The sequence below is a fragment of the Dromiciops gliroides genome, chromosome 3 (genome assembly GCF_019393635.1).
Source record: "Dromiciops gliroides isolate mDroGli1 chromosome 3, mDroGli1.pri, whole genome shotgun sequence".
Lineage (NCBI taxonomy): Eukaryota > Metazoa > Chordata > Mammalia > Microbiotheria > Microbiotheriidae > Dromiciops > Dromiciops gliroides.
Genome location: NC_057863.1, coordinates 324,839,287 through 324,983,465, shown reverse-complemented (window position 1 = coordinate 324,983,465; position 144,179 = coordinate 324,839,287).

Here is a 144,179-nt window from a genome sequence, read left to right as displayed (position 1 = left end):
CAGTCTTTTGTCACCATGAACAGATAAGTGGCACATAGACTCTTAGCTCGCTTACCCAATCCTCTCCTATACCTTCTCTGGTCCTCAGAGCATCACTACTTCTCCTTGGGATAACCCTAAGGGCACAGAAGGAGTTCTAGGATTACTCCTCCTGAGCCTCCATGTGACATGAGGCAACTCATCTATGCCCAGGAAATGCCCACAATGCCCAATAATACTAATAATAGTAATAATAACTAGCATTTATATAACACTTTACATGTTATCTCATTGATCCTCTTAAGATCACTGTGAGGTAGGTCATCTTATTTTCTTTATTTAATAGATGGGGAAACTGAGGGTTGGGAGTTTAAAGAACTTACCAAAGATTTACAGCTAGTAGATGTCTGAGGCAAAATTTGAACCCAGGTCTTCCAGATTGCTATTCCTGTGCTCTATTCAGTAAGCCAGTAGAATCAACCTCAAATAGACATAGGGGCCACTGAACATTCCATGAAGATACATGTAGACTATTGCCTTAGAAAACCAATGGCCATCTCCAGTTGTCCTGATGTATATCTTGGCACTGGACCAGATGGCTCTGGAGGAGAGAGTGAGGCTGATGACTGTGCATCACCTCTTTTTTTAATGTGTTTTCTTTTCTTTCTTTTTTTTTGCATGGGGCAATGGGGGTTAAGTGACTTGCCCAGGGTCACACAGCTAGTAAGTGTCAAGTGTCTGAGGCCAGATTTGAACTCAGGTCCTCCTGAATCCAGGGCTAGTGCTTTATCCACTGCACCACCTAGCTGCCCCCTGTAGATCACCTCTTGATGTCATGGTCCTCTTCAAGAGTGGACAAACAATTAGCCTTAGAAAACTACATAACATTATTTGTGTTCTATTGTATTTTAAAATTATTTTGTTAAATATTTCCAAATTATATTTTAATCTAATTTGGCTGTACTGGGGAGCCCAAATCCAGACCCAGAAGTAGATACTTCTGCACTAAGCCACCTACCTACCAATTAGAACAGCTAGTTACCCTTGAAGAGTTGGGCTTCTAACCCCCATGATAGGCCATTTCTCATTCTCTGACCTATTCCACTTGAACTCCACCTTTGCCATGGCCTTGACAATTTCTGCTGCCTAGTGGATTTCATTTCTGCCCCCTCCTTTTATCCCCATGAATGTGCTCTTTCCCATCTCTACTTCATGCTCATAGAACAGAACCATCACCCCCATGGATGGAGCTCCTACGCGCGTGCACACACACACACACACACTTCAGCCTTATTCCCTGTAGGCATGCTGAAATACTATTTTTGCATCTCTTTACTGATTGTAAGCCATACTTCAGGTACTGAAAGGAAGGAAGCCAATTTGTGGAAGTACACCTGTGTCCCCAAATGTATGTCAAGGAAATCTAGATTTCCTTGGCTAATACAAGGTTGGATCAACTTCTGCTTGCCCCTCAACAGGATCTCAGTGGGAAGTAACACAGTAACCATAGTAACACTCATTGGAGAGACAGCATCGCCTTGCCACCAAAAGAGGGGAGGGGGCAGCAGAGGGTTCCCTGCCAAATTTGACAGAAAGAAGGATTTTCTCACTGCAAATGGAGTGTAAACTGCACTCCTACAGCTGAATTCTGATTTTATTCTGACTCCCATGTTACTTGGACAGCATTCATGAGGACAACACCCAAAGATCCGGCTGAAATCTCTCATTTTAGATAATAGTAGCTCATAATTATAAAGCACTAAGATTTGCAAAACTTCTACACAAACACACACATGCACACACCTGTGATGAGGTAGTAGGAATGTATTAGCCCCATTTTACAGGTGAGGAAACTGAGGTTTAGTAATGCTAAGTGACTTGGCTGAGGTGATAGAGCTAGTAAGTGTTGAGATCAGTATCTGAAGTCAAGATTTCCTGACTCCAATTCCAGCATTCCTTTTTCTTTTTGACCTCTCATGCATCCTTCTCACCACAGATTGCAAGGAATCCAATGATCACAGGAAACTCGAGACAGAATTGTGAAAGTAAAGTTTGTCCCACCTTCTCAGCCATTTCTGCTTTTTCTGCACTCCTTTTCCCCTACAGGCATTAGTCCTTCATGGATAGAGAGGCTTCATGTAACATATATACCCCAACTACAGTATCCTACCCTAGCAGGGCAAAGGCTCCAATATTATACCTTCCTCCTCTGCGCTCCTGATTATGGTTGTGTTTATCTCATAACTGAAGGCATACATATGACAAACAAAAGCTCAATGTATTATCCCCTTTCTGGAGTATCTCATTTTACTTTTTAAAAAAATTATTATCTTGTCTTTTCATATCTTCATTTTCAAATATATCCTCACCTCTACTCTGCCAAGAAAGTCAGCCCCTATAATCAAAAATGAGAGAGAAGAAATCAAGGCAAAGCAAACGAATACATCAGTCAAGTTTAACTGTATATGTAATATTCCATACCCATAGTTGCCCACCTCTGCAAAGAAGGGGGAGAAATACATTTTTCATCTCTTCTTTGGGATGAAGTACTTGTATTTTAAAAGAGCATACTTACAGCTACATCTCCTTGGTGGTTCAGTGGATAGAATGCTGGGCATAGAGTCAGGAAGACTCATCTTCCTGAGTTCAAATCAGCCTCAGATGTACTATATGTGTGACCCCAGGCAAGTTATTTAACCCTGTTTGACTCAGTTTCCTCATCTATAAAATAAGCTGAAGAAGTAAATGGCAAACCACTACAGTATCTTTGTCAAGAAAACCCCAAATAGGGTCACAAAGTGTCAGACATAATGGACATGACTGAACAATAGCAAGAGAAATTTAACCCAGAAGTCAATCCAACTCCTGATTTAATTTCATGTGACATAGCATGTTTTTAAACTAAAGTGTCTGCAGAAGACAACAAACAGTCACTTGATTCTGACATGGCAGTCCAAGAGGAAGAAGATTGTTTTGGTGGAAGTTTATGGGTAAAATGGGATCGGTACCATGGTAAGAGTAACAAAGTCCAGGCTGTCCCAGTATGTTAAACACACTTTATGCTGATTACAAAAATAATCAGGAAAGGAGAGAGGAAGCTTTGGCAGATGGGAAGTGGAAAAGAAGGATTAGGACTTCAGTCTTAATGTAAGTCATCTAGGGAATGAGAGGATTGCAGGGAAATGGGGCTGAGGAATGTTGGTTGACAGTAAAGGGGAGGGGATCAGTTTTTGCTTGTCCAAATTGGTCAGCGAAAATGGCATGACCACCTAAGAGAGAGGTGATATCAGACTCTGAACAGCAAAGTAGAGAGAGCCCTTGCTATTATGGAGCTGAGGCCAGGATGGATGTGATTTTAGCTAACCTTTGGTTAGCAGGGGAATTGGGACCAAGGCAGAAACCTAAATGTTATGGAATTGGAAAGGGAAAGAGCATGGGTGGGAAATTTTGGCCCTTCCCTTTCCCCAGGCTCTTTTAAACTCTTTTCTTCATTTACCTTCTCTTTCTTGCTTCCTCTATGTCTTTCTCTACCTTTCTTTCTTCCTTAATTGGCCACTATATAGAAGTGCAATGGGGGTGCAGCTAGGTGGCACAGTGGGTAAAGCACCAGCCCTGGATTCAGGAGTACCTGAGTTCAAATCTAGCCTCAGACACTTAACACTTACTAGCTGTGTAACCCCGGGCAAGTCACTTAACCCCCATTGCCCCGCCAAAAAAAAAAAAAAAAAAAAAGGTGCAATTAGTATTGAGTAAAATGCTGGATGTAAAGTCAGGAAGATTTGAGTTAAAATTCTGCCTCAGACACTCATCAGCTCTTTGGTCCTAGGCAAGTCACCCAACCTCTCTCAATTTCAGCTACCTCATCTGTAAAATGGGGAAAATAATAGTACCTACCCCGAAGGATGGTTGAAAGAATCATATGAGAAAACATATGTAAAGTGTTTGAAAAAATTAATTTGCCATATGAATGCTAGCTATAAATACTATTATTGTTATCATTTTATTATTAAATGAACTCTTACATTCCCCATTCTTTTTTTTAACATTCCCCATTCTTAAACTGAATAACAGACTAGTATTTTTTCTTTCTTCCAAAGTTCTAAATTAAGTTGATTTTTAATTGTATTTGGCACTCATTTGATTTTTGTTTTTTTCTTTCAGATCTCTAGAGGTTTCTAACACCTATTTTAAATCAAAGGAATTCATTTATAATGGTGAAATTTGAGTGAGAACAGGGAGGGCTCTCTAATATGGAACCAGAGGGAGTTACTTATTTCTTTGAATCATATTCCAGTAACTCAAAAATTTCTTCAAGCCACGTGTTTCCCAACTCTCACTATTATACTGCTGATCAATAAAAAAAAAACCTAAATTAATAAATTAGGATTGTTATGCCCTCCATAAACTCCATATGGTCAACATCTAGGAAAAGGAGAGAACAAAGGATTGCATGACCAAGACAAAGGGAGAAGGATCATAGGACTATCATAGGTATAGAACTAGAAGAGACCTTAAAAGCCATATAGGCTCCGACCTTCCTCATTTTATAGAGGAACTGAGAACTAGTAAAGTGAAGGGACTTACCTAAGATCACACAAGTTGTAAGCACCAGAGGTGACATTTAAACTGAGATCTCTAAGTCCAGAATCAGTGTGTAAGATGGAGAAGTCAGTCCTTGTTTCAAGAAGTAAGGAACTTGATTTCCAGTTAATGTGAGGCATAAAATGTCAATGGGAATCTGAAATCACTTACATATACTCTAAATATCTAAAAAGATAACCAGTATGGATAATGATCAAGAATCCTAAAGAGAAACAAGAACAAACTCTCTTATCTAGCCTAATATTAGCTATATGAAAAGACAGAAGCCAGTGGGTGCTAGGAAAGCAGTTTCAGCAAGAAAGCCAACATCAGTACTGGTGAGCAAGTTAGCTGCTTGTCAGATCACAGGTGTTTCAGGGACTCTTGAAATCTACAATGCTCTGTACCCAGGAAGCAGGAAGCCTAAAGTCTTCAGATGGGTAAACTACAAAGGGGATTGAAAACCCAAAGCATTCTAACCAATCTGACCATAATAATCAATCATGATCTCAAGGCAACAGTAAAAAGGGATATGGTTAGAAGAGATAAATAAGGAAACTACATTATACTTAAAGATACCAGAGACAACGAAACAATATCATTATTTAATATGTGTGCATTGAATGGGATAGCATCTAAGAACATAAAGAGGAAATTAAATTACATAGAGAATTAGACAGCAGAACTATAATAGATGTGAATTTTAATTTATCTCTTTCAGACCTAGAGAAATCTAACAAAAAGGAACCAAGAAAAAGCTAAGAACCTAATTAAAAGTTTTAAATATTATTTATGATAAATGCCTGGTTATTTATGATTGCTAATAGAAAGGGGTTCCCAAAAATGTGGCATCTTTATAAAAATTGATCATGGGAGGCAGCTAGGTGGTACAGTGGATAAAGCACCGGCCCTGGATTCAGGAGTACCTGAGCTCAAATCCAGCCTCAGACATTTGACACTTGACACTTATTAGCTGTGTGACCCTGGGCAAGTCACTTAACCCTCATTGCCCTGCAAAAAAAAATTGATCATGGGCTAATGCATAATTGCATAAATATAGAAAGTAGAAATGTGAAATATATCCTCTACTGACCGCAATGCAAAAATTGTAGTTAAGAAAGGGCCTTTGGGAAAAAATTCAAACCTGAAAACTTTTTTGAAAATGAAAATCCTAAGGAGAGTAAATTCTAGACATGAAGAATAGTTTGTACAAACACACAATAGGAGATGGTGTTTCAAGTGTGGGGAGAAATTAGTGGCCCTTTTTGACTCACAGATATCATGAAAAGAAGTTGTATGAATATGACTGAGAGATAAAGAGCCAAATATTAATGACTTTAAATTACTGAGTTTTTATTTGATACTAGAGGCAATAGGAAACCACTAGTTTTTGAGTAGAAGACTGAAACCTGTGCTCTGGCCCTTTATTTATACTTTGTGTGTATGTTTCTGTTTCAAATGTGTCTCTTATAAATAATAAATTGTTGAATTCTAGTTTCTCATCTATTCTTCTATTTACTTCCATTTTATGAGTTCATCCCATTCACATTTATAGTTATGATTTACTGCCATCCTATTCTCTCATTCTCTCTCTCTCTCTCTCTCTCTCTCTCTCTCTCTCTCTCTCTCTCTCTTTCTCTCTTTCTCTCTCCCTCCCTCTCTCTTTGTATTCCTCTTCTATGTGAGACTCTCTTCCATGTAGGGGCCAGATTTAATATGTGGAAAGTTAATTGGGTGGCTCACCATAATATTGGGGTTCAGAAAATAATGAGGGACCTCTAGGTCCAAAACTTCCTCCCCTCCGAACTGCCTTTTTAGTTATTTCTCCCAGGCCAATAAGAAAGGAGCTTAAGAGCCTCCTTTCCACAAACAAATCAGGTTTTATTAATGGGAATAAAATACACAGTAAAGGTGAAATTAATAAAGTCAAGGCCAAGGGAATAGGGAAAGAGGAAAATGGATAATCCCCCTAACTAACAAAAGCCCATACAATCCCCAAACTTGCTTCCAGCTCCGCTAATTCAAAGAACCGTGTTCGTTTTATTAACTTACCACCTGGAGTCTGTGGTTTCAATAGGAGACAGCTGTGCAGCCAGGGCCCACTGGAAAGCCGATCTGCAAGGCCCACAGGACAAACCACCAGGAAAAACCTCTCTCTCTCATCCGCTCCCACTAGCTCACCCACCAGAAAAAGACCGAGCTCCTCTCAGCAAGCATTTACTCTCCCTCCCCTAAAAGGAAGGTCCTTTAAAATGCCTGTGGAGAGTGGTTCCCCTGCTGACATCAGCAGCATATGTCACTCAAGGCAGACCAGACCAAGTGTGGCCCATATCCAATCATCCCTAGCTGGTTTTCCAAACACTACTACATCATTCAGGTGGGACCCCTAGGCATCTGCCAAATTCCATTATTTTACCACATTCCCATTTTTCCTCTCCCTTCCCCCAGGGAACAGAGTCAACTCATACCCATGCCCTCTATCTACGTAGACTGCTTCTAACTGCCATAATAATGATACAATTCTTAGGAGTTATAAGTATCATCTTCTAATGTAGGAATATAAACAGTTTAATCGTATAAACTCCCTTATTATTTCTCTTTCATGTTTAGCTTTTTATGCTTCTCTTGAGTCTTGTGTTTGAATGTCAAAATTTCTAGTCAGTTCTGGTCTTTTCATCAGGAATGCTTGAAAGTTTTCTATTTCATTAAATTTCCACTTTTCCTTTGAAGTATTATATGTAGCTTTTCTGGGTAGCTTATTCTTCATTCTAGGTCCTTTGCCTTCCAGAATATTATGGTTCAATGCTCCTTTAATTTGGAATCTGCTAAATTTTGTGTGATCATGACTATGGCTCCATGATCTTTGAATTGTTTCTTTCTGGCTGCTTGCAATATTTTTTCCTTGACCTTGGAGGTCTGTAATTTGTTTACAATGTTTCTGGAAGTTTTCATTTGGGGATCTCTTTCAGGAGTTGATAGATGAATTCTTTTAATTTCTAGTTTACCCTCTGGTTCTAGGATATCAAGGCAGTTTTCCTTTATATTTTCTTGAAATATTATGTCTAGGCTCTTTTTTATCATGCTTTCTGGTACTCTAATAATTTTTCAATTATTTCTTCTTTATCTATTTTCCAGGTCAGTTGTTTTTCCAATGAGATATTTCAAATTTTCTTCTATTTTTTTATTTGACTCTGTTTTAGACTATTAGCTTCCACTTGCCCAATTCTACTTTTTAAGGAATTATTTTCTTCATTGAGTTTTTGAACCTCTTTCAATTTGCCAATTCTGCTTTTTAAGGAGTTCTCTTTAGCAAATTTTTGTGACTCTTTTACTATTTGGCCAATTTTGGGTTTTGAAGTGTTATTTTCTTCACTTTGTGCCTCTTTTTACTAATTTGTTGACTCACTTTTCATGACTTTCTTGTATCACTCTCATTTCTTTTCCCAATTTTTCCTCTACCTCTAAAATTTGATTTTTTAAATTATTTTTAAGCTCTTCCAGGTATTCTTGGGCTTCTGTTCAATTTACATTTTTTTTCCTTTGAGGCTTTGCTTGTAGCTCTTTTTACACCATTAACTTCTTTTGGGTTTGTTTCTTGATCTTCTCTGTCACCTTAGCAACTTTTTATGCTCAGGTTCTTTTTCATTTGCTTATTTTTCCAATCTATTTTTTTACTTTTAATTTTATGTTAAAGTTGGATTCTACTACTTGGGTGGGGGTAAGGAGGTTGGTCCTGTCTTAAGATTCAGGGGGTTTTTATGCTCCTCTATGGGGATCTATAAGTTTTTGTTGCTTTCAAGATGCTATGATCCAAGGAGAGTTGTGATCCATGTTCTCTTGGCCACTGCTTCGGTTTTAACTCTTGAATGGACCTTGCTCCCCTGCAGCTGCAAGTAATAGAACAACTCTTGACCCTGAAACTGTGACAATTTCTTTGCTCTCCTGTGGCCACAAGCACTAGTTGTCCTTTCTGCCTTGGAACTGAGACCAGGGCCCCTGCTCCCTTGTGAACAATCATAAGTACTTTTCTTCCCCATGTAATTGTGTGACCAGGACTCTTGTTCTTCTGCATCTGTATGTACTAATGTCCCTCTTCTTCTTAGAACTGTGCCCTGGACCGGTGCTTTGTCCACTGCGCCACCTAGCTGCCCCCGCCATGTCCATTTCATTTTAAGCAGATTTCTTCCTGCTACAAATAGTGGGGCAGAGAAAGTGCAGTATGATTTACCCAAGACCCTGAATTCCTCTAGTGATGACCCTCTATCTCACTTCCCCTTCTGAACCACTAGTTTTATCTTTGGGTCTTTGTTTCTCAGTTGGTTAAGTAGGAATAATGAAACCTTTCCCAGCTTCCTGATAGGATGATTATGAGTACTAAGTGAAATGGAATGCAAATATTTTAGAAGGATACTGTACACACCTGACACCTATCAGATTGGCTAAAATGACAAAAAAGGAAAATAATAAATGTTGGAGAAGCTGTGGAATGAAACACTAATGCATTGTTGGTGGAGCTGTGAACTGATTCTGGAGAGCAATTTGGAATTATGCCCAAAGGGCGATAAAGCTGTGCATACCCTTTGACCCAGCAATACCACTTTTGGGTCTTTTGCCCAAAGAAATAATGGAAAGGGGAAAGTGACCCACATGTACAAAAATATTTATAGCTGCTCTTTATGTGGTGGCAAGGAATTGGAAGTTGAGGGGATTCCCATCAATTGGGGAATGGCTGGACAAGTTGTGGTATATGAATACAATGGAATACTATTGTGCTGTAAGAAACGATGAGCAGGAGGAGTTCAGAGAAACCTGGAGGGTCTTGCTTGGGCTGATGATGAGTGAGATGAGCAGAACCAGAAGAACATTGTACACAGTATCATCAACATTGAGTGTTGATCTACTGTGATGGACTATATTCTTCTCACAAATGCAATGGTACAGAAGAGTTCCAGGGAACTCATGATAGAAGAGGATCTCCAAATCCAGGAAAAAAAGAAAAAAGAACTGTGGAGTATAGATGCTGAATGAACCATACTATTTCTTTTGTTTTTGGTGCTGATGTTTTTCTATTTTGAGGTTTTTCATCATTGCTCTGATTTTTCTCTTATGACATGTCTAATGCAGAAATATGATTAATGTTATTATGAGTATATATATATATATAACCTATATCAGATTACCTGCTGTCTAGGGGAGGGGGGAGGGAGGGAGAAAAATCTGAAATTGTAAAGCTTGTATAAACAAAAGTTGAGAACTATCTTTACATGTAAAGGAAAAGGATAAAATACTTTATTAATTTAAAAAAAAGAACTGTGCCCTGGAACTGAGACCCATTAATATGTTTGGACAATGCAATAGGCTTTTATACACAGTGTCAGCAAAGGGTCCCCTATGGTCTCTTTCTGTCTAGTTTTCTGACCTCCTTACCATATCTGGGCTCAGAACTCCTGAGGCTGCTGCTGCCACTACAGCAGGATCCTCCAAGGCCTGCTGCTGGTGCTGCCATTGCCTGTATTCCAGTCCAGACTCTACCCCAGAGCCACAGAACTCTCCTGGTGACCTTATAAATTGCCTTGGACTAGAAAAATGTCTTACCCTGACATTTTATTGGCTCTGTCACTCCAGAATTTTATTTGAGGCATTATCTTAAAATTGTTTAGAGGGGGTATTGAGAGAGTACAACAAAGGCCCTGCCTATACTCCATCTTGTCTCCACTTCCACTTAAGTATTTACTTTTTAAAGCACTGGGCTAAGCACTGAGGATACAAAATAGAAAAGTGAGACAGTTTCTGCACTCAAGAAATTCACATTATAATGAGGAAGAAAATAGATACAGAAGGTTTCAGCTGTTCATCAAATGGAAAAATCCCATGTTCCTTAGTGAATAGAGACAGAGCAGATATTAATGCCTCTTCTTTTATGTTATTTCCTCTGATAAAATCACATCAGTTTCTGATGTTGAATCATTTGACAATGACAAGGATTTGGATGACAAAATTTTTCTTTTCTAGGTCCTCAGTAGCTGTGACTATAGCACCTCTAGGAGCAGATATCAGGCCGCATCTCCATAGAGTTGCTTCCTAGGATGAAGGCTTCAGGAACTGGTCTGTAAGCATTCCTGTACCTAAAAAATCTTAAGTGCAGATTCCTGTACTATCTTCAGGGCATTAAGTACTTAATAAATTCTTTTTGATTGAGAGATTAAAACCTACTTACATAATCCCTGACTCATTTTAGAGGTAATATATACTTCAATATTTCCAAGATCTATCATTTTTCATTGTGTGAACTTCTTTCACCATGGAGTTAGTAACAACCTCCATACTTTAGTAGAGCTTCTTCATAATGTACTGTTGCTGAAAAACTCATTACTTTATGTACAATTTTCTAATAAGGAGCTTTTCTGAAGACCAAAATCTTTCCCACTTGATAGGCCTCATCAGAGTAATTCTTGTCTGCCATCATGCCCAGAATCAGGAGAGTTACCTCTTATCAAAGGAATCACTCAATACCATTCACTTCACATCTTTCATATAAGCTTCTTTTCAGGGTATTATGATTTAGAAATATATTGACAAATCAAAGTACAACATGAGGAGGTCTTCCAAGCTGGTGTGGAGAGCCAGAATCCTATCATATGAAGAAGGATCTAGGAATGTATTTACTCTGGAATAAAAGGCTTTGAAAGTAGAGAGAGGTCAACTTTGAGTGACTACATCATTTTGACTATTTCTAAATATACAAATTAAAAATAAAGGACATGTAAAGAAAGATGCTATCTGTATCCAGAAAAATAACTGATAAATAGAAGTATATATAGAATAATTTTGCATACATACATATGTATATTAATATAGATGGAAAATATATCTATATAGGTTTGTATATATATAAACCTCTCTATATATACATATATTTTATCCCTCTATACATATATACACACACAAATATATATACCTATTTGTTTCTAATGGTGGCCATGTCTAGGGTAGGGCAGGTGAGGAGGGGAAAAAAGGGAAAAAGGAAATTTGCATGATAACTTTATTATATATTTAAAAGAAATAGTAAATTATCAATAGTGGATTTGTAGTTTCATATGAAATTATCTTTTTATTATACTGTATTATGGAAATGCTTTTTTTAGTCCATAAATTAAAAATAAAATTAATTTAATTTTTAAAAGTAGAGGGGGGCAGCTAGATGGTGCAGTGGATAAAGCACTGGCCCTGGATTCAGGAGGACCTGAGTTCAAATCTGGCCTCAGAAACTTGACACTTACTAGCTGTGTGACCCTGGGTAAGTCACTTAACCCTCAGTGCCATGGAAAAAAAGAGTAGAGGGAAGGTCAGAGGTGTTATTAACTGTGTTCAAAAAGTTGAAGAACTGTAATGTTGGCATTAGGCTTATTCTGAAGGTCAAGCAAAGCAAAACTAGAATTATGGGCAGAAATTACAGTTAAATAGATTTTGTTCTTAGTAACAAAGACACTTTCTAATGATTAGAACCTTTCCTAAAATAGAATGGACTGCCTTGTGACATAGTAAATTACCCATTCCTGGAGGTGTTCAAGCACAGACAGGATAAGAATCAGTTAGAATCATTGTAGGGAGGATGCCAGTCCTGGCAGGGGAGTTGAAACAGATCACTTTTAAAAGCTTTGTGATTCTGATTCAAGTGGAAAGGGGCTGAAATGGAAACATCAAAGATTGAGTTCAGATAAAAGAATTTCCAGACTGATGATCAAATGGTTTACCAGGGGAGAGTTTATAATCTTCTCTGGAAGTCATTAGAAAATAAGCTGAATTCTACTCAGTGTGGAAACATTTCCCTCTGAGTCTGTCTGGGGATGGTTGAAAAGAGTAAGTGACCCTTTGCAAAGCTTTTCCAAACTTCTGGTTCTGGGAAGAAAAAGCCAAAATTATTTCCGAAGTTATTTTCAAGAGAACCAAGATTTAATATGATTTCTCTCACCTTGTCCTTAAAACATGCCTGTGAAATACATGTAACACATGCATGGGCCAACATTTGATTACTGTCCTTACACATCGTAGAAAAGGGAAGGTCTAAGCAATTAAGTTATTCAGCCAGTGTCATAGAGTCAGTAGGTAGAGCAAACAATTTTCAGCTTCCAACTAATAGATTCATTAAACTATGGCAGGTTACCTGAACTCAGGCTTTACAGGGAAGATGAAGGAACATGCCACTGAAGCTCCAAGTCTGTAACAAATGGAAAGCACATCAAGGTCATCTTTCTGAGGATGCGTGAGACCACTGCTCAGGGGTCAAGCACTAGTTTTGAAAAGAACAGTCATTATAGTATTTTATGCATGAAAAATGTGACAGGGACACATTATCAGGTGAAAAGGTTATGAGTTAAACTCCTGAACTAGCATCAGGCTAAAGAAAAGCAATGCATCTGGTTCTGAGGATGGAGGGGGGTAAGGTGAGGGAGAAGAAAGGGATATTCCCAGTAACCTTTTTCAGTAACATCCTTAAGGGATAAGCCAAGATGAGAGCTAATGATCATGAGTATAAAGGAGGGATGTGCATCCCTCTGCATCTGAGCTGATACTGGAATTGTCAAGCTCTCCCCCATCAGTTGTATTGAATGATGACAATTTCAGAAAGTGAGAGCTTTCTCTTCTCTGCCAGAAGCCAAAGGGAAAACTTCAACATCACAGTATGAGGGTGGGGTGGCAGCATGGTGCTGTTAAAATAGTGTTGGGTTCATTGCCAAAGGACCTGCGGGCAAACCCTGGTTCTGCTACTTGCTATCCACACCTCTCTAAGCCTCAATTTCCTCACTTGTGAAATGAGGGGATTATACTAGTTGAGTTCTAAAATGCCTTCCAACCCTAACTATATGGTCCTATAAACGATGAATTATAGAACACAGTTGTATCAAATGAATAGCACACATACATCTACAAAAGTGGAGGCAGCCTCCCTCAGGGGAGCAGGGAAAGAGACTAGGTGAGAAGAAGAAAATGATAGGAGAGGAGGTGTAACAAGGAAGAGTTCTTAGAGAATGGACAAAGGAAGTAGACAAGGTGAAAGTGAAAGTTGCTAAATGCTAAATATAAAAGCTGGCAGCAAACTGAAACTAAGAAATCCTCAAAATAGTGGAGAATGAGAAAAATATCAAAGTCTCCAAACCACTTTCATTTCCAGAGGTCATTTTTCCAACTCTTTGTGTTGAGTGACAGGGGAGAGGAGGATCAAACAATATCTGAAAAAGTGTGGGCTTAGACTTGGATAATCTCGCAAGTCTCAGTCTCCATTAACATTATAACTACCTCTAGCAGAGCATTTATTTGGTTTTAGGGGCCTGAGGGAGCTGGTAAAAAGGGTGTTATCACCAGTCTATTTATGGAGTCAAAAGGAAAAATGCATGCCTATACACATATCTGCCCTCCTACTCACCAAATTAAAATTGTTTACCTGAGAGATATTATTGCCAGCACCTCTCTGGCAAAAAAGTTCTTGCCCTTATGGTAATTTTTCTGATGTATTGAGACCATTGAGAGATTTTACTCCCTTTTGCAAAATAATAATAATAGTACTTTCTAACATTTATATACACCTTCTATGTACTAGAGGGGCAGCTTGATAGTACAGAGAGCTCCAGACCTGGAATCATGAAGACTCATCTTCATGAGTTCAAATCTGCCATCAGACACTTCCTAGCTGTGTGACCCTGGGCAAGTCACTTAACCTGTTTGTCTCAGTTCCTCATCTACAAAATGAGCTGGAGAAGGAAATGGCAAACTTCTCTAGGATCTTTGCCAAGAAAACCCCAAATGGGGTCACAAAGAGTCAGACATGACTGAAAAACAGCTGAACAAAAATGTGCCAGGCACTGTGCTAAATGCTTTATAATTATTATCTCATGGGATCCTCCCAACCATGCTGGAGGTTAGGTACTATTGTTATCCTCATTTTACAGATGAGGAAATTGATGCAAAAAAGTTGAATGACTTGCCCAGGGTTACAGAGCTAGTAAGTGTCTGAGTCTGGATTTGAACTCAGGTCTTTTTGTGTCCAGGCCCAGCACTCCATTCACTATGCCAAATAGCTGCCTCAATTCATCTCATGTATGAGATGAATTTCATAGGTTATAACTAATTGTTCAAACAAATCAGGATCAGTGAAAGTGCCCCCAAATACAGCACTCAGTTATCCAGTGGCAGAACATCTATAACTAATCTTTCAAATCCTTAATGATCTTGTCATCTACATAATTAATGTTGTAATGCAAATAGGGTTTTTATTTACTCTAATCTTCATAGAAGCTGTGAGAGAAAAACCTTCTACATCAAAAAAATGATTGTTTCCCTTTGGGGAAGATGTTAACCTCTATTGTAAGAAAGCTAGGCTCTAATTCTTTACCAAGAGGTGATGCCATCCATTCCCAGAACAGAAGAATAAAGATACCTGGCCCTGTGGGTTTCATTTCTTTGAAGTATTATGAATGTTCAGAACCTCTGAGACATCTGCCTTATTCCTTACTCTTTTATGTTTTTTTAAATAGTATTTTATTTTTCCCCAATTGCATGTGAAAACAATATTTAATATTCTTTTTAAAAAAAATTTGAGTTCCAAATTCTCTCTCTCCCTTCCTCCTTTCCTCCTTTCCTGAGATGGTAAGCAATTTTATATAGATTATATATGTGTAATATAGGTTATATAGGCTATATATGTGTACACATGAATACATGGGTAATCATTTCCAAATTAGTCATGTTGTAAACCTCCATATCTTTTAATAGCAATCCTATCCAGCATCAGTTTTCCAGACAATTGTCACATAGTGAAAGGGTTAAAAGATAAGACGAAAAAGAGAAAGGATGAATGCACTTACAGGTAATGGTGGGGCTCCTGAAGATCCATCATAAAGATGTTGGAACATTAAAAGCTTGAGAAATATCAATGAGCATGAAGCTGAGAGGACAGGGATTTTAAAAGAAAGAAAAAAGAGATTCTTTGGTTCTGAACTTAGTGACTGATTTGGGTTCATGGGGAAAAGTTAAATAAGTACAGTGGATAATATCTACTCACAGCTCAGGAAGGTGTCAGTGTAAAGAACATTGGATCTAGAGCCCAGGGACCTGGGTTCAAGAGGACCAGGTTCTTTTATTTACTAGCTGTACAATTTTAGACAGATCATTTTATTTCTCTGGGTCTCAAGCTTCTTCTCAACCCTAAAATAAGAGGATTGGACTAGAGGATCTTTGTTGTACCCTCAGATATAATCTGGGTCCTCCTTTATACATCTGACCTTTGGCTTAAATAAGGATTATCTCTAGCCACACATTTTGCCATCCCAGAATAACCAGTTGATGAGTCCTCTTCCAAGCCAGAGTATCATAGTCTCATAGAATGTCCAAGCTGGAAGGAACCTTAAAGATGATCTGGTACAATCCCCTTATTTTACAAGTGAGGCTCTTAAGACCCAGAGAGGTGACTTTTCAAGGCAGTAAACAAGGGAGTCTTACTTGAACCCAGGTTTTCTACCTCCAAATTCTATCTTCTTTTCACTATATTCTTCAGGATGAAGGGCTAACATGTAACTCCTTAATTCAGATGTGGCCTCACATTGTGATAATATTTAGGCACATGAGATATTCCTAGCTGACTGAACAAAACACAATGAGATGGATATGTGAAGCTTAGCATGGAAAGTCCCAGTTTTTTAAATATATGGTTGAAATATAGAACTATGGAATAATAGTGACCTGTTTTCATCTTTATTCCTAATAGCAAGCAAGAGGGATCAGGGATAAAGGTCTTCTTTGGTAGGAGTGATGGCATGTTTTTCTATTTTCAATTAAATGAAATGTAATACAAGGGTGTAGCACATAATAAGCATTCATTAAACCATGTGTAAGGGCAGCTAGGTGGCACAGTAGATAGAGCTCTGGGCTTGGAATTGGGAGGACTCATCGTAATGATTTAAAAATCTGGCCTGAGACATTTACTAGCTGTGTGACCCTCAGCAAGTCACTTAACTTTCTTTGTCTTAGTTTTCTCATATGTAAAATGAGCTGGAGACAAACCACTACAGTATCTTTGTCCAAAAAATCCACCCCAAATGGGGTCATGAAGAGTTAGACATGATTGAAACAACTGAACAACAGCAAGCCCTGTATTAAGTGGTAGGAGGGATACAAAGTATAAATAAGACAGAGTCCTTGTCCTCGTAGAACTTAGAGTCTAGTAGAGAGAGATGATAAATATACAAATAATTATGGTCCAAAGCAACATTATAGTTTGTTTGGGGGATTTTTAAAGTGTAGCTGCCATATTTTCTGACTCTGTTTTCTTAGCTTTGTATTATTTTGTATACTTTTTATATATTGAATTATTTCTTAAGATAAAATTATCGGGCTCTTTAATTTCTGATCTGATGAAGTTTTTCCTATTTACACTGAAAATGATTTTTCAATTTCAATTTTGTGATCAAAATTAAGATCACATTAGGAACTGTACTGGTAGATAAAACTAGATGAGCTTATCACATGTTCAATGCTTATCATATACATTTTACTGCTTCTGTGCTTGTAACATTCAAATGTGCAATTTATTCAATGGGAGATCCCACCCAGTCAATCTTCTTGCCATCTTCCTCCAGTCTTCATTGGCCAGGGATAACCACTGGCAGTTCATTCAGCTATCTGAGTATTGCCTTAATCAATTCATGCCTTCCAGTATGCCATTGTGGTATAGGAAGTCAGGATGATACAGTAGAAAGAGCATTGGTTTTGGAGTCAGCAGTCCAGGGTTTACATCCCATGTCTGATGCTTAACTGTGTGGCCATGGACAAGTCATTTTACCTCCCTAAGCCTCTATTTCATCCAGAAAATGAGGGTTAAGCCTGGATGACTTCTGAGGCCCCTCAATGAACCTATGTATCAACCAGTGAATAAATTCCAATGGGTTGAAAAGGATGAATTGATACTGCATCATAGACTACAGAATGAACTTGGCTCCTTGATGACCCAGAGAAGCCTCTTGGCTAATGGTTCCTAATCTATTTGGTGCTAGCCTTGAACCTGCCCAATACAGAGCTGAACACATTTCCAGAGGAAAACAAACTGGGTATGCAAGAGCTCCACCTGAAAACCATCTAAGAAACCATTGGCTAAGACAGCAATTTGGGGATTCAAAGACAAATCCACTCATTACTTTGACCCCAGAAACCTAAAAGAGAAAAAACAAAGAATAGCAACTTGCCATTGAAGGCTTTAGGTGGTCTCAGTCTTATAATGACTTTGACTTGTAAAGATCGATGCCTAGCAAAATAAACTTTTGCTTCAGAATGTGAATGACATTCAGAGGCAGCTAATTGACACAATGAATAGAGCCTGGAAAGCCTGAATTCAAATCTAGGCTCAGACAACTTCCTAGATGTGTGACACCCCCACCCCCCACCCCCACCCTGGACAAGTCATTTAAACTCTGCCTCATTTCCTCAAATGTAAACATGGTATAACAATAGCATCACTCCCCCATGGTTCTTGTGAGGATCAAATGATATATTTATAAAGCATTTAGCAAAATGCCTGGCACATAGTATGTGCTATAAAAATCATAGTGATGGGTACAGATAGGTGGTACTAGGTGGATAAAGCACTGGCCCTAGATTCAGGAGGAGCTGAGTTCAAATTCAGCCTCAGACACTTGACACTTACTAGCTGTGTGACCCTGGGCAAGTCACTTAACCCTCATTGCCCCACAAAAAAAGAAGAAAGAAAGGAAGGAAGGAAGGTAGAAAAGAAAGAAAAAAAGGAAGGAAGGAAGGAAAGAAAATCGGACTAAAATTATTTTTTTTTAAATCATAGTGATAATGGTGATGGTGATAATGATATTGGTGACACCTGAAGGATTATGAAATTAATTCCAAGTGATTTATTCACAAAGTTCCACAAAAATATTACATTTTAAAGTTGGGAGGCACTTTCAAGTTCACTTGATCTGAGTCTTCATCTGATAGGAAAGGAAACCGAGGGCCAGAGAATGTTATGCCCAAGGTCAAACAGGTAGTTAGCTTCTTTGTAGCAGTAATATATTATATCCAAGCTCATGTATCATACACACACACTGTGTAAATGGGGGAAGGATGTACATAAAGGATAGAGTTAGAGAACTTAGAGATGATATATTCCAACTCCCTCATTTATATATGAGAAATCTGAGGTCCATTGGTTAAATGACTTGCCCATAGCTACATATTCATTTGCCTTTCTTTGTATCCTCAGTGCTTAGCCCAAAGCCTGGTCCATAGTGGGCACTCAATAAATAATAATAGCTCACATTTATATAATGCTTTAAAGTTTCCAACATACTTTATACACATTATTTCACTTTATCTTTACAATCACCCTTGGAGGTGAATGCAATCAACATGCCTATTTTATAGATGAGGAAACTGAGGCAAACAGAGATTCAGTCACTTGCCCAAGGTCACACAGCTAGTAAGTATCTGAAACCAGATTTGAACTCAGGTCTTCCAGACTCCAGGACCAGCACTCTTCTACTGTGCCACCTAGCTGCCCCAGTAGATCTACAGTCTACTCTGTCTGTATCTTGTAGGTACCTTATTATTTACCAGATGTCTCCCCTTTTAGAATGTAAGTTCCTTGAGGGTGGTGACTAATTTTGACTTTCTTAGTATCCCTGGAACTTAGTGGAGTACCAGGCACATAGCAAGTATTTAATAAATGCTTATTTCTGACCTGATGGACTCCCTGGATACCAGACAAAAGTTAAATATTTCTTCACAAATATTAAGGATAGAAACAGTAATAACCTGGCATAATACAATGGAAAAAGCACCAATCTTGATATCCCTTTTCCACTACTTGAGTCAAAATCAGGATTCAATGCATGGCACATAGTAAGCACTTAATAAATGCTTGTTGATCAATTGATAATTTGATTTCTGTGACCCTGGACAAATCACTTTTGCTTAGTTTTCCCATCTGTAAAAAGAGGATAACATGCTTGTTGTGAGAAAATAAATTTGTAAACTGTAAATCACTAAAGAAATGAAAATGATTGCTACTTTAGATCCAATATTAATCATAGCTCCAAAATAGAGAGAATGCTAATAATAACAGCTAGCATTTATAATGTGCTTTAAGGTTTTCTGAGTGCTTACAGATATTAATTTTATCTTCAAAACCCTGGGAGATCGGTGCTATTATTAACCCCATTTTATAGATGAGGAAACTGAGGCAGCCAGAGGTTAAAAGAATTGCCCCTAGGGTCACTTAGCTAAGTGTCTGAGGTCAAATTGGAACTCAGGTCTTCCAGGTCCATCCCTCTATTCATGGCATTTCTGTAAGTGCAAATATATTTATAAAGTGCTTAGCACAGTGCCTAGCACATAGTAGGTGTTATACAAATTCCTTTCCTCTTCCTCTTCCCCTTCCCCTTCCCCTCTCCTTCCCTTTTTCTCCTCTTCCTTTCCCTTCACTGTCAGGTTGCCAGGCTCCAATACCAAAGTGAGATCATAATGGTCCAATGAGGAACTGGAGGAAATAAAGCTTAATTCACCTCCTCTTCCCCCTCCCTCCAAGATCTTACCTGACGGAAAAAAAATAAGTAAAAATCTAAAAATAAGTGAAAATAAAAAGCTAATCTATCCTCCACTTCCAAATTAACATTAAAATATTCATGACAAGGAAGAGTAACTTATAGGAGAACAACCAAAATGAAAATGAATGATAAATTCTCCGTTGTTTGTGAGGAAAAAATATAATTCCTTTTTTGATCTGAATTTTCTGCAGTTTCACTTCCTCCCCCCCATTCCCTGCAGTGTCCAGTCTGCCTTTCAACCACTGCTTCCTGCTTTCTCTGCCCCTCCCTGTTTCTTACCCTTCTTTCCTTTAAGCAGTTCCCTAGCAACAACTGTTTCTAATTAAAAGAGGAAAGGGAGGCCATTTTGCAGTCCCTGGAATGGGCAGGGCTCAGGGTGTTGCCAAGGTTACTAGCACATCCTGCTGCCACTGGAGGAAGTGACCTGATTCCATTTATAGGTGAATCAATGGCCATAGAGTCAGAATCCATGAGCCTCTGAGAATTCATTTGTTCCCTGGTGACTGGTTAGGAGGAAGATTCCTCTCTGTCTTCATCTTCAATGTCCAAAAATGATAAAAAGAGCAGACTGTCTATCCAACAGATTCACAAAGCTATCTCCCAGCTAGAAACTTTAGCCATGAGAGTATCTATACTTCATGGTCAATTTTTAAAACCTGGTTAATATTTTCATCCTCCACCTCCATCTCTGTAGAACACTCCCATTTTGGCAACTCTTTCTACCTAGGCAGATCAGTCATTTGGCTTAATTTATACAGTCTATGAGAATCACTTAGAGCATTAAGAACCTAAATGATTTACCCAAGGTCACAGGTCTAGTATGTGTCAAAACCAGGATTTGAACCCTGGGCTTCCCAGCTCTAAGACAGTCTCTCTGTCCACTCTACCATTCTTCTACTGGGAAAAAGGGCTGAATTTGGACTCACAGCACCAGGGTTTGAATCCCTACTCTGCTATTCATGGCTTCTGTGACCTTCTTAGAGGCCAGTCACTTAATCTCTCTAAGCCTCATTGCCTTATCTTGAAAATAAGGAGGTTGGAGAGAGGACCTCAATTATATGACCTGGATTAAAATCCTGGCACTGCTTCAAAGTATAAATGATAACAGTGGTAATTATTGTTGTTGAGTCATTTCAGCTACATCCAACTTTCTATGATCCCATTTGGGGTTTGCCATTTCCTTTTCCAGCTCACTTTACAGATGAGGAAACTGAGGCCAACAGGGTTAAGTGACTTGCCCAGGGCCACATAGCTATTAAGTTACTAAGGTCTCTATCCACTTTGCATTCTTTTACGGAGCTAGAATCTAGATATTTGGCCTGTTATCAAGGGATCTATATGCCAACAAAAGATTAGCATATTATATACTTGAGCAATAAGACCTATAATGACTTGACATTGGAAGTGAATTTATAAAAATAAATTAACAATGACAGGGGCAGCTAGATGGCACAGTGATTAAAGCGCTGGCCCTGGATTCAGGAGTACCTGAGTTCAAATCCAGCCTCAGACACTTGATACTTACTAGCTGTGTGACCTTGGGCAAGTCACTTAATCCCTATTGCCCCGCAAAACAAACAAACAAACAAACAACAACAACAACAAAAAAAAACCCAATGACAAAGCGTTGCACCATTCTAATACTATATCTAATTTAAAATAAGATAAAATTGCTTTAAAGGTTTTTTAAAGTGTCTCTTTAATATAATGAAGATTAAAAAAAAAACAATTTAGAGAGGGTTACCATTACTAACTACAGTAGAGTGGTGATATAAGTATATGAAATGCTTTAAATGCAGGACAATTTGGGGACTAACACAGAAACACAGGACTCAGATGAACTGAGTCTTTATTACTAACTTTCTATCAATCATCAGTTGACAGAATCCATCTCTGTTTAGGATCCGTCTAAGATTATCCCACTAGCTTTAACCACTTATCTTCTCCCTAACATGACACTTGCTTCCATCTTCAGGCCCCAGGCTGACCATACCCTAGAATTGGCTCCTTCCTACATGGCTGAGGTAAGATACTTCTTTTCTATTCCCATACACCAACACTTCTCATTGCCATTACATCCTTTCACCTCCCTAGGGAATGCATCCCCAGTACTAGTTGTTTTTTATACAAGGGAAGCCTGTAACTTCATAGACCTTTAATTTGCTCAAGAGCTTCATGGTTCTACATGTCTTGATACCTACCCTCCTTCAGCACAGAGAACCTATGAGTCTTTTGTCTCAACTGTCCCTGTCATCTAATATAGCCACTTTTCCCACCCCCACATAAATGCTCATGCTGACAACATACTTAATGTCATCTCAGTACCATACTTCCCTGTTTTTATGAAAACCAGATAGTTAATGATTCATGGTTCAGCATTTTGTTGAAGTGTAAAACTGTCTGTACTTGTCTCCCCAACCCCAATATCCCAAAACACCTGTAAAATAAGTCCCTCCCACCTGAAGTTTCAGGTAAGAGTAAGAATGCCAAGGATTTGACTACATGAGGCTACTACAGCCTCTACAGGGTCATGAGAAGTGTGCCAGCTGCCAAGTTTGAGAACTCCCAGGATTTTCCTGAAAAAAAGGAAGTTAAATATTCTGGGGATAAGGGCTAGATTTATTCTATTTGGTCCTGGTGGACAGAACTAGAATGAGTTGGTGAAATACATCCTGGCAACTGATGATTGGTAGCACACATCTTGATCATCACTCGCCAATTGTTAAAAATGGCAGCTTCTATCTAATAATCATGGCAGGGGGGTATCAGGAGAAGAGATTTTCTCACAATATAAAGAAAATATTCCTAACAATCAGAGCTATCAAAAATGGAATTGATTCTTCCTAGGGTAATGAGGTCTCCATTACTGGAAGTATTCAGTTAGAGACTTAGTGACTTCTGATACTCACTACTTGTGTGACTATAGACAACTTAACCACTCTGAGTCTCACAGAGCTCTTACACAGTTATCAATTATTTTTGTTGTTGTTTAGCCATTTTCAGTCATGCCTAACTCTTCTTGACCCCACTTGGGTTGGATGTTGTTGTTGTTTTTGACAAATACTGGAGTGGTTGGTCATTTCCTTCTTCAGCTCATTTTATAGATGAGGGGCAGCTAGGTGACACAGTGGATAGAGCACTGGCCCTTATGTTGGGAGGACCTGAGTTCAAACCTCACCTCAGACACTTACTAGCTATGTGATCCTGGGCAAGTCACTTAATCTCAATTGCCTTAAACATCTGGGGCCATCTCTAGTCATCCTGGTATATATATACACACATACACATATATAAACGCATATGTATACATAAATACATGTGTGTGTATGTAGCCACTGGACCCAGATGGCTCTGCTGGAGTGAGGTCAGTGACCTTGCACAGTCCTTCCTCACTTAAATCCAATTTCCTGCAAGTCATGACATCATCCAGATGTCATGGTCCTCTTCAAGAACAAAGGACAAGGGGCAGCTAGGTGGCACAGTGTACAGAGCACCGGCCCTGGATTCAGGAGGACCTGAGTTCAAATCCAGCCTCAGAAACTTGACACTTACTAGTCTGTGTGACCCTGGGCAAGTTACTTAACCCTCACTGCCCCCCCACACACAAAAAAAGGAACAAAGGACAAAGAACAACAGATGAGGAAACTGAGGCAAACAGGGTTGTAATCTAAATCAGTAAGGGGAACACTTATACTAATAAAATAACAGTCCATTGATATATAAGACCTCATTGCTTCATGCTTAGTATATTGCCGTAGCTTCCTTTTGGTATCTTCTGCACAATGCCACAAAGCATTTGTCCTTAAATATAAATCTGACCATGTATCTCCCCTATACAACTAACTCCAATGCCTTTCTGTTGACTTGGAATAAAAATATAAATTCCTCTATTTCTCTTTGAAAGCCCTTCACAAACTGGACCCCTTTACTGTTCCAACTTCTTTGGACATTACTTCACCTCTCGCATTCTAAGACCAAGTCAATCAGTCGATAAAAGCCAAAATAATTCAACTAGCATTTATTAAGCTCCTACTTGAGTCAGTCATGCTAATTAATACACAGAGAATACAAACATAGGCAAGAAACAGTCCTGCTCTCAAAGAGCTCACTGTCTAATGAGGCAGACAATTTGTAAACAACTATATATGTACAAACATACAATATTCAGGATAAATGGAAATACCCAACAAAGGGAAGATACCGAGATTAAGGAGGACTGGGATAGGCTTCTTGCAAAAGGTGATATTATGCCTGGAACTTGGTTAAGGTATAAGAAGACTAAAAAGGTAGGAGGAGCAAGTTAATAAAGGTTATTGAAGCCAAAGAGGATTTTTATATTTGCTCCTGGATGTGATATGGAACCACTAGAATTTATTGAAATAGGCATACTCTTTGTTCCTAACACATAACACTTATTACAATAAGAATCTTTAATAAAGAGGAAATGAAGCACAAAGTTTTGAGCATGACCAATTTATTAGTATGACTAGAAAATACCAATAAATTGGATCCAATACCCCTCAGCAGTCAAGGATTCATCTGACAGAGCAACTCTTTACACATTGACTATACGGACATATTTCACTACTGATTGCTTTGTGCTGCTTACATAAGTTCCTTACCAGGTAGAACAACATCCCCTAACTAACACCCTTTTAAAAGTCTCATAGTAGGCAAACATTCTGTTACCAGATTGACTCATGTCCCTACCCGCCACCTCCATGGGCAACAAAAGCTCACAGATTTAAACTTTTTCACTGGACTTTAGCCCATAGGAATAGTGAAATCAAATGCTCACAAATTTTATTCATAGGGCCTATACAAGTCTGAATTTGATTCATAAATATTGATTCTAATTAAATATACTCATTAGATATAATTCTCAATCAATAATCATGGAATATCAATTTTCAAATTTCATAATAGACAATTGAAGTTACAGGATTGAGAGAGCTCAAATTCACGTAATGAGGGAGCCAACTAATACATAGTGAATTGAACATTAATACATGATAAATTGATTAAACTTTATTAAAATAATATCAAATAAAGTGAGATATCCACTTTCAATTTCACACACTCCATCTCCTGTCTCCGTGCCTTTGCACTGGGCCTCCCATATGCAAGGGATATACTCCCTCCTTACCTATATCTCATAGAGTTCCTCTATTTTAGATGAAACTGGGGCACCTTTTTCTACATGGATCCTTTCTTGGTCATTGCAACTGTTTGTGGCTTTCCTCTTAAATTACCTTGTATTTAACCGGTTTGGGTTCTTTGTATTATTCTCTCTACACTTATAATATATGTACATATATATGTACTCTATATCTCTCCCATTAGAATGTAAGTTCCTTTTGAGTACAGATTCTTTGTGTTTATATCTCCAGAGACTAACACAATGCTTGGCACAAAATAGATGCTTAGTCCATATTTGTTGATCAGTTGTTGGTGGTGTATTGTGGTTTTAAAACCAAATCATACTTACAGAATTATAAAGGACCAATTCCTAACCAAAACATGACTCCTCCCCATAATATAATGAGTGATCAGTAACTTCAACTTGAGTAACAGGGATTTCATTGCCCTCATGAAGAAGCAACATTTTTTTTTACAAATTCCAGTCATATTCCTCATATTAAGGCAAAATCTATCTTCCTGGAATTTCTACTCATTGGTCAAAAAAGAAAAAAAGCAAATTCCTTCTCTATGTTACAATGATTTAAATTTTCAAAGACAGCTATCCTATTCTCTCTAAATCTTCTCTTATTTATACTAAGCATTTCCAGTTTTTTCAACATCTCCTCAAAATACATAATTTCCTATCCCCTCATAATTCTGCTTGCCCATTTCTGGATTTGCACTATCTTGTTGATGTTTCTTTTAAAATATGGTACTCCAAATTTTATGCAAATTCTCCAGATCAAAGGTATTTGGTGATTTTTTTTTTTTACTTTGGAGTGTGTGTGTGTGTGTGTGTGTGTGTGTGTGTGTGTGTGTGTTTGAGACTAGGTCTCCCTATCTCTCTTAGGCTGGAAGTACAGCAACAATTTAAATGCCAATCCCTGTGCTGATCAGTATGGAAACTTTAACTTGCTCCATTTCGAATTTAGGCTGATTTTCCTTCTTTAGGCAACCTGTTGTGTTCTCCCCTTCTTCTTTCTTGGGAGCTCACCAAAGCTGAGGTTAATATCTTCTTGTTTTGTTTTGTTTTGTTTTGTGAGACAATTGGGGTTAAGTGACTTGCCCAGGTCACACAGCTAGTAAGTGTCAAGTATCTGAGGTCAGATTTGAACTCAGGTCCTCCTGAATCCAGGGCCAGTGCTCCATCCACTGTGCCACCTAACTGCCATGAGCTTAATATCTTCTTAACCTAGGGTCCATGGACACCCAAATGGGTCTGCGGATAGATTTCAGAAGATCTGTGAATTTTTTTAAATTTAGATAACAATTTTATTATAATTGGTTTCCTTTGTAAACCTATTTTTCTTTTGTTTAACCATTTTAAAATGTTACCCTGAGAAGGGGTCCATCAATTTCACCAGCTTGCTAGAGGGATCCATGACATGCAAAGGAGGGAAGAATGCCCTGCTCTAGATGAAGCCTGATGTGGGAAGTGTACAGAGGAACAATCAGTCCTTTCACTTTGGACACTATTCTCTTGATACAGATTAAACTTGTATTATCTTTTTTGGCTGCTACATTATGCTACTGACAATATTAAGTCTTGAAAATGACTTTTGGATGTTGCCCAAACAGCAGTTCAAACTATTTTATAATGTGGTGTCAAAAAGGATGCTGATGCTATTCGAGTTCAGCAATGCTTCTTCTCTATTTCAACACTTTGTGATGTTTTCCAAGATTCTACTATATGTACGTGGTAGTCACATTACTATATGTTTGTAATATGCTCAATTTTTTCCAGAAAATCACACAGGCTTATCCCAGTATGTAAATCTAGTTTTGTAGCACCAGAGAGAACATTGCTTTTTGGCAAAGCTGGAAAAATTTGAGTTTGATCATGCAGAGAAAACATGTTGAGGTTCGTGATCTTATATATAAGGTTCACATAAATTTTCATAATGTGGCATCTTTTCATAAATAATAGAGATAATACCTTGCATTTATATAGTATTTTAAGGTTTGTAAAACACTTCAAAATAGTATTTCATTGAAGCCTCACAACAACCCTGGAGGTGACTATTCTTATTAGGCCCATTTTACAGATGAGGAAACTTAAGAAGGCAGAGGTTAAAGGATTTCTCCAGGGTCACCCAGCTTCCATGTGTCTATCTGAGTTGGAAATCAGGTTTTCTGATGTTAGGTCCAGTGTTCTATTGACTTAGTCACTTAGCTGACAAATGTCAGGAAAGTTCATTGCTTTCTGTGGTTTACTAATTTTCACAAATGTTTAAAATTTCTTATCATAATGTCTCTATATACAGGATTCTTGAGAATGAATGACTACTTCTGCTGGAAAAATGCAAGTCATAGTTTCCCTTTAGCTACTGAAATAATCTTTTACATGTTCTCTAATCCTAAACCACCTTAATTTATCCCAACATTTTGTCATGAAAATTAATACACTTAATCCAGGCTGTTAACCAACTATTCCCAAGTAGGGGCCAACCAATCTATATATTTCATATACCTTAATCTCTACTTTCATATTATTTACAAGGGCAGGTTCAACCTAATTGGTTTTTCCTTTAAATTAAGTTAAAGAAAATTTTTAAATCTTTTTAAGTAATTTTTCTTCTTTTCTATTAAATGTGGTATTAGAATTTTTCAATACAGATGTAAATTGTCATTTTTAATTTCAAGAGTACTGATCCTAATAAAACAGAGTTATGATATCTGGTATAAGGAATTAATTGTTCATCAGCAGAATGGCCTTAAAGAAATAGTGTGATATTGACCATTGGACCGCAAAGGGCTGAAATGCCTTAAAACCCATCAAGGACTATAAATCTTATAATTCTTAAATTATAACTTTATGGTCACTCTAGAATAAGAATGGCAAGGTAGACATCTTGTCTATAAAAATAAACCATTTCAGATTGAGAAGAAAGAATCCACTCTACCAATTTATGTATTTATTTGACCTACTCTACTCATTTGCATACCATTTGACACACATTTAGAAGGTTTACCTTCTTACTTACATGCACAAAGAATATACACCTAAAGGAACCCTTTATCTATAAAACCTCTACCTAAGACATTGTACTAGAGAGGCATGAAAAAAAGAAAATGGTAAGCTATTCTCTCTCATATTCTGGTGGCCCTCAGTCAATCAGAATTCAAACTTTTATATTCAGTCATATGACACAGTCTCAGACACAAGACTGACAAAAACCCTGGAGTTTTCACAGGTACTTTTCAAACCCTAGAAATCTCAAGCAAAAAAAAAATTCTATATGTCACAATTGACCTTTTCCCATAATAAGGAAACACTATGATTTGGTGGTTGTGGGTGGACACTTTGAAAGACACCTAATGTGAACAAACACAGTGCAAGACCCTGTCAAAGAATTATAGAATCCTAGAGTTGAAGGAAACCTCAAAGCACATCAAATCCAATCACTTCCTGAACAATTCTCTCTAAGACAAGAGATCATTCAACCTTTTCCAGTAAGGTGAAAACTATTACCCCTTGAAGCTATCCATTCTATTTTTGAATAGCTTCGATGATTAAGAAATTTTTCCTCAAATCAAATCTAATTTTTCCCTTGAAAACTACTTCTGCCCTCTGAACAAAGTAAAAAATGGTTGTTTTCTCAGGTTAGAGTTCAGTGGGATTGTCAGCTCCCTCATTCTGGATACTATGCCTCTCCCCTTTCTTATCAACTAAATGAGGGTTTCTATAAGACTTAAACAGCCTGGGATAAACTGTCTATAATGTTTTTTCCTCAAAAACTTTGAAAGAAGTTTACTTCTACCAGTAGAACTTCTTGCATTAGTTTATATATATATATATATATATATATATATATATATATATATATATATATATATATATATATATCTTCCTATGCTTCTCTGTATACATCATATTCACCATTTCATAAAGTATGATAACATTTCATTATACTCAAGTACCACAACTTGATTAGCAGTTCCCCAATTGATGACTGCCTGTTTCATTTCTTTGCTACCACAAAAAGTGATAATGTGGACATTCCATTTATTATTGACCTACTTGCTATTGTGGTAAGAATTATTTGTGGTAAAGATTAATATCTAAAGTTTTAGTTGAATCATTTGAGAGGGGCCACACCTGACCCACCCTGAGATTGTCCATGCCACTGAGCAGCTTTGGAAGGGCCTCCCCTTTTTGGGGGAGGAAAAACTGAACTTGACCAGAAGGGAGGGAACTTCCAGGAGGTTGGTCGTGTTCAAGGAGTTCTTGCTTTTTCAGCCTGGCAGGGTATTCTGGAGGCATCCTTGGATACACGTGTTTTGCTCCATTTAGGGTGACTGTGTTTTTCTAATGAGCAACAGTAAACTGACTGGAGTTGGTGAGTTTGACCCTAAATTCCTTTTAACTAGCTTAATTGGGAACACTCTGGGATTGCATAGGCTAAGCTTAGAGTTAAGACTATCTATCTGTATTTTCTACTTCCTTATTTCCTTAATTGGTTTCACCTTTGTGGTTTAATTAATTCCCAAGTAATAAAACCTGATCCTTTATGAACTAAAGTTCACAGGCTCCTTTTCTTATTGGCCTGGGAGGAATATATAAAAAGGAAAGTTCAAAGGGGAGATTAAACCTAAAAGAGTCCCTCATATTTCTGGGGCCCCAATATTAAGGCGAGTCACCCTAATAATGCTCCATATATCAAATTTTGGCCCTCACAGTATATATGCATAACAGTGAACTCTCTGGGTCAAAGAGTATGGAAATTTTGGTCCTTTCCTTTAAATAACTCCAAATAGCTGAAATGACTATACAGTTTCATAGCTTGACCAATAGTGTGTTAGTGTCAAACAAAGGAATTTGTATTTTTCCTAGGTATTAGATTTAAATGACAGATTGCTTTTAAGCAGGGGAATAACATGGGTTGGTTCTATGCTTTAAGAATATCAAGTTGATGGGGGCAGCTAGATTGTACAATAGATAAAGCACTGGCCCTGGATTCAGGAGGACCTGAGTTCAGATCTGGCCTCATACACTTGACACTTACTAGCTGTGTGACCCTCAACAAGACACTTAACCCTCATTGACCTGAAAAAAAATTATCAAGTTGATGCAGAAAGGCCATGAAAGACTTTGTATGAACTGATATGTAGTGAAGAGGGCAGAACCAAGAGAACATTGTGCACAGAAACAATATTGTTTGATGAAGAACTGTGAAATGACTCAACTATTCTCAGCAAAACAATGAACCAATACAATCCCAAAAGATTAATGATGAAGTATACTATCCACCTCCATAGAAAGAACTTATATTGATTGAATATTATATTGCTTTTTGCTTTTTCATTATTTTCTTTTATTCAAGTTTTCTTATACAAAATTACTACTATGACAATGTTTTATACAATTGCAAAAGACAAAAAAATTAGAGATATTTCCTCCCAGAATGAACAAGTAATAATCCCATTATTACTTGACCTTCTTCATGCTAGTTGGGAAGGAGCCTTTCCAAGACATCTCTGTTGGAATATAAAGAATATGAGGCCCCAAATCCTAAACAATGGAATAAATGACTTTCAAGATCCATTCCAAATCTAAGATTCCATCTCCTGAGTCACTAGAGTAGCAAATTTTCCTCCCTACTCAATTGCACTTGTCTTAATTCATAATTGTTTTGAATTATTTTCACATCATAAATTATAAAGTAAATTTGAAGGCATTTTGGAATACTTGCCTCAGTATGTATGTATCTGTATGTAAATGTATATCTGGGTGTGTATCTCTATGTCTTTATCATCCAGACTAGTGATTTCAATATTGTGGAGAAAAACATTTTCCACTGATGTAGATCAAGACTTTAATTTTCAGTCTCAGAGTTTCTTGGGGGCACTGACAGGGTAAATGACTTGATTTGCCCATGGTCACGTAGGTGTTATGTATCAGAGTCAGTACTTGAACTCAAGTCTTCTGAATTCCAAAGCCAGCCTTATATCCATCAAACCATGCTGCCTCTTGCTATAACATTAATAACATTTTTTGGACTTTACACCCCTCCCCTCCCCTCTCTCTCCCTGAATTTCCCTAATCACTATATTAACAATGGCCACACTGGACCTGAGCATAATGTGTAGTCCAGTCCAACTGAAATGTAGAATATATCAATAGGATTACCATAAAATATCTATAAGGTAAGAAGAAGTCAGATTGTGGAGGGTAGTGCAGTTTAAGGTAGGCATTTATGTTTTATTCTGTAAACAGTGGTGGAGAGGTGCCACAGATTTTTTTAAGGATAGATTGATGTGCTTACGAAGGTTATTCAGGCAGCAGTGTGAAGGGTGTACTGTAAAAAAGAGACTGAAGGCAAGAAGAATTCATTAGACTATTACAATAGCCCCAATAAGAGATGATAAGAGTCCTAACTAGAGTGGTAACTGTGGGACTAGAAATGAGGGGACAGATATAAAATAAATCGTGGGGGTAGAAACAACAGGACTTATTTAGTAATTCAATGATTAGATATTGATAAGGAACAGGAGAAAAGGCTTAAAAATAGTTAGAAGTGTCAAGCCTAATCACTGAGAATATGATGGAGAAATCAATAGTAATACAGAATTTCCAAAATGTGGGAAAAACATATTTTGGGAAGTGGGATGTCTAAATGTACCTTGCACTTAAAGTATACCAGTCACTTCCAACCTAAACCTACCTAATAGTCATAAATTATATATTCAAACTAGAGAGACTTCTGGAAAGAACAATATCCAATTAAGTCTTAATTTACTTCTGAGTTCTGAAAATGCCTTCTAGTATTCCTAGACAGTCATTACAGTATGCTAAGAAGCTTCAGCACCACGGTCAGAGATTGTATCAAAGCTGACTGGCTAGCTCTGTACTGAAACAATGAACAGTGCCAGCCACTTGTAGTTCCCTGATGTTGCAAAGGTACTCAAGGGAAACATTAAAAGGAATATTTAAGGAGGGAGACGAGTCTAGTAGATTAATTTAGTTTACTACAATTTTGTGCCTTTTATTTGTCTTTACAAATCAAGGTAAGACTGAAGTGAAGCATTGGGGGTGGTTAGGGTATCATTGTATGTCTAGAATTTCAGAGAAGCCTCTCTAATTTGGGTATGTCTTCCTATTTCTTTCCCCCACTTCAACCTGTGGTGCTAGGCAGTAGGGTAGTAGGAGTAGCAGGAGCAGGAGCAGGAGCAGGAGGAGGAGCAGCAGCAGCAGCAATAGTAATAGCAGTAGCACTGGTTATGGGAGTGGGAACAGCAGCAGCAGCAGCAGCAGCAGCAGTAGTAGTGTATGTGTTCCTCCTCTAGATGTCTCATTGCAAAATTTGACATCATTTTTATGTAGTTAAGAGTCAGTATTCCAGTATGGGCAAACTGTAATAAGGAGATACCAGAGATAACTGAGGTTTCATTTCTCTACTATATCACTGTTTCTGAGACTCTGAACCATTACTCTAAGGATGTGTTTTGAGACTCCAGAAATAATGCCTATATACCCCTAATATCTCCACAGCACAATTTATTACCCAAAGCCAAATGGACAGACTACACTGGACACATTCTCAAATAAGACAGTGGTATGAACTATGTATTTTCAAATCAAAAACAAAATAATTGAATCTCTTCTCTATGACAGAATTTGCATATATGCAACCACCCACCAGAGCTCCTTCTATGTTAATTATGGTTATCAATCACAAACACATTCACAAGTCTTTTCCCTATCCCTAGTCTCTTTTCACTCTCCGGAATAAATTCATCTAGCACTTTCCTTTAGTTCATAAAGCTAAAATGATATTCAGAAGAATCAATTTCTCTAACAAATGGCTTCTCTGTCCCAATTAATGGTTTACTAGGGACATATGCATATATGGTACTCTGGATACTAGGATCTCAGAAACTGTAATATGCTCCAACTTTTGGTATATTAAGAAGGATACAGTTCTAAAGATAGGTGTGAGGGGCATCTAGGTGGTACAGTGGATAAAGCACCGGCCCTGGATTCAGGAGTACCTGAGTTCAAATCCAGCCTCAGACACTTGACACTTACTAGCTATGTGACCCTGGGCAAATCACTTAACCCCCATTGCTCCACCAAAACCAAAAAAAATAAAGATAGATGTGAGAAATTATTGTTAATGTACATGTTCTAGTCATGTTATGTATCTTTAATCAGATATATGCTATAAGAGCTTGTACTTGGGCAGCAGGGAATGGTGGTGAACTTGGGGTTAGGAAGACTTCAGTTCTGTTCCTAATTCTGACAATTATTAGCTATATGACTTAGGACAAGTCACTTCACCTCTCTTTGCCTCAATTTTCTCATCTTTAGAATGGAAATAATACCTCTCCCACAAAGTTCTTAGCTCAACTGAGAAAATGCATATAAAGCACTTTTCAAATGTTAAAGGCCTACATAAAGGCCTATTATTACTATTAGACAAGAAAGTCTGGATATAGAAGGTAGAGAACTTCCAAAGAAAGTAGATTCCAAAAATACAAATTGACTTCAAGATCTGGATTTTTTTTTTTAGTGAGGCAATTTGGAGTAAGTGACTTGCCCAGGGTCACACAGCTAGTACGTGTTAAGTATCTGAGGCCAAATTTGAACTCAGGTACTCCTGACTCCAGGGCTGGTGCTCTATCCACTGTGACATCTAGCTGCCCCCAAGATCTGGAAATTTAAAGACACACTGAGGCAGAAATTACATTATTAAGTTCTTGTTTCTGGTGTTTTGTGTTTGTTTTTCTGGTTGTTTACATTTTTTCTAACCTCTGACATTTGTGGTCCCACCATCTTACCAAGATATGCACTTTTTCATACCTTCAGTCACTGCATATCTTTGTTGTTCTAATCCCAACTTCTTGTCCTATGATCCTGATTTCATGTTATACATGATGCCATTGATATATCATTTAATATTTTATAGCTCGATATTCCTGTTGCCAAAAATACTCCCCTATTACCATCTACCCACATAACATGCCTAACCAATAAACATAGACCCATCATTATTTAAAACTAATATGTCCAAAATAGAACTAATCATCTCTTTCTCTCTCTCTCTCTAAACCTTCATCCACTCCTGACTTCCTTGTTTCTATCAAAGGCACCACCATACTGCCAATAACCCACTTTCATAACCACAGAGTTGTCCTCTATTCTTCCCTCTCCATCTTCATTGCCTACACCCAATCTTTTGATAAGTTTCATTGATTCAACCTTCATGACATCTTTCACATCTGTCCCCTTCACTATATTAACATGACCATCCCTTTATTTGAGGCTCTCATCACCTGTCACCTGGACTATTTTAACATCATCCTAATTAGTCTTCCTGGCTTAAGTTTCTCCTTTCTCTAATATAGCTTACATCTAGCTACCAAAATCATCTAAGAAAGAAGTCATACCAGTCATTCCCCTTCTCAAAGATCTTTAGCAATTCTTGATTGCATCAAGATAAAATACCAATTTCTGAATTTCTCATTCAAACACCTCCACAACCTGGACCCTACCTACATTTCCAACTGGGTGTCACATTACTTCTGTTCATATACTCTACCTTCCAGCCAAACTGGATTACTAGTGCTCCAAAATCCATATTCTATCTCCTATCTCTGTGCCTGGAATGCACTCTCTTCTCATCTTAGACTCACAAAATGTTTTTCTTTAAGGCTCAGCTAAGGTAGGGCACCTCTTTGAGGTAAAGTAAAAAGAGTACTGTCTCTTAAGTCAGATCTGGATTTGAATCCTAACCCTGCAATTTGCTATTTGTATGATCTTCAACAAATCTCTCTTAGTTTACTCATCAGCAAAATGAAGGAGGTAGAGTTGAAGTACCTTATCTGCATCTCTTCCAGTTCTAAATTTATGATTCTAAGGTCTTTTCTAACTCTCTCAGCCCAACTAAGGGCTACTGTGCTCCCTATGTCGATCTGTCTTTCTGTCTCTGTCTCTCTCTGTCTCTGTCTCTCTCTGTCTCTCTCTCTCTCTGTCTCTCTCTCTCTCTCTCTGTCTCTCTCTCTCTCTCTGTGTCTCTCTCTCTCACTCTCCTTAAAATGGAAGTCCACTGAAGGAAGGTATTATTTCATCCTCATTTCTGATGTCTAGCCCCAAGTACAGTGCTGTGCATGTAGAATTCACCTAATAAACATTTGCTGAATTAAACTGAGAAAAATAAATCATGTTCTTCACTAATGCAAACCTAAATAACACTGAAACATATTGGCCCATGGCACTTGTGCTGTATTCCTCAGAACACTGATTATGGCTGCCCAATGCCTCCTTGCTGTGAGAGTAAAAAAAAAGAGACAAACTGAAGAACATTTTATTGTACGAGAGATTTGGGGAGCCCACCTCTGAAGCACCTCTAGTATTGAGAGTGTTAACAAGAAAATATATGCATAGCTTTCAACCTCCTTAGAAGACAGGTATGAACAATATTCAAACTGGAATTAATTATTGATTACCTGTTGAAGTGAGGAATTGGAGAGCATGGATAACTGAAATTCATAGGCAATTCCAAGACATCATTTACTCCCATGGAGGGAAGAATCTACTAGAAGCATCAATAGCCTCAGTCCTAAGGAACAGGTCAAATCTCTGTGCTCTACTGGGCCAGTGTTTAAAGGACCACATGTTCATAGAACAAAGATTCCCCCTTACAATAAGCAACATAGAATGCTTACTGCTGTGTACTCTCTCCTCATGCATGAGGGGCAAACTTGGCTTCTCAAAGCCTTTTTTCTTTTCCTTTATTTTTAAATTCAATTAAATTAAGCTTCTAAGTCAATTTAAAAAATATTTCACACTTACTCTACTACAACTGGGAAAATCTCCTGCTTTGGTCAGGCTAACCAGATGGCTACTGAATTCCCTCTGCTGTTCCTTTCATTATGGGGCTTTTCTGGAAGCAAGTTGGTTTTTAAGAGGCATCAGAAACATTCACTGAAACAGGGACAGGTGTTTAAAAAATTTATCACAAGGTAAAAAAAAATACATAGGAGGAAAATAAATCAGGCTGTTAGTCCAACTCTGTGGGAAAGATTGCAGGGAAGGTGGAAAGCAAAGAGGCACCCATAAATCATCCATTCATTGATCAGCAGCTTCTAACTCCCTCTTAGCTTGGCAATCGAGGTCTTCTACAATCTGGTGCCTTGCTGCTTCTACAGACTTATCTCAAACAATTCCCTTCCTTGTTCTTTGCACTTTAGCCAAACTAGACAATGCCTCATCCCTGCTTATATACTGCCTTCTCCTTGTCCCATGGACAGCTAGGAGTGCCAGGCATGGAATCAGAAAGTCTCATCTTCCTGAGCCCAAATCTGTCCTCAGACACTTACTAGGTATGTGACCCTGGGAAGTCACTTAACCCTGTTTGCCTCAGTTTCCTCATCTGGAAAATGAGCTGGAGAAGTAAATGGCAAACCACTCCAGTATCTTTGCCAAGAAAACCCCAAATGGGGTCACAAAGAGTCAGACACAACTGAAAAATGACTGAACAATCTCCTCCTCCCATGCCTTTGCTCACTGATGTCTCCTGTGCTTAGAATGGAATTCCTACAACCCACACATACACCTGTTGAAATCCTTCTGTTCCCATGCTTCTTCCTCATCCCCCATTGTAGAGGGAGAAAGTGGTTTAGACTATGATTTCATTGTTGTAGAGAACTCATAGTGAGGAAATTACCTCCACCAACTCAGAACAGAAACTCTTCTATAATTTATTATCTTAGAAAATCACCTGAGAAGCTGAGAAGGTCATGGGATCAGTCAGTGAATCAGACAAGAAGCATTGATTAAGCATGTGGCATATGCCAGGCTCTATGCTAAGTCTTGAGGAAGCAAAGAAAAGCAAAAGACAGTCCCTGCTCCCAAGAAGCTAGCTTCCTCATGAAATTCTCTGGCTCCCTCCCTTCTCTGCTCATGGCCATCGTCCTGTACAAACACTCATTAGCAAGACTTGGGCTTTTGCAGTAGCACCCTTTTTTTCCAGGCATAAGGATAATTTTGTCAAGTTCTCATGGAAATGAAACTTCATCAATGGTTCTCAGAAGGATTAACCTGGCAGGTCTTTCCCACACCAACTCTCTCTCCACACTAGTCCATCCTTCATATTGCTTCTACTATAACATTCCTGATGCATAGACCTAGTGACATTACCCTTCCATTCAAAAATCTTCATTGGCTCTCTTTTGCCTCCCAAGTTCAAATCCTTTTACTTAGCATTGAAGGCCCTCCACAAAAGTATGTCACCTTATCTTTTCAATTTTATCTTATGCTGCTTCCTATAACATAGTGCTTTGCTATCACTTCATAGGGTAACAGGAATTAGGACAGCTAGGTAGCACAGTGGATAGAGTGTTGGACCTGGAGTCAGGAAGACTCATCTCCCTTAAATTTGAATCTGGCCTCAGACACTTCCTAGCTGTATGACCCTGAGCAAGACACTTAATCTTATTTGCCTCAGTTTACTCATCTGTCAAATGAGGTGGTGAAGGAAATGGCAAACCATTCCAGTGTCTTTTCCAAGAAAATCCCAAATATGGTCACAAAAGAGTCAAAATACTACAAAAAAACCACTCAACAGAACAAGATTTAGAGCTGGGAAAGAGTTCAGAAATTTCCATTCCATTTCCCTCATTTTACAAAGGAGGAAACTTATGGCAGCCTAACTGCACTCCTCCTCCCCCCACCTCCTCCCCCCAATATACTCTTTATTCCCACTGTTTGGAATGCCGTCCATCCCATACTTTTACTTATTCTTTTTTGGGGGGTGGGGCAGGGCAATGATGGTTAAGTGACTTGACAAGGGTCACACAGCTAGTAAGTGTCAAGTTTCTGAGGCCGGATTTGAACTCAGGTCCTACTGAATCCAGGGCAAGTACTTTATCCACTGTGCCACCTAGCTGCCCCCACCTTTACCTATCTTTAAAACAACTCAAAAAGACTTATATGAATTGATGCTGAGTGAAATGAGCAGAACCAAGAGAACATTGTACACAATATCAACAACATTGTGGGATGATCAACTGTGATAGACAACTCTTCTCAGCAATACAAGACAACGCCAAAAGACTTACGGTAAAAAATACCCTCCACATCCAGAAAAGGAACTGTGGAATTTGAATTCAGATTGAGCCATACTATTTTCAGTTTTGTTGTTGCTTTTTTGTTATTGTCCTTGTTTATTCTTTCTTGCAATCTTTTTTCTTTTTGTTCTGATCCTTTTCTTCCGACATGACTATTGTAGAAATATGTTTAACATGATTGTAATGTATAACCTATATCAAATTGCTTGCTGGCCTTGGGAGGGGGGTTGGAAGGGAGGGTGGGAGAAAAAATTGGAACTCAAAAAAATCTTTACATATAATTGGAAAAAACATTTTTAATTAAAAAAACTCAAATATGACCTTTCCATGAAATCTTTCCTGATTTCCATAGTCATTTGTTTCCCTAAAACTTCATGTAGTATCTCTCTTGAGATTCTCTAACGTGCTATCTATGTAATGGTATATCTCATCTTTCTACTCAGAGGCAGCCTAGCATAGTGGATAGAAATCTAGCCTTGGAATGAGAAAGATTTGGATTTGAGTTCTGGCAACTAAAGGCTAGGTAACAAGGTAAATTAACCTCTCAGTGCTTAAGCAACTTTCTAAGACTTTAAGTTGCAGAGAGGATATGGATATGGAGTGGTAGAATTTTTCTCATCTGTCAGGTTCCTATACAGATCCAATACTTATCCTGGTCTTTGTGCATCCCTCTACCAGACTGGATATCCCATGAACATACATGATAACAACAACTCTCTTATCTAAATGTCAAAGCTCTCCCAGACAAGCACATGATCTGCACACAGTAAGTAATTAACAATCACTCATTGCATTAAATGTGTTTGCTGACTTCCCCTTCCTAGAACAATGAGAAATTCTCTTTCCTTAGATGGGTCCCATACAACATTTTTAACCTCTTTTATCAATGTCCTATGTTCTCTTTTGTATTACAATTACTTCCAAAGGTGTCATTGCCCCCTTGCTAACCTTTGAGCTAAATGGTTGTTCTCCTTTAGTACAGAGCCTAGTGCTATATACATAGCAAAAGTTGAATAAGCACTGCCTACATGGAAGCTGTTGTTCCTTTTGATCTGGAAGCTTTGCTGTTTTGTCATCCAGCCTGTGTTCTTTTCTCTATGGTAATTTCAGAGTCATTGAGACTCATCAGTTTAGAGCTGGAAAACATCTCAGAGGCAATCAAGTCCAACTCTTCATTTAATAGATGAGGAAACTGAGGCACAAGGTTAAATAACCTACCCTTGGTCACACAGCTGATAAATGTTTATGGTGGGTTTTGAACCCAGGTCTTCCTGACTCCAGATCTCATGCCCTATCCACTATACCATATCCCTAGATTGGGCTCTTAGAGAACCCATAGGCACTTTGGTGAGGGGCAGTAGAAAGTAATTTTCTCTGTGTGGGGTTTTTTTTCAAGGAATGAGAAGACACAACTGTGCTTGTTGTGACTGCATTTAACTTCTATCTGCCTCAGTTTCCTCAACTGCAAAATGGGAAAAATAATAACACCCACCTCAGAGGGTTGTCATGATGGTCGAATTAGATGATATTTGTAAAGTACCTAGCATGGTGCCCAGTATATAGCAGGCACTTAAGAGATGCCTGTTTCCCTCCCTTCCCTTCACTACCCTCAAGCAGAAGTTATTTGGGACATAGTTTTATTCCAGATGAAAACACAACTGAACAGCTTCTCATGGTCAGAAAGTGTCACCATGAAAAAGTTGAAACAAACTCGATGTAATCCCTTTCAAAAAGAATTAACCTTCTGTAGGAATTCATAGCCTTTAGATAACAGAACTTCTCTATCCCACTCCAATATAGCACAGGAGTCAAGAGGCTTCTAACCCAGTGTCGCCACTTACTAGCCCTGTAACCTTGGGCTCTGCACTTAACCTCTGAATCTGAACCTCTGAACCTTTGAGGTTCCTTCTGAGTTTGACCTCTAATTCTGTGATTCTCCCTGCCACAAGCTATGAATGGCCCTCTAGTGGTATTCTCAGAGACTCTCTGAATGAACTTCCAGAGTTCAGGGACAGGGTGGGACTTCTTTGTGCTCAAATCATAAGTGGATAAGAAATGTGTCCCCCACCCAGAGAAAGAGAAGGTGATGGAGTGTCCGTGTCAAAGCAGCCATGCACAAACCCCCAAACTTCCCATTTTAAGACCGCTAGTAAGTAGTGTGTGTATCTCCTAAATTCTTTGCCAGCTGTAAATTAATCAGTGGGGTTAGAGTACATGCAAATAGTAAAACCATAACACTGTTCTTGCTTATTTTTCCTGTTTTCCATCTTCCTCTTCTGGCCTTCAGGGAGAGTTAACATCTTCCTCTTTGCCCTTTTTCTCATCCCTTTCCTCCCTTCCCCTCCTCCTGGTCTTCCTTCTCTCCTACCTGCTTAGGGAGATCACAAAGATAGCTCCTAATTACCATGTTTGTAATTTCCTACTGGAGGATTGGCGCCAGGGCAAAGTCGGTTGTCCCTGCAGCCAGTCTCCTGAGATGTACTCCTGGAAAATCTTCTCCCTGCATGATTTTGTACAGGACACAGACAGCGGCTGTAAATGACAATGCTGCCAGCTCTTCCTGGGCATCTACACATATATCATGTGGATGTGCCACAGCAAAGCCTGGCTGCCACAACAGGATAGCACAGGACCTGAGAAATCCAGATGCATTTGCCCTTTTCAATATACCTTGTGGGGCTTTGACCAGGCTATTTTTAAATGCCTGCACAATTTTCTTTGCTAGACAGTCTAATTTTTTTATCCTTAATTTCATCTCATTGTTTTTAATTAGACTCCCTTATAGCGGAGGAAAGAATCCCCACCCACCCATCTTCCCCACTCCCCCCATCTTCCCCTCTTCACTTTCTCCCTAGTCTCTGATTGATGCCTTAGAACTTTCATCCATTTAAGCTGCTCTCCACCCAGGCCTCATTCTCTGCTGTCCCATCCCCCCACTCATTCTCTCCTTCAATCGCTTAGTGAAACTGCTGTGGAGCCTCAAGTTAAAAAAAAAATCAACCCCCCCTCTCCCCCAGGAGCCAAGCCTTTGGAATACTTTAACAAGGGAACCACTTCAAAAAGCATCTGTTCCCACCCACTCTCTCCACCAGTCTGAGATGGCAGGAAGTGAGAATATCTATGTTCTATGGGCATGAGACTGTGGAAGGATAAATCACCATGCCAGGGAATGTGACCATTTTATTGAATAAAACAGGCACTTAAAAGTGGGGATGGTTTAATCGGAGACAACAGGCCCTTTCCTCTGGCCTTCCAACCCCCAGCGGTAAATTTGCTTCCTTGTAGGTTGCAGTAGTTCTCCCTTCAGTGTCGGCAAAGATCACAAATGCTCATCTTCCTCTGTGGGAATAAGCTGTAGTGTGTAGAATGAGAAAACCTCTTCTCTCCCAAGCCAATAGCTCTGTTGCCTGCTCCACCCATACAGTACATCCCCTGTGCTGTCCCTTTGCTTCCTGCCACACTTCATTTCCCTTTCTGTATTTTTTTTTCTCCCCTGGTGTGGGAGATGAACAGCAGCGACTGCGGTAAAATGCAGACCTGTCTCTTGCAGTAACAGAGTCAGATGAGTCCACTGAGCAATGACAGTGCCTGCCTTCTGTTCTTTTGTGTTTGTGGAGGAGGTGGATGGAGAGCTTGTTCTAGAAAGGGTGTGTGTGTGTGTGTGTGTGTGTGTGTGTGTGCTGGAGAGGGTAGGGACTAGAGGGGAAAAGACACTTGTACTGAAATGCTCTCTTCTGGAAGGGGACCCTGAGCACATCACCTCTGCAGCACCCTTTTCTCTCTTCTTCCCTTAAACCCCACCGAGACACAGATGCCAATCTCTGTGCCTGACCAGAGATAAAACTAGAAAACAGATGCCAATCTCTGTGCCTGACTGTTTATGACCTGGGAGAAGCAGTGAGCAGGGAGAGGCAGGACACCCTCATGCACAGAGCCCTGAACTTGGATTGAGCAAGGTAAATGGGTTCAAATCCTACTTTAGATATTTATTTGTTATGTGACCCTGGCCAAGTCACTGTACCTGTCTGTGCCTCAGTTTAATCACCTGTAAAATAAAGAAGTTGAACTTGATGGCTTCTGAAGTCCTTTCCAACTCTAAATGGATGCTTTCTTAATCCTATGAAATGCAGCCCAAAGCAGTGCACTCCTGAACCATAGGGAACATTACCATGGTCCCCTTTCCCAAAAAGATATGGAGAACACTACAGTGGGGAGTCACCAGGGCCTGGGAATTCTGCTTCCTGAAGAATCGAACCCTACTGATACCGCCTCTTGGGCTAAAGCTGCCTTAGTGATGCTTTCAATGGCAGCAGTCTTTCATGTTCTCATGGAAGGGAGTCAGACATTACCAGTGCCCTTGTAGCAATACAGCTACTGCTGTTCCAGCCTCCTCCTTATCTGATGCTCACCCTCTTGACCTTTTCTATGTTTCTGACAAGCTGACCTACACCCTAACCCCTTTTCCTATGCTAGTCTTTCCCATCTCAGAATTACCATAAAACAGAATCTCAGAGTTGGAAGGGATCTCAGAGACCATCTGATCCAACCCAAACCAAATAAGAATCCCCTCTACCATATCCAACACTTGTAGCCTCCAAGGAGGAGGGACTGACTACCTATGAAGGAAGAAAAGGAAGAAAAGGAAGGAAGGGAGAGAGGGAGTTAGGAAGGGAGGGAGGGAAGGAGGAAGGCAGAGAGGGAGGCAGGGAGGAAGAAAGGAAGGTGTAAAGGAAGGATTTATTAAGTGGCTACAATGTTCAAGGCATTTTACAAAAATTATCTCATTTGACCCTTGGAAATAGATGCTATCATTGTCTCCATTTGACTTTTGAGGAAACTGAAGCATATACAGGTTAAGTAACTTGGTCACAGTCCTGACTTTGGGCCCAGTCCTCTACTCACTGGGCCACCTAGCTGAACTGAATTCAGTTGAATTAAAGAACAGAACTGCTTGAGAGTTCCACCCTTTTGAGTTCAGGAAATGTAAAGAAAGGAACATCAGGGAGAACACAGAAGCTTCTTCTAAGGTAAACTCTTTTGACTTGACCAGGCTTTGTTCTTATAACACCGTATCAACCAATCAATCAATCAACAAGCATTTATTAAAGCACAAACATTTATTAAATGTGCTAGGCAGCATTTAAATACTGAGTGCTTAAAATAGTTAAGTTGTGGATAGGAAAGTACCCTAGAAATCATCTAGTCTCCCAGTTCTTGCCTTTTTTTGTGCCTTGGACCCCTTTGACACTCTGATGAAGCCTATAGACCCCTTTTCAGAATATATTTTTTGTGGCATAATAATATTTTAATACAAAAGGTAAAATATGTAAGACTGCTAAGGAAGCCAATTACAATGAAATACAAGTATCAAATTAAGTTCTTGTTTTAGGGTTTGTTTGCTTTTTTATTTCATGAACCCTGGGTTAAAAATCCTTGATCTTATCCAACCCTTTACTTTTACATATGATGAAACGGATACTCAGAAGACTTGAGTGACTTATTTTTTGACTCAATTTTTTAATCTTCCATAATTTTTTAGTTATAAATTCTCTTCCTCCCCCTTCCACCCACCCATTGAGATAGAAAGAAATATGATTATACATATAAAGTCATGCAAAACATATTTGAACATTAGCCATGTTTGAAGAAGGAGAAAAAGAAAAATTAAGAAAGGGAAAAAATTTCCTTTTATCTGCATTCTGAGCTCAACAATTCTCTATTGGTTAAGTGACTTGTCCAAGATCACATAATAAGTTTGACCTAGGACAAGAGCCAGATCTCCTGACTTCAAGTCCAGTAATTGTTCTTGTCCTAGATCAAATTTGTTACATAATCTTGGATAAGTCTCTTAACCAACAGAGAACTATTGGGCTCAGAATGCAGACTGAAGGATATTTTTTTTTCCTTTTCTCTTGTGTGTGTTTTTTTCTCACTGCTCATACTTCTGAGCACAGGAAAATGATACAAGAACTGCAAAAGATATAGACACAATATTTTTGGTATTTACTTCCTTCTCCCTTACTTTAATATTTTGATTCAATGTCAATCAATCAATAAACATTTATTAAGTGTCTACTATATTCAGTATACTGTGCTAAGCACTGGGGATACAAAAAGAGGTGACATGATTGGACCTGGGCTTTAGGAAAATCACTTTAGTGACTAAATGAAGAATGAATTTGGAGTGGGGAGAGACTTGAGAAAGGCAGGTCCATCAACAGGCTATTGCAATAATCCAGTTGTGAGGTGATGAGGGACTGCACTAGGGTGGTGGCAGTGTCAAAGGAGAGAATGGGATGTATTCATAGGATGTTGCAAAACTGAAACTGACAGGACTTGGCAACGGATTGGAAATGGAGATGGGGATGGGGGCGGGGAAGGAGAAATAATGAAGAATCCAGGATGACTCCTAGGCTGTAAGCCTGAGGGACTGGGAGGATAGTGTTGCTTTCTACGGTAATAGGGAATTTAAGAGGGAGGGAAGGATTTAGAGGAAAGATAATGAGTTTCATTTTGGACATATAAAGTGTAAGGTGTCTGTCTACTGGGCATCTAGTTTGAGATGTCTGAAAGGCGGTTGGAGATATGAGATTGGAAATCAGCAGGGAGTTTGGGGTAGGAAAGGTAGACTTGAGAATCAATGACATAGATAGATAGATAGATAGATAGATAGATAGATAGATAGATAGATAGATAGATAGATAGATGATAGATAGATAGATACTCCCTTAAATACTAACCTATAATTTTCTCTTTTGTCCATGCCTCCATCCCACCTCATCTATACACAGAGATGGTCACACCCTTAATCTTCCATCACCACCAAATGCACCACCACCATATTCGTGAACTCTGAAATTGCTTCATCTGATTACAATCTATTGTCATTTCATCTCTCCCTCTGCCTTATACCCCAAACCTATCCTTATCCTTATTGTGACTTCCAATTCCTTGATCCCTCAAGTTCTTTCCCAGGCCATCACTCCTGCATTGATTATATTTTCATCTTGACCCCTAAGTGAACTGATTCAGCTCTATAATGTCCTCTTTTCAAAAGTCCCTTGTCCCGTTATCTTATTGATCTTGCCTTGCCAAGCCTCAGTCTGGGATCTCTCTCCCCATCTGCTGCCTTAGTTCCTACTCACATATTGCTTAATGAAGATGAAGAAAATCATAGTATATGATGACAGGGACCACTACAAATTTATGTTACTGGACCCTCACTGTGGCAAAGCAATCCTTTTAGACCCTGCCCCCTATTCAACTCACTATTCCACTCACCAGAGTAGCTTTTCCAAATCTTTTCATGCTTCCTCAAACTTCCCATGACTCCTTCTCTCCCACTCTCACAGCTGAGAACCTTGCCTCATACTCTACTGAAAAAACTGGAGCTATTTCCCGATTCCTTCAAGTTCCAGGTAAACCTCCCACCCTTTCCTGTTCCCCAGTAATTCTAATGTGTTTCTTCTGTTGATTATTTCTAATTCCATTTATGTAGCTCTTTTGTACATAGCTGTTTGAATATTTTCTCCCTTATTAGATGGTGAACTCCTTGAAAGCAGGGACTGTATCATTGCCTATCTTTTTATTCCCAGAATCTAATACAGTGCCTGGTATATAGAAGGTGCATCAAAGAATCCTCAGTTTCCTCCAAGATGCAGCTTAAGCATCACCTTCACTGGAAGCCTTTCACAAACTCCTCCATTATCAGTGCTCTTCTTCCCTTACTAGCTTGGCCCACTCCTGGAAAATTCTCATCCCTGCTTGCTGGCTTCCCTGACTTCCTTAAAATCTCAGATAAAGTAACACTTTCTATAAGAAATCTTTCCCAATACTCCTTAACCTTGGTGCCTTCCAACTAAAATGACCCCTCCAATTGATCTTTGTTTGGGCATAGTTGTTTGCACGTTGTCTCCAGTAATAGACTCGAGAGGAGGGACTGTTTTTGCCTTTCTTTGTATTTTCAAAGCTTAGCACAGTACCTGGCACACAGGATAAACTGTAGTTGACTTCACTTACTTTGGTATTTATTGTGAATATACTTACATACATATGTCTCTTCCTATAGAAAGTAAGCTCCTTAAGAGCAGAGATTGCTTCTTCTCTTCTCTTTTCTTCTCTCCTCCCCCTTCTCTCCTCTCCTCTCCTCTCCTCTCCTCTCCTCTCCTCTCCTCTCCTCTCCTCTCCTCTCCTCTCCTCTCCTCTCCTCTCCTCTCCTCTCCTCTTCTCTGTCCCTCTCTCGTACTGTCTCTTTTTTTCTCTATCTCTGTCTCTGTCTTTGTCCATCTCTTTCTTTCTCTCTCTGTCTCCATCTCTCCACTATCTCTCTGTCTTTCTCTGTGTCTCTGTGTCTCTCTTCCTTTCTTGGCTTGGCATATCCTGATCCTCAACAGTGCCTGACAACAGCCTTAATAACTTCTTGGTGATAATTTGGTTGATTGATAGTTTGAGTGTTTAAACTTTTTGTGAGAATCACCTTATCAAAATGTAAGGGATTATTCAGATTAGGAAGGAAGGCAAGGGAATTAAAACTGAAGGTTTAGAAAAAGGAGGGACAGGATGTAAACTAGAATTCCTCTGCTCTGCTTGCTTTGTAAACAGAATTGTTTCACAAATAAAGCTGCCTTTCTTTGGTTTTTCCTTCCCTCCCCCAACTCCACACCTCCAACTCTTTCAGTTCAATCCAAGGCACTGTGTTCATTCTAGAGAATAATTTCTGACATTTTGTTTAAGGCTTCAAAAATCTCAAGGCCCTTGCTACATACATTATTACTTTTCAGCTTCTTAACAAGCCTATTAGGTAGGCATTCCTTCTGATATTATACCATTTATACCATTTTACCAATGATGAAATTAAGACTTTGAAAGGTCAAGTGACTTCCTATTGTTCATATGGTTAGTAAGTACCAAAGGTGGACCCAGTCCTCCGTGACTGAAAGTCCCATACTCATTCTGCTATTTGGGGAGCAAGCATGGAGAAGTCATGTGGTCAAGGTTATCCAGAGTTGGAGATAAGCCACATGGGATTGTTGTACTGTCAGGAGCGTGAGGGATCCAAGGAGAGAGGGTGGTTTATGGTTGAAATGAGTGAACTAAAGGTACCCAAAAAGTGAAGCCAGAATAGGGATGATGAACTGAGAGAAGGGGAAAGGACTGAGATCCTTCCAGGCAAAGAACAAAATCAGCAGGAATAAGAAAGTGAGAGAGCTGTAAGGAAAAGTGATTATTATCAGAAGGGAAATTCAGAGTTAGAATCTTGGAGGCTAAGTGATTTTGAATTATAATGTGATTTAGTGCAGGGATTCTTAACCTGTGCTCTATGAACTTTTAAAATATTTTTTCACAACTGTATTTCAATAGGAGTTATTTTCTTTGTTATCCTGTGTGTTTTATTTTATTCATTTAAAAAACATTTTTCTGAGAAGGGGTCCATTGGTTTCATCATACGCCAAAGGGATCCATAGCACAAAAAATGGTTAAGAACCCCAGAGTTATAATTGAAATTATCAACAACTTTAGCAAAGTTACAGGATACAAAATAAACCCACATAAATCATTAGCATTTCTATATATTACCAACAAAGTCCAGCAACAACAGATAGAAAGAGAAATTCCATTTAAAATAATTGTAGACAATATAACATACTTGGCAGTGTACCTGCTAATATAAACCCAGTAATTATATGAACAGAACTATAAAACACTTTTCACACAAATAAAGTCACATCTAAACAATTAGAAAAAAGATAATTGCTCATGGGTAGGCTGAGCCAATATAATAAAAATTATAATCCTACCTAAGTTAATTTATTTAGTGCCATACCAAACTCTCAAAAAATATTTTATAGATCTAGAAGAAAATTAAAAATCTATCTGGAAAAACAAAAATTCAAGGATATCAAGGGAATCAATACAAGAAGAAATGTGAAAGAAGGTGGTCTAGCAGTACCAGATCTCAAACTGTATTAAAAAGCAGTAATTATCAAAACAATCTTGTATTGACTAAGAAATAGAGAGATGAATCAATGGAATAATAATAAGTACAAATTGCACAACAGTAAGTTACTATAGTAATCTAGTATATGATAAACCCAAAGATCCAGGCTTTTTGAACAGAAACTTTTTTGATTAAAAAAAAAAAACTGCTGGGAAAACTGGAAAACAGTATGGCAGAAACTAGGTACAGACCAACATCTCATACCATATACTAAAATAAGGTCAAAACAAGTACATGATATACACATAAAAGGTGATCCCATAAGCAAATTAAGAGATCATGGAATAGTTTATCTGTCAGAATTATGGACAGAGGAATAATTTAGGACTGAAGAAGATATAGAAAGCAATACAAAATATAAAATAGATGATTTTGATTATATAAAATTAAAAGGTTTTTCCACAAACAAAACTAACATAACCAAGATTATAAGGAAAGCCGAAAACTGGGAAAGAATTTTTGAAACAAGTATCTCTGATAAATGCCTCATTTCTCAAATATATAGAAAGCTGAGTCAAATTTATAAAAAGACAAGTCATTCCCCAATTGATAAATGATCAAAGGATATGAACAGGGAGTTTTCAGACAAAGAAATCAAAGCTATCTATAGTCATATGAAAAAATTCTCTAAATCACTATTTATTAGAGAAATTAAACATCTCTGAGGAATCACCTCACCTCACACCTATCAGAGTGGCAAATATAACAAAAATGTAAAATATTGGATGTTGGAGGGGATGTGGAAAAGCTGGGATGCTAATCCTGTTGGTGGAGTTGTGAAAAGATACAATCATTTTGGAGGGCAATTTGGAACTATGGTCAAAGGGCTATAAAACTGTGCATACCCTTTGATCCAGCAATATCACTACTAGGTTTATATCCCAAAGACATCCCAAAATAGAGAAAAAGATCTATTTGTACAAAAATATTTATAGCAGCTCTTTGTGGTAGCTAAGAATTAGAAATCAAAGGAATGCCCATAAATTAGGGAATGGCTAAAAATACTGTGGTATATGATTGTGATGGAATATTATTATGCTATAAGAAATGACAAATAAGATGATTTTCAAAAGGCCTAGAAAGACTTATATGAACTGATATTGATTGAACACAGACCTTAGCATGCTATTTCACACTTCCATTTTTTCTTTTATTGAAGTTTTCTCATATAAAATGACTACTATGGCAATGTTTTACATAATTGTGCATGTATAACCTATATCTGATTGCTTGCTGCCTCAGGGAGGGGGAACAGGAAGAGGGAAGGATGGATGGAATTTGGAACTCAAAACTTTAAATTAAAATGTTTATTAATATTTTTAAAAAGAAAAGGAAAGAACCCCAGAGTTAGAGTATGAAAATTCTTTTGTCTAGAAAAAGCAGAATGAAAATGGCCATGTAGGAAGTTGAGGAGGTTAAGCCATTGAGAGACTAGAGATTTAGCAAAGTTTATGACGTGAATATACAAATACTAAGGATTATAGGAAAAGAGAAAAACTAGGTTCATTGAGCAAATGGGAGAATCTTCTGAAAGTCATTAGATGGGAGGGGCAGAGATAAAATTGGAGGAGAGAGGTACCCTATGGTGAACTTCTAAGGAGAGATTGGTGAGCTATAGCTGAAGACAAAAGATCTTAAGTACTTATCTGTGGGGAATATGGAATGTGAAGATGCTTCCTTGTGGTGTTAAGAATTGGGGTGCAGGGAGGGAGGAGAGCCAACATTAGAGGAAGTGTTAAGGTATCCTAAGACCTCAGAAGAGCAAAACTAGGTTTAAAGTGTTGTTGGAGAAAATGAAAAAAGTGCAAGAGGAAGTTCTAGGTGGAAAAGGATTTTGTTGACAATAGATCCAAGTTCTAGAGGTCAGGCAAAGAGGATTAGGGAATAAAAAGAGGCAAATCTATGATAAATTAGCACCAAAATATGAAATATGAGTGAAAATGAAAATCAAGGGGGAAGGACTTGCATGTTGGAAGATAACAGGGATCATAAGCACATAGATTTAGACATAAAAGGCACATTAGATGTGAATTAGTCCAACTCATTCATTTTACAAATGAGGAAACTGAGGAAAACAAATTACTTGCCTAGGGTCACACAGGTCATATTAATGGTGGGAATTGTATCCAAGTCTTCTTATGGACTTTTCTACTTCCATCTCCAATAGCCTTCAGACCAGGGAGATGCCTCCACAGAAGGAAGTATCCAAGCCATCTAGCATTCACTTATTTTCTGTCTCTGCTCCTAACTCTCCAGACTTTTCCATCTCGTACTCCATTCCTTTTTGAACCTCCCATCTCTCTCCCTTTCCTCAGACCTTCCTATTCCCTGAGACACAACAACATTGAGATTAGGCTAATCAGTAAACTTACAATGGACTTTCAGTGTTCAAGTGAAAGGAAGAGTCTCATACGTCTTGTTTTAAATTATAAGCTAGAAAGGATTAACCTTAGTGAAGAAGGCATGTGGAAACCTGAGACAGACCAAAAGCTAGGCCACCATCCTGATCAATTAGCAACCTTCAACATCAAGGCAAGACCCTCCATTACGCCTTGCTTATGACTTAGACAATGATTAGTATTTTTGAGCAATAAGGTACGTTCAATTAAGGTATGTACATTGTTCTTCAGACATAATGTTATTGCACACTTAATACACTATAGCATAGTATAAACATCATTTTTACATGCACTGAGAAACCAAAAAAATCATGTGACTCACTTTATTGCAGTTCTCTGGAACAGAGACCACAATATATGTTATGTTTCTATATGTGTGTGTGTTTGTACATTTGCATCTGTCCATCTGTCTGTCTATCTATCCATCCATCTATTGCAAAATTAACAAGTACTCTTTCCTTTATATAACATTGGGAAGGAAGTTTAAATGTGGAGGCATTTAACAACCATTGAACAAGGTCAGCACAGACTTGGCAAAATCTTCTAGATTAGATTAGCCTCATATATCAATTTCACTGATGGTAGCACAAAACTACTGACTGATTCGAGAAAGAGAACTGAGTTAGTCCTAGGTTTTCATGGATGAATCAATAACTAAAGAATGAAATGAATGAAAAAGTATTTATTAAGCACTTATTATGTGCAAAGCACTATGCTAACTACTAGGGATGCAACTAAAGAAGTTTTTTTTTTAAGTTTCAATCTCAAGGAGGTAACATTCTAATGAGGAAGACAATGGCAGATTCAATTGTATCATATGTTGTTTTATAGATGGTTTTAGCTATTTCAGCACCTATAACTGGGATGAAGCCCAACAACTTTGGTAAGAAACTTCTGACTATGAATACTTCCTATAAATGACTGTATCAATCATGTTTCTCATCATTTGGCTCAGAACTGAAAGACCAGATGGTGTGTGTGTGTGTGTGTGTGTGTGTGTGTGTGTGCGCTCGAGTGTGCATGTGTCTACATCAAGAGGTGATGTAGTGGATAGAGTGCTGGGCTTAGAATCAGGAAGACTCATCTTTCTGAATTCAGATCTGACCTCAGATACCTACTAACTCTGTGACCCTGGGCAAGTCACTTAACCCTGTTTGCTTCAGTTTTCTCATCTTTAAAATGAGCAGGAGAAAGAAATGACAAACCACTCCAATATCTTTGACAAGAAAACATGAAATGGGATCCCAAATAATTGGACATGACTGAAATAACTGAATAAAAAAGAAGGAAAGGACATCACTATGGGATTACAGACCATATACACCATCATATTCAATCCCCCCCCCCACACACACACCTCACTTTAGTGATGAGGAAACTGAGGACTAGGAAGATCACTATATGACTTGCCCATGGCCACATGGGTAGTAACCATCAGAGGTGGAATATAAACCCAGGTTCTCTGACTCCAAAGCCATTGCTTTTTTTCACTATATCTGAAGATTTCCCCTTCCAAAACATGCAGGTGGCAATGGAAACCATAAGTCATAAGCAATATCCTGAGTCTGGACTACAAAGAAAGGACAGGCTTCTAAATGGCTACCCATACAGAGCCTCAAAAGGCCTTTTCCTCATGTCAATAGCTGACCCAGCCTGAAATGGGATGGAGAGCAGCTGGGAAGGCCATGGAAATTCTTATTAGAGAGGGAGCTAATCTGATCAGAGGCTTCACTTAACTGGGGCTGACTGCATTTCCTCAGGGTTCTTGCCTGTCCCCAAGGAGATGGGGGTGGGCCAGGATAGAGTCCTGAAATATAAGCACTTCCACTGAGGCATTCGTAAATTTGCAATTCAATTCAATAAGGAAAGGCAAGTCAGGCTGCTGGATGGAGGATGAAAGGGAAAAGGGTCAGTAGGAGACACTGGGAAAGGGGGATGGGGTTGGACATTAACCATGAAATGTTATTCTTTGCCACTCTGAAGAGACATCCCCAGAGAGATGGGAAAGATTGCAGTTCCAATTTGATTACCAGAAAGAGCTGGAGCAGTACTAATTCCAATGTTCTCCTGCACTCGCCAAACACCTCTCTGTGCCTTCTGCCATTTAAGAAATAAACTAATTCAATCAAGGGGGAAAGACTAGCCTACTAGAGAGAAGCATTGCTATTATTAATACATATTCACGTGTAGTTTTTAAATTTTATTTTAAATATCTATTTTAGTGGCAAAGTGTAAAATTGCATATTGATACTGCAGTCCTGTGCCTCTGATAATTTCTGAAAATATCAATTAACTAATCAATCAACAAGCATTTATTAAGCACCTACCATCAGCCAGGCAGTACTGGGCAGTGCTGGTAATTGGCTAAAGGAAGATAAAAATATGTCTGTGTTAAATGAGCTCACAGTCTATGCGGGGAAACAACATGAAAATTGTACCTGTGGTTTCAATAGTGTGTTTTTGTTTGTCCTTCGTTCTCAAAGAGAACCATGGTGATGTCATGACTTACAGTGAATTGGATTTAAGTGAGGGAGGGTTGTGCAAGGTCACTAACCTCATTCTCTCCTCCAGAGCCATCTGGGTCCAGTGGCAAAATACATATCAGGACAACTGGAGATGGCCCTGGATGTTTAAGGCAATTGGAGTTAAATGATTTGCCTGGGGTCATGCAGCTAGTAAGTATCTGAGGTGAGATTTGAAGTCAGGTCCTCCCAATTTCAGAGCTACTGTTCTATCCATTGTGCCACCTACCTGCCCTTTCAATAGTGTAGAGAATTCCCAAAGGGAAAAAAAAAATCCTTCTACCAAAGCAAACACATACTTTCTCTACTATTTATAGTCAGATAGTTGCTCAAGAGCACCCAGCCACTATGTGTCTAGAATCTAGAAGCTGGATTTGAATCTAAATTTTCCTGGTTCTGAGTCTGGTTTTCTATCCACTAGAATATAATGTATCTGCATATTGACGTTTATCCAAAACGTTTTTGGAGTAGGCTGGTATTTCCATTATTATAGGAAAATCTTCTCTAGGGTCAAAACCTCATCAATTAGTCTTACACAATTGCCTGGCTTACTGAGAGATTAAATGACTTCTGTGGACCAGGCAGACAATATGGGATCATGGCATGATTTGAACCCAGGTATTGCTTATTTGGAGGCCAAATATCTTTCTACTATGCCTGACCACACTGGACTCCAATGACTCTGGAGGAGAGTGAGACTGGTGACTTTGCACAGCCCTGCCTCACTTAAATCCAATTCAGGAGCAAGTCAAGACACCACCTCCGTGATGTCATTGGTCCTCTTTGAGAAAAAAGGACAAGCAACAACTACTATCTCTCATACATCCAAAATATATCCAAAGTAAATACAAGATGATTTCAGGTTGGAGAGACACTAAGAGATGGGGAATCAGTAAAGGCCTCAGATGAGGAAGGGAGCCAGGGATTCCAAAAGGTAGCGATGAGGAGGAAGTAAATTTCAGGCATGAAGTGACAACCTGAAAAAAAGCATGAAAAAAGGAAATGGGATATTGCAAGTGAGGGCTAGCCAGAAGGTCAGTTTGACTGGACCAAAGAGCACTGAAGGAGAGTAATGGGTCATAAGTCTAGTCATCATTCATAAATAGGAAAAGGAATGCTATAAAGACTATGAAGGGTCTTCAATGTGAAACAGAAGTTTTATTTGATTTTAGATCAAGGTTGTTTAACCTGTGGTCCACTAACTTGTTTTAATATTTAGATATATGAATTTCAATGAAATTGTTTTCTTTTATAATATTTAATATTATATTTTATGACTTTTAAAACATTATTCTGAGAAGGGATCCATCCATACACTTCACCAGGCTACCAAAGGGGCCCATGACAAATAAAGGTTAAGAAGCCCTGAACTAGAGGTAACCAGGAACTTACTAAGAACAGGGTGGCCTGGTCAGAAGGCTCTGGCAATGATGTGGAGGATTGATCAGAGAAGGGAGAGATCTGAGTCAGAGAAACCAATTAGGCAATGATTACAGTGGTGGCACAGTGGATAGAGCACTAGCCCTGGAGTCGGGAAGACCTGAGTTCAAATCTGGCCTCAGATACTTGACACTTACTAGCTGTGTGACCCTAGGCAAGTCACTTAATCCCAATTGCCTCAAAAAAACTTAAAAAAAAAAAAAAGTAACCAGGGCCTGAACTAGGGGAGTAGCTGTGTGAGTAGAGAGAAGGATTTGACCTTTTTTTTTTTTTTTTTAGTTTGAATCAATAAGACTCATCACATGACCAATGATTAGAGATTTTTCTTTTCTGATGTGTTATAGAAGCCTAAGAACAGGGCCGAGAGGGAATGCTTTTCTCTCTGACCTATAAATCCCAAGATGCCAGTAAATTCTCAAACCTATATTACACACACATTCTTCATTTTGGCTTTAGTCCTTTCACTAAAAGTGCCCTCATAATGCTTTATCATGTCATGACTGGGGGAAAGCTGTGTTCTGGAAGGCCATCCGAAAGGGGCAGCTCTGACCAGTCCTACCAAGCTTGGCCTTATGAACTGCATATCCATCATCTGAGGATTGTTCTAGCTCGATGTGAAAAGGCCCATTCCTTTACTGGCCTTGGTGTGCTAAGATCCTTAGCCTCCAAAATTCTTGAAAGCTATCTATAAGCTAAGGGAGGTGAAGGTGTTATTACTTATTTGTGACACTATTGAACCCTCCAATGTTCTGTATACAAAAATCTATTTATTATTAGAAGTAATGGCATGCCTCTGAGAAATTCAAAGAACATTATCTGTCTCTTATAGGGCACAAAATTAAGAGCAAGCACTTGGCATCATTCTGAATAGAAAGGTGGGTGTTGACATCAAATAGAAGCAAGAGATGTCGGAGAAATAAGGGTTCTCAGTATTACAAAGAGGAAAATGCAAAGATAATTGCAGATGGCAAAAATGGTGGAAGGAAATTGGTGTATTTATTCTAGAGAAGATGAAGGTAGAGTATGAATCTTATTTCCAAATATTTGAAAGGTTATCAAGTTAGAAGGATTAGCCTTATGTAAGGAGCTTCTGGACATGTCCAGTTCTAACATGGAGCCCACTGAGCATGGTGGGTAGCCTGCTTTGATTGGCCATGTGCATATTTAAAACGCAAGACTGAGTCATTTGCCCTCATTTGATTGCTTTTAGCTATGCAATTTTGAGGGACTTTTATCTGTGGTACCCAGACTAGATGACATGAACTTAACTGGTGGGAGGGGAAAAATTTGCCTTTTCCTGCTTACCTCTCTTTTACCCCATCTCAGAGTAATGGTCGTGGGAGGTGTTTCTGTTCTGTATTGTTTGTCCTGAGTTTCAGGTGCTGGAGGTGATCCAAATGGGACCAGGAATTCAAGCCATGGTGATCCACAAGCCAGGATCGCAGGCACAGTAGAACATGGAAGCTGTGAGTAACCAGGGTGCTGGGACTTGAATCCAAGAGGAGTTCTTGGCTTGAACCTGGGACTACATGGGAACCCAGAGAGGCTATGAACCTTTTCCCCTTCTCCTACACAAGTACTGAGACAGTGCAAGGTGGGAGGGAGATTATGGGTACCAGGTGATAGGGGAGGAAGTTTGGATATTTGTGATCATTCCTTTGGGAGTAAATATTCTTTTGCAAAAGTTCTTGATCACAAAAGGCAAAATTAGGACAAGTGGGTGTAAGTTGTAGGGGGGCAGCTTTCAACTTAATACAAGGAAGAACTTGAGGGCTGTGCTATCCCAAAATGGAATAGAACACTTCACTGTGGTAACCAATGAATTCAAGTAAATGCTAAACCACCATTTGTCAAGGTTATTGTAGAAGGCTTTCTTGCCTAAGGTAGGAGTTTTACTGATTGGATGACCTTCAAGGTTGGTCCCTTCCAACTCTAAGCTTCTATGAGTCTGGGGAGACTTGGGAGATAAAGTATATTATAGTTGATGGAACTTTAGGCTTGGCATAAGGAAGACCTTAGTTTTAATCCAGCTTGTTAGTTTTAAGTCACTTAACTCTCTATGCCTCAATTTCCTTATCTATTAAATGGGGATAATAATACCAAAGACACCTAACTCATAGAGTCACAATGAGGCTTAAGTGATCTTATTTATATAAACTATTGTTTTTCAGTTATTTCGGTCCTGTACAACTCTTTATGACCCCATTCAGGGTTCTCCTGGCAAAAATTGGAGTAGTTTGTCCTTTCTTTTCCAGTTCATTTTACATATGAGGAAATTGAGGCAAACAGGATTAAGTGACTTGCCCAAGGTCATATAGCTAGCTAATAAATGCTTCTTGACTTGCTCATTGATTTAAACCTGGAACAGATTTTAGAGACCAATTAGTCCACCCTCCTCTCCTTGGGGATCTACAACTTTATAGAGAAATGAGAACCAGTGGAGTAAAGTGATTTGTCCAAGGTGTGATGAAATAATGGGATTTAGCAGATACTCAAAGACCCACCTGGAGATTAATCTAGACTGATTGAATCAAGTGAGAGTGATTGACTGCTGATTAGCCTACTTCAAGTTAACTGGATTGTAATCACACCTGGCTATCCCTTAAGAAGGTATTGTTCTCAGAAGCTAGACTGTGAACTCAACTTGAGAACACCTTCAAAACCAATGGATTTGGATGATGCCAACCAATCAGCTTGAAGCAGTGTGTAAGGACTGCCTCTGTTCCAGACCTATAAAAAGCTTCCACAATCAGCTTGCTGGAGAGTTCCTGATTAAAGCAGGCTCCTGGAGGAGGACTTGAGGAAGAACCCAACCAGGCTGGAATTCTAGGCTAGGTAGGACTTCTTTTTCTTAACTTTTTGAACTCCATGCGAATACCTGTATCCTTTTAATAAATGTTTAATGCCCAAAGACTGGTACTGAAGCTTTTTAATTTAAGGCAATCATACAATCTAGATTTTAAGCATCATAAAGGGCACGCAGGTAAAATGACAGATACTCAAGATTTGAACCAGGCCTGGGACTTTCTTATCAGCTAAGGAAAACAAAATAAATCAGAATACAAAATCAATGAGTTAGAAAACACAAAAATGTTATCCTAATGTATTCCTCATCCAGCTATAAGTGGTGAGCACCATTTCCCAGGGATTAGTGGGCGCTATTCCCATTTAACTAACCTTCAGGCCTGGCTATGTCACATGGCCCGTTGCCATGTTACCTCTGAAAAGGAATTCAGAAAACATGAGCAAGAAGCGGGTGAGGAATGGACCTGTGAGTGCTGTCTCTTTTTCTACCTCCGATTTTTTTTTTCTTAACACAGTGATTTCTTGGCAGAATCTGAGTGCTCATTCTATCTCTATCCATGTACTTCACAGGATTACCTGAATGCAATTGACAACCCAAGCTCATTATCCTTTTCCTCCCCAGAAATGGCTGCTAAGGGAAAAGAGAGAATGCCAATATTGTGAAACTCGTGAAACAGTACTGGATCTCGGTTTACTTTAGCATAAGAAATAAGTGAAGGTTTTCTTAAAAGGGATATTTTATCCAGACTCTCATTTGGTTGGGAATTAACTGAGTGTAACTTGATTATCTAGTTTCTAAGCCCAGAGCTGTCGCATTTTCTATATAAGGGCAAAGATCAAGGGATCTAGAGCTAAAAGGGACCTCAGAGGCCTTCTAGTCTGTTCTTATAATTTTACAGATGAGGAAACTGAGGCCTAAATAGGTCATGACTTTCTCAAAGTCACACAGGGTATAAATGACACAGCAGTATTTGAACCTAGATCCTTTGACTCCAAAATCCTTCGTTCTTTCAACTGTACTGAGAATCATAACTGGAACCAGCGCTCAATTCCTTCTGTCTCCCATAACTATGGATTTGGAGTTATTGACTATGTCTACTGCAGCTAGGTGATACAGTGGATAGAGAGGAAGACCTGAGTTCAAATCCAGCCTCAGATATTTGTTGTTGTTTATATTGTTTAGTCATTTCAGTCATGTCCAACTCTTTGTGACCCCCTTTTGGGGTTTTATTGGAAGAGATACTGGAGTGGTTTGCCATTTCCTTTTCCAGTTTACTTTACAGATGAGGAAATGAGGCAGAGTTAAGTGACTTGCCCAGGGTCATACAGCAAGTCAGTGTCTAAGGCTAGATTTGAATTCAGGTCTTCCTGACTCCAGGCCCATTGGTGTGGCCATGCACCACCTCACATATGACCTGTGTAACCCTGGGCAAGTCACTTAAACTCTGCTTCAGTTTCCTCATCTATAAAAAAGTAATAATAATAGCACCTACCTCCCAGGGTTGTTATGGGGGGAAAAATGAGATTATGATTCTAAAGTGCTTAGCACAGTGCACCTGGCACATAATAAGCACTATGGAAATGCTGTTTTCATTATTATTATTATTATCATTATTATCATCTTTATCATCAAATGAACCACAGTGGTAGAAACGACATCGCCTACCAATAGCAGAGTATAATGGTAAGAGTTACCCAGGCCATACGCCAACTATGGTAATCTATCTCTTCACCACATGTTCAAGGGCCTTTGCAGTCCCTATTCTATTCTCAGCAAGATCTCCCACCTCCTTGAACTCTTCAACCAACATGCTCTTATTTGCTAGTATCTAGAGTTGCTGGTATCTAGAATTGGACACAACCGAACAACAACAAAGTACCTAATAGATATTTATTTAATAGATAAATAAGTAAAAGAAGAACCATGGTCTTTGAGTTAGGGGGTCTGAGTTTAGGAACTATAAACTGATATTTTAAAATTAAATTTTATTTTATTTTCATGTAGATCCATCTTCTATCTCTTCCCCCCTTCCCACTGAAAAATCAATCAATCAATATTTATTTAGTGCCTACTAGGTGCCTGGCAGTGTACTAAGGGTACTGAGTATACTCCTAAAAAGAGGCAAAAGACAGTCCCTACCCTTAAGAAGCTCACAGCCTAATGGATATTATCAGCTAGCATTTATATTTATATAGATTTTCAAAGTACTTCACAAATATCTCATTTTATCTTCAACCACTTTTTAACCATTTCACTTCAATCATTTGATCTTCAACAACCCTGGAAGGTAAGTGCTATTATCATTACCATTTTGCCGATGGAGAAACTGAGGCAGACTGAGTTTAAGTGACTTACCCGAGGTCACATAGCTCGTCCAGGCTATATTTGAACTTGTCTTCCTGACTCCTGGTTCAGCTCTTTATCCACTGTGCCACCTAGCTGAAAAAGAAAGCAAAGCTGTTACATTTAGTCAAACAAAACATATTTCTCCATTAGCTCTATCTAAATTTGACTGATATGTAACTTCAATCCTCTGAACTTCAGCTTCTTCTTTACAATGGTAGCAACACGCATTTGGGGAAAAATGGCATCAAAAATAATAAGGTAAAACAAAATTCTAATAACATCACTTGTATTTCCTATGTTATAAGGTTGTGGTGAGGAATGTGGTAAGAACTTTTTTGAGCTATTAGAATTCACTGGAACTTGTTTCATAGATTAAGAAGTAGTGCCTGGATCTTTCACACTTCCTGATGTGAAAACAACAATGACAAAACCACAATAATAGAACTTGTGGGGTGTATTACTTGCTGATTACTAAGAAGTATTTAATTACACAGAACAAAATTTAGCCTTAAAGGTTCTTCTCAAAAAAACAAAACAAAACAAACAAACAAAAAAAACCACAAGAAAAAAAAAAAACCTCCCACAGATGCACAAAATGTTTATACTGCTTCACATTTCTCAGAGCCCTTTTATATAAATGTTCTCATTGGATTGTCAAAACTGTCTGTGAGGTGGGTTCTCGTTTTTGTTCAGTTGTTTTGGTCATGTCCAACTCTATGTGACCCTATTTGGGGTTTTCTTTTTTGTTCTTGCTTGTCTGTTTATTTGTTTTGAATAATAATAAGCATTTTTATTTAAAATTTTGAGTTCCAAATTCCATCCCTCCCCTCCTACTTCCCTGAGGTGGTAAGCAATCAGATATGGGTTATACATATGCAATTATATAAAATATTACCATATTAGTCATTTTGTATAAGAAAACTGGAATAAGAGGGAAAAATGAAGGTGAAAAATAACATGCTTCAGTCTGTGGTCAATCAATATCAGTTCTTTGGAAGTGGATAGTATACTTTATCATTAGTCTTTGGGGATTGTTTTGGATCATTGTATTGCTGAGAATAGTTAAGTCATTCACAGTTCTTTATCAAACACATTGTTTTCACTGTGCACAATGTTCTCCTGCTTCTGCTCATTTCATTATATATCAATTCATATAAGTCTTTCCAAGCCTTTCTGAAATAGTTATTTGGAGTTTTCTTGGCAAAGATACTGAAGAGGTTTACCATTTCCTTCTCCAGTTCATTTTATAGATGAGGAAACTGAGGCAAACAGGGTTAAGTAACTTGCCTAGGGTCACACAGCTATTAAGTGTCAGAAGCCAGATTTGAACTCAGGTCTTCCTGAATTCAGGCCCAGCTCTCTATGCACTGCATCCCCTAGCTGCCCCATAAGGTAGTCAATAACATACTATTATTCTAATTTGCACACAAGCAAAGTGAATCTCAGAAAGGTGAAGAGACTTTCCTAAGTGATTCTTAGTCAAGTGCTCTTTCCTCCATCCCAAGAAATTTGTTTCCAGTGTGAAATCTTCCAGTGTTTGCTTTCTAAAGATGTCGGCATATGTAAGACCAGATACCATCCTCCATGATTTAGCTTGAATTATTCCCCATGCTTAGACCTTCCTTCCCCCCTCTTTGTCTGCTGAATTCTTGACCATCCGTTAATGACCCTTCAAATATCAGCTCCTCTATCTACCATACCTTCCTTGTTCTCTGCCTTATGTGAACCCCACAAAACACTTTGTTTTCCTCTTCTTATCATGGCTTATTTTTCTAGAATTGTGCCTGAGTAACAACTTGATATTAGTTGGCAAACTCCATGAAGTCAGGGGATGCATGGTATCTGACTCAGCCCCTAACATAATGCTCTACAACAAATAATCACTTAATAAATGTGAGTTGGATTGTTGAAATTAATTGTCCACTTGGGTCACCTGTTCTGGGAATCAAAAGTTCCAAGGACAGCTGCCTTCTGTGCCCCCCTACCCCCACTGGTTCAAGAATTCATTGTTCACATTCAATTACTGCAACCTCAGAAAACTCAAGAGGGCCCATTAAGACAAAACTTAAACACATGAAGCATGATGCAATGGACCAGGCGCCTTGTGTCATGGAGATGATGTAGTCAGCCACCAACATTTCAACTTCGATCACACAACACATTTCAGTAAAAGGGAATTGGACTGGGGTTGCAGGCCTAATGCTACCACTTCTTACCCCTGTGAACCAGGATAAATCATTTAATCTCACTGAAGTTTAGTTTTCTCATCTGCAAAATGGGAATAGCAACACTTGAACAGTATGGTGGAGAGGACGGTTCTTTTCTAATTGTTGTGTGCTATAAAGATGTAAGCTATTACTAGCAAGAATCTCTGCAATATCTGTTAAATTCTAAATCTAGAGAATGAAATAAAAAAGAGTTGCTCAAAGGGGAAAAACTGTATTATGGCAATAAAACTCACCCTTTATTTTTTTTATTTGCTGAAATATATCTCTTTCACTATCAACAGCCTAGGTAGAATTCTTGTAATCTTTATGAGAACCCAGGGACTCTTTTGGAGGACACTTATCACAAACATTTAATTCTCTTTTAGAACCAATGCTGGAATAACAGACTTTTTTGTGTTGGGGGCTTTTTTCCCCCCAGCATCAATGGAATTTGGTACAACACTGAATTTGGAATTACAGGACTTAGGTTCACATTCTGCCATCACATCTTTAGTATTTAGTCCCAGTAAATAAGTCACAACCCCTCTGAACCTCATTTTCCTCATATGAACCTCTCTGATCTTCAGTTCATTTTGCATTGGCTATTCCCTATGCCTGGAATACTCTCCTTTGAAAACTCCATCTCTTAGTTTCCCAGATATTCTTCAAGACTCAGTTCAAATACCACTTTCTGCCAGAGGCCTCTACCCTACCTCTCCCCACCTCACCCCACCACTACAACTCACCTAGGTTACCTTTCATTTGCCTTTTATTATTTATTTTATTTTGTAATGTTTATTTACCTATATATTTGCATGCTGAACTAAAACTGTCCCCAGAACACAGGAACTAGGGGTTTTGCTGTTGGCTGCCAGATCCATTGCCTTTGTTGCCTTGTATAGCTGAATCCCAGGCAGTTGAATCCATTTCTTCCCTCCCTGTATTGTTTTAAACAAGACCCCTTTCCTGACTTGCTGTTTAGGGCTGTCTAGTTAGAATGTAAGCCCCTTGAGGGCAGACTCTTTTTATTTTGTCTTTATATCCCTGGCCTAGTGCATGTTACATAGGAAACACTTAATAAAAGATTGTTGATTGACTGGGTTTTTTTTGTAAATTACAGGGGTAGACTTGATGATCTTTAAGGTACTTTCCAGCTTTAAAACTATGATCCTATAAGGACTTTTGTTGCTTGGTCATTTCAGTTGTGTCTAGTTTTTCATGACCCTATTTGGAGTTTTCTTGTCAAAGATACTGGAGTGATTTGCCATTTCCTTCTCCAGCTCATTTTATAGCTGAGGAATCTGAGGCAAACAGGGTTAAGTGACTTATCCAGAATCACACAGCTAGTAAATGCTTGAGGCTAGATTTGAAATCACAAAGGGTACCACCTAGCTGCCCCCTATAAAGACAAGTCTATAAATTCTTGTTGAATCATGTCCAGCTCTTCATAACCCCATATGGCAATTCTTGGCAATGATGCTGGAGTTGTTTGCCATTTCTTTCTCCAGTGGATTTAGGCAAACATAGGTTAAGTGACTTGCCTAGGGTCATATAATTTGCAAGTGTCTGAGACCCCATCTGAACTCAGATCCTCTGGACTCCAGTCCCAGCACTCTATCCTCTAAGCCCCCTAGCTGCCTCTAGGTTTATGTTAGGAGTCTCTAATTTGAATCCAGACTCTGATACTACATGATATTATAATCCCTTTTCTGGTTCTCAGGTGCTTTGTGTGTAAAATGGGTAAGGGGAAAAGAAGAGGGAGGGAGGGATTAGATAAAATGAGTTCTAAGGTTCCTTCCAACTCTGAAAGTCTGTAATTCAAAGATAGAATCTCAAAGGAGTTCATCCATGTCCAGGCCTCTCTCCAGTGGATTCATAACTTCCAGCTGTTAATCTAGCTGCCAGCATTGAAGACATGGAAGCACAGAGGAGAAGCTTTAGCCAATTGTCCCTTTAGCCCTTGATTGCACACAGAGAAATGTGTATGCATTAGGGGAGTGACAGAAATTACATAAGCAGCTTTCACCATTCCTGGTACATGACTAATTGAGACCAGAACTAAAGCAGAATCATTAAATGAGCTTGCAGAATATAATGAAATGCACCAGACTTTAGAGAAGGGAAGACAGAGGAAGAGAAAATTGCTGAGTAGGAAGAGAAAAGGGTGAGGGAGAAATGAGATGGCTGGTCTTTTTCTTTTTAACTGCCAGCTATTGTGTAGTCATGTGACCCCCCTCCTCAATGTCCCCCTGAAATAAAGTTTAATTAGCAGGGTTACAAGGTTAGATTTTCTAAAACACAGGAAGATGACAATGACAAAATATGATTGGGTTTAACTTCCCAAACTAGAATTTTCAAGGAAGAAGTTGATCTAACACTTTGGGGAAGAAATTTAAACCTGCTATTCAAATCTCAGCTTCTGAATTTCCCAACAATTTTAAAGGCCTCATTGTGATATTGCAAGATAATTGAGGGGTTTCAAGTTAAGTGAATGTGATTTGCTCCCAGCCATTTGTCTATGGCTTTTTCCGTAATGGATCAGCAGCTTTTACTAGTCAGTTCAGAAGCACTGATGACAATAATAATAGTATCTGCATTTGTACAGTGTTTTATGCTTTTCAAAATACTTTCTCAAGTGATTTTTGCGAGATATTAAATTTATTATCTTTTTTGATCCTCACAACAACCTAGTGAGACAGGTAGGTCAGTTACTATGGTCCTCACTTTACAGATTGAATTGAATTTAACTGGCATTTCTGAGGGACCTGAGATTCAGGGAAATTAAGTCATTTGTCCAAGGTTAACAGAACTAGTCATCTAGGTAGAGAGCTCAGCGTTCCTGACATTGCAGTTACCCAGGCATTTTTCCACTTGACTAGAAAAACAATTGATGAGATACCAGGGAGAGGTTATGACTCTTAAAAGTTCCTAGATATTCGTTTGTGTGACTCAGAATTTAGCCTCTTTGGCTCCACTATTCCCTTAGGAATAATTAATTGTATTTATTCTCTCTGCTCTACTCCTTTGGATGTTCTTGTTCTCGTGTTCTCTCTCTCTCTCTCTCTCTCTCTCTCTCTCTCTCTCTCTCTCTCTCTCTCTCTCTTTCCACACCCCCTCCCCTCCTCTCCTCTCTTCTCCATAGACTGAAAATTGCAACTGTCTCTTACCTTTGGACTAAGCAAATTCAATTATGGTATCTGCCTTTTGAGTTTCTTCAGTCCCTTTCTCTGCATAAATTGATGGTGACAGCAAAGATACCAATTCAATTACATGCCATCTTCATGGTACCCAGTGATGATGCTGAACAGGTCAATAGGGGCTGGTTGAGAAGTCTGACCCTGAATGATAGAGGAAGGGCAAAGAGCAAGAGCTTGAATTAGAATGCATTTTCACTTGGGGAAATTTGGGTCATAGCTTTCTCATTTAAAAGGAGGAGAAATGATAGGAAGAAAATAAGGACAAATTGGCTGGCTAAAAAAAGAACAGAGAGGGGCAGCTAGGTGGCGCAGTGGATAGAGCATAGGCCAGGAGTCAGGAGTACCTGAGTTCAAATCCGGCCTCAGACACTTAACACTTACTATCTGTGTGACCCTGGGCAAGTCACTTAACCCCAATTGCCAAACAAAAACAAAACAAAACAAAACAAACAAACAAAAAGAACAGAGAGCCCCTTAATACAATCTTATTGCTAAGATAACAGGGGCTTTTCTTGAGGGGGTGCAACAAATGACCTTTCTTCAAATAGCTGAGTTCTGTAATATGCATTATAGATTGTAGTGCCACTCTTGCTTTGCCTGTCTTTCCTCTGGTCTGCTGCACATTTGGGGATTTTTCTGAGGGAGGCAACAAAAAGAAAGGGGAGAAATGCAGGTGTGGTAGAGATGTAAGGCACTCAAGGTTGGAGGGACCTGAAGACTAATAAGAGTGGCACTACATTCTTGCCTAGACTGACTGCTAAGTGCAGTCAGGCTGATCTAAGGCCAGAAGCAACCCAAAACTCCCATCCAGAAGAGACAAGAGAAAGTATGGACCTTCCTCGTCTCCATTTTGCACTTGGATCCCAAGTCCCATGATTTCTATGTTCTTGCATCATAAGTCCCAGGTCCTGAGTTTCTGTCTTTGCTTCTGATGACCAGTCCCACTGGACGTAGGAATCAAATATTCTCTGGGGACTCTATTGTTACACACCCTTTTGCTCACACTGGCATAGTAGAGGGGAACTGAACAAACTCAATTGAAACAATTCCTGGAACTCCTAGGTCTACACAGTTTATGTTTGAGGTCTTTTGGAAGTTAGTGGAATGACATACCTGTAGTCACTCAAAAGATGTTTCATGCCTTAATTATGATTTTTTTTGACTCAGTCATATTCAATCAACCAATCAGTAAACATTTATTAAGCAACTACTGTATGTCAGTCACTGTCAGACACAGAAGATAAAATATAAAGAATGAAGCAAACCCTACTATCAAGAAGCATACATTCCAATGGGGGGAGTAAATAAATATGATTATGTGTGTATATGCATGTACAAACATACATATTTTTGTATATATATATATATATACATAAATATATACAGAATTAATATGAACAAATACAAAATAATTGGTAAGGGTGGATGCCAGTAGTTAAGAGGAATCTGAGAGGCTTCATCTAGAAGGTGGTACTTCAACCATGTCTTGAAGGCAGAAAGGAATACAGTGAAGTGGAAGTGAGGAGAAAATATGCTCCAGGCATGGGGATAGCCAGCACAAAAGCATAGGAGATGGGGAATGGCGTGCATTGTGTGAAGAACAGAGAATAGGCCAATTTGGCTGACTTGCATAGTACAAAATAGAGAGTAATATACAGTGAGCCCAGAAAAATAGGCTGGGGTCAAGGGTTTTAAAAGCTAAAAAGAGGGGGTAATATTTTTTTAATCTAAAGGCAATAGGGAACTACTAGAATTCTTTGAATAGGGAAGTTATATTGTCAGAGTCCTACTTCAGGAAAATCATTTTGACAGCCCTGTGGAAGATAGAGTGGAATAAAGAAACTTGTGGCAAGATTAATTAGGCTACTGAAGTAATAGAGGGGAGAGGCGATGAAGACCTAACCCATGTGTGTGTGTGTGTGTGGATAATTGCTTAATAGCCAGCTTTCAAAAAAATGTACACATGACAAACTTTTAAGTTTAATATGCATTGTTAACACTTTCCCTATCACTTTCTTATATCTATGCAATCAACAAATCAAGCCCTGAATTTGAAAATCAGTTCCTATCATTTGCTTCAACACACCCCTGACCTAAAGTAAAAGAATGACTGGGTGAATAGAAAAAAGGATCAGATATGAGATGTGTCGTTGAGGTAGAAACAGCACAACTTGGAAACTGATTGGAGAGATCATAGAGAGAGTAAATGGTGCATGTGTTATCCAAGCATCTTTGACCATTTTTTATAGAAAGCACACTACAATTTGTTAAAGTTTTGTGACTAGAACTTGCTAAAATTCAAATGGACAGATCCACAAAACCATACACTCCTTGACAATGAGCCAGTACTGCACCATAGAGAGACAAAGATGAGGAATAGCAGGTTAATTGATTCTTTGGTAACTATAAAGAAGATAGCACTTACTTAGTGCTTTCACCTTTCAAATAACACAAAACTTCCAGCATGTGTGTGACTCCCCAGTAAATGGCTATAAATGCTACTTGGTGGTTAAATAGTAATGGACATTCCTAGGAGATAAATTCTTCAGTATATTCTTATAGTATCTATTAGAATAGTATTAATTTTATTACTGCTACTATTAATAATGCAGCTACTAATAAATTATGTAACAAAGGTTACCAAGCTAACCACTTGTTATATAAAAATGAAAACTTATTTGTTCAAACTATTCTTGTATTTTATCAGCACTGATTTCTAGACACCATTATTTAAACAAGGGCAGTCTTCCTGGGGACCTGTTTATGAAATATTAACAAATGACCCGAGAGGTTAAAAAGCAAGCAAGTTATCAAACAAATAAGCTATCACTTGGCTTAGAGAGAGACAAAATGGTATTATAGCAACTGGGAGTATACATGAATCCATGTGGATTCACCAAATAAGTCTATTCCTGGATCAAGATACTCTGTAAGAATGTATTCCCTCAAAATCATAAATCATGAGCCCCTACTGGTGTGTTTATCTTTACTAGTAAGCCAGAGAACATGATTAGTTCAAGGAAAAGACATTTCATGGAATAGTGTGGCAAGAAAAGTAACATAGATCATAGTGTGACCTTCAAATAAATATACCCTCAGTAAGATGGATAGACAGAAGCAGGGGCACACGCAGAAAGAATATCTGTTTCCAGAGCATACAAATGGAGGGGGCAACATAACCTTTGATACTCAATATCCTTAGTGTTTTCTTCTGATTGGATATTACCCCCTGGCCTGATTGCCTATAATCTCATGCAGCAAGTTATCTCCATGGAATTCAGTCTCCACTAGACAAATGGTCTTTCTGCATGTATAGTCTTTGCCAGATGTATTGTTTCCTTTGGTCATGACTTCTGCTGAATTTGGGTGGCTGTTGCTTGGTGTTCCTTCATTGGCTCCATTGTTATTGTGGTTTCTGCTCTCCATCGCTCCACTACCTGTTGTTATGTAGTTTTTCTCTGTTTCCAGCTTCTGGCTTCATTTATTATCTTCAGCAAGGTCACTACCTTTTTCCTCATAGAAAAAGAGATCTCAGTTCAAAGGCCATAGTGTTTGAGGTTATTGTTATGGTTGTAGTTGTCATGCTCCCTGATCTGCTGCCATTAGAAAACATAAGCTCTAAACATACCCAACCATTAAACTAGGAAATAATAATTCCTAAGGAAGAGTTTTTAAAAATCTTCCTGGCTTCTTTTCCTCAAGGAGCAGTCTATCTGTTTCTTTCAAAGACTTGGCAAGAAGAAGTTTTCATTGCCAGAAGGATATTCTTTTTCCTAGTACTATTCTTTTTAGAACACACAACCAGGCCACAAACAGCTGTCTACTGCTTTGAGCTTTAATTTTATTTTTTTTAACTGTGTTTCCTGAATCTCAAACCTGTGTCTCTTTTGGAGATCTCAGTCTACCTTAAGGTAGACGTTCCTGTGTGGTTTCTTGTTTCCCAATTCAGGAAACTAAGTGTCAACAGTGACATAGGGTCATTGTTTCTATCCCCCAGAACAATGTTAATACCTCTCTGCCTTCTTACTTTATAATTAGAGTTCCCTTTGTTCTTATGATACTTACCTTTGGTGCAAAACCCATTCATTATGGTTCATGTCCCAACTATACCCATTATTGTTTGATTTTTAACTCCAGGAATCTATACTTGGCCCTGTTTTATTCAAGATTCTTATCAATAAATTGGAGGGAGGTGGAGAATAGCCAAAATGTTGGATGACAGAGTAAAGAAACAAAGATATCTCAACAGGTTAGAATAATGACTTAAAGCACATGAGTGTATGCATATATATATGTATATAGTCATTTGAAATATTAGGAGCCAGCCTGTCTGTGTTCTAAATTATTGGGGAACTAGGCTGGGGTTGTTTAAGATATTGCTACTTATAAATTCTTTTTTTTTTGTGGGCAATGAGGGTTAAGTGACTTTCCAAAGAGCAGTATCCATGAAAAAAGAAAAAAGACATGGGGGAATAAGTGAATTAGTATTTCTTAGAATTGGGGCACCAAAGGCAAATGTCAGTCAAAGAAAAAAAAAATTTTAATGGGCAGGAGGAGTATAGAATTCTTGAATTATACTCAACAGGTCAATGGAAATATGAAAAAGATCACATTACTGAAAATAAAAACAAGTCATCCATGTCTAGAATGGGCAGAAGATGGGGTGGGAAGAGTATCTGCACATTAAGGTGGAATCTGGTATTAGAATTCTTTGAGCAATTTTTTAAATTTACATAATAGATTGGAAAACAAAATTTGACATATGAGAATCACACTTTAAAAAGAGAGACAGAAACAGTATCAAAGTCAAGCACTGGAAAAATTTAGTATGTTTTAGCTGAATCCAAAAAAAAAGCAGGAGTTACCATCATGATTTTGAATACGGCATTGTAAACAAAAACCAAAAAAAAAAATGTAAAAAAGAATAAATATGGGTAATTACATTATATTTAAAGGTACTAAAAACAATGTTATATATAAATGTTATATATGTTACATGTAAAATGTTATATATAAAACAATGTTAAGTATCAAATATATTTCACATTAAACATGTTTATTGAATAGATTAATATAAATATACTCAAAGAATTAACTATAACTTAAATAAATTAACTATAAAATGTGAAAAGACCTATCAATCAACAGACTTTTATTAAACATCTGCTACGTGCTACGCATTTTGTTATGTGCTGGACCTAGGTAAAAAAGCAAATGTAGGTGATTTTAATATGTCTCTTTCAAAATATGAGAAATCTAACAGAAATGGAAATGAAGATTATGGATCTTAGCATAAAGTGGGAGAAAGTATATGTAATAGAACTGATGATTATTTGGTAAAATTCCCTTATTTTTCCAGAGGAACTGTATGAAAACTACAATGACTATTTGGTAAAACTCCCCTATTTTTTCCAGAAGAACTGTATGAAAACCTAGCCTAACAAATCAAAAGTATTTTATGGTAGCAGAAATTGAACATGGCTGATATGCAAATAATCAGACATTCCTGAGAATAATAGAAGTACAAACTAAGCAGGCTTCTCTTGATTCATCTGGAGACATCATTGTCTACTATCTTGGCTCCCCAACATCCCTGAGCCATTTGGATGGTTACATGGGTCTTTCTTATTTGCAAAGATCCCGAGATGCTACCTGCTTCACATCCACATTGTTTGCTTTCAAGGAACAAGCTATCAAACTGATTTGTATTGTGTAAATGGAATTTAAAGCATTCTGTTGTAAACACAAGAAGCAAGGAGCTAATCAGTTCCAACCTGGCTGATCCAGAGACTGCACAACCTCCCCTTCCAACTGCTTGAATAATATCTTCCACATCTCATTGGAATCTCTTGAGAGATTTCCTATGCAACTGCATGTATTTGAGTTACTGAAAAGAAATAAAAATGGGTGCTTGTCTTTATAACTGTGATTCATTCTGCTTATATTTTTGTGGGGGGCAGGTTTCTGTTGGAAAAACCTAAGCAATTAGGATGGGAATTTTATAAATAGCTTTATTTTTAGGTATTAATAGCATCTTTTGAAAAACTGAGAATGTTAAGTGCATAAATAATCTATAAATAAATGCAGAGAGGTAGAAATATTACAATTCTGTATATCATTATGCAATGAAAATTACATGTAATGGGAAATATCAAAATGTAAAAACTAAATAAAAATATTCTAAATAGTAAAGGGGTCAAGTAACAAATCATTAAAGGAGAACACTATTTGAGAAAAATCCTAGCCATGCTTGACTTCACTGCCTTTTCTCAGGGCATTTTCTCTACCCCCTCTACTAGAACTTCCTGGGAGAGCACACCAGAGATCAGGTCCTAGAAGACCTTCTGCCCTGAGGATCCATTCTGTCTTCCTTCCCCCAAACCCAAACCTAATTTTGGAATCATAAGCTAGAATCAAATTAAATCTGCTACTGTTCTTAGATGAGGTATGGCAATCTATTTTCCTGTCACCCTACTTACCATCTTTCCAACTTTTTGGATCAAAGCACTCTTCTCAGTTTCCCAATATGCTATGTACACTCTTTCTCCCATTAGAATATAAGCTCCTTGAGGGCAGGAATTGTCTCTACTTTTGTCTTTGTTTCTCCACAGCTAAACTGTGTTTGGCACATAGAAAGTGTGTAATAAATACTTTTTCGTTCATTTATTCATGCACTAATTAGAGAAGAGAATGATCCCAGTGAGACAACATACCAAAATTTAGACAAAGAAAGTGGTCTTTAGAATAGAATCATTTTCTGAATACTTATTTGCAAGAGTGAAAAATGGAGGACTGATAAAACAATGAAATTTTAAATACTAGAAAAGCAACTAACTATTAATTCCAAAAACAAAAAGAAAATAATAATATTTTTTTTTAAACTGGGGCAGCTAGGTGGCACAGTGAATAAAGCACTGGCCCTGGATTCAGGAGGACCTGAGTTCAAATACGGCCTCAGACAATTGATACTTACCAACTGTGTGACCCTGGGCAAGTCACTTAACCCCCATTGCCCCAGAAAAAACAAAGAAAACAAAACAAAACAAAAAAGAGGAACAATCTTTTTAAGTAGAACAAATGAAACCAAAAAACTGTTTTTTTAAACTACCAAAAAAAATAAGTTATTAGGTAATAATCCAAAATTAAAAAGAAAACCCAAATTATCAAAATAAAAAAGAAAAAATATGAAAAATAGAGAGGAAATAATGAATATGACCAAAAATTACTAATAGTCAGTTTTCTGCCCCTGAAAGTCTTGAAATAGATATCAAGCCGGTGATTTTATACATACATATGTGTGTGTGTATACACGCAAATATATATATATATACATATGAAAGATATACACACCTATATATGTAATATCCAAATGAACAAAACTGGAAAGAGACATCCTAAAAAATCTAATTGCAAATAAAAACTGAACAAGCCATAAATATTCTCCTAATGGAAAAACAATCATAATCTAGAGGGATTTATAGGAGACTTTATAACAGTTGACATTTATATAGAGCTTAGGGTTTAAAATGCACTTTACACACATTATTTGATGTTTAGAACAACCCTGTTTGAGAAATACTGTAGGTATTATCCTTATTTTTCAGATGAGGAAACTGAGGCTCAAAAGGTAATTTGGTCATGGTCACATAATTAACAAGTATCTGAGGCAGAATTAAAACCCAGTTATCCTAAAAAAAAAATCAGTTATCCTGAAGCCAGCAGTCCAATTAACCACCACATCAGAACTAAACTTTTCTTTGAATGGATATATGAAGAGTTAAAAATGAATCTGAAATAAAATTTATTATATTCAGTTGAATCCATAAAGCATGAGTTGCAACCATGATTACAAATAAGACAATAGTAATAAATACATATTGTCAATAGAGATAAACATGAAAGCTACATTAAGGGTACAGGAACACCGACAATGAAATAATAACAATTATAATAGCTAGTATCTATATAGCATCTACTCTGTGCCAGTCACTGTGCTAAGCACTTTACAAATATTATCTTATGTGATAAACAAGACGGAAAACCAGTCATTTTTCCAGATCCCCTTTACCTTTCAAACTTCTCAAAAATACAAATTATTCACAAAAGATAAAAAACTTCAGTTGTTGCCATGATTTAGGATACCTAGAATCCAAAAGAAATCTAAAAAAAAATCCCACAAGAAAACAAAACTATAAAATTATTTTTACATTGAGTTCACTGGACACCCCTCTCCCCCAATTCATGGGATCTCAACAATATTCAATCCTACATCCAATCTTCTCTCCCACTGTCAAATGCCATGGAGATGCTGGCTCCAGGCTACAGAATTCTGCTCCAGCCAGGATAGACACACCATTGCAGCATTCCAGAGTACAGAAGATTACTAGGGCCAATATAACCAGCACCCCAGTGGGCAGTTTTCTGTGCTATGAAAGATCTCTGCAGGAGAACTAGAGACAGAGGAAAAGGTAGCTGGAAATGCATTTGGGCTTAAAATAGAGCTCAATAGTACATCCCATCCACCCCATCCTCCAAGAGTCTCAGAGACCCAAACTACAAAAATCAGCCCTTTAATACCAGCATGGAGCTACCTATCTATGCTGGGCAAGAGACCTGAAGAACAGAAGGATGGCATAGGACACCAAGACAGGACATGATGTATATGGAGGCTGTGTGACACTCCACTAAGCCTGAGGGAAAGTACTCAGTGACCAAATGGGGCCAGTTCTGTCCACTCAAAAGTCATTCTGGACAGAAACCTAGGCTGGTGTTCCAATACAAGAGGAGACTGAGAAGCTTTGAGATTCAGCCTTGAAGGAAACCACCCTCTAAGGGGAGCAAGTCAGATACTTGGAAAGTAATGAGGGAAAGTAAATGGAGGGGGGAGATATAAATAATGAAAAATCTCAAGAAGAAAACTCAAAGAATTTTAACATAAATAGATAAGTTAACAGGAAAAGAATTAACAGCAGAAAGAAATATGGCCTCAGGATCTAGCAAACAAATTCAGGCATCTATTTTTAAAAATACTGCAAAATGAATGAAAATGATCCCACACTTGATGAGACAGAACCTATGGAATTTGAGGAGAACATGGAACCATGACACATTTTTCCTGAGTGATTCAAAAGAGAAATGAATAATATGAGAACAGAATTAATGAGATGCACAGCAAACATAGTGGGCAGAATAGGAAAAACTGGAATCTGTGGTGGCAAGTCTCACCTAAGAAACAAAAGAGAGAACAATAGATTGGAAATACAAATATATAGAAGTGAAGGACAATTAAGAGAAGCAAGCAAATAAACAAACAATAACATTGTAATGAATGAAATCCTGAAAGACAGAATTTCTGGGTAATTAATATCAATTTATTAATTAGGCTAGACAGCAATCAATAAATTATCAGTAGTTTCTCTTGGTAACCAAAGACAGCAAGGGAGACCCTGAAATACCTTAAGTCCCTTATGAAAAAGAACTTTCCTGATGAATGAAAATCAAACCTTATTGGTTGATATTTAATGAAAAGGTGGGCTAAAAGCTCTTCCTGCTGAGAAAGTGGATTGATCATGAGCTTCAGCAGCCTCAAGGAATCTGGGCAGGGAAATCTGTTTCCATCCAGATCTCACCCTCCCCCCACCCCACTAGTTTTCTTCATAAACTAGGTTGTCCTACTCCCTAATGGAAGGAATCAAGGACAGAGGATTCTTCCCCCAGGCAAAGGTTCAACCAGACTGGATCCTGTTTATACTCCAAATAGAGGTAAGTTCTCCCAGTTCTGTGGGGTACCACCCAAATAAGGAGTATACCTTGAGGGCTAGGAGAATATAATCAGTTAGCCATGCCCTTCAGAGGCTGACTGATCTTTTCAGGAGTTGGGCCCTAACAGAAATAATAAGAAAAGAGTAGAACACAAATTAATAATTAGCTATTAATATAATAATATAATATTAATTCCTTTCAACATTCAAAGAAAATATGCTCACTATGCAAGCAAAACATACTGAGCTCACAGACAGGATACTGGGACAACCTAAGGATCATAGGTCTCCCAGGGGAAACAAAACAGAACAATAACTTTAAAACTATTATGTAGGAAATAGTAAGAAAAAAATTACTCAGAACTTCTGAATAGGGACAATAAAATATAAATTTAAAAAAATCATATATTGCCTCCAGTAAAACCCAAGCCTAGAAACTCCAAGACACATAGTTATTAAATTTCATAATCCAGTTTAAAATTCAAAAGAAAGGAAATTCAAATAACAACAACAAAAAACCCTATTGTTCTCCCAACAGAAAACATAAGAGGGAATGGAAGAAAGTGTTCCAAAAAGCAATGGAACTCAGGATACACCCCAGAATGACCTACCCTGCAAATCTGAATTTACCATAAATGAAAAAAATACGTATATGTTCAATGATAAAGAGGTATTTGATATATTTTTAGAAAGGAAATCAGAACTGAAGAGATGTTCTACTCAAGTATCCCAAACAGAAACAGCAACAAAGTGACAGCACAAACACCGTTAGGAGATTTATTTCTAAATATAGAAAAGGAGATGGGGTGGACAAAGTCAGATGGGAAAAACAGCAGAGAGGTAGGTCTGGGGTATTATGGACAAAGCCTGGTGAAACCCTACTTACAGATGAATCAAGGTTTTGGGGGGTTTGTTTGCTTGTTTGTGGGACTACATTACATTGGAATGTGCATAAAAAAGGGATGGAGAGGAGTCTGTGATTGTGCCTAGGGCTAGCAATGAGGGAAAGATAACCCTTATGGTATCAGTAAGAGAAGCCCCTGCAAGGAAGTGGATGAGGAGGATGAGGGGGTGGGTAGAAGATTGAAAAGAGGGGAAAAGGAAGGAGACTTTGCCTTGGTGGTAGAAAGGGGTTCCACTGATAGATGGGTAAAAAGGGTATTCTATGAAGAGACATAGGGACCTTATGCCAAATGTGATCTGGAGAATTTGGTGCTTGAAAAGCCTATACATTGGAGCAGCTAGGTGGCACAGTGGATAGAGCACCAGCCCTGGATTCAGGAGGACCTGAGTTCAAATCTGACCTCAGACACTTAACACTTACTAGCTGTGTGACCCTGGGCAAGTCACTTAACCCCAATTGCCTCCCTTAAAAAAAAAAAAAGCCTTCATCTTACTTAAGGAAATGGGGAGAGTTGGAACTCCCGGAGAAAAGGAATACCTGGAAGAGAGGGAGGACATGGATCCAGGGGGGAGAGATGTATATGCCAGGGGGAGTAACTAGGAGAGGGTATAACTCAGTCATGGGCAGAATAATCAGGCATCTGGTAGTAGAGGGATCCTACCATGAGGCAGTTCCTCTCTGACTACTGCAATAATTAGTATCTTTCTGAGAGTGAGGCAAAATGGAAAAAGGGAATCCATGGGGCCTGCTTTACAAGACAGTAACAGAAACTACCTAGAAGGAAGAATCTAGAATGAATGTTTCAGAAGTTTTTATTGCAGGAGGAATACAGAGAATATAAAGAGACTAGATAATTACAGGGGTTATGAAATAGAAAATGAAAGTCTAAAGAAGACAGAAAGAGGATGGAAAATAATGAGGGTGAAAGAAATCCTTCTTTTGTGAAGGGGCACAAAAAATGAAATTTCAAAAACTAATGACCTAGCCTAGTTGAAGGGAAGGAGAGAAAGGGAAAATCCATTTGAGAGGAAAAAAGAATAGGAAGAATGATATAACCAGATAAAAGCAGAAGAGCAAAAGGAATAAACACAACCCTAAAGGGAACAGAATAACAATAAAGAAGGAGGGATCAGGGATGAGGGGAAGAGACCCAAGAGGAAAAGGATAACCTTAAAAATGGTTAAAGCAACTGAAGGAATATAGTACTGTTACAACAGAAGAATTACAACTTAGGGGGGAAAAATATGAGACACAGAGGAAAATATAAAACTACCTTTTATAATTTAACAATTCAGTGAAATGAAGATGAATGACAGATTGGATAAGAAAACAAAATTCTACAGACAGTTCCTTACAATAAATATATTTTTAAAATAAAGACACACGCACAAAAAACTGAGAGAACAGAAACAAAACTTACTATGCATCAAATAAAACCAAAAAAGGAAGCATTGCAATCATGCTAACAAAGCAAAAACAAGTATTCAAAAAATAGATATAAACGAGGAAACTACATTATACTGAAAGGAAACATAGACAATAAATCTATATTATTAATTTATCTATATGCCTCAAATTCTTTGTCATCCAAATTTATAAAGGAACATTTTAATTAAAAAGATAAAGTAACACAATAGTGACAGAAGATTTTAGTGTTCCTCTCTATTTTGGATAACTCTAACAGAAATAAAAGGGAAAATACATGTTTGGTCTTCATCCATTAGACTATAAGCTTCTTGAGGGTAAAGGATATATTTCTTTTTTTCAAATACGTATCTACAATGCTTAGCACAGTATTATATATATATATATATATATACATTAGCTATTGACCATTGCATTGAATAAATTGTTGCCAAAAATAGAGCTAAATAATTTATGACATTTTCTTAATGGAACAGCAAAAGAATATACATATTTTTAGTACCACATAGGATTTTTACAAAAATTGACCATGAACTAGAAAACAGAAATATAGCAAACAAATATAAAACAAACAAAAATAGTTAATACATTCTCCACAGACTATAATGCATTAAAAACAGAAATTGATTTAGGGACCAAAAAAAAAAAAGAATAAAAGACATCCAAATGGAGACTTAAGAATAAAATCCTAGATAACAAGTGAATCAAAGAAACAATTACAGAAAATACATAACTATGAAACTATATAACTATGTAAAAGAAAATGACAATGATGAAACAACATACCTAAATTTCTAGGATACAGTGAAAGCTGTCTTGGGGGGGGTAGTAGGAGAGTATCATATCTCTATACATATGCATTAATAAAAATAGAAAAAAGGGGAATTAATGAACTGAATATGAATTTTTAAACATGAGAAATCCAACAAATAAGCAAGCCTGAAGTGAGCACAAAAAAGAAGATATTAAAAATTAGAAGGGAGATAGACAAATTAGAAACAAAAGGATACAGAATAATAAAACTAAAAGCTGGTTCTTTGAAAAGACTAATAAAAGTGATCATTCTATCTGATTAGAAGGAAAAGAGCAGAAAATTAAATCAATAAAATGGCAAACAAACAAGGCCAAGTCACAAAAAATCCATGTGAAATAAAAATAATAATCAAAACATATTGGGGCAGCTAGGTGGTGCAGTAGATAGAGCACTGGCCCTTGAGTCAGGAGTACCTGAGTTCAAATCCAGCCTCAGACATTTGACACTTACTAGCTGTGTGACACTGGGCAAGTCACTTAACCCCAATTGCCTCACTAAAAAAATAAAATAATAATAATAAAAAACATATTATGCACAGTTATATGGTTAAAAAACTGAGAACACAAAGTAAATAGAGAAATATCTTCAAAAACATAAAGTACTTAAACTATTAGAAGAACAAGTAGAGACCTTAAATAAACCAATCTGAAAAGGGGAAATGGATCTGACTGTAACAGAACTGCCAAAGAAAACAACTCCTAGTCATCACTGATTCACAGAAAACTTCTGTCAAACTTTTAAAAAATAATTAGTACCCATACTTTATCAATTACTTTCAAAAAATGAGAAAGTATCCTACCAGAATCACTTTATGAAACAAATATAGTCCTAATAGCTAAACCAGGGAAAGATAAAATGCAGAAAGTAAGCTATAGGACAATTGCATTCATGAATATTGACTGAAAATTTTTAGAGAAAATTCTGTCAAACAGATTAGTGATTAGATTCAAGAAATCATTTATTGTGACTAAATGGGATATATACCAGGGATGTTAGAATGGTTGAACATTAGAAAAACAATCAATATAATTAACCATATTAAAATTTAAAACATTCAAAAATATGTGACAAAGTGCTAAAAAGAAAAAAAAAGACCTACAAAGTATAAACATAGAGGGACTTTAAAAAAAAATAATCAAAATCATCTATCTAAAACCAAAAGCAAGCATCATGTGCAATGGGGATATACTACAACCTTTTCCAACATGTCAGGGGAGGAGGGGACAAAGCAAGAATATCCATTCTCCTCACTGTTATTTGGCATAGGTCTGAAAATGCTCATAAAAACAGTAAGACAAAAGAACAAAATTAAAGGAATTGAGATAGGGAAAGAAAAGATAAATCTATCCCTATTTGCTGAAAATATAATGGCTACAAAAGAAACCCTCAAATCAATACATTTTCTATATGATCAAACATAAGGAGTAATAATAGAAAGGGAAATCTGATTCCAAATAACTACAAAATGCATAAAATATCTGAGGATCAGAAGATCCTCCATGAAGGAGAAGAATATGGAGAAGGAAGAGAAGGAGAAGGGAATAAAAGGGAAAGAGGAGGAGAGGAAGTAGTAGGAGGAGGAGAAAAATAATTTTTTTTAAGAACTAGCAAGCTAAGCTATATTTATAATGCTCATGGATTACATAATTTCATATTAGTAGGGTTAAATTATAAATATATAGCATTTAAAAATTATTGTCTTTTAAAATTAATTCAGTGTATCATAATCAGGGTGATGTGTTTATGATTAAGCTTTTCTTTTAAAAGTAATTGTGGGGGCAGCTAGGTGGTGCAGTGGATAGAGCACCGGCCCTGGAATCAGGAGGACCTGAGTTCAAATCTGGCCTCAGACACTTAACACTTACTAGCTGTGTGACCTTGGGCAAGTCACTTAACCCCAATTGCCTCACTAAAAACAAAACAACAACAACAACAACAAAAAGTAATTGTGAGGGGGCAGCTAGGTGGCACAGTGGATAAAGCACCCGTCCTGGATTCAGGAGAATCTGAATTCAAATCCGACCTCAGACACTTGATACTTACTAGCTGTGTGATTCTGGGAAAGTCACTTAACCCTCATTGCCCTGCAAAACCAAAAACAAAGAACAAAAGCAATTGTGAGAAACTTAATTTTTCATAGTCTTATTTGAAAATCTATCCCCACTCTGTCTTCCGCTTAGGGGGGAATTGAGGATTGGGTCATGTAAAATTCAAATTTCCTATGTAAGTCTTACAACTTAATTATATATATATATATATATATATTACTCATAGGTAGAGATAATTCCAAAAGAATTACTGGTGTTACATTAAGTAATTGGGCATGCTACTTTCTACGAATTGGCATTTCTGCATTGATATTGTACACAGTATTGAGTTTTAGGGGATAAGTCTAAATTGCATTTCCCTGGACAAAATGTACAATTTTATTAGTTTGGTAGGAGATGTATAAAAAATAGAGGTAAATATGAAAGATAAAATAGAAATCTTTAATTACGTGAAACTAAACAACTTCTGCATAGACAAAACTGAAATAAAAAAGGACTTGGATAACAAAAATAATTGTGTCTCTTTTAAAATTTTATAAATCCAATGTACATCACCAAGAAGGAAATTGTGGGTCTGATTAAGATGTTGGGAAACTAGATTTGATAGACTATAGCAATGATTGCATAGGAACATTAAGGTCTATACCTATTTCTTTAGATCATATAGAATCATTACCAAGATAATACTAATCATAATCATGTGCTTAATGAACTCAAAAATCAGTGGGGAAAGGTACACCTATTAAATATTCTTTATCCACTCTACATAAGGCAATAAAATGCAATCAATTGGAAATATGAACAACATATAAGGACCTAAATGAAGAGGAAATAATTCTATCCTAAATGAGTGGGTCAAAGAACAAATTATAGGAATGGGCAATAAAATAATCAAAATGAGGGAATCTTCCAAAATTTATAGGATATAGGTAATCCTTAGAGGAAAGCTTTGCTCTCTGGACATTTGTTAATAAAAGAGTAAAAGAGGCAATGAATTTTAAAAATATATAAAAAGCAAAACATGAAATGAATGAATAATCTCTAAACAAGTAAAAGAGAGGTATGTAACGATTGGAATAACGCCACCTGCTGGAGACTTACTGTAGAAGAGTTCTGCCCATGAAGCGAAGGTCTTTGAGGGCAAGACCAGGAGTCTTTTCTTTGGCATCAGGAAGTGACGCGGACTAGTGGGAGGAGGAAGGAAGAGACTGGCGCTCACTCTCGCACTCTTTCCTTTGGACTCTGGTGGAGAGCGGAGCTAGAAATGTGCTCTCCCTTTAACAGATAGGAATCTAGGACTTTCTCTCTCTTTACCAAATTCTTATTCTCCTTAATAAATGCTTAAAAGTCTAACTCTTGCTAAAGCTTATAATTTATTGGCGACCACTCATTAGATATTTTAGACAGACTAGCTAGAATTTTAGCCCTTAACAGGTATTAAAGCATAATGGATCAATAGTCACAGAATCAGGATGATCTGAATTCTAGTCCTGACTCTGACATATACTAGCTCTTTGACATTTGGCAAGTCACTTAACTCACCCTTGCCTCAGGCAATTTTCTGAGAATGTAATCTTTGGATAGTTGCCAATCAGCTTGGATTGAAGATCTCTTTTAAAACTTGACAAATCTAACAAATATAATCAATCAAGAAATCATGGATTTGGTCAGGATGTCGGGGAAATAATTTTTTTTTTTTTAGGCAATTGGGGTTAAGTGACTTGCCCAGGGTCATACAGCTAGTAAGTGTCAAGTGTCTGAGGCCAGATTTGAACTTGGGTACTACTGAATTCAGGGCCGGTGCTCTACCACTGTGCCACCTAGCTGCCCCAGGGAAATACATTTGATAAACCTCTTTGGGGAATTTTCTACAACAAAGAAATCATTGATTTAGATCCATCATGAACTTCCCACCTCTCCTCACACACACCCAAATAAATAAATAAATAAAATCACAGTGGAAGAAACTGAAAATCAAAGAAGAAAGAAATGAAATTGAAAATAAAAATCATTAAACTAATTTTATAAAGATAAATCATTAGCTGATTTTACTTTTATAAAATGAAGGAAAGTCAAATTACCAAAATCAAGAACAAGACAAGAGAATTCTAAGAATGAATTGAGATTAAAAAGGCAATTATCAAAAAACATAACTCCCAATTTTGCGGCAACAAAAGTAAAAATATAAACTAAAAATTTTAATTTCTCCCCCAAAAAGCCCATAAAAAACCCAAAATTAAGGAGAGAAAGAAATAGAAACAATTCATTCTCAGAAACTGAGACAATTTTATTTGAATTCACAAAGAAAAAAAATCAAGGTCCAGATGGATTCCCAAGTGAACTCTATCAAACATTTAAAAAACAAATAATTATTATGCTGCATAAATTGTCCTTAAAAACAGAGAAATAATTCACCTTATTAAACTCCTTCTAAAAAGCAAATAGGAAGGTAGGTGACTCAGTAGATATAGCACTGGGCTTGGAATCAGGAAGGCCTGAGTTCAAATCCAGCTTCAGATACTTGATGTTTGAGCCTGGGCAAGTCACTGCACCTCTGCCTGATCCACTAGAGAAGAAAATGGCTAACCATTCCAGTATCGTTGCCAAGAAAACCCCATACAAGATCATCAAGTCAGACATGACTGAGTGACTGAACAACAAAAACAAAAAGAGACAAATATGGTTCTGTTCACCCAAACAAGAAGGAAAAAAGAAAAAGAACTACAAACCAGTATTACAATAATATATCCAAAAATGTGATTAGCATGACTAAATTTAATTTGAACAATAAATGTAGGGATAGTTCAAAATTAGGAAAATTATAATAATCCTATTAGTAATGAAAACAAGCAGTCATATGATTATATTAATAGATGCATTAAAAATCTGTAATGAAATATAGCGCTTATTTATATTAAAATGCTTTTAAAATGTGGTAATCAAGGGTTTTTCCTTAACAAAATCCAAAATATTATCCAAAACCAAGAGTTAGCATTTTGGTAATGAAGGGTAATATGAAGTTTTACTAATAAGATCAAAAATGAAGCAAGGGTGCCTGCTGTAAAGAGAACACAAATAGGAAAGATAAGACAATGCTACTTCTATTTGCCAATGATATACTAAGTAAGTAGATAGAAATCTTTTCTTGAAGCCTGTTAGACCTCAGTTTAAGGCCATGGTCTCCCACATACTGGATAAGACTGTGAACTCCTTGAGGGCAAAGGCTATCTTTTATTTTTTTTTTTTACTTCCTGGGAGGAATTAGAGTTCCTGAAAATTAATGGAATATGAAGTAACTTACATTTGCTATGACTTTTACTATGCAACTATTGATCTAATTAAACTGGGTTTATTTACAATATGACTTTTAGTGAAGGTGGTAAATGGAACAGGACAAAAGAATGTCTAGAAAAGGACATGGTCAGTTGTGTAGGAGCCTTAAATGACTCAGTCTTAGATTACACAGGGACCTGGGATATTAACATCAGACACATGGTACTTGATCAAAAGATATATTCCCAAGATAATGACTACTCACCGATGCCTAGGTATCGATCATAACATTCCTTATCTGTTGTACCTGTTTCATCAATGTTTTTTTTTTTAATTCTTCTACTTATTTCAACAAATATTTAATAAATGCTTAAGTATGTAATGTTGGATTCTGGGTATACAATGAAGTTCTGCTTACAACACAAAAGAAGGAATATGGCATGTACACAAATAACTTTTTTGAACCTTTATTTCATCTTTGTTGACAGCTGAAAAGTTTTTAGATAGGAGCCAAGGTGATGTGATGGGAACTGGATTTGAACTAGACAAGTTCAGATTCTGCCTCTGCCTCTGCCTCTGCCTCTTTGTGTATTCTGGCCCTGAACCTCAATTTCCTCAAATTCAAAATGAGTATTATGATCTCTATCCCCTATCTCCATTCCATCTCTAAATCTATGATCTTATTGTCAAAGTCCTTTTTACCCAAAGAAGGGACTCTTGGAAACAATTCATCTCAGTTTCTATGACATAGCTATGAAGAGAAAGCCAGACATATTCATTAATACTTTCTCTTTAATAAAGGTAAACCCCATATATTCTTAGTTTGCTGCATGAAACTAGGTTCTCTCCTACCATTGATTCAATGATAATTATCTGCATAAGAAATTGGCACTCACATTCAGCCAAAAAATATATTCAGCTTAGCAGTTTATGAAGAAGAGGGGGGAAAATATAATTCTAAGGATGAAAATCAGAATTCTATCTAAAAATATCTAAACAAGAGATTTTCCTTTTCTTGAAGAAACTCTGCTAACAGTTTTCTGGCTAGGTAGAAAAAATATACTCCTACTCAATGTTTTGTTTGTTTTATATCCCCAAATTAATAAGTTACCCATTACCTACAATAGTTGGCCAATTAGTCTGAATATCTTACAGCATATTTTCAATTTCTCCAGCTGTGAGAGTTATACTTTGCATTGACTTTCCCAATAAAGAACTCCTCAAGTTTAGACACATGATGAGCAAAGTGATAACCGCCTACAAATCATTTAACATGAATCCTTATTTAGACCACTGCCAGTGGTATGACTGAGCAATGGGATTGAGCTCAGAAAAGGAATCCTTATAATTTCTTAGGGGAACTTCCTAATAGGAGATTGTTGGAAAATCTACAGCTGGTTGCAACTCCATTTCTGTTGAGTCATTTAAAAGCAGGCAACAAATCTTTCCTCTGAAGTGAAAGGTGAGAATATAGGCAGTTACATATGAAATTGTATCTTTGGCCTAGAACCAAATTTTTCACTGTTTTTGAGAGGAAGTCAGGAGGTAGGAAGGGAGACTGATGATATAGCAACTATTTACCTAAACCCTCAACTTCTTATTTCCTCAGGAAGAGAGGACAGCAGAGAAGATACTCAAGCAGGAGATGCTCAGGTTTTGTTTTGTTTGGGTTTTTTTTTCTGCAGTTAACATCTCATCCCTATGGATGTTAGGACAAAAGGATATGAAAATTCTCTGACAATTCCAGCCAGATATAGTCTCTAGCAATAGTAAGTAGATCTAGATGTGGAAGAGCTCTCACAACCCAACTCCTCATTTTAGAGATGAGGAAACTGAGACCAGGGAGGGTCAGTGACATGGTCATATAGTATAAGAGGTAGAATTTCAACCCAGGTCTTGATTTCAGAACTGCTTCTCTTCCCATTGTACCACATTGGCCCTCCGGGTGGCATTGGCAAAATGGCATATATTTGGAGAGAAGGAGAACCAAACAAAGAAGAAAAGTGAAGGGATTTTCAGTTAGCGAAGAAGGATCTCAGGAGAATTTTGACATTTTTAAGGTTTGCAAAAAGCCTTACAAATATTATCTTATTCTATCATCACAACAACTTTGGGATGTAGGTACTAATATTATTATCATTTATTCAGTTTCCATGATACTGTAATGATATCCCAAGAAAAATATGGATGCTAAGGCAAAGAATTACAAAGTTTCTGTCTTCTGATGACTGGGTCTTTGCCAATGCTAATAATATATCTGGCAACTGCCCTATACAGTTCTAACCCCTCATCTCCTCATGTCCCCAACCTGCCCCCTTCCAGCTCATCCTCTGATCAGTTTAGCTCCTTCATGTGTTTGTGTAAAGGTTATAAAATTCTTACAGCTGGGAAATATTCTACGAGGATTAAGCAGTTTGATTCCAACTACTGGCCTCAGTGTATGACTCAGAGTAAGAAACTCATTTTGGTAATATATATTCTATCTTCTCTAACACTGGGAAATTCACTCCACTTCTATTAGTCATATCTGGAAAATGGGTCATCAATATCAGTCTCTCTAGGTTTCTGGGAAAATAAAAAAAAATATCTGTAGAGTGATCAAATTTCCTGGCAAAGAAGTAATCACCACTGTCCTGGACACATGAATGAATCAAGACCCTTTAACTTTCTTTTCTTTTCTTTTTTCTTTTTTTTTGTGGGACAATGAGGGTTAAGTGACTTGCCCAGGGTCACACAGATAGTAAGTGTCAAGTGTCTGAGGCTGGATTTGAACTCCAGTCCTCCTGAATCCAGGGCCAGTGTTCTATCCACTGTGCAACCTAGCTGCCCCAAGACCCTTTAACTTTCTAATAGAAATAGTGGAGATTGATACAGAGGAGGACTAGAGTTGAAAATTTATACAATTAAATAACAGATGAAACAAACACAATACATTTCTAGTTTCCATACAAATTAATGCTTTGACAAAGTAGATGCTAAGTGCCTACTTGGGGGCATCTAGTAGATGGAAGAGTGCCAGATTTGGAACTAGAGGACTTACATTTTTTTTTTTTGCAGGGCAGTGAGGGTTAAGTGACTTGCCCAGGGTCACACAGCTAGTAAGTGTCAAGTGTCTGGGGCCGGATTTGAACTCAGGTCCTCCTGAATCCAGAGCCACTGCTCTATCCACTGCACCACCTATCTGCCCCCTGGAGGACTTACATTTTAATCCTTCCTCTGTTGTTTGCTGTATGATCTTGGGCAAGTCACAGTCTCTGTGGGTTTCAGTTTCTTTATTTGCAAAATGAGATAGATAGCCTTGACTGGAACTTCTTGTTCAAGATGTGAATAAAATCATAGAGCATCAGACTCACTGACTTGAAGTGAATTATCTAAATGAGGGTGGGCAACAAGTTTCTTTGCAATTAAATAGAAATGTCTAAAGCTAATCCAAGTAGAAAATTTCACTACAGAAACTGCAAATAATCCATCTCCTGGCTGCCAACTAAAGGCTTATTTTTAGAATGAGTAAGTAGGAACAAGTTACCCAATAATGCAGAGAATTTTGAGGTGCTTCTCCCACACACTATGTGCTCATTAGCATGTCTACTCTGTTTCTCTTCTCTGTAACAGCTACAAGTAGACAATAGTGAGGAAACTGCCACAGAGGGGAAAATGCACTAAAAAGGATACTAATTAAGACCAGGAAAGTGGGGATGGGGTGGGAAGAACTGTTGAGGAAGGAAGGCAATTTCTATACAGGAGAAACTTTTGTACCAAATAGTTGAGGGAAATGAAATCATAGCAATACCAACCTTCCATGGCACCATTTATCCCTGAGTTTCCAGAGCCATATGTAAGGTTCACCCAGAGACTTCATGCACTCAAACATTTATTTAATACATTTTGTTGACTGCCTACTTATGTAATAAACTGCCCACGAGGAGATTATAATCTAGTAGGGGATGAAAAGACCTATATTGTATATTGTAACATATATTCCAAGGAGATAATTGCATGGGGAAGCTACAAAGTGCTCTGAGAGAGCTGAGGAGGAAATAGGATTTAGGGGAAAAATAATTCAACATGGTTTCATTCCCTTTTCTGTCACTAAGTGGCTATAGGACCTTAGACTAGTTGTGAACCTTTTCTTGGAATCAGTGTTAATAACAAAATGAAAGGATGAGATCAAATATTCTCTAAATTTTCTTCCATCTTTGAGATTCAATGATTGTATGATTTCTGACTGGAAGGAACCCAGGAGGGCTTTATGGAAGAGATGGCAAAGGAGCTGGGCCTGGATGAATTTCAACAAGCAACAATGAGATAGGGTCCATTCTATGTGTGTTGGAAAGCATGAACAAAAACACCATTTCTTGTACAGAACTGCACTTCCAGAAAACAAAGAACCTTCATCTACACAAGGTGGCCTCGTACTTTACTTAGTATCAATCAGCTCAATACTTTGCAAATGTTAAATCACTATGGAAATATGGGATATTATGATTTTTCATCATATCTGCACAATTGTGTTTTGTTCTGGATATAGAATTTTAGAAGAAATGCTCACAAGTATGATGATGAGGAAACTCTAAATCATGACATACAACAAGGACTAGTTTAAGTAACTTTAATGAAGAGAAGACAGTGAGGGACTGTCTAAAAATTAGAATATAAGTACTTTGAAGGCAGGGATGGTTTTGGCTTTTATTTTTTGTCCCTGTCCCATCACTCAAAACTGTTCCTGGCACATAATAAGTGCTTAATGATTGCTTGACTGAAAGAGTAATTGGATTTTTTTTCTTGGTCCTGGACTACAGAACCAGGAACAATAAGAGGAAGTTGCAGGAAAACAAACCTTGACTAAATATAAAGGGGAAAAATATTAACACTAGACCTGTTCAGAAATATATTGTGATGTCTGAAAGAGTGGAGGTAGGAAGTTCATTATCTCTGAACATCATTAAGCAGAGATTGGATTATCATTTGGGGGGGGGGCGGAGATGTTGTAGTATATTGTATTCTTTCTCACAATGCGATGGATTAGACGACCATTGAGGTCTTTTTCACTCTAAGGAACTGTAATTCTTATCACAATTTCATCATAGACAATGAGAATTTATTCCCCAATTTTGGCTTCTACAGAAAACTTAGGATCCAGAGCTCATACAAGGCCTTCCTTCCAATGAGAAAGCCAACTAAAAAGCTGAATAGATGAGAGTACAGGTGGATGTCTGGTGTGGGTGACCATTACAGCGTAGTAACTGAATGGTTGGGGACCAAGTGATAAACTGAATGTGAAATCTAGTAGCATTTCTCACAGGTTGTCTTATGGCTGGCCCAGATTCAAATCTACTCAATAACTTTTTGCGTGTATATGTTAATTATTTCAAGACAGCAGCTCCTGAAGCTCAGTTTATTATTCTATTGTTGCTTTTAATCTCCATGCTGAGTTTGCTGTCTAATACACCCAGGGAGTATCTAAGAGTGGGAGGCATCTAGAGAGGGAGGGAGGGCGCCAATGAAGCGGAGATGTGCTTAATGCAGACACCATTAATAAATCACTGATAGTTAAGATATAGATTGTGTGATGGGTGGCAGATGGGAAGGAGGAATGTCAAATTGCTTTTCTCATATAGATTATTGGATTAACAAGGAAGCAGCAGGCATGTGGCAAACTGGTGTAACAAATTACTATCATAAAAAAAAAATTGAACTCATCCCAGGATGGTAATAATGCTATGTCGGCCATTAGCTCTCTGGAGATGTACTTGAAGCAGGAACATTCCTCAGAGATGGGGAGAGAGGGAAAAATCCTCTCCTCACTCCTACTACCTCTCTTCTCCTTTGCCCTCAAGCTCATATTGACTGCCAAAGGATGGGGAAAAGGAGCAAACCTAATTGCAGTGACTAATTAATACTGCTATTAACAGGCCCAATGAAAATTTTACTGCCACTAACACCTTAGAGTTATAAAAGGGACTTTTGTAGGCCACATCATTTTAGCAGTGATGAGATCACAGATGCTGATGAACCAATGACAGAAAGAGCTCTGGAGAAGACCAGTGGTTCATAAAGAGCAATCTAATGAGCAAAGGGTGAATCTGGTCAAGCCCATCACTGTCAGCACAATACATTTGAACGGTATTTTCCTCAGCATCATCTAGGGTCTTCTGAGAGGAAAAGCAGTCTGGGAAAATTATGAGGCTGTTGGATCAAGATTACATCACCTGCAATTACATCATCTCCTGTTGCTCTCTTTCAGAGGAGTTAGAAGCTATGCCCATTTATTACTGAGGAACTGCCTCCCTCAGTAAAGCATGTGCTTCACTTATCTCTGCTTTTGTGAACCAAGAAAGGAGACTGAGCTAACTGCCCTCTTGTCTCTGATACAAGAGCAAAATCTTTCATTGGAACCTAAAAACAATCTGGATCCAACTCCAGGGAAAACAATATTCTATTTGGAATTATGTTAGAAAAAGTCACTAAACTGTTCTTATCCTTTGACAAAGCTCTCAAGATCTTAGAACCAGAGTTGCATGGGGGATAGCCTTGAAGCCAAGAAGTCTTAGGCCTTCCTCTGACATGCTGGTTAAATCATATAACCTCAATGTTCTGGGTGAATCTAAAATGATGTTTCAGAGTTGCAGACCTACATTGGTAAAGGGAGTTTCCTCATCTTGGACTTCCCTATGACAATGAAATCACAGATCCCTATCTCTCTACAAGGAATATGTCCCAAAGAGATTGAAGGAAAAGCCCAAAATATTCAAAGTAGCACTTGTGGTAGCAAAATACTAGGAACAAAGCAGATACCCACTGATTGGAGAATGGCTGAACAAATTGTGGCATGTGAATATGATGGAATATTATTATATCATTATTAATGTCAAGCTAGGACATATCTGAAGCAGGATTCAAACACAGGCCTTCTGACACTCCACATCTGTTATTCTATCCACTACACCACAGTGACTCTAAGGGGGAACTACATAAAGTGATCCCTGCATGGGAAGAGATACATTAACTTCAGGAAGACTGAAAAAACCTGAAAGATCTAAAGCAAAGCTTCTTAAACAGTGGGTCACAACCCCATATGGGGTCACATAACTGAATATGGGGATCATGAAACATTTGGCAACAAAAAATGGCTATGTATACCTATTTTATCTACCTATATGTCCCGGGTAGCATAAAAATTTCTCAATTGAAAATGGGCCACAAGTGGGAAAAGTTTAAGAAGCCCTGAGTACGTGGTACCATATTAGAAAGGTTGCCAAAATATAGGCTCATTAATACACTATCAGTGGAGCTCTGAATTGGTCCCATTGCTCTTGAAAGCAATTTGGAATTATGTAACAAGAACATCAAGAAGTATCTATACTATTTAACCCAGAGAATTACTACAAGATATATACATCAAGGATGTCAAAGACAGTAAGAAAGGTTCCATATACAGCAATATAGCCAGAGCAGCACTTTTTGTGGTAACAAAGGGCCAGAAATAAAGTGGATGCCTATTAGGGAATGGCTAACAATTGTGCTATATGAATATAATGGAATATTGCTGTCATAAAAGAAATATAAAGAATTCAGATAAACATCAGACTTGTATGGACTGATTTGTTGTGAAGCAAGAGAAACCCAGTAAAGAGTATACATAATGAGGGCAGCTAGGTGGCACAGTGGATGAAGCACTGGCCCTGGTATTCATGAGGACATGAGTTCAAATCCAACCTCAGACACTTGACACTTAGTAGCTGTGTGACCCTGGGCAAGTCACTTAACCCTTATTGCCTCACAAAAAAAAGAGTATACATAATGACAATAATCTAAATGAAAAGAAAAAAAGAAACTGAATTCTGAATATATATATATATATGCATGTGTGTATATATGTATGGATATGTATATGTATATGAGTATATATGTGTGTATATGTATATGTGCATTGTATATATTATATAGGGCAGCTAGGTGGTATGGTGAGTGGATAGAGCACTGGCCCTGGAGTCAAGAGAACCTGAGTTCAAATCTCACCTCAGACACTTACTAGCTACGTGACCCTGGGCAAGTCACTTAATCCTAATTGCTTTAAAACTTCCAGGGCTATCTCCAGTAGTCTTGATATATATCTTTCCACTGGACCCAGATGGCTCTGGAGGAGAGAGTGAGGTTGGTGACCTTCCATATCCCTCCCTCACTCCATCAACCCAATGTCATGGTCCTCTTCAAGAACGAAGAACAAACAACAATTACATTTATATGCATGTATGTGTATATGTGTGTGTACTTGTGTGTTGGTATGTGTACATGTATGTGTGTATGTATATACATACATATGTTTATAACAACCAACTTTGAGCCAGGAGGAAAGTTGAAAAATCTATCTTTTATCCCTTCTCTGTATAAGTAGGGTAATATGACTGTGGAATGTTGCTTGCACTATCAGACATGTTTGATGTGTTGGCTGGTTTTGCTGAACTGATTTTGTTCGTTTTTTTAAAATCCTTGTTACAAGGGATAGCTTTCTGCCTCTGGGGTGGGGAGGTAGGGAGAATAAATAGAAAAATAAAGATGATGTTAAAACAAGAAATATCAATGAAATTATGATTTTTTAAAAGAAAATAAAGTGTCTAGTGAGAAGCTTAGGATCCATAGGCATTTTTTGTCTGCTCTAAGTATTCAAACCCCAAGCAATTCTTTGACTCAATTCTTTTTGAGAATAAATTCTTTTCTTACTTTCTAATACTATTTGACATTTATATAACATTTTATAGTTTTCAAAGTGCTTTCGTATATATTACCTCACTCAATCTTCATAATAACCCTATGATGTAGGTAGGATAATAGTACTATAAATGCTAATTTATAGATGATGAAACAGAGGTCGGGAGTAGAATGATTTGCCCAGGGTCACACAGCTAACAGATTGTAGAGCCAGTTCTAAGATCCTCATTTTCTGCTCCTATATCCTCATGGCTGTGTCCCAATGTTCTCTTTTCTCTTAATAAACTCTAATAGCTATTTAGCACCTTCAGGATCCAATATAAAATTCTATCTATTGCATTCAAAGCCTTTTACAACCTGGCCCCTCTCCCAACTTTCCAGTCTTTTTTACAACTTACTCCCTTCCATGTACTCTAGGATTCATTTACACCGGCCTCCTTGACATTCCTCAAACAAGACTGGTGTGATTCCATCACCAGACTCCAAGCACTTTCACTGACTCTTCCTCATGCCTGCATGACTTGCCCTCTTTTTTTCCACCTCCTGGATTCCTTGGTTTCTCTCATCTCACCTTCCTGCCCTGAGCTCCTTTAATTCTAGAGCTTCCTCTCTGTTGATTATTTCCAATTTATCCCATATATATCTTATTTGTACATAGTTGTTTTCATATCATCTTCCCACCTTAGTCTGAGTTCCTTGAGAGCAGGGTTTATCTTTTGCCTTTCTTTGTATCCCCAGGAGTTAGCACATTGCCTGGGACAGAGTAGGTACTTCAGAAATGCTTATTGACTGACTAACACAAAGTTCAACACTTATTACACACTTTTGACTTGAATTGAACTGAACCCTATATACATGAGCAAAACCAGCCCCAGGCAGAATTAGAAAGTAGGTGACTGTATCTTTGATGCTTCCTTTTAAATGCCCTTCTTTACCCAAATCTGTATACTACCTCTGAAAACTCAGGATCTCATTTTCTCTCAACCTACTCAAGTCAATTTTCTCATCAATGGTCTCTAAAGTGGGAGCCAGAGCCTGATGCCTACAGGAATGTGTGGTTGGGCATTGGGGTGGGGTGGGGAGAAACAAGTTTAATTTCATCATTGCAATTGATGGAACACAACAAAAACACATCTTCCCTTATCACCCAACCATCTCCTAGTTATGTCCCTTGCTCCTTCAAGCTCCCACACTAAACTCTTCTAAACCAAATGTCAGCCCCTCAGAGAAGTTATAACCGGAACTAATAGCTACTCATGGCAGTTATGCAGATGCCATTGGGAAAATTCTTCTCCCTTTCCCTGCTCTGAAAATTACCTTCTGGCAGCAGCAGGTACCCTCTGAAAGTGGGCAGTAAGGACCTTCTCCCCTTTTCATTTTGGGTGGAAGAGAGTGTTACACAAGATGAGCAGACATGGATAGGTTGTGATATAAATTAAAAGTATCAATACAATTACCTTTCTCCAAAAAACTCAACCTTCACAAACTTACTTATGACTCCCCAAAACAACTCTATCCTTCAAATCACTACAGTTTTCACAAGTTCAGTTTCCTCCACCTATCCAGTCAGTTGCCAAAATTTTCCAATTCTACCACCACAATATCTCTTGCATTTGTTACCTTCTCTCAATTCAGAGAGCTGCCACATCAGTTCAAGCCCTCATCACCTCTCAAATGGATTATTGTAATAGCCTTCTAAGTATTTTCCTTAACATAAGTCTTAGCCATTCTAGTCTATCCTCCACAAAGATGCCATAGTAATTTCCCCAAGGTTTAGATCTCATGATGTTACTCCACTATTCAAAAAATTCCAGTGACTCCCTATTATTTTCAGGATCAAATATTATTTCATCTTTATCTCATCTTTGAAAATGTCTATTTTGGGGCAGCTAGGTAGTGCAGTATATAAAGCACCGGCCCTGGATTCAGGAAGACCTGAGTCCAAATCTGGCCTCAGACACTTGACACTTACTAGCTGTGTAACCCTGGGCAAGTCACTTAACCCTCATTGCCCTGCAAAAAAAATGTGTATTTTGTGTAAACTTCATAAAGAAGTATATGTATATAATTTATAAGTAAACATATAAAGGGGCATACTACAAAAATACTTAGAGCAATTTATGATTCAAAAATATTGATGATCACTGATCTAAATAAACTAATAGTTCTTCTTCCTTGACTTCCTGCCATTCTTCCATAATATATTTTTATTTTTTTAAATTGTATTTATTTATTCTGAACCTTAAAAATAAAACAAGTATTTCCATTACAAAGTATGATAGAAAAACAGAGGATTACACCTGAAACTGCTGATCCATTAGGTACAATTTGATATCCTTTCAAATATACAACAAAGTTTTCATGTAACTTTATCTTTTTTCCCTTCCCCTTCCCCTGACACTTCGACATAATATTTATTAAATGCTTCTAATGTGCAAATGCTCTGAGTATATTCTACCCAACAACAACAATTACAAAAAGATTCCCACAATCATCAAAACATAAGGACCTCACCATTATAACTGGTCTCTTATTTCCACAGGAAGCTTCTTGCAACTAGCTGGTACGTTAGAAAGAATCCAATAAATTCATCTATGCTAATGTGTTAATGGCCAATAATAACTTAATACCTTAACCCTTTCAAGGATATTTGAATTGCCATAATGGAAAAATGACAGCATAAAGAAATGGGTTCCTTCATATAACAGGTGAACCTCTACTCTGCAAAAATATTAAAGAACAACAACAATTATAACCACCACAACAACCCCCTCAAAGCCCAACCCATTAGATAAAAGGGAACAGAGCATAAAATGGCAAAATTATGGAAAGCCAGCCAGAATGGACTACAGTAGGAACTCAGCCTTGAGACTTCTACAGTGGCAAGGAAGACCTGGAAAGAAACCTAAAATATTGGCCATTTGTGCTTTTATGATACCACTGATTTAAGTAAGCACTCCATCCAATGTAATACTGCTACTTTTGTCAATTTAACAAATATATGGATTGGCAAAAGGTTATATACTGGCCCCAGTCAAGTCAACAAGCATTTATTAAGTACTTACTATGTGTCAGGCACTATGCCAACCACTAGGGATACAAAGAAAAGGAAAAACTTGGTCCTTGACCTAAAGGAGATCACAACATGCAAACAAATATGTATTGTATAGAAGATAAATACAGTGCAAATTGGGAGGTAATCTGAAAGGGCAGGCACTACTGGTGGACTAACTGAAAAGGTTTCTCACAGAAGGTGAGATTTGAGTTGATTATTGAAGGAAACAGGAAGTGAAGGAAAACATTTCAGGCATGAAGCACAGAGTTGAGAGATGGAATGTCACATTCAAGAAACAGCAGGTAGGCTTGTTTAGCTCGACTGTGAAATACATAAAGGTGAGTAAAAAATAAGACCAGAAAGGTAGGACAAGACGTAGTTGTAAAGGGAATTAAAGCCAAATAGAGCGCTTTATCATTAATCTCTAGAACAATGGAATTTATTGAGCAGAAGGGTGACATAATCAGGTATGAACTTTAAGATCACCTTGGCAGCTGAATTTGGATAATTGTGTTGGTAAGCTTGACACCAATGGAACCGAGAAGAATGGTTCTCTTTCACATTCTGGGACCACAAAAAGGGAAAATGCCTGGGAACAAATGAGAAATACAGATACCCCAAGTGCTGGAAATGCCTCAGTGCAAATGATGCTAACCATTAATGTGGGAATGAGTGTTCATTAAAAGCACTATAGATATGAATGTTTGTATTATGAAACAAGACTACATCATAAAAATCCTGGAAACATATCATAGCAATAATAGACAAGGACTTCACCCTGCATTTTTTCATTTAATTTATATTTTATTTTCTTCTCAATTACATGTAAACAAAAGTTTTCAACAATCTTCTTTTAAATTTTGAGTTCCATATTCTTTTCTTCTCTTCTTCTCCTTCCCCCTCAAGAAGACAAGCAATTTGATATAGATTATATATGTGCAATCATGCAAAACATTTCCATATTAGACATGTTGCAAAAGATAATGAAGACTAATAACTATGATAATAAAGTATACTTCAATTGGCATTCAGATTCCATTGATTCTTTCTCTGGAGGTGGATAGCATTTTTCCTTCAGACTTAGCATTGTCTTAGATTGTTGTATTGCTGAGAATAGCTAAGTCATCCACAGTTGATCATCATATAATGTTGCTGTTACTGTGGACAATGGTCTCCTGGTTTTGTTCATTTCACTTTGCAACAGTTCATATAATCCTTCCCAGATTGTTCTGAAAACATCCTGCTCATTATTTCTTACAGCACAAAAGTATTCCATCACAATCTCTTACTACAATTTGTTCAGCCATTCTTCAATTGATGGTCATCCCTTCATTTTCTAATTCTTTGTCACCACAAAAATAACTACCGTAAATATTTTTGTACATAGAAGTGCTTTTCCTCTTTCTTTGATCTCTTTGGGATATAAACCTAGTAGTGGTATTGCTGGGACAATGGTTGTACAGTTTTATAACCCTTTGGGGATAGTTCCAAATTGCTTTCCAGAATATTTGGATCAGTTCACAACTCCACCAATAGTGCATTAGTGTCACTCTTTTTCCACAGCCCCTCTAATATTTGTCATTTTCCCTTTCTGTCATGTTAGCCAATCTGATAGGTGTGAGGTGATATCTTAGAGTAGTTGTAATTTGCTTTTCTCTAATCAATAGTATTTTAGAGTATTATTATATGAATATGGATAGCTTTGATTTCTTTTTTCTGAAAATTTACTGTTCATATCCTTTGACCATTTATTAATTGAGGAATGGTTCTTCTTATTCTTATAAATTTGACTCAGTTCTCTATATATTTGAGGGCTTTATAAGAGAAATTTGCTGTAAAAAATTTTCCCAGTTTCACAATTTCCTTCTGATCTTATCTGCCTTGTTGGGTTTTTTTGTGCAAAAACTTTTTAATTTGATGCAGTCAAAATTATCTATTTTCTATTCTGTAATGCTCTGTATCTATCATTTGGTCATAAATTCTTCCCTTATCCATAAATCTGACAGGTAAAATATTCCATGCTCCCCTAATTTGCTTATGATGCCACACATTATGTCAAAATCTTGTACTCATTTTGACCTTATCATAGTATATGGCAAGAGATGTTGGTCTATGCTTAGTTTCTGCCAAATTTCTTTTCAGTTTTCCCAGCAATTTTTGTAAAATCAGCATTTCTTGTCTCAAAATCTTGAATTTTGGAGTTTGCCAAACTTTAGATTACTATGGCCATTAACTACTAATTGTTGTGTACCTAATCTATTCCATTGATTCACCACTCTATTTCTTAGCCAGTACAAGATTATTTTGATGATTACCACTTTGTGATACAGTTTGAGATCTGGTATTGCTAAGCCACTTTCCTTCACATTCTTTTTAATTGATTTTCTTGATATTCTCAACCTTTTGTTCTAGATGAAATTTGTTATGATTTTCTCTACTTCTATAAAATTATGGGGGGGGAATTTGATTGGTATGACACTGAATAAGTAAATTAATTTGATAGAAATGTCATTTTTATCCTATTGGCTTGGCCGAACCATGAGCAATTCTTTCTCCAAAGTCAGTTTAAAACTGACTTTATGTGAAAAGTGTTTCAGGGGGTGGGGGGGGGACAGCTAGGTGGCACAGTGGATAAAGGGCCAGCCCTGGATTCAGGAGGATCTGAATTCAAATATAGTCTCAGACACTTGACACTTATTAGCTGTGTGACCCTGGGGAAGTCACTTAAACCCTTATTGCCCTGCAAAGAAAGAAAGAAAGAAAGAAAGAAAGAAAGAAAGAAAGAAAGAAAGAAAGAAAGAAAGAAAGAAAGAAAGAAAGAAAGAAAGAAAGAAAGAAAGAAAGAAAACAAAAGTGTTTAGTAATTGTGTTCATATAGTTTCTGGGTTTGTCTTGGCAAGCAGCCTCCCAAGTATTTTATATTGTCTGCAGTTATTTTACATGGAATTTCTCTACCTCTCCTGCTGGACTTTGTTGGTAATATATAGAAATCTGATGATTTGTGGTGGTTTATTTTACATCCTGTTGATGTTGTTAATTATTTCAACCAGTTTTTAGTTGATTCTCTAAGTATACCATCATATCATCTGCAAAGAGTAATAGTTTTGTTTCATCATTGCCTATTGTAATTTCTTCAATTTCATTTTCTTCTCTTATTGCTATAACAAGGTTTTCTACAACAATACTGAGTAATATTGGTGATAATAGGCATCCTTGCTTCATCCCTGAATTTACTGGAAAAACTTCTAGCTTATCCCTATTACAGATGTTTGTTGATGGTTTTAGATACTGCTTATCATTTTAAGGAAAGCTCCACTTATTTAATAGAAATGAGTGTTATAATTTGTCAAAAGCTTTTTTTCTGCATCTCTTGAGATAATCATATTATTTTTGTTGGTTTTGTTATTAATACAGTCAGTTTTGCTGATAATTTTCCCAACATTGCTGTTTAAAAAGTGCATTTCCCTCCATCCTATTTTCCCATTTATCCTTCTCTTTCTCTCCTTTTACCCTGTCCCTCCTCAAAAGCCTGTTTTGCTTCTGACCACTACCCTCCCCTTAATCCACCTCTCTACTATGAGATCCCCATCCTGTTATCTTATTCTTTTTTCCTTCTCACTTTCCTGTTGGGTAAAATAAATTTCTATGCCTAACTAGGCATGTATATTTTTCGATCTTTGAGTCTATTCTGATGAAAGTAAGATTCAAGGTCTCTACTTCCACATCCCCCATTTTCTCCTCCTTTTGTTCCCCTTATATGTGAAATAATTTCCCCCATTTTACCTCTCCCTTCTCCCTTCCCCCAGTGCATCCCTCTTTCTATCCTCTTAATTTTATTTTTTTTTAATCATCCCATCATAGTATACACATACCCATCCTCTATCTATGTATACTCCTTCTAATTGCCCTAATAATGATAAGTTGTTAGGAGTTACAATTATCCTCTTCCCATATAGGAATGTAAATATTTTTACCTTAATTGATTCCCTTATGATTTCTCTTCTTGTTTACCTTTTTATGCTTCTCCTGAGTCTTGTATTTGAAAGTCAAATATCCTATTTACCTCTGGTAATTTTATTAGGAATATTTGAAAGTCTTCTCTTTTATTAGATGCACCCCCTCCCCCAAAAAAAGAATGTACTCAGTTTTATGTAATAAATTATTGTTGGTTGCAATCCTAGCTTTTTTGCCTTCTACAATATCATTCCAAGTGCTATGCTTTTTTCATTTAGAGCCCACTAAATCTTGTGTAATTCTGACTGTGGTTCCACAATATTTGAATTATTTCTTTATATAGGCATGCAATATTCTCTCCTTGATCTAGGAGCACTGGAATTTGGTTATAATATGTCTAGGAGTTTTCATTTTGGGATCTCTTTCACCTGGTGATCAGTGGATTCTTTCAACTTTCATTTTACCCTCTTGTAAGATATTAAGCAGTTTTTCTTAATAATTTCTTGAAATATCATTTCTAGACTCTTTTTTGATCATGGCTCTCAGGTGGTCCAATAATTCTTAAATTATCTCTCTTCAACCTATTTTCTAGTCACTTACTTTTCTAATGAGATAGTTCACATTTTCTTCTAATTTTTCATTCTTTTGATTTTGTTTTATTGTTTCTTGATGTCTTGTGAAGTCATTAGCTTCAATTTGTCCAATTCTAATTTCAAGTAAATATTTTCTTCAGTGAATTTTGAACTTTTTCCATTTGATAAATTCTTCTTTTTAAGGCATTCTTCTTTTTAATGGATTTTTGTGCCTCTTTTGTCATATAGCCAATTCTGGTTTTTAAGTTGTTACTGTTTTTCAGTATTTTTGTGTCCCTTTTACCAAACTATTGAATCTCTTTTAATAATTTTCTTGCATTACTCTCATTACTTTTCTCAATTTTTCCTCTAGGTTTCTTATTTGGTTTTTAAATCCTTTTTGAGCTCTTCTAGAAGTTCTTTTTGGGGTATGTGACCAATTCACTTTTTTCTTCGAAACTCTACATGTAGCTGCTTTGAATTTGTTGTTTTCTGAGTTTGTGTATTGATCTTCCTTGTCACTATAGTAACTTTCTGTGGTCACCTTCTTTTTTGTTTTTTGTTCATTGTTCCAAACTATTTCTTGACTTTTAATTTTATGTTAATGTTGGGCTCTGCTCTCAGAGAAGAGGGGGCACTATTCTAAGCTTTAGGTCTTCCTTACTGCTGTTTTCAGAACTAGCTCTAGGAGTCTGTATGTTTTCAGTGCTTCCAAGGTGGCATGAGCTGGGGAAGGTGTGGTCACTTCCCTCCTGGCCTGTGCTCCGGCCTTTAACCAGGAAGCCATCTTCTTCCCCTGTAGCCACCAGCACTAGAACTTTTACTGGACCTAGAACAGTGACCTGGTCCCCCAATCTCTTGAAGCTGCAATTGCTTATGTTTCCCTCACTCTTAGAATTAAGACCAGGGTCTCTACTCCCCTATGAGCAGCCACAATCACTCCTCTCTGCCCAGGAATCATGACCGGGGCCCCTGCTCCCCTGCAGCCACAAAGACTACCATTTCTTTTGGCCCTGGGACTGAAATGGAATTGCATATGGGCAGTTCAACATGGTCCTCAGCCCAGCACCAGAAAAGGTTCCCTGAAATTTCCTTCCAACCAGTTGTCTGATCTATCCACCACCATCAGTGGGGTGAGAGCTCCTGAAGCTGTTGCTGCCACCACTGCACATACTTCCAAGGCCTGCTACAAGTGCTCCAATGCAGCCTGAATTGCCTGCTCTCTGCTGTTCCTTTCCTTAGCACTACCCTGGTAAGAAATACCTTTCTTGCCAACCTCCTAAGTTTTCTTGAGTTGGAAAATTGTTTGATGCAATCTTTTGTTGGTTCTGCCACTCTAGAATTCAATTTGAGGTATTATTTTAGAGTTTTTGGAAGGAAGTTTGGGAGTGCTCATATGAGTGCTTCTTTACTCCACTATCTTGGTTCTGCCTCTAACCCTGTATTTTTGTCTATGATATTCTTCTTTTCAAGTTAGACAACAATATGTTGCACAATCTGAAGAAACAACTTAATTCCTAACCTCAAATTAGATTAAATGCAAACAGAAATTAAGAAATTAATTACACTTAAAGAGGCAGAAGCTAAAAACCCTGAAACGAGCATCTAGATTTAATAGAAACTCCAGAAGTACCACTGAGCAATGAAACAGACATCAAAAATAATGCCAGGGGCAGCTAGGTGGTGCAGTGGTTAGAGCACCGGCCCTGGAGTCAGGAATACCTGAGTTCAAATCCAGCCTCAGATACTTAACACTTACTAGCTGTGTGACCCTGGGCAAGTCACTTAACCCCAACTGCCTCACTAAAAATTAAAATAAAATAAAATAATGCCAGTGTTTCACATCATTTTGAAGAGCACAAGGAGATGTACTCTTAGAATGATCATTAGAATTGAATTTTGAAAAAAACCCTTTTTAAGTCTGATTACACCAAACCAATTAATAGACTAAATATACCAAAACTGAGCAATTTTTAAAAGCTGATATCTACAATAAGAAACATGAATGAACATATTCTCCCACAATGTTAAACAGAGAATATAAAAATATTTCAGGATTGGTACTATGCTGTGGCCATTGCCACAAGGGGACCAAAGGATGAATGATAGAGCTTTCTTGGAATTCTTAGGAAAGATAGAAAATACTATCATGATAGCAATGTTTTGAGGAAATTATATTTTTTTAAAAAGACAACCTAAAGAAAAGACAATGCAAGATTACATAATATCTAGCTAATACATGCCAAAGAAAACTCAAATACCACATTGTTCAATTAAAGGCAGTACAAGGCAAACCTAGGGAATAGAATCTGGAAAATAAAAGTATAACAGAAACTATTCATGCTTTTAATATACAAGTTAGAGTAAAAAACAAAATCATTAAGGATATATATGAAGTCAGAGCAATACAAAGAAAACATTAAAAATTCAATATAAAAAACTATACTGGGGATGCTTGGGAACTTAGGGAAACAGGAGAAGATCTGAAAGAGAAAGGGGATATTCTGGTTATCTATATGGTCCAAACTTGAATACAATGAAAACAGAAATGAAATCAAATACAAAACAGAAAGTATGTGTATCACTAATGTAATGAATGATAAAAAAGTTATGACAAGGAAGGCCACTGAAGCTCTGGCTTATCTGTAAAACTAGAAAGTGATGGAGCCATGTAAAATCCATAATTATTGACTCAAATGCTTAACAGTAACACATAAATTACTTCCAAAGCACTTTACTAACCTTCCCCATAATGTAAACCTATTCCCATATTGCTTAAGAAAAAGGATCATAATTTTATAACAAAATATGAGAAAGACCAGTAATCCTTCAAATAAAGGCCAATTAAATATTTGTGAACTTTATAGAAAGCATTCATAATTGCTTTTTAAAATCTACAGCTATTGTTGTTTAGTCATTCAGTTGTACCTGACTCTTCATGAGAAATAACTATAAGAAAATAATATTTCAACTAGGGAGCAAAAAGGGTATGCCAAAAGATCTGGGAGATACAAAGAACAAACCATTATTAATTCAATGATTATTGAATAAGCAATGTAACATTTACAACTCTTGTTATAGAAAAGTCTTTTACCCAGTTCCACATTTATGGCTTATTAATTTATTGCAAATATATAAAACAAATTCCAGCATAGTGAAAATGCTAGCATCTCAATGTCCACAAGAAATTGTTTTCTTTATTTAAAACATTCTGCCAACACAATAATGTCAAGAGCAATAGGTATAAAATGTGAGATATACAAGGAAGACCATCTAATTGATACAGTAAAAATGAATAGAGCATGAACTTGAACTTATGAATTCCTGAGTTGGAATCCTATCCCAGGAAAGACATTATTAGATGTGTTCCCCCTGGGCAAATCAAGCTCTTGTAGTCTTAGTTTATTCTTTGGTCTCCTCTCCTCTGCAACTGGGGGCTGTAGGGTACAGCACTAAACTCCTCCCAAAGCTTTCCTTTATTAGAGGACAGAATATGGACTTTGCAATTCACTCCATTTTCCATCTTTAACTCTGCTTACTTTCAATTCTACAGAATAAGAGATCCCCTGGTGTTTCTTGATAATTGATTTATTGATTCCCAATTATAAGTTTATAAACAAGTTTATAAAGACCAAGAACAGCAGCTACAAAACCAAGTAGAAGCACTCAATCCAAGGAGCAGCAAGGAACAGAATCATGATGTGAAGAAGTAAACTCAGAACTTACCTATTACTGTTACTACAGATCATGTGTACTGTGAAAATCTGAAGGAAGGTAGTCAAGTTTCTAACCACCCCATGTCCTTTCCTTATTTAGGGGGAGGGATACCTCAATCACCGGGTAGTTACCATAAGTATCTAGGACTTTATATGTGTCTGTGGGAGGGAAATACAAGGAAGCAAGTTTATATTTATTATTTATTGGGGTTGGGTGGGAATATATCATGAATTCTATTTCCTGTCAAGAAAAATAAAGCATATTCTGTTTTTAGAACTAAATAGTTACATGGGAGCCCTTTTACCTTACTACAGAGGTCTTTGTTGTCATTTAGTTGTTTCAGTCACGTCCAAATCTCTTTGTGATACCATTTGAGGTTTTCTGTGGAAAATACTAGAGTGGTTTGCCATTTCCCTCTCTGACTCATTTTACATATGAGTAACTGGAACACACAAGGTTCAACAAAATGCCCAGGGTCATGTAGCTAGTAAGTGTCTGAGGCCAGATTTGAACACACAGAGACGAGTCTTCCTGACTCCAGGTCCAGAACTCCATCCACCATACCACCTAGCCGCCATACTACAGAGATCTAGATATGAGCTATATTCTAATGTCCTGGAGGAGATGCTTTGCATGGGTTTTAAGAAGAGCCAATTTTTCATGTTATAAAGGTAAACTCTGAATGGAGGCATAATCAAAGATCTGAAAAATCTCCAAAACTGAACCCTTTGTAAACCCAGAGACACCATTCTAGGCCATATTTTGTACTGCCATCATTTAAATATATAAAAATTCTCTAAGCAGATTTATCATTGTCTAAAGTCCTACTTCAATGCCTCATCAAAATAGTTTGGTGACCAAGCATCCTCAAAGGCTTTATATACCATTGGAACATAATGTCTGACAGGCCCCACCAGACTGGAAAGGTTTCAAATACAGGTTTGGCAATGGATTGCATATCTTTCCACTGAGGATTAGTCTAGCTAAATTCAAAGAGGCTCATAACCAGACTGTCTGCAGAGTGCTGAATTTTTGGCCACAGTAATTCACAAAGACCAGCTACTAAGCTATAAAGGAATTACAATCTACATCAATGGAAGAAGAATGCACGATGATGAAATCAGCTCTTTGATTTATTGACATATAAATTTAAATCAGTCTTTTAAAGTCTTAATCAATCTTCAAAGAGGCATAAAAATAACAGCCTTTTTAATAGTCTGCCTTTCACTGTGGAATCTTATTGGTAATCAAATCTTTTTTTCTTTGGTGTATGATATATACATATATGTGTGTATGTGTATCTTTGAGGGCAGAGTACATACTATATATGTGTATGTGTGTGTGTGTATGTGTATATATAAAAATATACACCTATAGATATAGATAATAGATCTGCATCTATAACCTTTGGTTTTATGCATATATATACACACATATATATACATATACATATATACATACACACACACATTCACACATATAATTGTGTGGACAAACTAAATTTCTATTTCCAAGACCAAACTATTCGTTTAACCTATTTTAATCTAGTGCTTGCTATATACTTAATACTATGTTAGGCACTGAAGAAGAAAGGACTATGAGTTAGGAGGCTGTGCTGGCTGCTAAATATATAGCTTTGAATGAATCATTTCTTCCTCTGTGCCTCAATTTCCTTATCTGAGAAATGAAAGAGATTTTAAGTAGACAAGAATGGAAGAATGGAATAGTTTCAACTTGGGAGACCGAGGGATGATCATGAGATCCAGACCAAAAGGGCCTAATTTACACATAATCTGTCCTGAGAGTCCTTTCTATAGTACTAAAATAATATGTGCATGGCAAATGGTTTAATGAACTATTACTATCAAAGACAGAGGAAGAGGAAGCATATCAGAGTTCCTAATTCGAGGGCAGAGCTAAGATATTTAGGAATGGACCTTTTAACTCCCCAATTCTTCCCTAATACCCCTCTAAGAAGATGGTGACAAGTTACCTAAACAGTGACAAAACTGGTCTTCAGTTTGAAAACTGCTCTAGGACATAATATGTCATCACTGGGTGTGATTATAACAAGGAAAAAGCACAGGAAGGATATAGCCTTCTCCTCTTCATGATTCCAGGTAAGTTCAGACCTTGCTTATCTTCCCCCTAGAGCCTGGGCTTTATATTCAGATCATATTGTCTTTAATTTTTACTCCCTTGATTTCTTTTCTAGAATTCTGAAGAATTTGGGAGTCTCAAAACTGGGATGGGATGAAGTTCTATTATCTGGGTCTGAAGGTACAGTTCATTTTTCTTTAAATAATATGCATAAGATCCCATTTCTAGAGTTGAAAGGGACCTTACCACTCAAAGAAAGTGAGGCCCAGGGAGGTTAAGTAACTAACTGCCCAAGGTCACACAAGTAATAAATATCAGAAGTGGGATTTGGACTTGGGTCTCCTCACTCCAGAGTGAGTGCTCTTTCCTTTGTACTATACTGCCTCTCTCCAGTGGAAAGAGAAATAGTAATAGTTTATAATTTAGAATTATTATTGTTTTATTATTTAATCATTCACATTGTTTTCTTTTTTGTTTCTTTTTTTCTTTTATTTTCTTTTCATTCTTTTTTTTTTTTGTGGGGCAATGAGGGTTGTGACTTACCCAGGGTCACGCAGTATGACTTACACAGTGTCAAGTGTCTGAGGCTGGATTTGAACTTGGGTCCTCCTGAATCCAGGGCCAGTGCTTTATCCACTGTGCCACCTAGCTGCCCCTGCTTTTCTCTCTCATTGTTTTCTATAGGATCCAAATAGAAACATTACTGGGACAAGTTGCTATCAAGCTATCATTCATATTTCATATTCTATAGACTATTACACAGGTGAATAAACTATCTGATTTTTTTGTTAATTTAAGGTAATAGTATATAAACATATCCTCTAGCAGGCTCACTTGGTACAGCTCCTGTAGCAGACAAGACCACAAGGATGACATGCACCTCATCTCGTTCCCATGCGATTTGTTTTTGTTTTTGTTTTGGGGTTTTTTGGTGAGGCAATTGGGGTTAGTGACTTGCCCAGGGTCACATAGCTAGTAAGTATTAAGTGTCTGAGGCCTGATTTGAACTCAGGTCCTCCTGAATCCAGGGCCAGTGCTCTATCCACTGCGCCACCTAGCTGCCCCTCATTCCCATGTGATTTTGTTCTTCTCTTCTAGGTCCCAATAATTTAACCACTAACCATCATCATCGTCATCACCATTGTCATTGTCATTTTCATAGATGTGGTTAAAGGTATACCTCATTTTATAGTACTTCATGTTATTATGCTTCACAGATATTGGGGGTTTGTTTGTTTTTCTTTTACAAATCAAAGGTTTCTGGCAACCCTGCATCAAATTAATTTGTTGCAGCCTTTTTTTTTTCCTAAGAGCATGAACTCACATCTTATCTGTGTCACATTTGGGTAATTCTTGTAATATTTCACACTTTTTTCATTTTTATTATATCTGTTATGGTGTTCTGTGATCAGTCATCTTTGATGATGCTACTATCCTGATTATTTTGGGCCAACACAAATTTCACACATACAAGACAGTGAACATAATCAATAAATGTGTGTATTCTGATTGCTCCACCAATGAGCTCTCTCTCTCTCTCTCTCTCTCTCTCTCTCTCTCTCTCTCTCTCTCCCCCCCCCACGTTGGCCTCCCTATTCCCTAAGACATAACAATATTGAAATTAGCCCAATTAATAACCCTACTATGACCATTTAATTGTTCATGTGAAAGGAAAAGCCAATCAATTTGGCAAACTTCATAATTGTCTCATTTTAAGAAATTGCTGCAGCCATCCCAACCTTCAGCAAACACCATCCTGATCATTCAGGAGCCATCAACATCAAAGCAAGACCCTCCATCAACAAAAAGATAATAGCTTGCTGAAGATTCAGATGATGATTATATTTTTAGCAATAAAGTATTGTTATTATATGTATCATACACAATAGACATTAGTATAGTATAAACATAACTTTTATATACACTGGAAAACCAAAAAATTTATATGACTCACTTTATCGTAACATTCTCTTTGTTGAAGTGGTATGGAACCAAATCCACAATATCTCCGAGGTATACATTTATATCTTTCATATATACATTCACATACATAACACAGAAAACCCAGAAAATATGACCATTTGTAAGTGAATTTGTAAGTGGATAATTGATTATGTCTGAGAATGATACTGCAATAGAACTTAGAGATTAAATAGTTCAAGCCACTCATTTGATAAGTGAGAAAGATGAAAACTAAAAAGATTGAGTGACTTGGCCAAGGTCACACAGCTTAACTGGTGTTAGAACTAGGAATAACTAGGTCAAAGGGATTTGAGCTCTCAGTCTAGAACTATTTCTAGTCTATCAAGTTGAATTCAGAAGAACCTAAAAGATAACAAAATTTATAACACAATAGACAATTACTAAGAGGTTTATCCTCATAAGATCAAAATGGGTACATGATTTAGACATAAAAGGTGATACCATAGGTATAGTAAATGAAGGAATAGTTTACCTCTCAGATCTTTGGAGAGGAAAAGAATTTATGACCAAACATGAGATAGAGAATATTATGAGTTAGCTCAGGGTAGAGCCAAGATGGTGGAGGAAAGGCACAGAGTTCCCCACACAATCATGCCCCAAAACCTCCAAATAATGCCATAAGACAATTCCTGTAGCAGCAGAACCCACAAAAGGACAGGGTGAGATCATTGTCTAGTCAAAGACAGCTTAGATGGTCAGCAGGAAAGGTCTGTTGTATCAAGGTGGGAGTGGAGCTCAGATCTGGGTCATACAGACACAGATCCAGCCCCAGGCCCCACTAAAGAAAGAGACCTCTGAAGCCTCGGAATTGGCTGCAATGGCAGCTACTTCTGGAACTCAGCTCACAGTTTGGTGAGAGGGTCAAGTGGTTGGCTGGGGGGAGATTACAAGGGTCTCTCCTGGCACTGAGGCAGAACTCTGTGGTTTTGCCCGTGCTCTAAACCAGGAACCAGTCTTGAGTGGCATGCACAGGTGCAGGAAGGGCAAAGACATACCTGAAGCTAGAAACCATAGTGAAACAGAATTCTGTTTCCAGGTTAAAGAGCAAGCAAGTCTGGACCTACTTATAAACCAGAGCACAGGCCAGGAGAATAGAGAACCTGCCTCTCCTTAAATCATACCACCTTGGACCCCCTGAATCTTGGGAGAATATTATGAAATGCAAAATGAATGATTTTTATTAAATTAAATTAAAAAAGCTTTTGTACAAACAGAAGCAATGCATCCAAACTTAGAAGGGAAGCAGAAAGCTGGGAAACAACTTTTACAGCCAGTATTTCTGATAAAGGTCTCATTTCTAAAATATATAGGGAACTAAATAAAATTTATAATACAAGTCATTCCCCTATTGAGAAATGGTCAAAGGATATGAACAGCCAGTTTTCAGATGAAGAAATCAAAACTATCTATTGCCATATTAAAAAATGCTATATATCACTGCTGATTAGAGAAATGCAAATTAAAACAACTCTGAGGTACCACCTCATACCTATCAGACTGACTAAAATTACAAAAAAGTAAAATAATAAATGTTGGAGAAGCTGTGGAAAAATTGGAACACTAATTCATTGTTGGTGGAGCTTTGAACTGATCCAACCATTCTGGAGAGCAATTTGGAACTATGACCAAATGGCTATAAAACTGTACATACCCTTTGACCTAGCAATATCACTATTATGTCTTTATCCCAAAGAGATCATAAAAAAGGGAAAAGGACCCACAGGTACAAAAATATTTATAGCTCCTCTTTTTGTGGTGTCAGAGAATTGGAAATTGAGGGGATGCCCATCAATTGGGGAATGGCTGAACAAGTTGTGATATATGAATGTAATGGAATACTATTGTGCTGTAAGAAACAATGAGCAGGCAGATTTCAGAGAAACCTGGAAGAACTTGCATGAGAACTGATGATGAGTGATATAGCAGAACCAGGAGAACATTGTACACAGTATCAACAAAATTGTGTGATGATCAACTGATAGACTTAACTCTTCTCAGAATACAATGATCCAAGATAATTCCAAAGGACTCATGATGGAAAATGATCTCCATTTCCAGAAAAAGGAACTAGAGAATCTGGATTCAGATTGAACCTTACTATATCTACTTTTTTGGTTTTTTGGTTTTTGAGGTTTTTCCCTTTTGTTCTGATTCTTCTTTCACAGTATGACTAGTGCAAAAAATATGTTTAATATGATTATATATATAAAACCTATATCAGATTGCCCATTGTCTTGGGGAGCGGGGAGAGATGGGAGGGAGGGAGAAAAATTTGGGACTAGAAATCTTATGAAAACAAATATTGAGAACTATCTCTGCATGTAACTGGAAAATAATAAAATGCTTTTATGATTTAAAAAAGAAAAGAAATTTACCCTCAGACGTGAACTTTAAAATTTCATGAAAAGAAGTGAGCTTTAAAATATCATGAAAGGAAAACATTGTCACTGGGAAACAGAATTACATAGAGCTGGATTTGTTTGGCATCTATAATATACAATTGTTTCCTCCCCATGCCTACTGGTGCCCTTACCCCTTTTGCTGATTGGTTTTATACTATCCCTACATCTATCATCACCTCAATACCTCTCTACTCTACTCCTCCTTCCTCTCCCCATCTCATCTTTCTCATTGTGCTCTTTTATCTAAGAAATCATTCTACCCAATTCTATTACTCCAATCTCAACATCTCAACCTCCTCACTTTTTTCATTACCTCTCCTTATTCTTAGCACAGTTCTGATATCCACTGGGCTGGACTATGCACAGTGGGAAACCAAGGCTATTGTCCCAGACCTGATCATTACATGAGAATGCTATCCTTAGCACAAAGTACCAAACTGCAAGCTAAATATGTCAGCAGTGAAATGCTTTAGTTGAAGGGGGGAATCATACTAGGCAATGTGAAAAGATTAGAGAAAAGCTTATAGATGCTGATTGGAATCTTCACTCTATCAACACTGGTCAGGATCTAATTAAGAGTCCTATATTACATTGTGGATATCATAACCCAAATGTAACATGGAGTCCTTGGAAAAGCTCCAAAGGAGAGCAATGAAAGTAATTTAAGTATTGAAAATTAGTTCCTACTCATAATAGCAAAAGTAACAGATTTGTCTTTTCTAGATAAGAAAAAGCCGATGGAGCCAGGGGTGGTGGAGGGTGAGGGGGGGAAGAGAGAAGTGATAGTGTTCAAGATATGAAAAAAAGTAACAGAGGACAATGAAGGGAATGTTAGTTATTATTCTTAATTCCTCATTGTATTGAGGCCCAGCACAGTGAAGTTCAAGGTTGCACAGCTGGTTAGTAGCAGAGCCAAAATTAAAGACTGTTTCTTCCCCAGTTCAATACTTTCTCCACTATACAATAACACTGACCATTATGTTGCAACTAATAATGTTTCACCCAAATTGGGCTACTTATTGACTTCTGTTCTTATCTCACCTTCTCCATTCACCATGCCTTTGCTTATATTGACCACTAGATTGCATTTCCATCTCTCCCTTCAAATTGCCATCTCTCCAAACCCTTTACTTTCAAGAGCCAACCTCATTATCCATCTCTTTTGTGAAGCCTCCTCTGATCTTCTCCGTCCAAAAGTTCCCTTCCTCTTCAAATTTCTCGCAGTACTTTGGTTATACTTTTTTGCAGTGATTATTATACTCAAATTTTGTTTATGGTTTTTAGTGTATAATTGTAAGATCCTGGATCAATCGATAAGCCTTTATAAAGCAGCTATTATGAGTTAAGCACAGGAATAATGAAAAGAAGGCAAAAGACAGACCCTACTCTCAAGGGACTCACAGTCTAATGGGAGGGACAACATAATAACAAATATGTACAAACCTATTATGTAGAGGATAAATTGGAGATAATTAATAGGGGAGAGCATTAACATTAAGAATGTTCAGGGGCAGCTAGGTGGCACAGTGGATAGAGCACCAGCCCTAAAGTCAAGGGGACCTGAGTTCAAATCTGTCCTCAGACACTTGATACTTACTAGCTGTGTGACCCTGGGCAAGTCACTTAACCCCAATTGCCTCACCAAAAAAAAAAACAAAAACTGTTCAGGAAAGGCTTCTTATAGAAGATGGGATTTTAATAAAACAAAAAGGAGGCCAATGTTACTGGATCACAGAGTACATAGTGGGGAGGAAGGCATGAATAAAAAGACATCAAAGAAGGCGCTAGCTTGTAAAGGGTTTTGAATGCCAAACAAGGATGTTTCTCCCAGTAAGCAGGAGCTGGCTCTTAAATGTCTAATATCTTTGTGCTCTTTCTAGCAGAGTAACTTGCAAACAGTGGCCTCCTAATAAATGCTTTCTGAATTTGAATTGCCTCTTCCACATTCTGGCTAACTAAGAGCCCAGTTATTCTCTAAGCACCTGTGGATACAGATGATCCATTCTGGTTAGGAAGTAAATGAAGACTGTACGTTGTTTGAACCCTTAGCTAGGTGCCAAGTTAAATTCCAAACTCAAAAAACCTTCAACTATTCCTTCCAATCAATTTGAATCATTTCTACTACCCCTTGCATTAAAAAAATAAATAGTATTGATAACTTTTGTTTTTACGACACCAAAATTTTCCCCTTTGTTGCTCTATCTCCCAGGAAGTGACCCCATGTAATGAAAAAATTTTAAGAGAAAAAAAAAGAGGAAGGAGAGGGAGAAAAAATCAGCAAAATGTAACAATACATCAGGGGGGGAAAAGCCTGAAAATACACATGCTATTCCATACAGGCAGACCTTTTTCCTCTATTACATTGCAGGAGTGGAAGGGGAGTTATCATATCTCTTCTTTAGGGTAAATATGGATTCAACATAAGGAAGCCCTACATTTAAATTCTGCTTCTGACACTTACTATCAGTGTGACTATTGGCTAGTTATTTTACCTCCCTGAGCTCCAGCTCATTCAAGTGTAAAATGGAGATAATACTCATAGTAATTGCCTCAGAGATTGTTGTTGTTCAGTCATTTCGATGGTGACCCCATTTGGTGTTTTCTTGGCAAAGATACTGGAGTGGTTTGCCATTTCCTCCCCCAGATCATTTTACAGTTGAGGAAACTGAGGCAAAAAGGGTTAATTGACATGCCCAGGGTTATATAGTTATTAAGAGTCTGAGGCTGGATTTAAACTCAGGTATTCTGATTCCAGGCCTGGTGTTCAAACCACTGCAGCACCTACCTACCCCCATAGATTGCTATGAGAGTCAAAGAATATCTCTGCCTGCATACTCTTCTTACATTCCTCGGACATCAGCTTCCACTGTCTTCTATCTTACATCAGTCTCTGATAATGGGGTCATCTTTGTGTTTGCTAAGGCTAATTCCTTTACTATAACCTTGGTCCCATCCTGTTGACACCAATAAACACCCCCTTCTAATATTTAATCTCTCCCTATCTGCTGTCTCCTTGCCTGCTACCATCTAATAATAATACCTAACATTTATATAACCCTTTAAGGTTTGTAAAATACTTGTAATTATTGTTTCATTTAATCCTTACAACAACCTCAGGAGATAAACACTATTATTATCATTATATGCATTTTACAAATGAGGAAATGGGGCAGACAGAGGTCAAGTGACTTGCTCAAGGTGACATAGTAAATGTGTCTGAGGCCAGAATTGAACTCAAGTCTTCCTGAACCCTTATTCACTGAACCATTCAACTGTCTACAAACATGTCTAAGTCTCTTCTCCCTTTTTTAAAAAAAAATCAACCCTCATTAGATCCTACTATACCTACTCACTAATATCCTATATCCTTCCTCCTCTTCCCAGCTGAACTTGAAACAGCCATCTCTAATTAATACCTCTACTTACTTTCCTCTCACTCCTCTATATTATGGCTTCTCCTCCATAATTCAACTGAAACTGCTCTCTCCAAAATTACTGATGATCTTTTAACTGACTTATTTAATGGTCTCTTGCTAACCCTAAGACTTCTTGATCTCTCTTATCATATCACCTTTGATATCACCCCAGACTCCTCTCTCAATCATCCCACATAATCTGTAAATTACCAAATCTTTTAGGCAGCTAAGTGACCCAGTGGATAGAGTTCCAAGGCTAGAGTAAGAAAGACTCATCATGAGTTCAAATTCACCTCAGACACTTCTACTTGTGTGACACTAAGCAAGTCACTTAACCCTCTTTGCCTCAGTTTCCTCATCTTTAAAATGAGCTGGAGAAGTAAATGGCAAACCACTCCAGTGTCTTTGCCAAGAAAACTCCAAATGGAGTCACAAAGAGTCAGACATGACTGAAAAACAACTGAACAACAAAACCAAATCTTTTAATTTCTTTCTCTACAATATCCTTCACACATGACTTATAGTCATCACTCTAGTTCAGGCCCACATTATGGCTCACTTGGACTATGACAATATACAGGCTTGTAATTAATTGGTCTCCCTACCATGTCTTGCCCCACTCTTATTCAAATTCCACACAGCTCCCAAATTAATTTGCATAAAGTGTCATCCCCCTACACAAAAATTTCCAGTGGCTATAACCTCCAGGAGTAAATGTGAAGTTCTTTGTTTGGAATTTAAAAGTCTTCACAACCTTGCCCCTTCCTTCCTTTTCTTTAGTTTACATTTTGCTCCCCTCCATACATTCTACAATCCAGCCATACTGCCCTACTTGCTAATCCTCACATGTGACCCTCTTTGTAATAATGTCTGTTCCCCATGCCTGGAATGTTCTAGGTACTTTCAAGACTCAGAGCAAGCACCACCTCCTCTAAAAGATTTCTAGATCTCCAAAGTAGTCAGTGCCTTCCTCTCTAAGACTATTGTTGTTTAGTCGTTTCAGTCATGTCCAACTCTTTCTGACCCCATTGGAATTTTCTGGGCAAAGATACTAAAGTGTTTTGCCATCTCTCTCTGTAGCTTATTTCACAGATGAGGAAACTCAGGGAGAGAGGGTTAAGTGAGTTGCCCAGGGTCACACAGCTAATAAGTGTCTGAGGCCAGATTTGAACTCAGAAAGATGAGCCTTCCTGACTCTAGGCCCAGCACTCTATCCACCAAACTACCTAGCAGTCTTCTAAGACCACATTCCAACTATTCTGTAATTAACTTTGTTATTTTGATTTACATATGTTCTCCCCCCTACTATAATATAAACTCCTTGAGTGTAGGAACTGTTTATGCCTTTTCTCTGGATTCTCAGAACTTAGCTGGCACATAGTAAAAGCTTAATTAATGCTTGTTTGTTTCATATACTTTAGTGCTTTGCAAATTTTTAAATCCCATACAAGTGTCAGTCATTGTTGCTATTTTTATTTTCCTACTATTGGAAAAGATTCACCTTTTTCATTTATCTTCTCCCTCTTTCACCCTTTTACTTTTCAATCACACTATCATTAGCATGTAGTACAATCAAACATAGATTTCCAACCCACTTGCTTGGAAAAAAATATTTTTTTTCATAATGGAAGAGGGTCAAACATATATATAATTACACTGTAATAATGGGGGAAGGGAATGCATCCAAGTTACAAAGGGAGATGGTGGAAACTCTCTGGAATATTTGTTAATAGGAAAGGGCAGATAGTCATCATTCTGGGTTTGTAGGAAGATTGTTTTGCCCTAAGGTAGGAATAGAGAGTGAAGCCATTTCAAGCCCCAGGATTTTTTTAAGAAAGAGAAAAGGAAGTCAGAAGAGTATGAGAAAGGTGCTTATTTCCAAAGTAAAGGGCAAACGTGTAAGGCAGAGAAGATATTGACATGTGGGAGAAAGCTGGGCCATTGAGGAAATAATCTGATCTCCATTTTGACTGAAGCCTCAGCTGTAGAGTAAATGCAAGGGCTGCACAGGAGAGCCTGAGGGGAGATTGTTATTGATGTTGTTATTGCTTCACATTATATTGAGCAAAAGAAGGAGGCAGGAGACCAAAGTCTAAAAAAGAAACAATAACCTTACCTGCATTATGAGGGATGGACACAAATCCCACCCCTCGCCGCCTCCCACTCCCTGCCAGAAATTGCTGGTGGGTTTCTGCTCAATTAACTTGCTTATGATGTTCTCTACCTCCTACGCTGGTTACCACTATTCTTTTCATGTCTAGAAATGTAGTTCCACAGGAACACCTGATTAAGCGAGCAATTGAGGTAATTAGATAATGACACCATGTCTAAACATTTGTGTGTGGATCCAACTAAGCCACATTCTGAACTTAGAGATACCTCATCTTTGACAACCTAGGTAGCCTGTGGGGGAAAATGTTATCACTGCCTAATACAATTGTCTTGGTACAGAACTGAAACTGTGCCGAAGATATTCAAAAGTCCACCAAATATTAGATAAGGGTAACTCCACATTCTTCTAGTAGTTAAGTCAAGTCAAGAAGAGTTTCTTAAGCACCTATTGTGAGCCAGGCACTGTGCTATACTGTAATTATACAAAGAAAGAAATAATTGGTACACTCAAGGAGTGTCCATTCTAATGAGGGAGACGACATGCAAACTATGCAATTATATACAAACAAGATATAAATGGGATAAACTGAAAGTAATCTCAGAGGGAAGCCATTAAGATTAAAAAGGACTGGGAAAGGCTTCTTGTAGAAGGGTAAACTTTGGTTAAAACTTGAGGGAAATCAGGAGAGTCAAAAGTCAGAGAAGGGAAGGAAGAGATTTCTTTTTTTTAATCATAAAAGTATTTTGTTATTTTCCAGTTACATGTAAAAATAGTTTTCAACATTTGTTTTCATAAGATTTTTAGTTCCAAATTTTTCTCCCATCTTCCCTTCTCTCCCCATCCCCAAGACAGAAAGCAATCTGATATAGATTATATGTGTAAACATATAATTAAACATATTTCTGCATTAGTCATGTTTTGAAAGAAGAATCAGAACAAAAGGGAAAAACCTCAAAAAACAAAAAACAACAAAAAAAGTAGAAACAGTGTGGTTCAATCTGCATTTAGAATCCACAGTTCTTTTTTTCTGGATGTGGAAAACATTTTCCATCATGAGTCCTTTTGGATTGTCTTGGGTCATTCCATTGCTGAGAAGAGTCAAGTATATCACAGTTGATCACCACACAATGTTGCTGTTACTGTGTACAATGTTCTCCTGGTTATGCTCACTTCACTCAGCATCAATGAAGGGAGAGATTTCAAGGCAAATGGGAGTGTCATATCTGTCCTCTATACCAGAGTGGGATAATCAGAGGTATGCTGGTAAATGTTTAACAATGAGCTCCTCCCCTAAAAAAAAGTATACATTTTAAAGTATTTTCTTTATCACTTTCTTAAGTCTAAATAATCAACAAGATAATAATTAAACCCTAAATTGTAGCATCTCCTGATTTCTGAGGATATAAGTGCACATACTAAAAATTTAACCATCAGTTAGTTCCAGCTAGTTCCAACATATCCCCTAGTTAAGATCAGTTAGTCTACCTACAGCCCAGTCCTTTCTATAACCTCCTTGATAAGTGGTGATCCAGCCTCTGCTAAAATAAGAGTGGAAGGAGCATTGGATTTGAAGTCAGAAGACTGGGATTCTAATCTTGATTCCACGACTTATCTATGTGACCTTGGAGAAGTTGGGTTTTTTAAACTTTTCTGAGCCTTAAAATCCTCATCTGAAAAATAAGGGATTCACACTAGAAGATCTCCTTGATCTTGAGTCCAATGGTGAAAAGAGCAAATGTGGAAAATTAGTGAGATTTTATATTGATGAATGACAGAGCAGGAAGGGTGCTATGAGATCATATTGTCTAACATTCTGTTTTATAGAAGAGGAAGAGGATTAACCATGTGCTCAACAGGTTTACAAAGACATCACTGAAAATCAAAGAAGGACCTTACATTTTACCAAAGGGGGAGGGATTTATAGAGACAAGACATTATAGTTGGGCTTCAAGAACAACAATGGAAACATAAGGTGAGTGAGAGAATGACTTGGGCAGATAGATATAGCAGAATGTTTTGATTTGAGGAGATGCCCTGGCCACCAGAGGTTTAATTAGAGCAGAATGACTTGACTAGAAAACTCTGCACCAATTGCATTGTGATGTTTAAAATCTAATGCGCAGTCACCTTACTCCTGTCCCAAGCATAGGGAAAATTAGCTAGGGTTTACTTATAAATTAGAAGCTTTAGCACCACTTTGGGGCATTAAGCATTTATTAAAGCATATCAGGTATTAGTAAAAAGAGAACACCTGGGTCAGAAGGATAGGCAAGCCTAGCTAGGATCTACAGGACAGAGAGGAGAAAAAGAGCCACCTTCACCTATGAGTCTCAGGCCAAAAAGAGGAACTGTGAGAGCAGAAGCTACTTGCGGGTCTGGAAGAGAGTTGCCTACACACTGCACCAAGCTAATTGGCTAGTAGCATTCAAGTCCATTGATTCACTGGACTTGAGAGTGGTCCCATGTTGAGGTCAAAGTCCACAGTCTCTGAGAACACACCCTCCTCAAAGTCAGGCAGGTGTGGTTTCAATCAAGTCAACTTCAAGTACTTTAATCAGTAAAGTCAGTCAATTCTCAATAAATCCAATCAGTCCAAGTCAATCCCAGCTGCAGCCTTTGGGCATTGACAAAGCCCATTATTTTCTTACAGCATGAATCTCAAAATAATGAAAGCCATGAAAAACCTTTCATCTCTACTGATTTTGTCATCTTTGGCATTCTTGGGGTTTTGGTTTCTTCAGTTGTTTCAGTGGCATCTGACTCTCCATAACCCCATTTGGGGTTTTCTTGGCAAAGATACTAGAGTGGTTTGTCATATCTTTCTCCAGATCATTTACAAATGAGGAAATTGAGGTGAACAGGGTTAAGTGACTTGCCCAGGATCACATAGATAGTGTGTGAGGCAGGGTTCAAATGCATGGAGAGGAGTCTTCCTGGCTCCAAGCCTAGTGCTCTATCCACTGTGCAACCTAGCTGCCCCTTTGGCAAAGTCTTATATTCAGATAATAGGAAATGGTCATAAATTGTCTAGAAAGAGTCCATTTATATAATTTTGCCATATGACAGGATTCAGTGTACTGAGATAGAAGTCAGGAGAACTAAATTGAAATTTGACCTCTCGAGTAAACACTTTTAATGCAACCTTGGGCAAAACACTTAATCTTTCTATACCTTGTTCCTCTACTGTGAAATGATAGGGTTGGACTAAATGAACTCTTCCATTTCTAGCAATCTTTGGATCTTGATTGGACCTTAGAAAAGCCAACCAATGGGTTTGAACTAGCTAGCATATGGTAAATATTAGAATGACCTGAAAGAGTGAGCTGTAATGTTGAGTGTAAACCTGTTTAGGGCATATTGTTGTATGGAGCAAACTGCCTCAGTTTACCCAAATAACTCGAGACCACCAAGTCAAGCAGAGACAGATTTATTACATTCCCATAGGAATGGGCAAGCTCAATGCCCGAGCCGCACCAGCTAATACATGCCTTGACCTTATATAGGAATGTTGGTCAGAGGGGAAGTCCCCACGCACACTAGGTCGAGCTCACAATCTAACATCCAATCCTGTCTCACCCAGGGTGCGTGTTCAGCTCGTGATCAATGTATGGAGACATGCATACGTGTTCCAGGAACAAGGGGGAAAAGGGGAGGGGGAACAAGGTCAAACCAAAGGAAGAGGAAACAGGGGAGTGACAGTCAGATGTTTCAGATCTCACAGTTCCCACTGACTCCCCTTCTCCCGGCCCCTGTCTCTAAAGATATTCAACCTGAATAACAGGAAGAGTCACTCTGGTGCTTCAGCATTGTTTTGTAGTTGTGTTAATTCTAGAAGGATGACAGAGTTAAAATTTATCTTCCCTTATGTTGGGAAGAAAAGAATAATCCATTGTTGGGGACCCCAGGGCCAAGGGGATTCTGCTCTGAGAAAAAGAGACATGTCACTTAACATCTGGTCTCAACTCAATTGCTGCATCCTGTGCCGAGCCCCATCCTTTCTTCTTGAGTCCCAAGTATTGAATTGGTGGGCAAACTCCCTGACCCACTGACTGGGGTTCTGACACATGATGGATTGCAGACAAAACTAATATGTAGCTGACAAGTGGGGAGACTGAGCAGAAGTAAAAATACTGTTAATTGGCAATAAAACTTAAAGGAGACAGTGAGAATTTGACAAGCAATAAACTTCTAAACTAACTATACTGGGGCAGGGCTGGGTACCTTCCAGACCCCATCCTCAGAGTTTAATCTGACTCAAATCCATAATCATATCATACATTGTGAAGATGGCCAACTACTGTCAGGCAGCATGATGTAATGGAAAGAGAACTGAACTGGAAATTGGTACTCAGCATGTAGCCCTGGTTCTGCCACTAGCTTCCTACATGACTTTAGAAGGCTTGTCACAACCTCTCTAGCCTTCCCACATTCACATAAAGATAAAGGAAGTATGGCAGCAAGGTAGTATGATGGATGGAGTACTGGGTCTAGAGTCAGGAAGATCTGAGTTCAAATCAGACCTCAGACACTAGGTGACCTTGGGCAAATCATTTAACCTTGATTTGCCTCAGTTTCCTCACAATTAAAATGGAGATAATAATAATAGCTTCTACCTCCTAGGGTTGTTGTGAGAATAAAGTACTTAAGATAGTGCCTAGAACATAGTAAACCCTATATAAATGCTAGCTATTATTTTTTTTTTTGGTGAGGCAATCAGGGTTAAGTGACTTGCCCAGGGTCACACAGCTAGTAAGTGGTAAGTGTCTGAGGCTGGATTTGAGCTCAGGTACTCCTGAATCCAGGGCCAGTGCTCTATCCACTGCGCCATCTAGCTGCCCCTGCTATTATTATTTTTAAGAAACTGGACTAAAGTCTTTTCCAGCCCTAACATTCTATGCTCTGAAGATGAATTTCCATCAATATGCCTATGCAACAATCAGAATCAGAAAACCTAGGTTCATATCCTAGCACAAATGTATACTAATTAGACAGACTACTTAAGAGGGCAGCTAGGTGGTACAATGCATAAACTACTGGGTCTAAAGTCAGTTTGACATCAAATCTGTGCTGGGATCAAATCAAGCCTTATTAGCTGTGTGACCCTGGGCAAATCACTTAACCCTGTTTGCCTTGATTTCTTATCTGAAAATAACCTGAAACAAAATGGCAAAGCACTCCCGTATGTACCAAGAAAACACCAAATAGGGTCATGAATAGCCAGACACAACTGAAATGACTCAACAATGTAAAAGAGGGACCCAGGGTTGAGGAACTGAGTACTAGATTGGAAGTTAGAAAGACCTGAGCTTACCTCCTGCCTCAGATACTTACTGTATGACCTCTCTACACAGATCATTTAATCTTTCTGTGCCTAAATTTCTACATCAGTAAAATGAAGATGTGTATCTATGATCCTTTGGAGATTTTTGTGTATAAAATGGAGGAAATTGTACCTGTGCTATCACCCTCCCAAAGCTGTCATAAGGAAAATTATTTGAAAACTGTAAATGAATTTGTAAATTTGAGTCATTAATATTATTGAGGTTGTTGTCATTAATAATAATGCATTCCTAATGTAGGGCTTTTGCCCTTTTTTTGCAAAATATAGCTCTGAAATCTTCTAGCTTACTTATCTTCTAAAACTTGAATGAAAAAGCTGGAAAAGTGAATTTACAGGAAGAATAAGGCTTTGTGAAGGTCACAATAAAATGAGGTCACAGAAAGAAATCTCCAAGGGAGACAAATAAAACTGTCTCCAGAGTCTCCAAGTCAAGTGACAGCCAAAATTCCCAAAGAAAGTGCCTTGGGACCAAAGGTGTATGTAGGTAGGTATTAAAAATCTCCACTATGTGCAGTCCCTGCTCTCAGGCAGAACTAAAGCATTTGCAAGTGATTGAGAAGAAAAAAAGTTCTATTCCTAGGTTTCATTTTTTTAATATAGTCTAAGGAAAGTTGCCAGTCTGTGCCTAAGGCATTCAAAATAGAGGTTCAGTGTCCCACCCTGGCCCACTGATATATGTTGGCCTTTTTCTGGATTGAGCAACCATAACATGGAATTCATTGTCCACTGTATGTTCAAGCAGGAAATGTTTTTATTGACTGGTGCCATTTTGAAGTTGGGGTTTTGTTATCTGGACCTCTGCCCAAAGGGAGCTTAGCAGATATCTAAATCTTATTCCACACAGGTCAATCAAAAGTTATGAGAAAATATACCTGGGTTATTGTCCATCTCAACTGAACCATTAACTTTGTTTTTGTTTTTTAAAAATTTTTTAAATTCAATTTTTTTTTCAGTTCTGAATTCCTTCCCTCCAACTCCCCCTCCCCTACCTATTGAGAAAACAAGAAAAACAGAAGGCTACAAATAAGTATTTAAGAGTTAATCAAAACAAATTCCCACATTAGACAGGTCAGAAAAGAAAGGAAGAAAGGAGGAAAGGAGGAAAGGAAGAAAGGAAGGAAGGAAGGAAGGAAGGAAGGAAGGAAGGAAGGAAGGAAGGAAGGAAGGAAGGAAGGAAGGAAGGAAGGAAGGAAGGAAGGAAGGAAGGAAGGAAGGAAGGAAGGAAGGAAGGAAGGAAGGAAAGAGAAAGAAGAAAGAAAGAAAGAAAGAAAGAAAGAAAGAAAGAAAGAAAGAAAGAAAGAAAGAAAGAAAGAAAGAAAGAAAGAAAGAAAGAAAGAAAGAAAGAAAGAAAGAAAGAAAGAAAGAAGGGAGGGAGGAAGGGAGGAAGGGAGGAAGGGAGGAAGGAAGGAAAGAAGGAAGAAAAGAAAGAAAGAGAGAAATGAAAGAAAGAAAAAAGAAAGATGGAAGGAAAGAGAAAGAAAGAAAAGAGAGAGGGAGGAAGGAAGGAAGGAAAAGGATGGAAGGAGAGAGGAGGGGAAAGGGGAAGAGAAAAGGGGAAGGGGAAGGGAAAGGAAGGGGAGGGGAGGGGAGATAACATTCTTCAATCAGCATTCTGAGTCCACCAGCTCACTATCAGGAGGTGGGTAGCATGTTGCATCATGAGTCCTTTGGAATCATGGAAGGTCATTATGTTGATCAGAGTTCCTAAGTCTTTCAAAGTTGTTTATCTTTACAATATTGTTGTATAAATTGTATAAATTGTTCTCCTATGAAACTTTAACTTTTTAAGGAAAAGCTCACTGTGGAAACATTTAGAGCAAACATCAACAAATAATGTGAACTGAAGGTGATTTCCAGTTTAATTAGGTATAGACAGAGCTAGACCTAGACAAAACTGTGAAGTTCTGAAAGTTTGATTCTGATGTTCTTCTGTGTCTCTTAGGAATGCCCCTTTTCTATTTCATATCCCATGGAGTTACCTGCCCTAATTTTTTTTGGGGGGTGAGGGCAATTGGGGTTAAGTGACTTGCCCAGGGTCACACAGCTAGTAAGTGTTAAGTGTCTGAGGTCAGATTTGAACTCAGGTCCTCCTGAATCCAGGGCGGGTGCTCCATCCACTGTGCCACCTAGCTGCCCCCTACCCTAATCTTTTTGCCATTAACCCTAAAGCTGCCCCACTTCTCCCCACAGGAACAGGACTCACCAGACCAGATCTACAAAACGCATGTCCTCAAAATCAGGGAAAGTTAATCCTCTCAATTTTAGAACTCTGGGGCTAAACTCTTTTGATTGATGAGTGAGGGAGTACAAATTCACCTAGCCCAGAGGACTGTATCTATTTGGCCTCAGACCAGAAAATCTTTCCTATTCTATCTAAAGGTCTAGCAGGGATGTGCCTATAAATGTTTAACAATGGGTTCTCTGGGGGGAAAAATGTACTGCATGACATACTTTTAAGTTTAATCTGCATTAATAACATTTTCTCCATTCCTTATTTAAGACTAGTCAATCAAGAGAGCAATACATCAAACCCTCATTTGCCAATATCCAAGGTGCAAATAAATGCTCACACTGAAAATTTAACAATTGGCTCAAGGCCACCAGTAGGAGCTGACTCTAGCACAACCCTGGGCCATGGTCATTTGTCAATAACCCCACCACTACAGATCATGTTTCCCAAACAAGGTCCCTTTAAGGCCCAGCTAAAATGCCACCTCCTATGAGAGGATTTTCCTCATTTCCCCAGTTTTTTGTGTTTCCATCCCTAGCCACACTAATGCTCCCAAGGGCCCCAAACAACTTTGTAATTATTTTGCATTAACATAGATCTGCATCCATTATGAATTCTCCTATTAGAATATAAGCTCCTTGAGAGATGGGGCTATTTTCATTTTTGTCTTCGTATCATCAGACATAGCACAGGATCTGACCATTTGTAGATGCTTAATAAGTCCTCACTGTATTGAATAAGGAAAGGCAATGGATTTCCCAGTTGCAGTGGAATTCTTGGGGACTGTTAATATAGCCCTAGGCTAACTGCTCTGATAACAGAGAGGAAGCAGTACTCTAAGCTCCTGCAGGGCGATGTGATCGGCCTGCTGAAAGTCTCAAAAGAATGACTAGACTATTTTGATCATTGTGAGATGACCACTGTCTAATAAGATGGCCTTGTCTTTCTTCCATGACTCCATCTGAATACAAGCAATGTTATTTATCTCCCGTTATGTCTATGTGTTTTGGAGTCCCAAGCCAGCTCCCTGTTGGTAATTCAAAAGAACTCAATCCCTTAATACACTTGTTCTAATGAATTAATAAACAAAGCATTTAACAAGCAACTATTATGTACAAAGAACTGTGTTAACATATAGGGACACAAAATGGATAAAATGTGGGGCGGCTAGGTGGCACAGTGGATAAAGCACCGGCTCTGGATTCAGGAGTACCTGAGTTCAAATCCGGCCTCAGACACTTGACACTTACTAGCTGTGTGACCCTGGGCAAGTCACTTAACCCCCGCAAAAAAAAAAATGGATAAAATGTGGTTTTTTACTTCCAAGAGCTTACAGTCTAGCTAGGAGATAAGATGCACACATATTTTTTAAAAACCCTTGTTACAGGGTATTAGATAATAAGAGCAATATTAATTCATGCATTAAGCAATCATTTATTAACTACCTACTATGTGCCAGGACTGTGCCAGGAACTTGGGAAGACAAAACCACAAATGAAACAAGAGGTTACCTTCTATTGGGTAAATTTATGTAACCAGAAAAGTTCACATCATATATATGCAAAATGGGTACTCAGTTCAGGGTATTGGGATAGGCTTCCTATAGAAGAAAAAAAGACAGCTGAACTCAGTTTGAAAAGAAGTTAGACAACCTAGGGGGCAGCTAGATGGCACAGTGACTAAAGTGCCAACCGTGGATTCAGGAGGCCCTGAGTTCAAATCTGGCCTCAGACACTTGGCACTTACTAGCTCTGTGACCCTGGACAAGTCACTTAACCCTCCTTGCCCAGCAAAAAAAAAAAAAAAAAAGAAGTTCAACAATCTACTACATGGAGGTGAGGAAGGAGTCAATTCCAGATGTGAAGATAGCTTTGCAAAGGCAAAGAGACAGGAGCTGAGATGTTACATATAGGGACTATCAAGCAATCTCGTTTAGTTGGATTGTTGTATCCATAAAGTTATAGACCTGGAAAGGTAGGTTTTAAAAGTCAAATAGAAGCATTTATATTTTATCCTAAAGGAAAAAGGGGGAGGCAAGGGATCTTCTCCATCAAGGAAATATGTTCAGAACTGAGTAATACAGATAAGTTTGAAATAGAGAGTTCACCTTGGTGGTGGTTGTCAAGAAAAGCTTCAAAGGAGTAGGTAGGAAATGACCCAGGCATTGAGAAAATTCCATATAAGGCATTACATTTAAGAAGGAAAATACTTATAAAATTACAGAGAAGGAATTGTGTAAACTATATTTAGGGCCTCAAGTCAATGCTAGAGGCCTCCATTTTTTCCATTCTGATTTTGCTATCATCAGTCTTTAGAAACTGTTCTCTGGACAATTATAGATGACTCCAGCCAAAGGCATTTCCTGAATATTCATCATCTTTTGATACCCTGGGTTCTGGAATCATAGAGTAGCAGGGTTGGAAAAGCCCTCAAGGGGGGGCAGCTAGGTGGCACAGTAGATAAAATACCGGCCCTGGATTCAGGAGTACCTGAGTTGAAAGCCGGCCTCAGACAATTAACACTTACTGGCTGTGTGACCCTGGGCCAGTCATTTAACCCCTAATTGCCTCTCAAAAAAAAAAAAAAGGAAAAGACTTCAAGGATCATCTAGTCCAACCCCAACCCAAACATGAATCTTGAATAACACACCCCAATTTCTACTTCAAGTCCTCTAGTGATGACGTGGTTACTATCATCTCCAAGCCCCAACGCTAGGAGGCTATTCTATTTCGGGTTAGTTCAAATTGTTGGGAAAGTTTCCTCATCTTAAATTGAAATCTGCTTCCCTGTTTAAATATTCTCATTTCTCCTCCTGTACCTGGAACCAAGAAAGAAAAGTCTCATCCTTCTTCCACATGAAAATCTGTTAAAAATTTAAAGAGAGTTAGTTGTCATTACTTTTATGAGTCTTCTCTTCACCAAAATAAAAATTCATTTCTCCTTTAACTGATCCTTGTATGACATGGTTTCAAGTCTCCTTTTCCTCCTGGTTACCCCCTACTATGGTTGTGCTACAGTTTGTCAGTGTCCCTTCTAAAATGTTATTCTTATATAATAGACCTCAGAATCCATATTTGGTCTCACTGAAACAAAGTACTACAGGCTTATCACCTCCCTATTCAAATTAAGTCAGTCAATTAGCATTTTATTAAGTGCCTCCTATATACCAGGGATTCTGCTAAGCACTGGGGATATGAAGAAAGGCAAAATCGAAAGCAAACAGTCCCAGTCCTAACATAGCTCACAGTCTAATGTAAAAGGCAGCATGAAAATAACTATGTACAATGATGATAAACTGGAAATAAATCTGGAGACAGGATAAATAGAAGATAATCTCAGAGTACTAGTAAAGAGTTCTTATAGAAGGGAGAACTTTAATTGAGACTTGAAGGAAGGTAGGAGGTGGAGGTGAAGAGGGTGAGAGATCCAGGCATGGAGTTCCTTGCCAGAACATTCCATGGACCTTTGACCTATGTCTGTCTAACCCCTGCCCCCCAACCCCATCAACTGAATTATCCATGAGTGTCAGATACAGAGCTTCAGTTTTTAAAGTCATGGTTCATGCCCCTCTAGGGCTTTTCTAGATTTTTATATTTGCAAAAAGGAGATACAGAGATAGATAGAGAGATAGAGATAGAGATAGAGATAGAGATAGAGATAGAGATAGAGATAGAGATAGAGATAGAGATGATAGGGATAGACATAAAGATATATATGTGTATGTATGTGTGTATGTATATACATACACACATTCTCACAATTACTATGTAAAAAAAATTACACAGTTAATATTGATAGTTCCTTCTCCCTTCCCCCAACAAGACTACATGAAAGTATTATGTCATTATTTAGGGGACAGCTAGGTGGCACAGTGGATAAAGCACCAGCCCTGGATTCAAGAGGACCTAAGTTCAAATCTGGCCTCAGACACTTGACACTTACTAGCTGTGTGACCCTGGGTCAATCACTTAACCCCCATTGCCCCACCAAAAACAAAACAAAACAAAAAAACCCATCATTATTTAGCCTAGCAGTCTTAGTGAAATTACACCTTAGGAGCTCTCCTTGGTATTAACCCAAGTCAACTTGAGTCTAGCTTTACTGTCCCAACCTTCCTGACAATAGATTACCTGACCCTAATATTTTCAAGTGTTGTTTTGCTAGTAGAACCCATAATGACTAATTCGCTATAGCCTCATGATTCTTACCTTATTGACCCTAAATCTGTTCTGCTACCACAATCCTGTGTGACTACCTAGCCTAACTCTGGAAAGTGAACCACAGAACATGAAAATGTCATTTTGATAGAAAGGAGAGGAAAGAAAGAGAGGAAGACAGAGAGGGGAAAGAAAAGGACATGGAAAAGGAGGCAGGAGGAATAGTTAAAAATATAAACAGAAAGAGTCAGAGTGAGTAGGAGGAAGGAGAATACAGAGATGGGAGAGAGATTTAATGAGAAGTATCAGACACAAAGACTATAGGGGAATTTTTAGTTCAATGGCATACATACAAATCCAGTATAAATTGGCACCTATCAAGAATATAAAATACCATGGAAAATTCCTAGTTCCGTACAAACATGTAGATCCATCTTTTTAAAAAAGCATCCTATATAATGAAATATGCTAATGTTTGGGGTTTTATCGTTAAGGGCTTACTACCTACTGGCAACTATGCTAGGTGCTAGGGCTACGAATACAAAAGCAAAACAGTTCCTTCACTCAAGAAGTTTACATTCTACTAGGGAGAAACAACACTTATAGGGGGTCGCATATGGGGCAGTGTATTTTACTCTGGGCAAAGTGATGGTGAGTGGAACAACAGGGCATTACTATTAATAATAATGCTAAAAATGACATAGCCTGAAAAAAAAAGATGAAGGCACTGTATTACCCATCAGTATCTATGCTAGATGTAGTGATTCCTGCCACGTGGTCATATTAAAATCCAAGAAGTGCACCAAGAAAAGAAGTGAAATAGGACAAAGCAAGAACTGTTGCACCAGTCAGCAAAAAAGAGAAAGAATCAAGATAGAGTAAAACCAAACCCTCCTGCTCTCCTGTCCTCCACATAAAGAAGAACCAAGAGATTATTGTTCCACTGTTCAATCACAGGAAATTTTTAAATAACAAGAGATAAAGATCAAGAAGAAAGACCACAGAAGACCTGGGTCTGGAAATCCTGATTACCACTGCGAGTCAAGCTAGATCATGTGTTTCTAGACATGTTCCTTCTTTCTAGAATCCAAAGCTGTTCCTCGGTACCTTTATCAAGGAGTAAATGTTATGTAATCTACTTTCCAAGCTCTTCTTGCTAATGTAAATGGATTTATTCTTTCCAACAAAGGAGAGAATTTTGAAAGAAGGGTATTCTGCCTAAGAAAGCAGACTCCTCCATCCATTCCACATTACTCACTGGGGACCATAATTTTGAATCAAGAGCTCTGTTTTATTTGTCATAGAAAGCTACTCCCATAACCTATGGCCTGCTGTAGTCTCATCCTTCTTGATACCTATTGTACAAGAAAATAGCTTAATATTAATTATAAATCTATTACTGCCAAGGGTAATTGAATGGACAATGCTATGACAACAGCTTAGGAGATATAGCTTTTTTAAGAATTCCTTTGGATAGGGAGATTCTCAGTTCTGATATCACATTTATCTTTGCCTCTAAATTTCTAATTTCCTCCTATTAAAGTCAACTTATCCCCACACTCCTCTTAACTAACCAAATAGAGATATATTTCTTAAGAGTCACAAGTATTATGTTCCCATGTAAGGATATATATATTTTAACATTATTGAATAACTTGTGTTTTTTTTAATTTCCTGTTTACTTTTTTATGCTCCTCTTGAGTCTTGTATTTGAAAATTGAATATTCTGTTTAGGTCTGTTCTTTTCGTCAGCAATCTTGGAAAGTCCCCTATTTCGTTGAATATCCATTTCCCCCAAAAAATATTATGCTCACTTTTGCTGGGTAGCTGATTCTTGGTTGTCGTCCAAACTCCTTTGCCCTCTAGAATACCCTATTCCAAGCACTCTGATCTTTTAATGTAGAAGATGTTAAATCTTGTGCAATCCTGAATGTAGCCCCTCAATATGTAGATTGTTTCTTTTGGCTTGCAGTATTTTCTCCTTGATCTGAGACCTGGGAGTTTTCATTTTGAGTAGATCCTTATATTTCTAAGCCCATAGACCCAAAAGGTCCAAAGTTCTCTGTGATCAGTCATCCAAGTATAACCATCAGGGTTGAAGCAGATCTGCCATTCCAGGCACCTTCTAATAGCCACTACTATCTGTCTCTGCACAGCATTCTTTGATAGGATTCATTCATAATATTCAGTACGCAAGCTATTATGTGCTGGTCTTAGGCACTGATATTACAAAGACAAGCATGAAAACAAAAGCAGTCCTCAATAGTCTTATATTCTATTGGGTGAAAACCCCATGTACAGAGATAATAAATACAAAATACATATAAATCAAACACGAAGTAATTTTCAGAGAGGTGCCATTAGCTGAGGGGATGGTATGTGAACTGAGATTAGAAGGAAGCTAGGAATTCTCAGAGGTAAAGGTAAAGAGGGAAATAAGGAGAAGCCTCTGCAAAGTCTCAGAAATAGATGAAATGATGGAACAATAAAACATCAAAAAGGATATTTTAACAGGAATGTAGAGTGTACGAAGGAGAATAATATGCAGTAAGCCTGAAAATGTAGTCTGAAGCTTGATTGTGATGGTTTTTAAATTCCAAAAGAATTGTGAATCTTATCAAAGACATAATGGAATTTCTTTAGCAAGGAAGCAATAAGGTTATACCTATGATTTAGGAACAGAAATTTGCTAGCTTTGTGGAGCATGGATTGGAGAAAAGAGAGACTGAAGGAGGTGAGACTAATAAAAAAGATATTACAGGGGCAGCTAGGTGGCACAGTAGATAAAGCACCAGCCCTGTATTCAGGAGGACCTGAGTTCAAAACCCGGCCTCAGACACTTAACAGTTACTAGCTGTGTGACCCTGGGCAAGTCACTTAACTCCCATTGCTCCACAAAAAAAAAAAAAAAAGATATTACAATAGTCAGGGTGAGAGATGCCGAAGTTCTGAACAAGGAAGGTGGCCGTGTGAGTGGAAAAAAGGGGACATATGTCCTAGAGGTAAAAGGAACAAGCCAAATTGGAAACCAATTGAATATAGAGGGGAAGCATGAATTGAAATGATTCCTAGGTTATGAATATGGGTGACTGGAAGGAAGATGGTACCAAAGAAAATAAGAAAGTTAGAAAAAAATAGGAGGAAGAATCATGAATTATATTTTTGACATGTAAATTTTTAAATGCTAACAGGACATTCAGTTGGAAATTTCCAATAGGCAGTTAGTAATGCAAGGCCAGAGCACAGGAGAGAAACTTAGACTGGATATATAGATCAGGAAGATAGAGATATATAGATACGTCATGATAATTGATTATATAGGAGCAGATAAGGCCACCAAGAGAGAATCTAGAGGAAGAAGTCTATCTAGAAGAAAAGAAGTCCCAGAAAAAAAATCTTGTCAGATAACCATTATCAGATAAGGGTTCCACTTCCTAACTAGTTTCCTTTTGAAGAATGAAAGTCATTGTTTCTCTAACCATTGCAGTATTCCTACAGTGTGAAGTAGAAATGGCCTGTGCATTTCCCTTGAAATATCCATGTTATACGTGCATTGGATGCATGAATAATGTATGTCCTGGCACTGCATGCATACCAGGAAAATCACCTAAAAGAATTCTCTCAATTTTATATCATCGCTAGAGAATCATAAGGCCATATATAGGTAGCATGTGACAAATAATTTTGTCTCCATTCATATTCAATTCATCCAAATTAACTTTACCATAGATTTCACTCTTACCTCAAAGTCATTACTGCTTTCTTCTCTTTTTACATTTCCCTTCTTTCTTGACATTTAATGCAGATCAGTAACATTTTTAGTGTAAGGTGGTACAGTGAATAGAGTGCTAAGACCTGCTTCTTGAAATCAAAGCTAGTATTCCTCACTTACTTGCTATGTGATCCTGAGCAAGTCACTTAATCTCTATCTACCTTAGTTTCCTCATCTATAAAATAAGGATAATATTAGCATTATCTCCTAGAGTTATTGTGAGGATAGATAGAATAAATTAATTAACATTAGATTAATATTGATAATTAATTATAGAGCTTTGCAAACCTTAAAGTGTTAAATATTAGTACTATTTTTCCATTATTTTTTCCACTTTTGTGCCACATATTGAGAATTCAAAACAATTATAAAGCATAATTCCTTTCCTTAAGAACTTTGGATAAAGTTGGATAAATGTAGCCTTTATTATGAAATGGTTCCTTCATTCTCCCCTAAACGCACCTGGGCAAGGGGCTCTGTGTGTGTTTTATCCTCTGTTTCCAGGCTGCTATATCATAGGAAGTATATAAGATGCAACCAAAAGTGGTACATACATTCCAAATACAAATGGAGACAGGAATATGTCCCAGGCTACCTGTACGGCCTAATGATTTCCTAGTGATGATATAAAAATGAGAAGGATTCTTTCATGATATTTTATTGGCATTCATGCAGTGCCAGGACATACACTATTCACACAACCAATGCATATATAGCATGGGTGTTTCAACAAAAATAGAGAGACTCTTTTTACTTTACTGTAGTAATGCTGCAATGGTTAGAGAAACAACTGTTTTCATTACTCATTCCTAGTTACTGGGTACTTTATTAGACAATTAAATTTCCCATTAAACTGAAACTCATTTTTTCTGATTAGAAAGTACATGAAAATTTGCAAAAATTTAGCATTTGATTTTCCTTCTTTGTTTAACAAGACAGGTCATTGCAATGTAATTTTTCATAGAATGACCATTGCAAGAAAACTAAGTTGGTTAGCACACCATTTACATAAGACAAGAAAGTGTGACAATCAGCGCAAACCAACCCTGCTAAAGGAAATACAACTCAAAGCACAAGCCTTATGAATCATCTTATGTAAAGGCCAGCAATTACTAAAGAGCAGGGCTGGCCACAAGCTTCCTGAAAATCTGTGAATAACCTTGATATTTCCTGCCCCTTAATCTTCAGGGTGCCATTATCCACCACATTAATAGAGAGATTCCCGTGTACTATAGTTTTGTAATATAACAGGAGAGGAAATATAAGTTTCCTGTGGTCAGAGACACACTTTGACTATGCCCAAACCACATATTAGATCACAGTCCCCTCCCATGTGGCAAAGGAAACTCTTATCAGGCCTGAATGTATCTTGTCAATTGATGGTATTATGTTGAGCATGCAAGTTACAATTATTAAAAATAGTAACAGAATTTTAAAAGTTCTTCTCTCTCTCTCTCTCTCTCTCTCTCTCTCTATATATATATATATATATATGTATATATATATATATATATATATTTCCAGCCTTGGGGATTTCACCTGTGCCCATGTACCCAATGTTCATCCCTTTGCAGATGACTCCTAAAAGCACGATTAACTCTTAAGTCAAGTCAAACTCTGCATTTCCAAAACAGAACTAATCATCTTCCCTCCAAGCCTGTCCCTCCTTCCAACTTGCATATTTCTATTGATGGCACCACAATAATTCACCCAAACGCAAAACTTCAATCCTCCTTGACTCTTCCCTCTCTGTCATTCTCCACATCTTATTTATGGTCAAGTCTTGTGGTTTCTATCTCCTTGGTATTTCATCTCCCCCATTTTCTTTACTCATATGACCACCACCCTAACTCACACCTTCATCACTTCTCTCTTGGACTACTGTAATAGATTCCTAACTGACCTTCTCATGTTCAGTTTTAGTTGCCAAAATCATCTTCCTGAGGCACAAGTCATATTAATCCCTTGTTCACAAGCTTTCTGTAGCTTCCAATTGCACCTTGGATAAAATGCAAATGGCTTAGCCTGGCGATTAAAGCCCAATTAAGGCAATTTAGCTCTAGCTTCCCCTTTCAGCCTTATTTCACATCATTGCCCTTTGCTTAGTCCATGTTCCAGTCAAATTAGACTAACTATCCCCCAATCCTCATACTATCTCCTGCCCATTTGCTTGCATGTGTTGTCCCCCAGGGTGTTCTGGAACCAGCTTGAAATAGCTCACAAGAGCCAATTGTTAAATATTCAATGTGAGTATTTACAACTCACAAATCAACAGACATTACAAATCAGGACTTGATTTTTTTTGATTGTCTAGATTTAAGAAAGTCATGGAGAAATGTAATGTTAATAATGTAAATAATTAAATTAAAACAGAGTAAGTCATGGCTTTTTTTTTCTAGAGAGCCAGCTGTTAAACTCTTAGCTGTCTCTCATGCTTGAAAAGCACAATTTCTTCAACCAGAATTTCACAGAACCCTATTTTTGAGATTCCCTATCTTCCTTCAAGGTTCAGCTGAGGTGTCACCTTCTATATGTATCACTCAACCAGTATTTATTAAGTGCATACCATGTGTCAAGCATTTTGCTAAATTCTGAGGCATACAAAATGGGGGGGGGGAGGTGAAAAAACAGTCACTACCCTGAAAGAGCTCACATTCTAATGGGTGATAGGCATATAGGAGATATATTCAAAGTATATACAAATTAACTTTATAGTGGAATGCACCTGAAGCCGAGGTGATCAGAAAGGAATCCTGGAGAAAGTAGCACTTGAACTGAATGCTGAAGGAAGTCAGGAATTCTAAAAGGAGGATGGGAACACCTAGAAGCAGGGAGATATAAAATGGAGTGTAATTTGTGAAGGATACCAAGTGTGGTTGGACATCAGAACACACAAAAGGGAGGAATGTGTGAAAAGATTGGAAAGACAAGAAGGAGCCATATAGAGAAGAATATTAAAAGACAGTTTATTTTTGATCCAAGGAGTAATAAGGAGTTACAGGAACTGCTGAGTAGGGGATTATCTCATATCCCTCCATGTGAAAATATTCTTTCTTCCCTTGATACTTCCTTTAGCACTTCATTTGGATCCCACTTTACTCTCCCCATATCCTCTTATATAGTACTTAGCAGCATACATGTCAGCCTCTCCCCATGCCATCTCCATCCCCATCAAAAAAGGGAAGGAAGGAAGGAAGGAAGGAAGGAAGAACTTGCTCAAGGTCACATGGTGAGTAGAAACACAGCAGGGACATATACCCAGGATCTTTTAAACTACTCACTCTTTTAGCTATGTTACAATCAAAAGAATTGACATTTAGTAAATGACCAGATTCTCTCTGGCATATCTAGAAAGCAGAGCATGGGCCACAATGCTAGTAATCAATAAATTGAAGGGAAATCTAAAATTTCCTATAAATATTGTTGATAACTAATGAAAGAGGAGGAAAAACATTTTCAATCACACGCAAAAAAATAAAACTTTTTTCTATTACCATCTTTGGTTGATTTCTTGTCCACAAAACACATTGCAATACTTGTGAGTCTGAATTTCATTTTATGTATTAGTATATATATGTGTGTGTGCTTTCCTGTTTGTTTTGTGACAAAGACCCACCAAATGCTACTACTTAGGCAGATCTGAGGGTTCTGGAAATATAGTAGGAAATTCACCATGAAGGGAGAAGAATAGATGGGTGCAGATAAATGGGTCAAGTCTTGGGTCATGCTGTCATGGCATGAAAAGAAGCAAATAGTCAAATTTAGAAGTGTACCCTAAGACAGCTTGCAGAGCTTTGTTTCTAAAGAAAACTGGTATGTCCGGAACTAAAATACATTGGTAGTAAATTGCCAAGCCCCTAAACTTGGACCATTAATTCATGGCAAGGGGCATCTTATGGTATCGTATGCATTCCAATGATAGCTTCTCTCTCTCTGATCCAGGGCCTTCTAGAGATATTAGGGGTGTCTTGTAACTTTTAATTGTAGCTTGTTTGGCAGTTGCGACTTGTTCCAAGGGACTAGGAATAAATCTGTTGCTTTGAGTTATAGCTGGGAGATAGCCCTGGTCGATGACAGGCCACTTTAATAGGCCTTTTATCAAGGCCTGGCTCCAAAGGTAAGATGACTATGGAACAGATATAAGTGGCAGTCTGGAAGAATTCAGGCAAAGGTAAATGAATAGAGTGGCTTCCTTTGATGCTTTTGCAAATCATTAGCTAGAATGAATTAGATGTGAATCAGCCACCAGGGCTATTTTATTCATGACACCAAGGAATTTGCCTCAGCATTTGGATCCATTGACTGCCTCCCCCAAGACATTCTGAAAGAACTGTGTAGCCAGTAACCTGAGACTCTGGCTTTATGCATGAGATGTGGGAGAACTGGCTGTGAGCAGCAATCAATGGCCTTGCCTTCAACAGCCTGAAAGCAGAACTGAGTGCCCCTGGAGAGTACTTGAGCATTTGCCCAATGTGCAGCTGGAGAGAGAGAACAGCAGAGCCCTAGAGCCTCCAGGCACCATGAGAGTTTTCCCAACCTGATTTCTGGAGTTGGTATAGCCCTGGCTGTTGGACAATTCCATGGCTGAGTGCCACTTTAAACCAGTCAGATTTGCATCCTGCAGCCCTGCTTCACAAACTTTTTCTAAAGGAAACATGTTACAGTAACCCTGAAACCCTTTGGGGTATGAAAGGAATTTATTCATAAAACAAACCTGGACTAATCATTCCTGAAGAGATCCATTTCATTCCTCTAGGGAAATACTGAACCACCCTAGTCTTGCATTTAATGAAAAATCAGCCAGTTAGATATAGGAGGAACTTTGATCTCCCAAACAATTAAAGTTGCCAGACTATTGTGATTCATGGTATCCATTCATCTCCTTCTTCACTTCCCTCCTCCCCCAACTCTGCTCCCCACATGTGAACGAACACTGGATTTGTATTCAGAAGACCTGACTTCAGATCCTATTCATCCCCCTCTTAATAGATTGTAAGCCCTTTGAGTATGGAGATCATTTCTTATTTATCTTTATACCCTTATGTCCCAATATCACTCAGTATTTGATAAATATTTGGGCAAATAAATTGAATTATAAAAGCAAAACTCATTAATGCTAAATTTATTAGTTCTTCTAAGATACAAATAATATTTTAAAGCACAATTCAGCCCCACTTGATCCTTATAATGCTGTAGTATCCAATGCATTTTTATAAGAGGAGAAAATATTATATCCTAATCTCCTACCAGATAGAAAGGCAATGTTGTGCAATGGAGAGTATTGACTCTGGTGAAAAATCTCACTTCTGATGCTTACTACCAAGCCTCAGTTTCCTTATCTGTAAAATGAGGGGGTTAGATTAGATGGCTTCTGCTATCCCATCTAGCTCCAGTTCTGTGATACCATGATTGTTTTATGTATTTGAGTTTTTTATATCTGAAGTATGATGAGGGAGTATAGGAATATCTTTCTCACCATAGGTGTGTTCTAGTACTTACTTTTAATTATTTTTTTCAAAATCTTCACAGAACCATAAATCTAGAGATAGAGGCCATTTAATCCACCCCCTATTTTCACGTATGAGGAAACTGAAGACTAAGGATTGTCAACAATTCTCCTGAGGTCTCAAGGTTGTTGCTGCTTGTCCTTTGTTTTCAAAAACCAATGATACCACAGGATGTCTTGACTCATCCTAATTGGATTTAAGTGAGACAGTGTCTCACAAAGTCATTAGCCTCACTCTCTCTTCCAGAGTCATCAAAGTCCAGTGGTAAGACAAAAGTCAAGACAACCAGCAATGGCCTGAGGGTACAGGGGATGACCTTGGCATCTTAGATGTCTGACCAAGCTCTAAGCACTCCAAAGCATTTCCTCTGACCTCCTTTATGGCTAATATAACAAATTGTTCTTACCTGACCATTCTGACATGGAAAGCTTCATATAAAAGTAATAAATGGGAGATGAAAGATGTTCTGGGCCAACCAAGTTTATTCCTTCACTCATCTCCTGGTTCTGCTCCTGACCCTCTTTACTTCTTTCTCTACTGTTCCCCAGAAGTCTGCTCACCCTGGAAGATATGACTTTTCCTGTGATCTTCACTCTCTGAAAGATCTCTTTGCCCTGAAACTCTATCCTATGAATGACCTAGTTCTCTAGAAACCTCTGTTTTAAGAAGTGCCTAGGCCAGTCATGTTCATTCTCTTATTCATCTCTTGGCTCCATGCCTGACTCTTTGGACTTCTTTTCCTACAATTCCCCACCCTCCACTTTTAAGGTTTTTTTTATGTATGGTAACTAAAATATAAATTCATTAAGGGCAAGTACAATCTTTCTTTTTGCTTGTATTTGTATGCCTAGCACTTAATATAGTGCCTGACACATAGTAAGCACTTAATGAATGCTTGTTGAAATGTTGACATACGATTTGAACCCAGATCCTCTAACTCTAGAATCAGTCTTATTTCCATTCTACTCTACAAATACTGTTGTATTTGTTCTATTTTCTACCATTATAAAATGACAGGTGTATTTGTCTTGAAAAGAGGCTGACTATGCAAAAAAATAAAATTTAATAAGACAGCAAACATTTAGAAATCATGTTTTGAAGAGGGAAAAATAATTTTCTGATAATATACTAATAGTGTTTCTATAATATTAATAATAGTTCATCACTCAAAATAAGTCACTAAAAATTACTGAAAGTGAAATTATACTAGCATACCAGAGATATTGGAAGCACAATCATTGACTTACATCTCAATCCTTAAAGTTTTGTCAATTTGTCTTTGTCTTTTGCCCAATTCAAAATTGCCTTAATATTTTGAACTTTACATGCAAGACAATTCATCTCCCCCATACCCCAGAATAGGAGGCAATATAGTAAAACGTAAAAATTACTCATTCTGGAGGCAGAAGACCTATGTTCAAATCCCATATACTACCTGTGTTACCTTGGGAAAATCCCTTAACCTCTGTTAGGTCTTAATTTTTAAATCTATAAAATGAAGGGATTTGACTAGAGGGCTTCTGAGACCCTTTATAACATTAGATCTTCATCCTTATGTAAGAGTCCATGGGCTGGGAGCAGAGCCAAGATGGCAGAGGAAAAGCAGTACCTTGCTTAAGTTTTCCCCAAAACCCCTACAAATACCTTAAAATAATGCCATAAAACAATTCCTAGAGCAGTAGAACCCACAAAAAGACAGGATGAAATAATTTTCCAGCCAAAGACACCTTAGAAGGTTGGCAGAAAAGGTCGGTCACATCTGGGTAAGAGTGGAGTGCAGTCCAACACAGGCCAAGCCAGTGCAGACCCAGCCCCAGCAAACCAGGAGCAGGCCTTGGGAGCCACTGAATCACCAGCAGCAGCAGCTGCTTCTGAAACTCAGCCCACAGAGGTTAAGGGGGTGGGGGAGGTCAAACAATGAGCCAGAAGGAGATTACAGGGGTCTTTTTGCTAGCACTGAGGCAGGATTATTGTTTTGCCCATACTTGAATCCAGTTAGCAATCTTAGGTGGCAGTCCCAGGCCAGGGAAGATCATTAGCACACCAGAGCTTGCAGTCACAGGGAAATGGGATGCTCCTCATAGTTCCAGGGCAAAAAAGTAAGCCAATGGTTGCTTGCAGACCAGAGCATAGGCCAGGATATTAGTATCTCTCCTTAAATTATATATAGATATATCTCCTTAAATCATACCACCTGGGAAGAACTAAAAACTTACAAATCCCTGTAAGTATCTCTGAAAACAGCTGCACAAACTCCCTGCAGCTTGGAATAATGCACCCTCCACCCTGTAAGCAATGTCTCACTTTAACAAAGAGTCAAAAGTCAAGAAATAGGCTGGGGAAAGGAGAAAACAGAAAAAAATTCTGACCATAGAAAATTTCTATGGTGACAAAGAAGATCAAAATACACCCTTAGAGGAAGATATCAAAGTCAAAGTTCCTACATCCAAAGCTTCCAAGAAAAATATGAATTGGTCTCTGACCAAAGAAATATTCAAAAAGAACTTTGAAAATAAAGTAAGAGAGGTAGAGGAAAAAATGGGAAGAGAAATGAGAGTGTTGCCAAAAAATCATGAAAATAACCTTCAATAACTTGGTAAATAGACACACAAAAAATACTGAAGAAAATAACACCTTAAAAACCAAACTAGGCCAAATGGTAAAGGAAATGCAAAAAGTCAAAGGGAAAAAGAATGCCTTGAAAAGCCAAACTGGCCAAATGAACAAGGATGTACAAAACCTCACTGAAGAAAATAATTTCTTAAACATTAGGATTGAGCAAATGGAAGCTAATGACTTTATGAGAAATCAGGAAACAATAAAGCAAAACCAAAAGAATGAAAAAATAGAAGGCAATGTGAAATATCTCATAGAAAAAACAACTGACATGGAAAATACATCCAGGAGAGATAATTTAAAAATTATTGGACTACTTGAAAGCCATGTTTAAAAAAAAGGAGCCTAGACATCATTTTCCAAGAAATTGTCAGGGGAAATTGTCCTGATATTCTAGAACCAAAAGGTAAAATAGAATTGAAAGAATCCACCAATAACCTCCTAAAAAAGATCTCAAAATTAAAACTCCCAGGAATATTATAGCCAAATTCTAGAGCTCCCAGGTCAGGGAGAAAATATTGCAAGCAGCCAGAAGGAAACAATTCAAATATTGTGGAGCCACAGTCAGGATAACCCAAGCTTTATCAGCTTCTACATTAAAGGATCATAGAGCTTGAAATATGATATTCCAGAGGGCAAAGGAACTGGGATTACAACCAAGAATCATCTACCCAGCAAAGCTGAGTGTAATCCTTCCAGAAGAAAAGTGGGAATTCAATAAAAAGAGAGGACTTTCAGGCATTCTTAATGAAAACATGAGTTGAATAGAAAATGTGACTTTCAAATACAAGACTCAAGAGAAGCATAAGAAGGTAAACAGGAAAAAGAAATCATAAGGGATATTAAAAGATTAAGCTATTTATATTCCTTAATGGGAAGATAATACTTGTAACTCATAAAAACGTTTTCAGTATCAACCAAATAACCCTCTCATTGAAGTCTCTAGGGAGGGCAAACTGGAAATCAGGAACATGTTGAGAAGCTGATGCCCTTAACATATCTGCTGCTTCCAATGTCTTTCTCTTTATCTCCATTGGAATCAGTCTCTAAGAATGTCCAGAGCCATGTGTTGAAGCCTCCATCCCAAAATCTCTTGTACCAACTCTGACCCTCAAAAAGGTACAGCATTCTCTTTACCAATTATATATCTCCTTCTGCATATGCATTGGCATTCAAAGTGCCCCAGGAGAGTTTTGCAATCCTATACTCAGAATGAATATATATTTATCTTTACATATATACATGTATTCAACATATACCTATGTATTCTCTGTATCTCTTCTCATGTCTGTTTCTCTGTCTTTTTCTCTCTCACACATGCACACACACATTTCTGTCTTGATACAACTCATAGAGACCACCTATATAAAGCTTTTCCTGATCCCCACAACTGACTTTGTCTTTCCTCCCAACCCACCTTGCATTTAACTGCATTGTAGTTATTTTGTATTTATTCTGGATAAACTTATATCCAGGAAATGGGATATATGTATCCTGAGGGATGCACTCTATAAGTTGGGGTGTGGTTTAGGTATTACGTCTCAATACTTTATGGGCCCACATAGTTCCGGATAGCAAGTATAGGGGAAAAGGTCACAGTAAAAAAGTAACTTAAGTCCAACTTTCTTCCCAAAACAAAATATTTTGTATTAATGAAGGCATATTCTTTTCTTCTCTTATCTCCATGACCAATGGATTATGTTGGAGCCAATTCACCTTTACACATGAGAGTTGGTTGTTAATTTTTTTTCAGTGTGAGTATTTATACATTGTAAATCAGCAAAGGCCACAAATCCTGACTTAATTTATTGTTCTGTTGGTTGCCTAGACTTAAGAAAGATGGCGAACATGTTAATAATGCAGATTGAACTTTAAAATGTGTCATGTGTACATTACCAACACATCTCTGGTTGTAGGCATCATTCTTCCTTCACCATTTCAAAATTTCTAAAAATGGTCCCATATCTCTTGTTGTTTACCCTTATTACAATTTTGTTGTAATATGTTAGAAGACTTCTATACATATACAACCTGAACATTAGGAAGTAGATTCCTGTGTCATCCTGATGATGTTGTTAGTGCACTTATACACCAGGGGCCACAGTTCACCAGGTCATCCTGAGAGGTTTCCCTCTATTTTCTCATTCCTGTGGTATTTTGAGAAACAGCTCCCATTCCTACTAAAACCCATTCAGTTTGGTTTGTTTATAAGTTCCAAATATGCTTATTGGCATCTCTATTTCTTGAAACAAAATGCTGCTCACTATGTATTCTGCTAAACTTATACTGTCCCTGTTATCTCTGTACCAAGTGCCAACAAACATCACCAATAAATGAAAAGAATGAACTATCTGGGGGTAGCTAGGTGGCACAGTGGATAGAGCACCAGCCCTGGAGTCAGGAGTACCTGAGTTCAAATCTGGCCTCAGACACTTAACACTTACTAGCTGTGTGACCCTGGACAAGTCACTTAACCCCAATTGCCTCACTAAAAAAAAAAATGAACTATCTAATCTTTGCTTTGCAATGAAACACAGTCTAATATCTTCTAAGACATGTTGTTGTTCAGCAACCAATTAATGTTTCACAATGATCAGAAAATTACCACCTACAATAACTGTATTATTAGTAACTTTATGTTTTACATATTTAATTGAGAGCTAGCATTTTCATTAATGGTTTTTAGCACATCAGAATGGTATTTGTGGAGCCCTGAAAATTGCTGAATATTGGCTTTTACTTCAATAGAGAGTTCAGGGACCTGAGTAATTCATCTGGTGGCAGCTGCAAGAATGAGAAGGAAGCTTGGATTGTCACCACCCACTCACTTCCACTCCTTCCCCACCCCCAGAAATGCATAAATTCAAGGAGTACTCTTCCTTAGAATGTATTTTTAATTTCATAAATTAATTTTACAATTCTATATGAATTTTGATTAAGCAAAGGATTCTGATGTGTATGTCCAGAAAGCCTGATTCTATTGCTTATCAGGGGCTCTGATTCAAAGTAGCTTTTAGACTTCTGGTCTACCAAAGCTTAGCTTCTTTTGCAGCCATTCCAGAAGCAAAGCTGCAATGAAGAAGGTGTGAACTTCATGATAACCAGAGGATCCAATGGGAAGAGTGCATTGCCTCAGGGTGCATTCTGAGCTGACATAAAATGAGTCATCCTGAGAAAAACTGCTGGAAAAACTGGAAAACAGTATGGCAGAAACTAGGCATAGACCAACATTTAGCACCATATACCAAGATAAAGTCAAAATAGGTACATGAGTCACAGATAAAGGGTATAAGTATATTACAAGAGCATGGGATAGTTTGCCTGTCAGTTGTATGGATAAGTGAAGAATTTAGGACCAAACAAGATATAGAGAGCATTAATGAAATGCAAAATAGATCATTTAGACTATATAAAATTGAAAAGTTTTTACACAAAAAATCCCAATACAACCAAAATGAGAAGGAAAGCAGAAAACCTTGGGGGGGGGGGGAGGTTGCGAGTATCTATAAAGGCCTCATTTCTCAAATATATAGACAACTGAGTCAAATTTATAAGCATACAGGTCATTCCCCAATTGATAGATTGTCAAAGGATATTATCAAACAGTTTTCAGGCAAAGAAATTAAATCTATAGTTATATGAAAAATGCTCTAGATCACTATTGATTAGAGAAATGCAAATTAAAATAATTCTGAGGCACCACCTCATACCTAACATATTGGTGAATATGACAGAAAAGGAAAATGATAAATTTTGGAGAGGATGTGGGAAAACTGGGACACAAGTGCATTATTGTTAGAGTTGTAAATTGATCCAACCATTCTGGAGAACAATTTGGAACTATACCCATAGATACACTTTTATATATATATATCTATATGTATATGTATAGAGATATATAGATATAACCTATATCAGATTACCTGCTGTCTAGGGGAGGGGGGGAGGGAGGGGTGGGAGGGAGAAAAATCTGAAATTGCAAAGCATGTATAAACAAAAGTTGAGAACTATCTTTACATGTAATGGAAAAAATAAAATACCTCATACATTAAAAAAAAAAAAGAAAAAAAACTTATACACTTTGATCTAGGTCTATGCCCCAAAGATATAAAAAGGGAGGCAGAAGGACCTACTTGCACATAAATATTTATAGTAGCTCTTTTTGTGGTTGTAAAGAATTGGAAATTGAGGAGATACCCATCAATTGAGAAATGGCTGAACAAGTTGTGGTATATGATTGTGATGGAATATTATTGGGCTATAATAAATGACAAGCAGGATGATTTCAGTAAAACCTACAAAAAACTAAAACCTAAAAAAAACTTATATGAACTGATGCAAAGTGAAGTGAGCAGAACCAGGAGACCATTGTACACAACAACATTTTACAATGAAGAACTATGAAGGGCTTAACTATTCTCAGCAATGCTATGATCCAAGACATTACCAAAGGACTCATGATGAAACATGTTAACTGCCCCCAGAGAAAGAACTAGTATTATCTGAATACAGACTGAAACACATTATTTTTCAATTTTTTTCTTTTTTCTTTTTTTTTTTTTGTTGTTTGAGTTTTCTTGTTCAAAAGGACTAATACGCAAATGCTTTACATGATTGTACATGTATAATCTATATCAGATTGCTTATCACCTTGGGGAAAGGGGAGGAGATAGAGGGAGAGATAGAATTTGGAACTCATAACTTTTTTATGTTAAAAATTATTTTAACATGTGATTGGGGAAAAATAAAATATTATTTAAAAATAAATAAATAAAATGAGCCATACTACCTACCTCAATGCTCAACATAGGATACATATGTTCCCTGACTAAACATAGTACTAATGGAAAGCAAGGGATATGTCCTAGCTTCATTTAATAATCCCAGGATGGTACTGTCTTATAGCATATTCTCAAACACAGTGTTGCCCTCAAAAGAAAAGACACTTCATATGTACTTCTGGTCACTTCCCCTAGCTAAAA